The 144,179-nt window shown below is 45.9% G+C and overlaps 1 protein-coding gene across 1 annotated transcript; it reads left to right on the top strand.

Annotated features, from left to right (window-relative positions):
• Window positions 1-35,425: 35,425 nt before the first annotated feature.
• Window positions 35,426-118,553, top strand: TRHR (thyrotropin releasing hormone receptor). The gene is made up of 3 exons (XM_073679772.1): window positions 35,426-35,886; window positions 43,577-44,441; window positions 111,996-118,553. The coding sequence occupies exons 2-3, from the start codon at window positions 43,653-43,655 to the stop codon at window positions 112,419-112,421; spliced, it is 1,215 nt and encodes a 404-aa protein (XP_073535873.1). The 5' UTR covers window positions 35,426-35,886; window positions 43,577-43,652; the 3' UTR covers window positions 112,422-118,553.
• The last annotated feature ends 25,626 nt before the right edge of the window (window positions 118,554-144,179 follow it).

Raw genomic sequence — 144,179 nt, forward strand, 5'->3', positions numbered from 1 at the left:
AGAATTAAAAGTTTGAAAATTGTGACATTTTCAAAATGTTTGCCAAATTTTCAATATTTTCACAAATAAACGCCAGTCTTATCAAACAAATTTTACTACTATCATGAAGTACAATATGTCACAAAAAAACAATCTCAGAATCACTGGGAAAAATTTGCTCGGTCACTAAGGGGTTAATTTCTTTCCCTGGAAACCAATTGAGCGTTTCCTTGGCTGTGTGTTTGGGATCATTGTCTTGCTGAAATGTCCACCCTTGTTTCATCCCCATCATCCTGGTAGAAAGCAGCAGATTTTTTTTCAAGAATGTCTCGGTACATTTGTCTATTCAACCTTCCTTCAATTTTATGCTCAGCAGGCATAGGAACCAATCACGCAACAGCAGGTCAGCGGATCGAATCCCCAAACGGAGCCATGACATTTATCTGCATTAACCTGTCTGTGCTCTGTATATCAGGCAGAAATCACTTCACAGTACGATGATCCTGCCTAAGTTTTCATGAAATATCTAATATTTTCATGCCTTTTCCAATGCATTGCATTTGCCACTTTTCAGCAGCAGAGAGATCCTTTTAATTTCCCATATTACTTGAAACCTACGACTGCTTAATAATGTGGAGTGTCCTTCTTAGACTATGTGCGCACGATCAGGATTTGAAGCAGAAATTTCCTGAGCATTTCTGCATCCCCTTGGCAGGAAAAAACGCAGCGCGTTTTTGACGCATTTTTGATGTGTTTTTTATGCGGTTTTTGAAGCGTTTTTGTACATCAATGAATGCTTTTTGGTGCTAAATAAAGTTATTTGGTGGGACATTGCTTAAACACTAGGATTACAGTCAGAACTGGGGTGAGTATATTGGTTCATTTAAATGATTAAAGAATGTGTCTGTTGTATTTCGAATAAAGTGTTTACTCTGTGTCTGTGTGTTTATTTAACTCTTTAATTTACTTTAATTAGGTTTGGTCATGAAAAGGTCTGATTGACACTTTGTCATCACCAAACAAAAGAGCTAGGTGTCAGCTAATCCCATCTCTATTCTTAGCCTGGGAAGGTGCCATTTGCAAACATGGTCCCTGACCATTAATAACAGCTCACAGCTGTTTCATTAGCCACTACTTCCCCACGAACAGCAACAAGCAGCGCTTTGGACACAGCGTGTTTTTATCGCATACAAAATGCGGTGTTCTAATGCTTTTTCTGTCGCCACATGTGAATCCACTGCATATGACAGTTCAATCGGTCAAAATCTGCAGTGGAGACTAGCGTATCCTCTACAGAAATTGACATGCTGCGGGTGAGTTTGGGTACTTGGCCATGGTCAGGAGCTGCTGCAGGTTTGACGCTGCGTGTTAATACAGAGCCAAACCCGCAGTGTCCAGATGTTACATCATAGTGGATGGGATCTCTAGAAATTCCATGTCCACTATGCATCTGAGGCTGTGGATCACCTGTGGACACTGACATGCGGCGCGTCTCTTGTAGAGTCGCTAGTCTCTGCAACAGAAATTTGACCACTAGAAAGTATTGAATGCGGTAAATACACGTGGTCAAGTGAACACATGTGGATTTACCTGCGTTCAATAGAATGAAACATTTTGGACGCAGCAAAAAATATGCTTCCAAAGCGCTGCTACCTCCGGATTGTGGGCACATAGCCTAAATTTAAAAAAAAAATGGCGTGGGCTCCCGCATCATTTTTATAACAAAAAGAGGGAAAGCCAACCGCTGGGGGCTGATATTAGTAGCTGGGGAAGGGGCCATTAGCCAACAATGTCCCCTGGCTATTAATATCAGCCCACTGCTGTTTGTTTAGCCTTTACTGGCTAGATTACAAGGGACATTGACGTGGGGTCCCCCTATAAAATCTAACCAGCAAAGGCTAAACAGACAGCTGCGGGCTGATATTAATAGCCAGGAAAAGGGCCATGGATACTAGCCCCCTCCGCGGCTATTGATATCACCCCTCAGCAGTCCCAGAAATGGCGCATCCATAAGATGCGTCAAATCTGGCGCTTAGTCTCTGCTCTTCCCACTGCCCTGTAGGAGTGGTGAGTGGGCTAATGGGGTTGGGGTTCACATCAGCCTTGTATTGGCAGCTGACGTGAAGCCCAAGTTAGAAATGGAGGGCGTCTAGTAAAGTTGTCGGCACTTTTTCAATAAATACATGGCCAGAATAAAGTATTTTAATGAAATAAAATACATGTGTTTTTTTTTTTTTTAAATGTATTCCACTGGATCCACAAAGCCCTCGATCTTCTGAAAAAAAGTAAAAAAACAAACAACTATATCCCTCACCTGTCCGCAGTCATGACGCAGTCCACGATTACTGCCGATTGTCACTCAACGATCCATGTCACTTCTACAGCAGTGACACCAGACATCGCTGATGTCACTGCTGTAGAAGCCAGCAATGTATACTGACAGGGGTGTAAAATCACCCCTGTACATGCTGCAGGAGGTCACTGGGGGTTCATCAGCTGAAGATCATCTGATGAGCCCTGGTGAGCTAACCACGTGGGAGCATTCTTGAGAATGTTCCAACGGTGATGTCACATGACGATCAGCTGATCGGTCACGAGACCGATCAGTTGACTGCTACGCCACCGCAGGTCCAGGCAGTACATACAATGCGGGAGCGCTCGCTGTGTACCGCCGGCCGCCGGGAGGAAAAGATCGCTGCCGGGTACCAGGAGGACACCGGGGACCGCCGGACAGGTGAGTATGAAAGTTTTTTTTTACTTTTACTTTTTCTCTTTTTTTTATTACCGCGGGCTGGGCAGAGCAGACTATTGCTCCTCCCAGCCACGCCGCTCTCGCTGTGATCAGCGGGAGCAGCGATCAGATGAGAGAATCAGTAGTCCTCTCCCAACCCGGGTACCACCAGCAGCGCGTTTCCACTACAAATTTGCGGCCATTGGCTTTAATTGAAACGCAGCAAACCTGCAAGTATAGATATTATACCTGCGGGTTTGCTGCGGTTCAATGCAAATCAATGGGCGCGAATTTGCAGCGGAAACGCCCGAACAATGGTCATGCTGCAGTTTTTACCATTGCTATAGCTGGCAGACCGATTAATAATCGTTTTCACAGCATTTCCACGGCGGGAAAACTGCCACGAAAAAGCATCAAAAATGCTTTGTGTGCACATAACCTAAAGTAGGTTTCTTTTAATTGGGCTCACCTGGCAAACTAATTATCACAGGTGTCTGAGATTTATTTCAGTGATCTAAAGAACCCGAGACACAAACTATCCATGAGTTTATGTAAAAAACAAAAAATTACATCTTTATGACACTTAAATCCAATTTGCATAATAACTTGGAACAGGGAGTATATTTCCAACACCGTTGCACCTGGAAAACTCAAGAGTGCCACAGATTTTGAAATCCTGATCTCTTGTTTTTCCCATTTCACTGTGGATTTACACTAAAATTGATCCACAAAAAACCTTGCTTCCTTAATTTAATACCGCAAACCGAGATCACATGTCTGATTTCCCTACAAGGAAGAGTAAAAGAAAAGATGCCTCTAATAAAGTGGCCATACAGTAAACTTAGGAGCTGAATTTGTTATAACACAGTCATCACATTGTGATCTTCAGTATTTTCTAAAGCTGAAATTTTTACCAAAAAATAGATAAATGACAATGTCATCTCTGCTGTATGCATGATGTCCATAAGTCCAATCATATAACAATAATGACTCCAATCTAGTCGGTATAAAACCTGTCTTTTGTCCCTTAGTACATATTTAGTTAATTCACACTAACATTTCTTTTTGAATATTGCGCACTGTTACTATGGAAATAGGTTTTTCTCAAACATTGTAGCTTGTAAAAATATATTAAGAAACACCTGTTACATGTAATGCTTCTCACACCAGTTTAAGTGCAATGTTGAACACGCTGCTATATCTCAATATTTAAATTGCAACACAAAGCATGAAAATTCATGGTCTTACGGAAATCATTGGATGGATGGACATGTTAATGATATGCAAATGAAAAAATGGGAACTAAATTTTTGAAAAATTTATATTTATTCAGTATTGAATATGAGCATCACATGCGGAAATCCCAATACTTATCCACCTTGGCTGCTATCAATAAGATTATTAATGGTCATCTGAGGAATGTTTTGCCGAATGCACTTGGGCAAATCATCAAGATCTGCTGCTGGCAGCTCCGAACGCCATTGGTGACCAATGACGTCCCAGATATGCTCAATGGTAGACAAGTGTAGAGACACTGCAGGTCATGGTAGCACATTTAGACCACGCAGGGTGCTTACAGTAGCATGAGAAACATGCTGTCTGGAATTGTTGTGTGGAAAAATGTCTCCTAGCATATTTTGGAGAAATGACCGTACCATTGGTTCCACCACATAAAGTAACACCGAGCTATTGGTGTACTTGCAATGAAGACCTGAGGGGTCTGGCTACCATACATTAAGCCGCCCCACACTATATTCCTAGGAGTAGAACTGGTATGACTTCCCTCAAGAAAGCCTGTTCACTTAGTATCGAGGCCAATCTCGGTCTATCATTGTGTCCAAGATAAAAGAGGGACTCGTTGCTAAATAGGATAGACCTCCATTCCAGCCTCTATTGTCATCTTGTTTTGCACAGGATAGCCTTTCAGAGTGGTGAGTGTGAGGACAATGGACCATCTGTAGCTGAAGTGCACAAGAGTAGGAACTGGGGTGTTTAGAAATGGCAGCAGATGTTCTGGACTGATGAGTCAAAATATGATTTTCTGTAACAGAAGGCAGTTTTATCCCCTGAAGGGCTGGAGAGAGGTACAATTAGTATCTCCAGGAACAGTGAAGCATAGTCCTTGCAAGTTTGGGGCTGCATGTCGTAAAATGGATTTAGCACTTTTGCTCAAGATTAATGGTGTCCTCAATGCTGAGAAATACAGGCAGATACTAAAGGAGCATTTATACTGCAATATAATAATGATTGAGTGTTATTAAAGATCATCTTTTCATGATTAGCTTGCCGTGTAAACAGGTTGCCGATCACCCAATGAACTAGCAAAATACTAGCAAACATCATCTTTCTCAGTGGTGCATTGTCCTGTGTAAACAGTACTCGCATCGTTGAGGACCATGTCAGCCTATATGTACTAAGTGATCTGGTATGAATCGCTCAGTGTGCATAGCTTTTTTCCTATGTTGGTGTAAACAGGCATTCCAAAAACCGCTGATCAGTTGGTCTGTGTAATTGGACCTTTATCCATCATGCGATACCATCAGGGAGGCGTCTCATCAGCTCCATATTTAATCTGCAGCAGCCCAACGACCCCAAACAGACAGCTAATGTCACAGAAGATTAATTAGTTAACCAAGATTTTTTGAATGACCTCCCTGCCGAGTGGATTCAAACTGTGTGCAAGTACAAGTACCTAGAAGAACTGATGATTGGATGATGTTTTGAAGGCAAGGAGCAGTCACAACAAATATCGATTTGATTCACATTTTGCATTTTCATCATTGCGCTTAAAGCACCACTCCAGAGGTTTTTTTTTCTTATTTCACCCCCAGAAAGGTATCGCTAACACATGTTCCTTGCATGAACAAGTAAAATAAACTGGGCAAGCCAAAGGCCACTTTACAATGTTAGTCCATGAGAGCCAGAACGACACTGATAGACTTACATTGAGAGCTAGTGACTGTTAGATGTGACTTTCGGTCAGCCAGGAGCTGTGGTCACTAGATGGCGGAACAGGACGGACTGGAGCGGCGCCTGAAGGAGTTAGTACGTATTTTACTAGGGAACAGGCATTAGTTATAGCACTCCAGTGGTGAAATCAAAATAAAAATGCTGGAGAGGTGCTTTACATTGTTGTGATAAATAGTTGAACATATCAGTATATGGTATATATACTGTATATATTTTATATAGATATAGGGCAGCATGGTGGCTCAGTGGTTAGAACTGCAGTCTTGCAGCACTGGGGTCCTGGGTACAAAAACCACCAAGGACAACGTCTGCAAGGACTTTGTATGTTCTCCCCGTGTTTATATAGCGCTCCAGAATATGTTGGCGCTATATAAAAATAAAAGATTATTATTATATATATATTTATATTTTCTCATTCTAATTCTCTGCATTGTACATACAGTTAGGTCTATATATATTTGGACAGAGACAACATTTTTCTAATTTTGGTTCTAGACATTACCACAATGAATTTTAAACAAAACAATTCAGATGCAGTTGAAGTTCAGACTTTCAGCTTTCATTTGAGGGTATCCACATTAAAACTGGATGAAGGGTTTAGGAGTTTCAGCTCCTTAACATGTGCCACCCTGTTTTTAAAGGGACCAAAAGTAATTGGACAATTGACTCCAAGGCTATTTCATGGACAGTTGTGGGCAATCCCTTCATTATGTCATTCTCAATTAAGCAGATAAAAGGCCTGGAGTTGATTTGAGGTGTGGTGCTTGCATTTGGTAGGTTTTGCTGTGAAGTAAACATGCGGTCAAAGGAGCTCTCCATGCAGGTGAAACAAGCCATCCTTAAGCTGCAAAAACAGAAAAAACCCATCCGAGAAATTGCTGCAATATTAGGAGTGGTAAAATCTACAGTTTGGTACATCCTGAGAAAGAAAGAAAGCACTGGTGAGCTCATCAATGCAAAAAGACCTGGGCTCCCACGGAAGACAACAGTGGTGGATGTGACGCGCCCCCTGGGCCATGTTCAGGGGATACCCGGAGCCGGATCTGTATGGGGGTAGTAGTCCTTGTGGCGGTGACCCGGTCCGTGCCCAGGGTGTCAAACTAAGTGTGTGGCAGTCTTTGTAGATGTTGTTAAGTGTCGACTACGCCACCCGTTGAGTGCGGCTTTGAAGCCGCCGCTGCAGAGCAGTCCGCTGAGGCCGGTGGTATATGTGCAGCAGTGATGGTATAACCCCCAACGGGAGGGGTATGGCCTCAGGGCAGCAGGTGTGGATGATGGGGGTTGTGATGATGCAGGAAGGAGAGGCAGAGTCAGGAGATGCAGTTTCAGGGTTTTTACTCACTGATGTTGCTTTAGTCACTCTGGCCTTGAGTGACCACCCGAGCCGTGCTGCGTCCACCAGGTCCTGGACTCGGCCAACCCCCAGGCAGTCCGGAGCGTGGTCCTGAGCTTCCCTGTCTCTCTCTTCCTCCTGGCCGTTCCCACCAGGGATCCACCTTTGGCCGGCTCCCTCGGGTCTCTTGGTGGTCAAACCTCCTCTGGGTTCCCTGACCCTATGCTTGGTGTGCCTTTCTGGTGGATTTCGTGAGGGTCGTGGCAAATCTTGACCACGACCTCCGGTTCCTGGCTAAGGGTTACTTCTGCCTCTGCCAGCTTGGGTTCCGGTAGCCGTGTCCGCCAAACCCTCACCCTTTCTGGTCTGTTTCTGGGTTCTTGGGGTTCCTTCTGTCTTTCTCTCTGGGTCCTTCTGACTCCTCTCTCTCTCTCTCTGTAGGCCTTGCTCTGGAGCTGGGCCCAGCCGGAGCCACAGCTCCCTGTCAGCCCTCCTGGCTGAGCTCCTCTGCTCTTCTCCTCCTGCCTGAACTAAACCCTGATCTAAGATGGTGCCCACCTTATATACTCCCTCTATGTGTGAGCCCAGGTGACCAGCACCCAATGAGCTCCTAGCTTTACCCAGACTACTCCCCCTATCTGCCCCTACACTACTGGGATGTTCCACCCCCTTCCCACTCCAGCCAGGGACAGACGCTGTCGTACCTGCACATTTACTTGTTGGGAGTACCATAGTTCTGTCCCCCGGAAATGGGATGTATGTAGTGCATGCAGCCAACTAAGCTCAGTTCCACACTCCATCCTTACCCGGGAGTGGAATACCACACCTCTGGCTTGAGGTGTAATACCCCTGTAACAGCCGAATCCTCAGGGTGCTACATTCCCCCCTGGTAAATCACAGCACGTCCTCGGGCTGTAAAAGAGCAAAACATAAAACATTCCAAAACATACAATTTTTTTTCAAAACATCATAAACATATTAAACATTATAAACATTATCAGCAGCAATAAACTCTTCATATAAAACTTTTCATTATAAACATTCTTGTTCCTCCGGCCACGGTGCAACTTGTGACCGGGTAAAGTGCAACAGTTTCTTCTGGAAAAAACACAGTTCCTTATAAAACCGATAGGGGGCGCCTTAGAAAGCGCAACTATATACAAAGGGAGGTGGCCGCTCTCAGTCCTCGGCCAGTGGGGAACAGGAATGGCTGTTCACAGTCCTCAGCCTGTGGGGAGATGGGACACACTGGAACAGTTCACACTTGTCCCAACGGGGAACTCATTTTAATTAAGCAGCATGGCATATACCCTTACGGGTAACTATATACAGTTTCAGTTCACCTCTTAATGGTGACGATGCCCTCCTGCTCCTTCCTGAGGGTAGGCTTCAGACCCGTCCGGGTCCTCTTGACCTTCCTCACACCGCAACTCCTCTTCCGTCAGGCGATGTACATGAAGTGCATAGGGTCCTTTGGCACACTGGTGCCAGGTAAAGGTGACCTCATCACCCAGGTAAAGGTCACGACCTCTGTGTCCCTCCGGTAGGTGGGACTCGACATCTCTTCTGGTCACGAAGACGTCGCCGGGGGTATGATGATCTCTGATGAAGCCCCAACCGTGCTGCAGTTGGAATTTGATTACAGTCCCGGTGGCACGGGGACCGTGGGCTGCACGGGGGTTCCGTCGGGTCCGGCTTTTCTGCTCTGCACTCCGGATTTGCAGCCGCTCCTCGCGGACCCGCCTCTCTCTCCTTTCTCTGTCAAAGACCTCTAACTGCTGCCGGCAGCACTCTGCTCGCTGGGCTGCGGCCGCCCGAGTCTCTTGAGTGAACCCGATGAGGTCTCCTCCAGTGGGGTCCCACGCGAACTGCGCCTCCTCCAACGAGAGTGGGGTGATCTTGGCGGGCGCCGGAGCCGGGATCAGGGGCTCATCCAGAGGCCGTTCCCTCCGGAGTCGGGGATTGACGAACTCCGGCGGCCACACAAAGGGCTGCCCATCCGGGCAAGTATGCTGGGTAAACAAGTCTTCTCCCAGGGGTAGCATGATGGAGGTTGCGGGCGCGATGATTGCCGCGGCGCCCGGGGGCACTCTGAATGTGAAGGGCACTGTGGAGACGGCTGCGCCCGGGGGTACTCTGCCCTGTGACCAGGCCGATGGCGCTTCCTGTTTGGTCGCACTCTGATTTGAGGCGCGTGACGTCACGGGGAGCGCGGCCGCGGCTCCTGCCGCTTGAGGCCTAGCTCGGAGCGGTGACGATGCAGCAACGTGAGTGGTGAGTGGGGTCTCGGGCTCTGCGACGGGGAGCTGGGGCAGGCTCACGGCTTCTCGGCTCGGGGTAGTGACGTCCCCTTTACCTGCCTCCGTTTCTTTAGCTCCTTCCTCGGCGTCGTCTCCGGCCTTGATTCCTCCTGCGCCATCCTCAGAGGCGGTCTGACTCCTCGTCTCGGGTGGCGTGCTCCGTTGGCGGGTTCCTGCCTGCAGGGCCATCTCTCTGCTCCATGTGGCCAGTACGTCTCGCTGCACTCGGGCCATCCTCTGAGCCAAGCCCTCCAGTGCGGTCCGTGCATGCTCCCGATCTCTGGGGAGCTGCGCCAGGATCTCCACCAGGCCTTCTGGGGTTGTCGCTTGCAACAGGCTCCTGACCGCTGGGTCGGTGCTGCCTGCCTCCCCCTCCATCTCCGGGTACGACTCCTCCAGACTCCTCCAAGCTGCTCCCATCTTCTCTCTTTTGTTCTCTCTCCGCCCCCATTGAGGGCGGTCCTGGGGCAACTTGGTGATTGTCAGTTCCAGGGGCAGACCCCCCACGCTGATGGACATCTCAAGCATCACAGTCTCTACTGGTGGGGGCGGTCTCCGTTTTTGCCGCCATTCTTGGTCCTGGCCCACGATGGGAGGTGGCCTCTTGCCACCCTCTGGCACGCCCATAATGGCGTCCGCTCTGCCAAGGCGGGAAATCTTCTCAGATGGCGGGAACCGCTTCCCAATGGCGGGAAACTCTGTGGATGGCGGGAAAAGACTGCAGATGGCGGGCAAACGGCGGGAACCGATCCGAGATGGCGTCCGATGGCGGGGACCCTCCGGAATTGGCGGGAGACTTCTTTTTACGGTAAATATGAACTTTTCTTCAGGCACGCAGTACCCGGTGGTTGCGGGCACGTTATCCTGCCGACTACGCCAAAGTTGACGCGCCCCCTGGGCCATGTTCAGGGGATACCCGGAGCCGGATCTGTATGGGGGTAGTAGTCCTTGTGGCGGTGACCCGGTCCGTGCCCAGGGTGTCAAACTAAGTGTGTGGCAGTCTTTGTAGATGTTGTTAAGTGTCGACTACGCCACCCGTTGAGTGCGGCTTTGAAGCCGCCGCTGCAGAGCAGTCCGCTGAGGCCGGTGGTATATGTGCAGCAGTGATGGTATAACCCCCAACGGGAGGGGTATGGCCTCAGGGCAGCAGGTGTGGATGATGGGGGTTGTGATGATGCAGGAAAGAGAGGCAGAGTCAGGAGATGCAGTTTCAGGGTTTTTACTCACTGATGTTGCTTTAGTCACTCTGGCCTTGAGTGACCACCCGAGCCGTGCTGCGTCCACCAGGTCCTGGACTCGGCCAACCCCCAGGCAGTCTGGAGCGTGGTTCTGAGCTTCCCTGTCTCTCTCTTCCTCCTGGCCGTTCCCACCAGGGATCCACCTTTGGCCGGCTCCCTCGGGTCTCTTGGTGGTCAAACCTCCTCTGGGTTCCCTGACCCTATGCTTGGTGTGCCTTTCTGGTGGATTTGGTGAGGGTCGTGGCAAATCTTGACCACGACCTCCGGTTCCTGGCTAAGGGTTACTTCTGCCTCTGCCAGCTTGGGTTCCGGTACCCGTGTCCGCCAACCCCTCACCCTTTCTGGTCTGTTTCTGGGTTCTTGGGGTTCCTTCTGTCTTTCTCTCTGGGTCCTTCTGACTCCTCTCTCTCTCTCTCTGTAGGCCTTGCTCTGGAGCTGGGCCCAGCCGGAGCCACAGCTCCCTGTCAGCCCTCCTGGCTTAGCTCCTCTGCTCTTCTCCTCCTGCCTGAACTGAACCCTGATCTAAGATGGTGCCCACCTTATATACTCCCTCTATGTGTGAGCCCAGGTGACCAGCACCCAATGAGCTCCTATCTTTACCCAGACTACTCCCCCTATCTGTCCCTACACTACTGGGATGTTCCACCCCCCTCCCACTCCAGCCAGGGACAGACGCTGTCGTACCTGCACATTTACTTGGTGGGAGTACCGTAGTTCTGTCCCCCGGAAATGGGATGTATGTAGTGCATGCAGCCTACTAAGCTCAGTTCCACACTCCATCCTTACCCGGGAGTGGAATACCACACCTCTGGCTTGCGGTGTAATACTCCTGTAGCAGCCGAATCCTCAGGGTGCTACAGATGATCGCAGAATAATCTCCATGGTGAAGAGAAACCCCTTCACAACAGCCAACCAAGTGAACAACACTCTCCAGGAGGTAGGCGTATCAATATCCAAATCTACCATAAAGAGAAGACTGCATGAAAGTAAATACAGAGGGTTCACTGCACGGTGCAAGCCACTCATAAGCATCAAGAAGAAAAAGGCTAGACTGGACTTTGCTAAAAAACATCTAAAAAAGCCGCACAGTTCTGGAAGAACATTCTTTGGACAGATGAAACCAAGATCAACCTCTACCAGAATGATGGAAAGAGAAAAGTATGGCGAAGGCGTGGTGCAGCTCATGATCCAAAGCATACCACATCATCTGTAAAACACGGCGGAGGCAGTGTGATGGCTTGGGCATGCATGGCTGCCAGTTGCACTGGGTCACTAGTGTTTATTGATGATGTGACACAGGACATAAGCAGCCAAATGAATTCTGATGTATTCAGAGCCATACTGTGTGCTCAGATCCAGCCAAATGCAGCCAAACTGATTGGTCGTCGTTTCATACTACAGATGGACAATGACCCAAAACATAAAGCCAAAGCAACCCAGGAGTTTATTAAAGCAAAGAAGTGGAATATTCTTGAATGGCCAAGTCAGTCACCTGATCTCAACCCAATTGATCATGCATTTCACTTGTTAAAGACTAAACTTCAGACAGAAAGGCCCACAAACAAACAGCAACTGAAAACCACCGCAGTGAAGGCCTGGCAGAGCATCAAAAAGGAGGTAACACAGCGTCTCGTGATGTCCATGAGTTCAAGACTTCAGGCAGTCATTGCCAACAAAGGGTTTTCAACCAAGTACTAGAAATGAACATTTTATTTACAATTATTTAATCTGTCCAATTACTTTTGGTCCCTATAAAAACAGGGTGGCCCATGTTAAGGAGCTGAAACTCCTAAACCCTTCATCCAATTTTAATGTGGATACCCTCAAATGAAAGCTGAAAGTCTGAACTTCAACTGCATCTGAATTGTTTTGTGTAAAATTCATTGTGGTAATGTCTAGAACCAAAATTAGAAAAATGTTGTCTCTGTCCAAATATATATGGACCTAACTGTCTTACAGTACAATGTTCCAAATGAGTACGTAATATTTTGGATGACTAATTTTACATTGCTTCTTATATCTTTGCAGTAGTTTCTGAAAACATAATAGTAATTTATCTCTGTACTCTGTAGATTATCATTATATCAGGACTAATGCTCAATAAGAGTCTTGATAAACTCAGCAGCACTGCTGCAACTCAAGATATATTCCCCAAGAAACCTGGAAACAGTATACTCATATCCCAGGATAAGAAGAGATTCAAGAAATAATACATTAAAAAAATGTTTTTTTATTGAATTAATTCATATGCATAGTGCATATAAAATCACAGGGAAAAGGTCCACAAGGATACAGCAAATGCCTGAAGAACTAGTAAATATGTTATAGAGGTCAACATATAGGAAAGCCAAGGGTATCAGATTCTAAAGCATTCTAGTGCTGTGCTAGAGGAAGAGGTATACTTATCCCCACAGAAATACAATATGAAACATGTTGAGGTTAAATTACCTATAGTAAATGGGCCACCTAAGAAGTCTCAGGCTCCATGTCCCACTACCCCAACGCCGTTTCGCCTCGTTTCTTCTGGCTTCACTCTGCTGCCAACTTATTACTATTCATCTAAGCAGACAACAGACCACACGCTGCACTCATCACAAAGGGCGCTGGGGGAGACTGTGCACCGGGGGAGACATTGCACAAAGGAAACACTCACGACACAGCAGGGACCAGATCCTTAAACAAGCGTCATTTCAGGGACGGTCAGGGGCTGTGATGATGACCACAGACTCATACCCCCTGATGATGCTTCATGTGATTATCCCATCATGCACTGGTGATACTTAAACGAATCGTCAGAAGACAGGAAGTAGAGAAAAAAAATACAATAGCTGTTAGTGTAGTTAGGGAATAGTGGACATTTTTAAAGCAAGTATATTACAAAATAGCTTAGATTATGGTACTAAATTGATAGGGAGTTAGGAGAAAAATCCTTTGCCTTCGGAACCACTCCTTTAAGACTAGCATTGCTCACGCCACTTAATAGATTAGGTGCATCATCTGTGTAGTGCGCTTCTGTACACCTCAACAAAAACATGCAACTTTTCATAGAGTTTTATGCCAGTTTTACGCCAGTTTTCTGATGTAAACGTTCTGATCAATGGGGTCCAATGAGTCCAGACAATGCTTGCATAAATCTCCCATAACATCCTAGCAAAGCCGATCAGAAGCAAAGCAAAATCCCACTGAGCTCTGAACTTGCAGTTCCTCGAGCAAGCATGTCAGAGTTACCAGTCACCAAGAAAGTACAACTTTTCCTCTCCAGGAACCCAAATATGTTTCTAAAAATATTGTTTAATGTAGATATGTGACTGTTCAGCTGAGATCAATCATAACATTTCAGCAATTCAGACTGTTTTATCTTATCGTCTATTTATAGAATTAGGTGTTCATTTCTCGTCTGGTCTGGGATGTGTTTGTATAATAAGTCAGACCATGGCGACACATTGTAATTGTCTGCCATAAATGATAGGCTGCAGGATGTATAGATTTTCACTGTCAAACATCGAGCTTCTTTTCTAGTGTAAAGATATCTAGATATAAATTATGGTGCGATAAAAGGAATGTCTTCACCAGCCAAGTAACATCTATAGGGCCACACATCCAGTGTTAGAACGGAATCCTCTGTGCTATGATATACTTCAGCACCTTGACACCTCCAGCTCCACTCCATCGTCCTTCCTATGTGTATATACAAACATATACATACACGATGCGTCAGCATACTGCGATCAATGCATACATGAACTCCACTATTGCTATACACGGAAAAAAAGGAGGGTACTTAGTAAATATTTTTCGATCAAATGCCATCCAACCACAACAGGGTGAACCTCATATGGATAGTCCCCTAACTCTAGTAATTCAACACCCTATGGAGTTATACAAAAAAAAGCTGTCAATCACTGATAGGACTGCCCACTGGACCAAAAATCTCAGAAAAAGCAAAGGATTAAATAATTAAATCACAGGTTATACTGAATGTTTTCTTACAAAACTATAAATAAATCTAGGAAAATATTAGGGTAGTTTCCGGGACGTTCAACTGGATAAAAACTGTAAGTTTATTGAATCAAGTTAAAAATCCTTAAAAGTTAAAAGCCTCAACACTTTACCCATTTCTGGAGTACTAAGATGCCCATAATCATTCCGGTTGTGCTGGAAACTACCCTAGTTTTTTCCTCTCTCAGCTGTAATCACCAGCAGGTATGGCACCCTCTAGTTTCTAATTACAGCAACGGATCCAACTATACTACCAGTGTGAACAGCTCCAACCTTCCCCCTCTCCCCTACCGCCTTCTATAAATCAATCTACTCCACTCCCCCCATTCTATAACATGGTGCCTGCAGATTCGACTGCATTTTCATGGTGACGGGTTTCCTTTAGGTGAAATATCTATAATATGTCCAAAGGTAGGACGGGTGCAATTATTCCATGTCTGCATTTAAAACAACCTATATACTTACATCCCTTATTTTAATGAAAGTTCTATGTGCTATACTATGCACTGCCTTTGCATGCTACATAAGAAGAAGCATACAAAGATTATACAAGAAGTAACATAGCTTCAGGAAATGGTAAAAATAAGAGAGGAAACGTTCAAAGAAGATTATAGGTGTACAGGTGACACAAAGACATGAAACTTCTGGGTCCTGGTGCAAGATGACGCATGCAACGACTTTACACTGTGATGCATCTATATATACTGCATAGATACAGGGGGATTCAAATTTTTAACAATATGTTCCCTGTTCGTGTTATAAAACCATACTCATTTATAAATTCACACCCATTTGAATGCCACACCCATTTCACGCACACTTTCCTGAACCACAAAATACAAGTAACGGTAGCTCAAAGTAAAAGTCATTTTCAAGTAAGTAAAAAACAGTGGCGCTAGTAGGTAGTCAATTAGGCCTGCAGCAAATTGGAACAAGAGCCACTACTTGTCCAAAGGTGCCAAGACTGGTACCAAAAAGGGTTTAAATAATGGAAATAATTTGTGCTGCACTAAAAGACAATAGGTTAGGTCAATAAAGGGTACAGGAGGATGAGAAAGATAAGTTTATTAAATGTTTTTTTAAAAAGGAAAATAAAAGGACATAAAATGAGGTCAATAAAACAAGAGCAGGAATGGTATAGATTCGAGGTCCCAATGGAGATCCAATTGATCCAAATAATTTGAAGGAGTATACCAATTTAATGTGGTGGTGGTCTTCCCCTATAGAGAAGAGAGCAGGGGGGGGACGGATTAATAACAAGAAAGTATCCTAGACAAGGTGTACATAGGGATTTAGGTGCCAGCGGTTATTACCTGGAGGTTTAATAGTTCTGATATACACACACAGGTAGCGGTATCATCCACATTACTTATGAAGAGGTGCTGGTTGAAATAAATAAAGATTATAATTAAATTAAACAAAGCAGAGATGGTTAACTGACTATTAGAAGGTATATAGATATATCTACCAGTCTCTGGGATGGAGCTGTATTAAAATAACATGTCGTCATAAAGGTATTTTGACCATCAGATGGTACAACTGTAATGATGGTTCCTGCTGCGAACCTGGGTAAAATAGAGAATGGGTAAGGTAAGGCAACCTAACAGGTAGGTGGTAGATGGACCCAGTAGGAGATACCTGTTAATTCGAGGAGGAAATGATTATCAACACTGCGCACTGTAAGGCACCCAGATAAGAGTAGGGCACCAATCGCTTGTCTTCTCAAGGTGGTACTGCACTGTGGAAGGCTATGCCTTGATATTGATAGCAGGTATAGCGGAGATGTGCAGCTTACTTCCGTTCTGCTGTGCGGGACTCGCCAGGTGAATTGATTAGGCGGTCATGAGAGGAGCGATACGTGCAGAAGCAGAGTCCCGGCCGGTGACTCGTGCTTGGTTATTACCTTGCGTAGCGGTGCGGCAATGGTGCAGAGCCTGGCAGGACCTGACGTGACGTCACTGTCACATGTGGGGCATGTGATCTAGCTAGGAACGGAGTAGCAGAAGGACCAACTCCGACGCGTTTCGTTTTCTTCTTGTCTTTTAGTGCAGCGCAAATTATTTCCATTAAAAGTCATTTTCCCCTTCTTACCACACCTCTACCTTCATTTATAGTCTCTTTGCCTTCTGTCATGTGCACGTTGTTCCAGCTACACTGTCAGTCACTTTTTAGTATGATGTATAGTATTAAAGGGTTTTCTACAAGTTTTGAAAATTAGTACTAAATGAACCCTGTTCAAATTGGAAAGAATGACCTCCTGTGCATCTGTCACTTTACTTGTCGGTTGCACCTAATCTTTGGCCTCAGCAGCCACAGACCAAATATGAGCGAAATACCATCACACTAGACCACATATTATTACCACTTAGTGACAGTATAATGTGTATAATCCCACCCACAACCCTGATTGGCAGCTTGTTGTGTACACCGGGCATTGTCAGCAAGTTGCCAATGAGTAATAGTAGTGTGGTTACACTGATTATCTGGACTGCCTGGCACCAGACACCTGATATATTCAAATTATAGGTCAGACGACTGCCTTTTGGTATCACACTGGCTTGTCATTTGAGTATAAAGATTAAAATGATGACATGCTTGTGAAATATGGAAATGTGGGTGGTAAAAATTACAGTGATACGAGGCATAGAAATGACAGCAATTACCGATGGAGAATGACGATATTACTTCTGTGATGAAGAGGATGACACTTCTAACTAACTTTAGGGTGAACTTCATAACGATTTCTAGATAAAAGGGAATAAGAACCAGAACCACATTTTAAGCTTTTGGGAAGGATTTGGTAAAGTTTCTGCTCCAAAAAACTTAGTGTGAACACACACTAACTTAAACTGAGTTTTTGGAGTAGAAACTCACCAAATCCTCCTCAAAAGAAAAAACTCAAAACTTTAATTTGTTATTAAGTTTTAGCAAAGCCATAAAGTAAATTATGGATTGCTACATGTGTAAAAGATCAAAACCACCATCAGTACATGAGTGCGGTGCCAAAACCACTATCAGTACAAGAATGCAGCACTAGAACCACCATTAGTACATGAAAATAGCATCAGAACCACTCTCCGTATATAAACAGAGCACCATAACCACCGTTAGTACATGATTGCAGTGCCAGAACCACTGTCTTTACACGATTGCAGCGTCAGAACCACCGTCAGTACATGAATGCAGAGCCGAACTACCATCACTACATGAATGCAGTGCAAGAACCACAATAAGTACCTGAATGCAGTACCAAACATAGTGCAGTGGTCAAATGTAATGTCAGGTCAGCCCACATATAATTGTCTTACTTTAACCTACAATCCCAGTATGTCCTTAACAATGGTGAGGAGATACTGGGAGTTGTTATTATCAGTCATCATCAGACTGCAGATAAAACAGGAACCACAGTACTGATAAGACACAGGCAGTGTCAAATTTACATCTAGGTATCTCTCTGATTGGATTAATTCCCATCCCTTTTGCCTCCACATAGCATAGAAAAGGAAACGTCAAGTCTAGGCCAAGAAATGTCTGAAGACAAGTTTATCAAAGGTTTTATGAACTGATGAGATGAGAGTGACTCTTGATGGACCAGATGGATGGTTCATGGCTGGATCAGAAACTGGCACAGACCTCCACTTCCACTCAGATGACAGCAAGGTGGAACTGGGGCACTTCACTGGGCTTATATTATTAAAGATGAGCTAATTGAATCTTTTTGGGTTGAAGATGGGCTCAAAACCAACTCCCAAACCTACTGCCAGATTTTAGAAGACACTTTCTTCAAGCAGTGGTGCAGGAAAAAATCTGCATCTTTCAAGAAAACTGTGATTTTTCTGCAGGACAATGCTCCATCGCAGCATCGAAGTCTCCGCTGCTCGGCTGCCAGTTAAATATGAAATAATAATGACCCGGCCCCTTCCTCACCCAACCTAAACCCTACCGAGAACTTGTGGGCTCTTCTTAAAATGGAGATTTACGATGAAGGGAAAGTCACCTCTCTGATCAGTGTCTGGGACTGTGGTTGGTGCTGCCCAAAAAGTTGATCGTCAACAGATTAAGAAACTGACAGATTCCTTGAATGGAGTTTATGATTGGTACTGAAAAGAGGGGTGGCTATATTACTATAATATTGACTTATATTTTTTTTTAAATGTCAGAAATCTATTTTTTGGACATTTTGAGTTGTTTGGTTATTATTTTCACTTTAACAGATGAATATAAAGAATTGAGATAAGAAAATGAAGGTTTTTCATTTAGTTGCATAATAATTCCGCACACTAATAGTTAACCAATAATTCTGCACAAATAGATATTCTCCTAAGAAAGACAACACCTCACTTTTACTTTCTTAAATTTTCAGGTTTATTAAACTTTTGGATTGACCGACAGCACTGTTCAATATTAAAATTGATCATCAAAAATACAAATTGCCTCAATAATTCTGCACACAGTGTAATTTAGACTCTCTTCCCTTTTTTTCTGAAAGTTGTGATGGATGTGATTTGCAAGCCATATTATAGTAGCAGATTCTGCTGAAATGAAGCATACATACATAAAATCACCAGGGGAGGAGACTAAAGTACATTTGTGTGAAAATTTTGCACGTTTTTTATGTCACAATTAAGTAATTATATGAAAATATCTGGAAACGGGAAGCTCAACGCATTTCAGCAAAAACTCACTAAAAACACATTTGTAGTTTTGACCTGCGTATTTTCCACATCAAATAAAAAACTGACACTTTGCAGATTTGAAACCCGCACAGTTTACACTGCATAAAAGATAAGCACAGTGGGGGTATGAAATTTCTATAATCCCATCTACTTTGCTGGAACTGCAAAATGCTGTGTTTTTTGTGCAGTGAAAATACAAAGCGTTAGAATCTTACCAAAAACTCATTGTGGGAACATAACTAGCGATGAGCGAGCACTAAAATGCTCGGGTACTCATAGATCAGGTCAAACAAATTGGAATGCTCGAGTGCTCGGTCCGAGTAATGAGCCCAATGTAAGTCTATTGGAAACTCGAGCATTTTTCCGGCGGCCCCCCCGGCGGTCTGCAGAGGGCCTAAAAATTGCCCAAATCGATGGGAACAATGCTCAAATGACATGGGAACAGCATGGAGAAGACCCCTGGAAGCATATCTGACTCCCAGGTCACTGCTGTCAACAACGTTGAGAGTGGTATTACGCCACTTTTACGGACTAACAATAAAACATACAAAAACGAAACCAAAATGGATGTTCCTGGGAAAAATGTTAAGGAACATCCTTTCCAGGGTAATGACTTGTATATAAGATAAATAAAATTTACAAAAACAAAAATACTCCTCCACATCTTGGATTATGTTCACACGTAGCATTTTTGATGTGTTTTGGCACTTTTGCGTTGCTTTCAATGGTGAAAAATGCTTTCACCAGGAATTTTAATATTTCAATATTTTACAACCTTATCTGACCATGTGGTGCGTGAGACATCATCAGACACATCCTGTTTCATTTATGAAGGAGGGACTCTGAAAGTCACAAACACAATTTTTTGTTTGTGACTTTCAAACACTATTTTTATAGAGCCATCAGGCGGCCCTTACTATTCTTAAAGGGCCAGCAGTCGGCTATGCTTTGTTGTTCCCATTATTAAAGAGTGGGTCTCCTATACTGTTATTACGTATGCAGTGACTGAAAGGGCTGCCAAAAATTTGGACGCACCCCAATACCCCTTTGAAGAGACATAGAGGGTCTCAGTAAAAAAAAAAGTTCCCATTATAAAGGAGTGGGTCTCCTACAGTGGTAATGCCCGTGCAGGGGCTGCCAAAATCTGGGAAAAAACCCAATACCAATTTAATAGAGCTGGGCCACAGTAACGACATGTTCCCATTAGAAAGGAGCGGATCTGCTAAACAGTTATAGGGTTTGCAGTGAGTCCAACAGCTGTCAAAATGTAGGGAATATCCCAATACCAATTTAAAGATCCATAGAGCTGGAACACAGTAACGACATGTTCCCATTAGAAAGGAGTGGGTCTCCCATGCTGTTATTGCTTATACAGTGACTGCAACAGCTGACAAAAATTTAGAGGAACTCCAATGCCCCTTGCAAGAGACGTAGAGGTCGGAGGGCCTCCTGAAAACAATGTTTCCATTATTAGGAAGTGGATCTCCCATACTGTTTGCCTATGCAGTGAATGCAACAGCTACCAAAAATTTGGAGGAACTCCAATGTCCCTTGCAAGAGATGTAGATATTGTGGTGATATGGTGGTGGAGGATGAGTATGAGAAGAAGGAGGAGGACAAGAGCAAATAGACAAAATCAGGAAGCTTATACCCATGTTTGGGTGTGAAAATAGAGGTGCATGCGAATAGAGTTAGACCGCCTAAAAAAAGACACTGTATTTGAGTTTATGCTACGCTGATATCATTCGGTGGTATTGAGAAGTCTGGCCCAATCCAGCCGTTGTTCATTTTTATAAGAGTCAGCCTGTCAGCATTTTCAGTTGACAGGCGGACGGATGCGCCTATCGGTTATAATTCCAACAGCGGCACTAAAAACCCGCTCTGACAAAACGCAAGCGGCAGGGCAGGCCAGGACCTCCAAGGCGTAGAGAGCCAGTTCATGTTACGTGTCCAGCTTAGATACCCAATAATTATAAGGCACAGAGGAATCACAGAGGACGTTGGTATGGTCGGCAAGGTACTCCCTCAACATCTTCCGAAACTTGTGAGAATACCCCGCGCCTCAGGGCTTGTGCGATGGGAGGGTCTGAGAAAACTGTCCCAGAACTTTGACAGTGTTCCCCTGCCTCTGCTTGATTGCATTTGTGTCTCTCTCGCCAGTACTCCTTGGTTGTCCAACGAACTGTGGCCTCTGCCGCCAGCATTTTCAGATGGGAATTTTTTTAATAATTCTGCAACAAGTTCCTTCTCGTACTGCCCCATTTTATTAGGCCTGTCCTGTGCGGGAATAAGAGACAGAATGTTCTCCTTGTAGCTTGGGTGTAGAAGTGTCACCAATCAGTAATGACTGTTACCCAAAATTTGGACAACGTGAGGGTCATGGGAAAGGCAGCGTAACATAAACTCAGCCATGTGTGCCAGACTGCAAAGAGGCAAGACTTCCGTGTCTTCACCAAGAGGACAACTGACCATGCTCTCCTCCTCATCCTCCTCCTCTTCCTCCTCCTCCCTGTCCACAGGCCATCCACGCTGAATAAACGGTATGACAGTTGTGCAGGTAGTACCGTCTATAGCACAGGTAACTAGCTCCTGTTGTTCCTACTCCTCCTCTTCTCATTGTCACCCAATCCACGTTGGGATGAGATGAGGCTGTGCTGTGTGGAATCACCCTGTATGATTCCTTGCTCCATCTCATAGTGCTCCACCTGCAATGTATCCTCTTTAATTGTGAGCAGAGAGCGTTTCAGAAGACAGAGAAGCGGGATGGTGACGCTAATTATGGCGTCATCACCGCTCACCATTTTGGTGGAGTCCTCAAAATTTTGGAGGATGATACAAATGTCTGACATCCATGTCCACTCATGAGGTTTTATGTGTGGAGTCTGACCTGAATACTGACGACCTTGTTGATGCTGGTAGTCAACAACTGCCCTCTTATGCTCAGAAATCCTTCCCAACATCTGCAATGTTCCAATGCATGGGGACATTGCAGATAAGTCGGCGAGCTGGAATCTGCAAATGCTGATGAAGCACGGCAAGGGTGGCGGAAGCTGTAGCTGACTTTCTAAAATGGGCACACAGGCGGCGTACTTTGACAAGCAGATACAACAGATCCGGGTAAGTTTTGAGAAACCGCTGAACCACGAGGTTAAGCACATGAGCCAGGCATGGTACGTGTGTGAGCTCGCCTCGCCTCAGAGCCGCCACCAGGTTCCGGCCATTGTCACACACGACCATGCCTTGCTGTAGGGTCAGTGGTGTCAGCCACAGATCTGCCTGCTCTTTCAGAGCTGTCCACAACTCTTCAGCGTTGTGCGGTTTGTCACCTAAGCATATTAGCTTCAGCACTGCCTGTTGCCGCTTGCTGATTGACCCAGGGCCCGCAATCCTCGGTGTCGGGAGGACGTGTTCCGTTCCAAGGTCCCACTGGGTTCCGGCTTCCACTATATTAACTCAGTGTGCAGTCAGCGAGATGTACCGTCCCTGCCCACAAGCACTTGTCCACATGTCCGTGGTTAGGTGGACTTTCCCAGCAACTGCGTTGTTGTGGGCACGTCTAATGTTGTGGGACACATGCTCGTGTAATGCAAGGACGGCACACCGGGAGAAATAGTGGCGGTTGGGGACTGAGTACCAAGGGACAGCCGCCATCAGGTTGTGGAAAGCTTCCATCTACAAGAGCCTAAAAGGCAACATTTCGAGCGCGAAATGGGTGAATTTAGTAGTGTGATCTCTGGGGCATTGGCTGCGTATTTGCACTTGCATTCCAAGGACTGGGGTAGGGACAACTGAAAGCTGCACTGGGACAAGGACGTGGACGTGCTTGCTGATGGAGCTACTTGACAGTGTGCAATGACAAGTGTAGGGCGGGAGGCATCTTCACATACGCCATTGACAGTGGATTGGCGTGCACACACAACAAGGGAAGAAGCAGTGGTGTCACCTGCAGACACTGTTTCTGGACCCTGGGGTTCGGCCCACTTATTGGGGTGCTTTGCTGCCATGTGTCTGATCATGCTGGTGGTGGTCAGGCTGCTAGTTTTGCTACCCCTGCTGATGCTGGCCTGGCAGGTGGTGCAAATGGCCTTTTTGGGGTTATCTGCAGAGTCTATAAAAAACAACTAGACTCAGGAAGACCTAACAGTTGTACTGGTAACTTCTGATGTGTTGGTGTTACGGGGAGTGCTTTCCCTCCTTGTGTCTGCGGCCACCACACTGCTTCTTCCTATCTGTTGTATTGCAACGCCTCCCTCCCCCTGTGTGCTGCTGTCCTTGCTCTGCATGTACCCCTGCCAGGTTGGGTCAGTTACTATATCATCCACCACCTCGTCTTCCACTTCTGCTCCCTAATCCTCCCTGAGATGGTTCTACTCCTTCATTGGAGTCCAGCTGTGTTTAATTAAACTGATAGGACTTGATTTGGAAAGGCACACACCTGTTTATATAAGACCTCACAGCTCGCAGTGCATGTCAGACCAAATGAGAATCATGAGCTCAAAGGAACTGCCCAAGGAGCTCAGAGACAGAATTGTGGCAAAGCACAGATCTGGCCAAGGTTACATAAGAATTTCTGCATTACTCAAGGTTCCTAAGAGCACAGAGGCCTTAAATGGAAGAAGTTTGGGACCATCAGAAGTGTTCCTAGACCTAGCCGACCAGCCAAACTGAGAAATCGTGGGAGAACAGCCTTGGTGAGAGAGTTAAAGAAGAACCCAAAGATCACTGTGGCTGAGCTCCAGAGATGCAGTAGTGAGATGTGAGAAAGTTCCACAAAGTCAACTGTCACTGCAGCCCTCCACCAGTCGGGCCTTTATGGCAGAGTGGCCCGACGGAAGCCTCTCTTCAGTGCAAGACATATGAAAGCCCACATAGAGTTTGCTCAAAAGCACATGAAGGACTCCCTGACTATGAGAAATAAGATTCTCTGGTCTGATGAGACGAAGATAGAACTTTTTGCTGATAATTCTAAGCAGTATTGTGTGGAGAAATCCAGGCACTGCACATCACCTGCCCAATACAATCCCAACAGTGAAACATGGTGGTGGCAGCATCATGCTATGGGGTGTTTTTCAGCTGCAGGGACAGGATGACTGGTTGCAATTGAAGGAAACATGCATGTGGCCAAGAACAGAGATATCCTGGATGAAAACCTCTTCCAGAGTGCTCTGGACCTCAGACTTGGCCGAAGTCCAACAAGACATTGACCCTAAGCACACAGCTAAAATAACAAAGGAATGACTTCAGAACAACTCTGTGACCATTCTTGACTGGCCCAGCCAGAGCCCTGACCTAAACCCAAATGAGCATCTCTGGAGAGACCTGAAAATGGCTGTCCACCAACGTTCACCATCCAACCTGACAGAACTGGGGAGGATCTGCAAGGAAGAATGCAGAGGATCCCTACATCCAGGTGTAAAAAACTTGTTTCATCATTCCAAAGAAGACTCATGGCTGTACTAACTCAAAAAGGTGCTTCTACTCAATACTGAGAAAAAGGTCTGAATACTTATGACCATGTGATATTTCAGCGTTTCTTTTTAATAAATTTGCAAAAATGTCTACATTTCTGTTTTTTTTTCAGTCAAGATGGGGTGCAGAGTGTACTTTAATACCCACTGTATATTTTTAGTGGCAGGGTCAGCCAAGGAACCATATGCTTATTTTTCCATATTTGTGAGCCCCTCCAGGGAGCAGTAATGTAAAAGTACCAGAATAATGGTTCGCAGCTATGCCATGCATGGTCTCCAAAGAAAGGTAAATTTATCATGGAAAATATGGCATCGCTTGCAAGCTTCTGCGAGCAACCAGGGATGAGTTATCGCGGAAGTAAGATATTTTAATAAAAATATGATGGGTGGAGCCCGAGCCCACATGATGTCATCACAGGGGTGGGTGGGCCGGTCTCCCCCTTCGGCATAAAAGTGACAACTGAAGATTGATCCATTTTCATTGCCAGGGGGGTATAGACACTATAAGCAACGGATCGCGTTTGATAATGCTCAAATCAAATCTGGGAGCCCCTCCTCCAGCTATACTGATTCGTCTCTGCGAACTCTATAGTAAGTTTCTTCTGTAATCCTATTTATTTTATCTTTTATGTCTATTCTGTACTGTAAATGTCCATTTGTAAAATCTTTGTATATTTTTCCTAAACACTGCCTCCCTTTTGGATTAAATATAAAATTTAATAGCTCTGTTTCTTTTGCTCTTTAATCGTTCCCTCCCCCGAAGCCATATACGCTACCAGAAAACAGGCGTCTGGCCAGGCCTGTATTATAGTTCAAACTCAGCCAGTGGTGGCAGATAATAATATTTATTGGGCTATCGTGAACACTGGCAATAACCGTACGGGGCGTGTTCACATATTCCACGTGTTGGATTCCGGAGGTGTGCGCCATATGCTTTCTGCTCGCTTGCCGATAGCTAAGTAGTGAATGGTCAGGATCGTGTGCTCGCAAATCCCTGCTCAATCCATTGAATAATTGACAGAGTGACGGCAACGGTGAGATATTGTGTGATCTCTCCGGTGTAGTCTCTCGGACATCCCTGACAAGTTAGTGGCAGCGGAGGGATATTACAGAACATCAGTGGCTGGATTGAGAAATCATTCCTGTCACTGAAAACTTGTACGGTTCTTGCAAGAATTCTGTGCATAGTTTAAAGAAATCAGACTCAGTGTTTTAATATTTTTTATCTGGAACATTACTGTACGTGTAGCAGTTGCATCCCCTTCCTTCTCTTGTTTTTCTGTCCTATCTATTATTTGGCAATGATGGCTACACGTGGAGAGCCCTTTTATCACCAGCAATCAGAGGACAATATCACTTCTCTCTGTGAGCTGAGACAGATTGACCCCATGGGCAAAACCAAAGCCCAACTGATTGCTGAACTGTTGCAAGGTGCTGCAGAGCCAGTCCGACAGCAGAGCCCAAGGCTGAGGCTGCTGAGCGACAGGCCCCAGCTGACCGAGAGGAGCGTCAGTCCCAAGTTGACCGAGAGGCTGCTGAGCGAAAGTGGCAAGATGAGCAGCGGTACCAGCTGGAGTTAGCTCGAATTCAGCTGCCGTGATCCAACCCATAGAGCAGTGAGTCCAACAATGCCAACAGCTTTAAACCCGGTCCGGAGCATTTTCCTGTAATGGAAAAGGACGGAGACTTTGACATATTTCTGCGAGAATTTGAAAAAGCCTGCAGACAGTACCAGCTGCCCTCGGATCAGTGGGCCATGTACTTAACTCCAGGGCTCAGAGGAAAAGCTCTGGAAGTGTTTGCTTCTCTCCCTTGGGAAAAAGATGGAGACTATGAGGCCGTCAAGCTGGCCCTGATAAAAAAAAAGTATCAGCTGACTCCGGAGGTTTACCGGAAAAAGTTCAGAGCCCTCCAACGTGGACCACATGATAGTTACAGTGATGTGGTGGATGTGTTATGATCTGCAACAAGTACTAAGGAAAGAAAGGGGAAACCTATCCCTATAGTAAGACTAAGCTGAATCCCTACGATGTAGCGGGCTGCCTGTTCCTAGCGAACAGACCCGCCTTAGTCCTCGGCTAGTCTGAATGAAGACCTATAGCACAAAGGTCCCTAAAAGAACTATGGACTGGAACAAAAATGGGGCACCTCCTAAACAGAGAAGTTGTTACAGAACACAAAAAGATAAACTGACAAAAAGGTACTAGAGGTCCCAGAAGGACCAAGCAAACTGACAGAGAAAGGCACAGAAGCACCTGGCTAGCAAAACAGTCAAACAACACTGAAGTCCAGCACAGCCAAAAGGGCAGAGATGGAATATATAGGCAGATGGTCACGTGACCGCAAAACACAAGATAGAAAAAATAAACAGGAGGGTTCTAACAGTACCCCCTCTTTTATGAGGATCCTCTGGATCCTCCAGGCCTATCCGGAAACCTTTTGTGGAAAGCTCTAACAAGTCTAGGAGCAGAGACATCATCCGCCCTTACCCAGGAGTTATCTTCGGGACCGAAACCCTTCCAGGAGACGAGATACTGTAATCTCCCTCTATGCCATCTAGAATTCAAGATACGAGAAATTTCATATTCGCCGTCTTCCACCACAGGAGGAACTGTGACAGTGGCATCCCTATCTGATACATCAGCCTTTTTCAACAAGGAAACATGAAACACAGGATTAATCTTCCAGGAAGTAGGGACATCCAACCTAACCGCAGACGGGTTAATAACCTGAAGCACTTTAAATGGACCCCCAAACTTAGGACCCAGTTTTTTAGAGGGAATCCTCAACCGCAAGTTCCTTGAGGACAACCAAACCATGTCACCCACGGTAAACAAAACCTCCTTAAGTTTCCTGTCAAAATACTTCTTGGGCTTCTTGTTAGCCTCTTGAAGGTTGCAACGTACATTAGTCCAAACTCTCTCCAAATCACCGGCAAAAAATTCTCCTCCTCCGGCACCGCCGATCCCAAATTGGAGAACGAACCAAAAGATGGATGTCTCCCAGTACAGCAAAAAAAAGGAGAACACCCAGCTGAGGAGGATGTATGATTGTTAAGAGCAAATTGTGCGAGAGGCAGAAACTCAGACCACCCCTCTTGATTGTCCGCCACAAAACAACGCAAAAACTGTTCTACATCCTGGTTCTTTCTTTCAGTCTGTCCATTAGACTCAGGATGATACCCAGACGAAAATGACAAATGGACTCCCAACCTGTCACAAAAAGCACACCAAAAGCGAGCCACAAGCTGAGGTCCTCTATCAGAAACAATATCCGTGGGAACGCCATGAAGCTTGACAATCTCCTTAACAAATGCATTAGCGAGAGTCTTGGCGCAGGGCAACTTAACCGTAGAACGAATGACCATAAAAATCTACATTTTCACATACCTGTGGCCTTTTAGGCCCGTGTGCAAATAACATGGAATAACTCAAACAAAAATGACAAACAACTATATACCTGAGGAATACCTAGAGTTTCAAAATTCTAACTAAAGTAATCTTGCAGAAAATAGAAAACAATTAACAGGGCGGGCCTGCGAGGCCCCAGGTATGCGTTCTAGGGTTAATGAATGGAACCAAATGACACATCTTACTAAAACGGTCCACGACCACCCAGATGACAGTAAAACCCTCAGACACAGGCAGATCAGTAATAAGATCCATTGTGAGATGCGTCCAAGGCGCACTAGGAACCTCCAGAGGGCAAAGCAACCCCGCAGCAGGGGTATGTGAAGCCTTTGACCTAGCACACACAGTACATTGACGCACCCACTTGATGACTTCTTTCTGCTATCCAGGCCACCAAAAACTGCGACTGATAAGTCTCTTAGTCTCAGAAATTCCTGGATGACCTGCCAACCGAGACTCATGACACTCCACAAACAAATCTTTCCTAATGGTTCTAGGTACGAACAACCTCCCATGGGTTAGATGGAGCATCATCTTGAGCTTTCAGAATCCCATTCTCCAAAACGGAGTCCAATGCCACCACCTTAACTCCTTTCTGTAAAATGCTCTCCTCCTCCTCGGCACCGACCGTAGGAGAGAAGCTGCGAGATAAAGCATCGGCTTTAACATTCTTAATACCAGGGATATAGGTAACAGAAAAATGAAACCGAGAAAAAAAAAGTGCCCACCTAGCTTGACAGGCATTCAAGCGCTTGGCAGCATCCAGATAGATCAAATTCTTATGATCTGTGAAAACCTGAATAGGAAATCTAGCGCCTTCCAAAAAATGACGCCAATGTTCAAACGCGAGTTTAATAGCCAGCAACTCCCGATTTCCAACATCAAAATTCAGTTCGGTTTCCGAAATTTTTTTCGAAAAGAAGGCACAAGGATGTACTCCATCCCTGTTCTCCTGAGACAAAACTGCATCGACCTCGACCAAAAAAGACTTGGTCTCATCAGACTGCATAAGGATAGAGGCAGAACTGAACCTCTCTTTGAGATACTTAAAAGCTTCAATGGCCTCAGTAGTCCACTGGACAGTATTCACACCTTTCCTGGTGAGATCGGTTAGAGGCTTAACAATTGCAGAAAAATTCTTAATGAATTTCCTGTAATAATTGGCAAAACCCAAAAATCTCTGTATAGATTTCAAACCAATAGGCCTAGGCCATTCCTGAACAGCCTGAACCTTCACCGGGTCCATCTCAAAGCCCTCGCTGGAGACAATGTAGCCCAAAAAACTAATTTTCTGCACAGCGAACTCACATTTCTCCAGCTTAGCAAAGAGTGAATTATCACTCAATAACTGCAAAACTTCACGTACACTCTGCCAATGGGACTCCAGATCTGGCGAATAAATCAAATGTCATCTAAATTCACAACCACATTCTTACCAATCAAAGGTCTCAGGACATCATTAATAAGGTTCTGAAAAAATGCAGGTACATTGGTAAGACCAAAAGGCATCACCAGATTCTCAAAATGACCCACAGGAGTGTTAAAAGCAGTTTTCCATTCATCACCCTCCTTCCCTCGTAACAAATTATATGCCCCCCGGAGAACCACTTGGCCCCCACTAACTGGTTAAACAAGTCAGGAATTAACGGCAATGGGTAGGAATTGCGTATGGTAATCTTATTAATTTCACGAAAATCCAGACATTGACGTAAACCCCCGTCCATTTTTTTAACAAAGAAAAATCCAACTGCCACAGACGACTTAGAAGGTCTAATGTGACCAGCAGCCAGGCTAGTCTGTATGTACTCCTCCAAGGCCTTTCTTTCTGGGATAGTCAGATTAAACAAGCAACTCAATGGCGCAATCATAGTCCCTATGAGGAGGTAAAGCTTGCGACTCCTCCTCCAAAAAAACGCTCCAAAAATCTTGAATAGGTACAGGTAATTCCCCTTTTTCCACAGCCGCAATGCGACCATTACAACATTTATCATAGCACTTCGGACTCCAAGACTTTATCATATTAGTAGACCAGTCCAGCAAAGGATTGTGCAGTTTTAACCAAGACAATCCTAGAACAACCGGAGAGGGTAAATTATTTAATACAACCAAGTCCAAAATTTCTTGGTGAAGTCCATTGATAGTGAGGGGAAATGCAGCAACCTTGTGAGTAATACATTTCAAGGGAGAGTTATCATTTGCAATCACAGAAATAGGTGATGATAAAGGTTTGGATTTCAATTTAAGTTTTTCCAAAAACCCTTTATCGATCACAAATACCTGAAATTCAATCAAATTTTCCTGCAAAGTAGTACTCCCAGAAAGAAATACTCCTGCAGAGCGTAAACAAGCAATACTGGCGTACCTGACCTTTTTTTTTCTTTACTTATACGAAGTTCACAATACTTAATCAAATGGTCAGCTTTACCACAATAAAGACACAATCCCTCAGCGAACCTCCGGTCTCTTTCCTGAGAGGGGAGCAACTTTGCCCCAACCTTCATCGGTTCTCCGCCATCTGAGCAGATTTTCTGGGGACTAGGACCTGGCATTACAGGAGTCTTGACTTCATTCTGCCTAGACCTCAGCCTCCTATCCACATGAACAGCTAATTGCATGGCATCCTGCAGAGTCTCAGGTGCGGGGAATGCAATTAGCAAATCCTTAACCCTTTCACTCAGACCAGCAAGAAATAGACATTTTAGAGCAGGATCATTCCATTTGACTTCTGAAGCCCACCTTCTAAAGTGTGTGCAATAATTTTCAACATCACCTGAGCCCTGATTCAAACTCCTGAGTTCTGCCTCAGCAGATGAGATTCGATCAGGATCGTCATATAATAGACCCATAGCAGAAAAAAATTCTTCTACAGACCTTAAGCATGGATCATTAGGTTGGAGAGAAAAGGCCCACCCCTGTGGTTCATTGCGCAAAAGTGACATAATAAAACCAATGCGCTGTGATTCATTCCCAAAGGACCTTGGTCTCAAACGAAAATATAACAAACAAGTATTTTTAAAGGAAAAAAAATCTTGCTGTTTACCATAAAAAAAAATCAGGCAGTCCTACCTTGGGTTCCACAAAATGCGCTCCAGAACAGCTACTCATGTGTTGCTGAAGCTCGGCCACCTCCAGAGACAATCCCTGCAAGCGTTGAGCCAAAACTTGGATGGAAGCCATACTGATCCCCGAATTTCTTTCCTTTAGTTTTTTTTTTTTGGGCTGGACTTACTGTTATGATCTGCAACAAGTACTAAGGAAAGAAAGGGGAAAGCTATCCCTACAGTAAGACTAAGCTGAATCCCTACGATGTAGCGGGCTGCCTGTTCCTAGCGAACAGACCCACCTTAGTCCTCGGCTAGTCTGAACAAAGAGCTATAGCATAAAGGGGAGGGGTCCCTAAAAGAACTAAGGAATGGAACAAAAATGGGACACCTCCTAAACAGAGAAGTTGTTGCAGAACACAAAAAGACAAACAGACAAAAAGGTACTAGAGGTCCCAGAAGGACCAAGCGAACTGACAGAGAAAGGCACAGAAGCACCTGGCTAGCAAAACAGTCAAATAACACTGAAGTCCAGCACAGCCAAAAGAGCAGAGCTGGAATATATAGGCAGATGGTCACGTGACCGCAAAACACAAGGTGGAAGAAGCAAACAGGAGGGTTCTAACAGGATGGGCTCAAACCAACTTTGAGCAGTGGATCCAAGGACCTGAAGGATATGATGGTAAAGGACCAGTTTCTTTGACTTTGCCCAGGAGAAGTGCGACAGTTTGTGCTGGACCGGGAGCCAAAGGAAGCCGCCAAAGCAGCCCATATCGCGGTTGCCTATGAGGCCAACCGCACACCAGAGGTACAGAAGTCTGCCGCCACCAACTGGAAAGGGAGTAAGCCTATAACCACCCCCAGTGTTCCTGCCAGCCGGCCCTCAGTGTGTTCTGCCCCATCCTCCAGCACCTGGCCTGCCTTTGACTCCCGTAAGTGTTATACTTGTGACCAAACGGATCACATCAGACTTGTCTGCCTGGAGAGGCAGAAGATGACCTCCACACCTGAGGCCTCAGGGCCTATTGCAGCCATTCTTTTTGTGGGTGGGGTGGTTGGCCGGGCCCGGGAGAACTTACAACCGGTTACCGTGGGCAACACTGTTACTGTTGGCCTTAAGGACACTGGCGCAGAATGTACCCTCATCCGCCCTGAGTTTGTGTTACCAGAGGAACTCATTGTAGAATGTAAGCTTGCGAGCAGGGACCTCACTCCTAATTTACCTGTTTAAACTGTCTTAATTGGTATTGAATTTATTGTCTGTACATGTCCCCGCTTAATTGTAAAGTGCTGCGGAATATGTTGGCGCTATATAAATAAAAATTATTATTATTATTATTCCTGGGAAGACCCGGACTGTCACCGGGTTTGGGGGTGTTTGCCGTCCCATACCGATGGCCCGAGTTTTCCTGGACTGGGGTGCGGGGAGGGAGTTGCGGGAAGTGGGGGTGTCGGAGAATCTCCCCACTAATGTGCTATTGGGGACTGATCTGGGACAGTTGGTTGCCCGATACATTCCTGACAACCCTCCCAGATCTGATATGTCATGTAATGCCACTGTCAATGTCGATTTAATGCATAATAAAAATGTGTGTTGTGGTAAAGGGGAACTCAGCCACCTCACCCCACGGGGTGATGCTGCTGAAGATCCCCTATAACGAGCCAGCATAAGCGCTATGGGCGAGGGGAGCAGGCACGGGCACCAGGAAGCAGGTCGTCCCGTGCAGGTGACCAGTGTCACTTCATATGGTGACATGGTCAGTGGTAGTTCCCCCTAGTGAGCACGGCTCCCAAGGTAACAATATGTGCCCCACCACCAGGCAAGGTAAAAGAAAGGTGTGTCCACCTGTCTGTCAGGAGTATGGGAGGAAGGTACCCATAGCCTGTCAGAGGTGTGGGGAAAGTGTATCCCAAACCGGTCAGGGTGATCGGAAAGCCGGGTCCCCAGTCAGTCAGAGTGGTGGGTGAGTTGGGCCCACGGCTTTTTGGATCAGCAGGAAGGGTGGGTCAGGAGGTGGGCTTAAGGGATAATCTGTAAATCAGCCCCTATGCCACCTCAAAGAGGGGGAGATGTCAGGGAGATATTAAGAAAGTATGAACCATTTCTCGCAAACCCCACTTCACCCCTCCCTTATCCACCATTTGTCACAAGAGGAGAGCTGACAATCTCTCTGCAAATTATCACCTACAGCAGAAGTGACATGTAAAGCTATAACCTAATTAAAATGCGAGGGTCTTTCTACCTGGCAAAGACAGGGGAGAATTAAACACAGACCTGCGAAATAGACACCTCCAGCAGAGGGGCAGAGATTGAAGGAAAGAGGAAATAGCTTGTCAGGCTTCAAACACCCTCGCAAATAATCAGAACAATTCCCAGCCACATGTTCCCAGGACATCCGGAACCGATACGAAATATGGAATAGCTCAAGTTCCATAATTCTGATAATAATGGTACCCATATTTTTAGTGGCAGGGTCAGCCAAGGAACCATATGCTTATTTTTCCATAGCTGTGAGCCCCTCCAAGGAGCAGTAATGCAAAAGTACCAGAATAACGGATCGCAGCTACGCTATGCGTTGTCTCTAAAGAAAGGTAAATTCATAACGGAAAATATGGCGTCGCTTGGAAGCTTCTGCGAGCAACCAGGGATAAGTTATTGCGGAAGTTAGATATTTTAATAAAAACATGAAGAGTTGAGCCCGAGCCCACATGATGGGCCGGTCTCCCCCTTCAACATAAAAGAGCCAACTGCAGATTGATCCAAATTCAATGCTGGGGGGGTATAGATACTATAAGCAACGGGTCGCGATTGATAACGCTCAAATCAAATCGGGGACCCCTTCTCCAGCTATACTGATTTGTCTCTGCAAACTCTATAGTAAGTTTCTTCTGTAATCCTATTTATTTTATGTAACTCTATATTCTGTACTGTAAATGTCCATTTGTAAAATCTTTGTATATTTTTCCTAAACACTGCCTCCCTTTTGGATTAAATATAAAATTTAATAGCTCTGTTTCTTTTGCTCTGTAATCTTTCCCCCAAAGCCATATACGTTACCAGAAAGCAGGCGTCTGGCCAGGCCTGTACTATAGTTCAAACTCGGCTGGTGGTGGCAGAGAATAATATTAATTAGGCTATCATGAAGCTGGCAGTAACCGTATGGGGCGTGTACACATATTCCACGCGTTGGAATCCGGAGGTGTGCACCATACGCTTTCTGCCAGCTTGCCGATAGCTAAGTAGTGAGTAGTCGGGATCGTGTGCTCACAAATCCCTGCTCAGTCGTGTGAATAATTGACAGAGTGACGGCAACGGTGAGATATTGTGTGATCTCTCCGGTGTCGTCTCTTGGACGTCCCTGACATAGATCATGTGAAGTAATTATCCCCCTCTACTCCTCCTTGGTCAGACTTCATCTGGAATAGTGTCCAGTTCTGGGCACCACAGTTTAAAAAAGACATTGAAAAAATGGAGCAAGTTCAGAGGAGAGCTACCAGGATGGTGATCAGATAGAAAACTATGTTCTACGAGGAACGGTTAAATGACCTGACAATGTTTAGCTTGCAAAAAAGAAGCTGTAGAGCGATCATTCTTATTCTCATTTGCACACGGAAACACGAGAAGCAATAGAATGAAACTGAAAGGGAAAAGATACAGATTAAATATTAGAAAAAACTTTTTGAGAGTGAGGGTGATCAATGAGTGGAACATTGAGTGCCGCCAGAGGTGTTGAGTTCTCCTTCAATGGAAGTCTTCAAACAGAGGCTGGATAGACATCTGTCTGAGATGGTTTAGTGAATCCTGCACTGAGCAGGGGGATGGACATGATGACCCTGGAGGACCCTTCCAACTCTACCATTCTATGATTCTATGACATTTTGTGAAAGCCCAGAGCCTGCCGCAGCCTCACACTATTTCCTATTGTACTATAATTTTATGTTTTATTATGGGTGTTTTTCAGTATTATTATTATAATTATTTGTATTTATTTATTATTAGCTTCTTATTGTACTAATATTTTAGGGTTTTTTGTGTTTTTTGCTGACTTGCTACTCTAATTATTTGCATAAGCTTCTTACTGCATTACTATTATATATCTTATTATATATATTGAAGGATTTGCTCGCCACCAGTCGATATACTAAATACTGAATTTACAGAATACAAGGCTTTCTACTAAATCTCTCTTTCAGTCTCAGAAACAGATTTTTTTTTGTAGAGGCAGCCTGGCATTAATCAAGGCGGTTTCTTAGATGTGATTTGTGATGTTCTCGCTTCTTGCTGCCTATATTATACTTGCATTTCACTGGTGAATGCTGAATGTGGAGGGGAAGGGGCTGGTGAGGAGGGAGCTATTCCTCATCACTGTCAGACGTGTGCCAATGGGGTTTGATTCCTTTGGCCTCTGTAGTGATCAAATGAATTACACCGCTTCTTAAGATCTGCCAGAAAGCCACCTTATATCACACATCTGCTACAAGTGCTGCTGCTGTTCTGCTGGGAGCCGAGGGGTCACTCCTCATCTTTTCTGCTCCAGAGGAACTTGTAAGACATCATAAAAACAGCATTGAATTGTTACTTATCTCCTATTTGTATCTTTGACACCACACCATTCATTCAAGAAGAAAAAAGTTGGAAAGTAATTTTGTCTCCAGGACAAAGAGGAATCATACTACCTTCAGCTCTTGAGGAACATCTCAAGAAGTTGACTCTTCTCCTTGGATTCCTGGACATGGACAGGTAGGAGGTCATTTATTGTTCAATCATTTTTATTCAAATTTTTATAAAGGGAATGGTACAATACACACGAAGGAACTTGTATATGTAAAACATTTATCCTAAAAGGAAAAGAAAGAAAATAAGAAAAGAGGGGTGGGAAGAGGTAGAAGGTCATTTGTAACTGTTGCTGATCACTAGTTGAGATCTTGTTGATTATCACTGCTTTTAAGTGAGAGATTTACATAGGAAATGATGATTTATGGGACTTTAGTTGGATTATACATCTGTTATTAGTAAGAATAGGCAAGAATTGGAGCTGAACCTCTGCATTAAGTATAAATTATAAGACAAAAATAAATAATTAAATAATAGCCAGTATATTATAATGTTTGGTATTATACATGTAACATTCATCATCATAGACCTAGTGTATATATAAATATATATATATATATATATATATATATATATATATATATATATAATATTGGAAAAATAAAGTTCACATAATATCCAAAATTATAGACCTACGAGATATCAACCATTATAGACCAAATATAATAGTCATTCCAAATAATATCTGACATTAAAGAATATTGATGTTGATCATAATAGACCTAATATGATATCCATTATTAGGCTATGTTCCCATGATGAGCTTTTCAATGACTTTTTGATGTTGCATATTTTCTGAAGCATTTCTGCACCCATTAAGTAAAATAAGTTACTTGCATTTTTCCAAAAATACGCACCAAAAACTCATCGTGGGAACCAAGCCTTATAGATCCCATGTAACATTCGAAATCATAGACCTAATATTTTGTTCTTTTTTATACCTTTGTGTCTCAAAACTGTATATTGCATTAACATTCAGACCATATACATGTGCTACACAGTTTATTGTGTGCATATTTTAGGACTTTCTGATTTTGGATCGATTTTATTCCAGTATTAGGCAATTGCGCAACTAATATTCACAGAGTTGCAACTTAGCTGAGGTTGTTAATGCAGCAGAGTTGAGTTTGCCATTGATACAACCGCTTGTGATATATAGGGTTTTCTGTGGTTTTACATAAAGCTAAAGGTAAACCTGCAGCGGTGGATCACTTTTGTAAGCTCTGGTATCTTCTGGCTTGCACCACCACCACCACATGCCTATCCAGTCCTCCTGAGATATTATGGGCGCTGCTAAATGACAGAATCAGCTCTGCTACAAATATCCTTCCCTCACACAAGCCGTGTAGGAGCTGTCAGTAGATACTAGCACAGTTTCGGGCTGTCTGTGATGTCTGTATAGGGTGCTGACACAGGCTGTCACCATTCATGTCAGCAGGTTATGGCTGGCTCAGCAGTTTAATGGAGTATAAAAATGCCATAACTGGAGTATGTGTCCTTCTGATGGATGATTCAGGACTACAAGAATTGGCATTGCTTGGCAGAAAGCCATTCCAATAGTTAGATGTTCAGAAATTGCTAATTAAGCGCGTTCCTAAAACCATACATAGTGTCAGTTTTGCTTACCCTACAGATCAATCTCCGTATCTAGATAAGGAATAGTACTCCGTAACTTTCCTCATATAGGTGAAACATGCAGCTTCACGTTGAAGGATGGATGAGATTTCCTGAAATTAGTTTTTTTTAAATCAAGTATTAAACACATTGGAGTCATTTACCTCCCAATTTTTTCTCAAAAGTTGGGACTGTCAGCCAAAACGAGGAAGTTTGGGGTCATAGGATTCTAAAGCTCTGATGTCTGAGTACCACATTACTCAAACCGTTGGGTCAAATTTATTATTGGTGAAAAATGCACAAAAATTTGGCTCCATTTGGAGCCAAAGTTTGCATTAGACAGTGGGACATGGTTTGGAGGAGAAGGGGCATGGCTTATAATGCAAGAACATAGTCAAAAATTTAGGCGGAAATAAAAGTAGCACAAAGTCAACGAAGCGGTGGTGTGAAGTCACGCAAAAGTGTCTAAAGATTCTCCATATTTATCATCCTGCATGAGCCACCAAGATAAAATGGGCACATTTTCAGCCCATTTATTCTAAGTTTGAACTGTCTAAATATTAGACCAAGCAATGTGAACTGAGGTCTAAGATGGTAGACATGCAAAAAATAGGAGCATGTTCACACTAGCAAAAAGAAGCAAAACCTACAAAAGACAAAAATATATCTCATACCCTACCATCATTATATATAAATGTAAAGCAAAGTTGCATAATAAATATAGGGTACTTAGTGAACTATTTTTGATCAAAAAAAGTATACAAGCCGTCCCACCAGCGGACTAAATATTAGGCATGAAAGTAAACCTGCCCCCTTAGATCTACATTCTCCAGGACTTTTCCTATATTGTCCTCTGATGTATTCTTTCTTATTAAAGGAAATCTTTTATAAAAAGATGGTATTTTCCTAAAATTGTAGTGGTAATCTGCTGGTAAATATTGCTATAAACATGTGCATCAGTCTTAGGGCTCACGTAGATGTCCGTGCAAAATAATCCGAGATCGAACTGCAGTGCACGGATTAGCTGCGGCTCTTCCGACCCAAGCGTGACAGCATCATAAAAATCCATGAAGCTGTCATGCTCAGGTGAGGAGACCCGCGGCCATTCCGTGTATTAGCGGTCCGTGCTTGGACTAGATTTGCATGGATGTGTGAATGAATCCTTATTTGAAGTGCGACTGCAGGGAGAAAATTTAATTATATTCTCCCAGCAGCTGCTCGTTTCCAGTCATCAGGGTGGAGCATGGAGCTGTAACAGTCACCAGTGACTGCAGTGAGCACGGTTATAATTACTCCCCAGAACATTGACTGACATCCTTCTTTGCACATGTGTGCAGGGCAGGACATCAACTCACGGTGGCCATTATTACAGCATGCTTACTGTGCAGGGAGCCCTGACTTCTCTCCGCCCCGATAACTGGAAGCGAGCAGCTGCAGGGAGAATAAAATGTCATTTTCTCCCTGCAGCCGAACAAAAGGTATTTTACCTCCAGATTACCTCTATGTTTGCAGGTAAGTAGCTTTTTCATGACAGTTTCCTTCTAATGTTACACAGCCTGGTGGTACGGCTGAACATTTTTTCAGTACAGACATTTGTACTGAAATTCTGCTATTGGAATTTTTTAATCCACAGATTGCCCTACATGTTGCAGATGAGTTGTTGGCAGATCTAGCACCCTATCTACAGCAAAAATTGTTACCACCCTACATAAATAATTGCAACACATCAAAAAAATAATGTAAAACAGTGCGCCTCCAAAGTGCATCTCCACAACCTGTAGTGTGCAGACGGACAACCACAACCACAACCTGTAGTGTGCAGACGGACAACCACAACCACAACCTGTAGTGTGCTGTGGTAGTTTTCTCATTGCTGTGCTGCTCCCTTGCCTGCAGCAATAGTTATAATAATGAAACTACAGTAAAAGTATAATGAGGACGAGCAACTTCATTATATTTGTGTCTGTGCAGTACTGGAAGTCATAAAGCCGGCATAGAAGTGTGACATATTATGTACATATTATCATAATTTACTACCATGCTGTAATATCTGTGACATGTTAAAGGGGTTCTCAGGATTAGGAAAACATGTCTGACAACAGGTTGTGTGTCGCTGACTGTAGGTCATGTGTAGTATTACAGTTCTGCCCTATCGGAGCTGAGCTGCAATACCAGAAACAACCTATAGACAGGTGTGGCGCAATTCTTGGAAGCAGCAGCGTTTTTTTCAGCCCCTGTAGATGCATGTAAAGCTTTATATATCATTCAGCAAAAACAAGTATTGTAGCTGTCTGGGAATTTATATACAGGAATGTTATTTATGAAGTATAGATATTATTGGAAGATTGGAGATTAGATCTAAATTGCATCTATGTTAAAGGAATATTCTGAAAAAAATAAAGCTTTCCTCTATACTCTGGATAGGGGATAACTTGCTGATCGCTGGAGTTCTTACAGCTGGGGCTTGTGATTTTGAGATTGGGGCTTTGGAACCCAATCTTGAAAGGAGAGGAACTGCCAAAAATAGCCGGGTACAGAGCTTGGTTTTCTCTGGATAACGAATGGAGCGAAGGTCGAGCATGAGCATTTCCACTTCATTTAAGATGAGACTGCTGAGCCCTGTTATCGGGATTACAGAGCCCCAATTCCCAGATCCAAGTGATCAGACCCTTAGCAATCAGCAACTAATCCCCTATCCCAAAAATAGTTAATAACTTAATTTTGGGGGCAATAATCCTTTAATGGTTGCAGAAACAGAATAGTAATACATGTGAAAAACTATCCAAATTCGATTTATCATGGAAGGAAATAAATTGCCACCTGCCCTATAATTCAGAGTCCGACCACTTATCAAGCCTTGCAAAATGACCAGGGCTAAATGTCAAGCCAGGACAGCTCATTAAAGGGCATCTGTCAGTAGGATTAACCCTTCTAAGCCGTCTATATAGGAATGCAGGTAATAAGAAACTGAATCAAATGATACCTTGAAATCTGCGATCCAATGAATGGTTCTCAAGAAATCCATGTTTTTCTTAATATGTAAATGAGCTGAAGAGAGCTCTTGCATAAAAGAAAAACATGGATTTCTCTGGAACCATTCATCGGATCCCAGATATCAAGGTATCATTTGATTCAACTCTCTATGACCTGCATGCCCATATAGATAGCTTAGGAGGGTTGACTGAAATATGCCCTTTAAACTGTTTCATATTGACTTTTTTGTTTTTTTCTTTCTGCTAGAAATCTAATTTGAATACTCTTCTCCCAAGGAGCATTGCCAATAAGACTCCTCACTCAGTTTATCTCTTTAAGGACAACTAGTCTCTTCCCTCATATGTGAAAAACTGAATCAAAAATGGTGATTTAAGTCCTGTTTAGTAGAACTGGACCATGGAGAAGTGGATGTTCTGCAGTTAATACAAATCCAAAAATGCAAAACATTTCATAAGGCAGCTGCCAAAGTGATCAGCAACTCCAGATTCTCCCATCACCCTGGAAAAAAACTGCTGTTTTATGGGGGTGTCAGGAGACACTGCTAAGATAATATGCATTGTCTTCTGCAGGAGAAATGTAGTATTACATGGCCGCCATCTTTATTGGCCTTCCATGTAGCTGAAGTCCTCCAAAAGGGAGCTACTCATATAAAGGGGAGTCATAGAAGGGAATCCTGACCCGAGTATCCATTTTTTGATGACCATATGTCAAAATAGGGTTTACAGACTGAGTTTGTCTTTGAGACAACTCCTTTAAGAATTACGCTCTCATTGCTGTATTTTTTTTTTTTTTGACGTTCTGAAAACATAGATGTTTAGATATACACTGTGTGCAGAATTATTAGGCAAGTTGTATTTTAGAGGATTATTTTTATTATTGATCAACAACTATGTTCTCAATCAACCCAAAAGACTCATAAATATCCAAGCTTAATATTTTTGGAAGTTGGAGTGGTTTTTTATTTAGATTTGGCTATTTTAGGAGGATATCTGTTTGTGCAGGTAACTATTACTGTACAGAATTATTATGCAACTTAATAAAAACCAAATATAATCCCATCTCACTTGTTTATTTTCACCAGGTAAACCAATATCAGTGCACAAAATTTAGAAATAAACATTTCTGACATGCAAAAACAAAAACCCAAAAAATTAGTGATCAATATAGCCACCTTTCTTTATGATGACACTCAGCAGCCTTCCATCCATAGATTCTGTCAGTTGCTTGATCTGTTTTCGATCAACATTGCGTGCAGCAGCCACCACAGCCTCCCAGACAATGTTACAAGAGGTGTACTGTTTTCCCTCCCTGTAGATCTCACATTTTATGATGGACCACAGGTTCTCTATGGGGTTCAGATCAGGTGAACAAGGGGGCCATGTCATTATTTTTTCTTCTTTTAGATCTTTACTGGCCAGCCACGCTGTGGAGTAGTTGGATGCATGTGATGGAGCATTGTCCTGCATGAAAATCATGTTTTTTTTGAACGATACCGACTTCTTCCTGTACCACTGCTTGAAGAAGTTGTCTTCCAGAAACTGGCAGAAGGTCTGGGAGTTGAGCTTCACTCCATCCTCAACCCGAAAAGGTCCCACAAGTTCATCTTTGATGATACCAGCCCATACCAGTACCCCACCTCCACCTTGCTGGCGTCTGAGTCGGAGTGGAGCTCTCTGCCCTTTACTGATCCAGCCTCTGGCCCATCCATCTGACCCATCAAGAGTCACGCTCATTTCATCAGTCCATAAAACCTTTGAAAAATCAGTCTTAAGATATTTCTTGGCCCATTCTTGACGTTTTATCTTATGTTTCTTGTTCAAAGGTGGTAGTTTTTCAGCCTTCCTTACCTTGGCCATGTCCCTGAGTATCGCACACCTTGTGCTTTTTGATACTCCAGTAACGTTGCAGCTCTGAAATATGGCAAAACTGGTGGCGAATGGCATCTTGGCAGCTTCACGCTTGATTTTCCTCAATTCATGGGCAGTTATTTTGCGCCTTTTTTGGCCAACACGCTTCTTGCGACCCTGTTGGCTATTTGCCATGAAACACTTGATTGTTCGGTGATCACGCTTCAAAAGTTTGAAAATTTCAAGACTGCTGCATCCCACTGCAAGACATCTCACAATTTTGGACTTTTCAGAGCCCGTCAAATCTCTCTTCTGACCCATTTTACCAAAGGAAAGGAAGTTGCCTAATAATTAAGCACACCTTAAATAGGGTGTTGATGTCATTAGTCAACACCCCTCCTCATTACAGAGATGCACATCACCAGATTTACTTAATTGGTAGTTGGCTCTCAAGCCTATGCAGCTTGGAGTAGGACAACATGTATAAAAAGTATCATGTGATCAAAATACTCATTTGCCTAATAATTCTGCACACAGTGTATACACACTTATCAATGTGATACTAGAGTGTTAGATGAAATGTATGCCAATACTGGAAGGACGTGTCCACAATTCATAGGTTCTTCTTGGTAGGATTTCAGAACAAGACTGAAAGGAGTTCTCTAAGACTTAAAAATTGAAGGCCTATCCCAACCCCAGCATGTCCAACACTATATTCTTATACATAAAAGATGGCAGTGTCTGGTACTGCAGCTCATCCTTTCATGCTGTTGATTGGGATGTCCCAGAGTCAGTCCCAACTTGGTCAAACGTTGGTCAGTCCCTCATTGCTCATACTCTGATGGTAAATCCTAACGTTCGGCCATCAATGCTGAAGTCTCACAGTACAAAGGAAAGGGAAAAAAGCTAAACAACAATAACACAATATATTACGCTTTTACACGGCTTAAAGGGTTTCCGATATAAAAATGCCACCAAAGTTCCTCAATATTCAGAAATACACTCTGTAATTTACTTACCCCACTCCTGGCCCTGCTTGGTCTATGTCAATATTTGCTCCGTCTCTGTCCCTCCATTGTTTAATTTCCACCAAAATTACATATTGTCAATGAAGACATCTTTGGTGGTCATTTTCAGATGGTCATGGTGACTACCCATGGGGAAGTAACAATGCAAACTGTAAAATACAGGGAAAAAAAGCTATTTTGTGCTGCAAATGAGTTGAAACAGGGACAAAATGCAAACATTTGTGCATACAAAAAGTACAATTTGGAATCTGATCTCTCCACGGCTAGATATATGATCACATTGTTCCCTGTTATATTCCTTTGATAATAGATATTGATTGTTTTTCCCCATAGGAAGCTATCGGAAGAAGCATTACTTTAAGATGAAGTAAAAGCGTTTGCACCTCGAGGCTTCTCTATCCTTGTGATCATGGAAAATCAAAATTTCACTGACCTGAATAACTCAATATTCCAAGACCCAGAATGGAACAGCGTGGAGTACCAAGTGGTCACTATTTTTCTGGTGGTTGTAATCTGTGGACTTGGGATTGTTGGCAATATCATGGTGGTTCTGGTAGTTCTTAGGACTAAGCACATGAGGACTCCTACCAACTGTTATCTTGTGAGCCTCGCCATTGCCGATCTAATGGTCCTGGTGGCTGCAGGACTTCCCAACATCACCGACAGTGTCTATGGCTCCTGGGTCTATGGATATATGGGGTGTCTGTGCATCACTTTCCTCCAGTATTTGGGTATTAATGCTTCATCTTGTTCTATCACTGCTTTCACCATTGAAAGATACCTTGCAATCTGCCATCCTATCAAAGCTCAGTTTCTATGCACTATTTCCAGAGCGAAGAAGATCATCGTGTTTGTTTGGGTCTTTACCTCACTTTACTGCATGATGTGGTTTTTTCTACTTGACCTCAACACCACTGTCTACAGAGATGCTACTGTGGTGAGCTGCGGCTACAGAGTCGACCGGAGTTACTATTCTCCAATCTACTTGATAGATTTTGGTATATTTTATGCTGTACCAATGACATTAGCAACTGTGCTTTATGGACTTATCGCAAGAATTCTATTTCTAAACCCCATACCGTCCGAACCAAAGGAAAACTCGAAGACCTGGAAAAATGACTCCACTCATCAGAACAAGGTCTACAACTCCAAGTTGTCCAGTAGATGTTCCAACAACACAATTTCCTCCAGACGACAGGTAAATACTTTTATTTCTCAAGAATCACGACAATTAGGCATTTGCTATATAATCCATTACAGTAAATTGGATTTGCTAAAACGTTGACTATGCATGTTGTAAAAGATCCTAAACCGCAGTGGTTACAACGTCTGTATCATGAGTATCAGGTGTGCAATATTTGCTGTACTCGGGGATTTAAATTCCTAAATCTTGTGTTTAAAATGGTTGCCTGTTAAGATGCAAAAAAAGAGAGCTAAGAAAGATAGCCATATGTTGTGCAACTGGTCACAATCTCCTCCTAGAGAATGTCGAAGAGATAGTTCATAAAACTAACGCAAATGAAGAGGCACACATGTATCATAGTTACAATTTCAATGAGGCACATACGTTTTGAGTCTTTAGTTGAAATAGTGCAAACACAATGAACTTCGTGGTAATGGATTCCCCTTTAAATCCATTATGGCACTCTGGCAAAAATACTTGGTTTTCATAAACAATTCCTTATCACGTATGTTTTGTAGGACTTTCAGATTTGGTGAGACTCTGCTGCCCACCCACCAGGTCTTTCAATCAAAATGTAAGGAGATGTTGCTATCAACTTTCTCTGGACTGTTAATGCTGGGAGACTTTGCTCACTATCTGCTAGTCCAAGGCCTCAATACAGTTTCTCTGTCACCTTTGTAGTCAGACTAACAGTGACTTGCTGTAACCACTGACTCGGTACTTTACTCTCTAAGTAGCTCTCCCAAGCATCAGAGTTAAAGGGATTCTTTGGGTATTTTTCACATGGGGTCAAGAACTTATCGTCAGGTAGTTTATAATTACCTGCCTGTTCTACCAATCAATGATTTGACTGGAGTACGACTTCTGGCGTAAGGAAGATCACAGCATGTCATGAATTAGATGAGCGGTGGCGTCATGCCCCCATCCCGCACCAGCTCTGCACACAGGCCACTTTCTGTATTAAACGCCGCTGCAGTACAAACAAGGATGGATTAACTCAGGATTTTTTGTGGGTGGAGTTAGCATGCTCTGCCCTTCACTTCTGCTCCCGCAATTGTAGCTCTGCACCTACAGCCTGTGATTTTCCACCATCTTCAGGGTCTAGGTGAGTGTATATCTAGCAGTGTCAGTGTACTTTATGTGATATACATACAGAGCTCACAGTGTATCCTATGTGATGTATACAGCAGTCTCAGTGTGTCCTATGTAATGTATATATAGCAGTCTCAGTGTATCCTATGTAATGTACACAGCAGTCTCAGTGCTTTCTATGCAATATATATATAAAGGCATGTCAGTGTCTCCTATGTGATGTATACACAGCAGTCTGAGTGTATCTTACGTGATGTATATACAACAGTTTCAGTTTCTCCTATGTGATGTATTTACAACAGTCTCAGTGTAGCCTATGTTATACATATACAGCAGTCTCGGTGTATCCTATGTGATATATATACACAGCAGTCTCAGTGTCTCCTATATGGTGTACATAGAGCAGTCTCAGTGCCTCCTATGTGATTTATATAGTGAAGTCTCCATGTAAGCGATCTGATTTATATACAGCAGTCTCTGTTTACCCTATGTGATTTACATACAGCAATCTCTGTGTACCCTATGTAATGTATATACAGTAGTCTAAGTGTTTCCTATGTGATGTATAAAATATAGTCTCAGTGTATTCTATCTGTTGTATTTACAGCAGTCTCAGTATATCCTGTGTGATGTATATATATATCAGTCTCAGTGTATCCTATGTGATGTATACAACAGTCTCAAGGTATCTTATGCAATATATACAGCACAGACCAAAAGTTTGGACACACCTTCTCATTTAAAGATTTTTCTGTATTTTCATGACTATGAAAATTGTACATTCACACTGAAGGTATCAAAACTATGAATTAACACATGTGGAATTATATACTTAACAAAAAAGTGTGAAACAACTGAAAATATGTCTTATATTCTAGGTTCTTCAAAGTAGCCACCTTTTGCTTTGATGACTGCGTTGCACACTCTTGGCATTCTCTTGATGAGCTTGAAGAGGTAGTCACCGGAAATGGTCTTCCAACAATTTTGAAGGAGTTCCCAGAGATGCTTAGCACTTGTTGGCCCTTTTGCCTTCACTCTGCAGTCCAGCTCACCTCAAACCATCTCGAATGGGTTCAGGTCTGGTGACTGTGGAGGCCAGGTCATCTGGCGTAGCACCCCATCACTCTCCTTCTTGGTCAAACAGCCCTTACACAGAATGGAGGTGTGTTTGGGGTCATTGTCCTGTTGAAAAATAAATGATGGTCCAACTAAACGCAAACCGGATGGAATAGCATGCCGCTGCAAGATGCTGTGGTAGCCATGCTGGTTCAATATGCCTTCAATTTTGAATAAATCCCCAACAGTGTCACCAGCAAAGCACCCCCACACCATCACACCTCCTCCTCCATGCTTCACGGTGGGAACCAGGCATGTAGAGTCCATCCGTTCACCTTTTCTGCGTCGCACAAAGACACAGTGGTTGGAACCAAAGATCTCAAATTTGGACTCATCAGACCAAAGCACAGATTTCCACTGGTCTAATGTCCATTCCTTGTGTTCTTTAGCCCAAACTTGTCTCTTCTGCTTGTTGCCTGTCCTTAGCAGTGGTTTCCTAGTAGCTATTTTACCATAAAGGCCTGCTGCACAAAGTCTCCTCTTAACAGTTGTTGAAGAGATGTGTCTGCTGCTAGAACTCTGTGTGGCATTGACCTGGTCTCTAATCTGAGCTGCTGTTAACCTGCGATTTCTGAGGCTGGTGACTCGGATAAACTTATCCTCAGAAGCAGAGGTGACTCTTGGTCTTCCTTTCCTGGGGCGGTCCTCATGTGAGCCAGTTTCTTTGTAGCACTTGATGGTTTTTGCAACTGCACTTGGGGACACTTTCAAAGTTTGCCCAATTTTTCAGACTGACTGACCTTCATTTCTTAAAGTAATGATGGCCACTCGTTTTTCTTTACTTAGCTGCTTTTTTCTTGCCATTATACAAATTCTAACAGTCTATTCAGTAGGACTATCAGCTGTGTATCCACCTGACTTCTGCACAACACAACTGATGGTCCCAGCCCCATTTATAAGGCAAGAAATCCCACTTATTTAACCTGACAGGGCACACCTGTGAAGTGAAAACAATTTCTGGCGACTACCTCTTGAAGGTCATCAAGAGAATGCCAAGAGTGTGCAAAGCAGTCATCAAAGCAAAAGGTGGCTACTTTGAACAACCTAGAATATAAGACATATTTTCAGTTGTTTCACACTTTTTTGTTAAGTATATAATTCCACATGTGTTAATTCATAGTTTTGATGCCTTCAGTGTGAATGTACAATTTTCATAGTCATGAAAATACAGAAAAATCTTTAAATGAGAAGATGTGTCCAAACTTTTGGTCTGTACTGTATACAGGAGTGTGAGTGTCCCCTATGTGATGTATATATATGTGGCACCCCAGGGGTCTGGTTTCCACAGTAACGGCAGTGTTATGTCTGAGAGCAGGTGGGAGGTCTCTTGGTCAGGAATCCTATGCATGCCACACCTCCTGCCCAGTCCTGGGAGGGGAAGAACTTCCCCTGTATAAACCTGGGGCTGAGGCAGGGTTAGAGAGTTCAGAGGGAGAGTTCAGCCAGGAGGGCTGACAGGGAGCTGTGGCTCCGGCTGGGCCCAGCTCCTGGGCCATGCCAGAAGTAGAGACAGAGAAGAGAAGCAGCTATGGGAAGAAACAACAGGAGCTCTGTGGGAGCAGTGTTACAAGGAGTCAGGGGCTGGCAGCTGCAGAGCTCGCTCTGACTGAGAAGATTTCTTACCGGACCCGGAGTCCGAGGCTGTGGGGACTAACTCCTACCCAGCAGCAGAATCCGTCAGGCAGGGGATTTCAGGTCCTCTGGCCAAGAAACCCGAAGGCACGGTCACACGCATGGGACCAGCACCGCCGTCGTGGAGCGGAAGCTACTAGAAGGCCTCGAGTCACTGGCCATACGGGTGAGCACCACACGGTACACTCAGGGACGTGGGCTACTTATACCCGCCTCTAGCAAGGTAGCCAGAAGAGTATCGTTAGTTTGGGAGGCCTACAACTCCGCCTGGCCAGGGGAGATCCCATCTGCTCAAGGACTGACCAGGCCCCAATCGCTAGCCAGTACTCCGGGAGGGTCTATCTTTGTCACCAGTAAAGACCCTGAACTACACAGTACCGTCTCCGAGTGGTTCCTGCTACCCCCATCATCCACGTCGGCTGCCCTGAGGCCATACCCCTCCCGTTGGGGGTTATACTATCACGCTGCACAATCCTACCACCGGCCTCAGCGGTCTGCCCTGCAGCAGCAGCTCCCTGGCTGCACTCAACGGGTGGCGTAGTCGTCCAACATCTACCGCTAAAACAGCGCCACTTAGTCTGACTCCCTGGGCACGGACCGGATCACCGCCACGAGACTACAACCCTCAACAGATCCGGCTCCGGGTAAGCTCCCGCGTGCGCAACGCAGCGCGACACAGGCCCAGGGGCGCGTCAACTTTTGGCGTAGTCGGCAGGATTTCGTGCCCGCAACCACCGGGTACTGCGTGCCTGAAAAAGACTGTTCAAACTTACCTGTGGTGAAGATTCCCGCCATCCGGCGCCACCTTCCGCTTCCTTCCCGCCATCGGTGGAGTTTTCCCGCCATTCGGCGCCATCTTCGGCCTTCTTCCCGCCAGCCGTGGAGTTTTCCCGCCATTGGACGCCATCTTGAGGACGCCGCGCGGGAAGAAGAGGGGCGTGGACTCCGAAAGCGCGCGAGAAACTGAAGCCCCGCCTCACGTCCGGACGTTGCGTAAGGTCCTGGAAGGAGCCCAGCAGACGCCGACGTCACAGGAGCGCGACGGAAGGTCCTCAACCCTGACGATCCACTGCGGAGCCGCGGCCTATGGAAGAGGATCATCGCAAGGTAGGCCACGGTCCACTAGGGGGGAGAAGGATGTCGGATACGGAGGAGAGCTTCACCGCTTCAACCCCCGCCAGCGCCACCGCTGTTGCGGTCATGCCTTTCACCATACCCTATATCCCGGGGGCAGCCTGGCTACCCCAGTACTCAGGGGAGTCACATACCCTGCATGACTTTAGAGAAAAGCTGGATAGCCTCTTCCAGGTGTACCCCCTCACAGAGGAGCAAAAAGTGAGCATCCTGGTAGCCCAATTAACCGGGGCAGCCCAGAGGGAGGTAAAGTCCTGGCCACCTGGGAGGAGGACTGTCGCAGAGATACTAACCCAGCTAACCGAGGAGGAGCTGCAGTACTACCAATACGAGGAAAGCCAAGAGGACCCGGACGGGTCTGAGGACTACCCTCAGGAGGGAGCACAAAGAGGACATAGCTACTGAAGGGAAGTAGCGTGAATAAAGAGCTGTACATAGTTACCCGTTAGGGTACAAGGACTGCTGCTAATTAAAATATGGTCCCCGTTGGGATTAGTGAATTGTTCCCCGTGTGTCCCTATCCCTTACCAGGCTGAGGACTGTGAGCAGCCATCCCCTATCCCTTACGAGGCTGAGGACTGTGAGCAGCCAATCCTTATCCCCACTGGCCGAGGACTGAGAGCGGCCATATCCTGTAAATAATTATGTGTTTCTAGTAATTTATAGGAGTCCTTGGTGGATTTACCGGGAATCCTTTGTACAGTTAGTGGAGCGTAACCCAGGATGGACTAAAAGACTGTTAAGGACTCGGGGCAGGACAGACCCCTACCTGGTTACGTCTCCCTGTTTTGGTGAAATGGACACCTTTGTTTTCTTCAAAGACTGCACCCGGTTGCGGACACGCCGTAACCATCTTTATGTGTTTTTCTTATTGTATTATTATTGTTTATACCTTGTTATGTTTTTCTAAAAATATGTTTAGTCCCGGAGTACTAAATTTCACTAGGGGGGAATGTGGCACCCCAGGGGTCTGGTTTCCACAGTAACGGCAGTGTTATGTCTGAGAGCAGGTGGGAGGTCTCTTGGTCAGGAATCCTATGCATGCCACACCTCCTGCCCAGTCCTGGGAGGGGAAGAACTTCCCCTGTATAAACCTGGGGCTGAGGCAGGGTTAGAGAGTTCAGAGGGAGAGTTCAGCCAGGAGGGCTGACAGGGAGCTGTGGCTCCGGCTGGGCCCAGCTCCTGGTCCATGCCAGAAGTAGAGACAGAGAAGAGAAGCAGCTATGGGAAGAAACAACAGGAGCTCTGTGGGAGCAGTGTTACAAGGAGTCAGGGGCTGGCAGCTGCAGAGCTCGCTCTGACTGAGAAGATTTCTTACCGGACCCGGAGTCCGAGGCTGTGGGGACTAACTCCTACCCAGCAGCAGAATCCGTCAGGCAGGGGATTTCAGGTCCTCTGGCCAAGAAACCCGAAGGCACGGTCACACGCATGGGACCAGCACCGCCGTCGTGGAGCGGAAGCTACTAGAAGGCCCCGAGTCACCGGCCATACGGTTGAGCACCACACGGTACACTCAGGGACGTGGGATACTTATACCCGCCTCTAGCAAGGTAGCCAGAAGAGTATCGTTAGTTTGGGAGGCCTACAACTCCGCCTGGCCAGGGGAGATCCCATCTGCTCAAGGACTGACCAGGCCCCAATCGCTAGCCAGTACTCCGGGAGGGTCTATCTTTGTCACCAGTAAAGACCCTGAACTACACAGTACCGTCTCCGAGTGGTTCCTGCTACCCCCATCATCCACGTCGGCTGCCCTGAGGCCATACCCCTCTCGTTGGGGGTTATACTATCACGCTGCACAATCCTACCACCGGCCTCAGCGGTCTGCCCTGCAGCAGCAGCTCCCTTGCTGCACTCAACGGGTGGCGTAGTCGTCCAACATCTACCGCTAAAACAGCGCCACTTAGTCTGACTCCCTGGGCACGGACCGGATCACCGCCACGAGACTACAACCCTCAACAGATCCGGCTCCGGGTAAGCTCCCGCGTGCGCAACGCAGCGCGACACAGGCCCAGGGGCGCGTCATATACAGTACAGACCAAAAGTTTGGACACACCTTCTCATTTAGAGATTTTTCTGTTTTTTCATGACTATGAAAATTGTACATTCACACTGAAGGCATCAAAACTATGAATTAACACATGTGGAATTATATACTTAACAAAAAAGTGTGAAACAACTGAAAATATGTCTTATATTCTAGGTTCTTCAAAGTAGCTACCTTTTCCTTTGATGACTGCTTTGCACACTCTTGGCATTCTCTTGATGAGCTTCAAGAGGTAGTCACCGGAAATGGTTTTCACTTCACAGGTGTGCCCTGTCAGGTTTAATAAGTGGGATTTCTTGCCTTATAAATGGGGTTGGGACCATCAGTTGTGTTGTGCAGAAGTCTGGTGGATACACAGCTGATAGTCCTACTGAATAGACTGTTAGCTGCTTTTTTCTTGCCTTAATACAAATTCTAAGTAAAGAAAAACGAGTGGCCATCATTACTTTAAGAAATGAAGGTCAGTCAGTGCGAAAAATTGGGAAAACTTTGAAAGTGTCCCCAAGTGCAGTTGCAAAAACCATCAAGCACTACAAAGAAACTGGCTCACATGAGGATCGCCCCAGAAAAGGAAGACCAAGAGTCAGCATGGGGAAGTACTCTGGAAGCATCTCTGACTCCCAGGTCACTGCCTAAAAGTGTGCCCATCATAAGCGATTATAGCTTTTCACAACCTCATGCTGGCGGCGGCCGGGTGTCCATACTCGGTCCCCAGCCGCCACTGTTTCTCCCGTGTCGTCTCCGCCTTCCACAAGCACGGGTCCCATAACATTACCCGTGCCATCCCCAGTGCACTTACTGGGAAGGACCGCCTAATCACAACACGTGGATAGGTGAATGTGGCCATGGACGCTACGGAGCCAGTCCACAACTTTTTTTGCTGAGTTGTATTTCACCACAGCCATATTCTTTAGCTCGGTGAAAGGACAGGCATAGAGGGAAACCGTATTTACTCTGGGTGTCATTCCTCCCAGGAAGTCCTCTAAAGCAGCTTTTGCAGAAGCAATGGCAGCCCGTCCAACATCAACTCGCACTTCTCGGTGGTGCTTTGACACACAACATCTTTCTTTGCGCATTTAATTTCATGACTACAGAGTTGGGCAATGGCCTGATCTGCAATCCGGTTTGAGAAATAACAGGCATAAGCACATCCGATCCACATTAAAAAAACAGCCATATAGTATACAGGAAACTTCCCCCACACTTTTGTTAGTCAGGGCTGCTTCTCGGCAGGGTTGGATGGACCCACCAGAAAACCGGAGACTCTTCCGGTGGGCCCTGGCTTCTCCTTCAGGAGAGTTCATAGTGCCGAGGTGAGGCCATGAAGATGATAGAGGCTACCATCTGCTTAGTTTTCTGTTACTTAGAATGCAAGCACAAGAATGCAGCCAGCCACCCACCCACCCACAGGCTGCAATACAAAACTGCCAGATTTCTGGCCAGCTGCTTGCACTTGAAATAAGCTCTTTTAGGTTCGTGGAGGCGGAAGGTTTTCACAGCCTCATGCCGGCGGTGGCCGGGTGTCAATACTCGGTCCCCAGCCGCCACTATTTCTCCCGGTATCGTCTCCACAAGCACAGGTCCCACAACATTACCCGTGCCCTCCCCAGTGAATTTACTGGGAAGGACCACCTACCCACAAACACATGGTCAAGTGAATGTGGCCAGGGATGGTATGGAGGCAGTCCACAGCTTTTTTTGCTGAGTTGTATTTCACCACAGCCATATTCTTTAGCTTGGTGAAAGGACTTGGGAAACCATAACTACTCCAGCTGTGATTTCTCCCAGGATGTCCTCTAAAGCTGCTTTCACTTGAAATGTGGCCTTTTAGGCTCGTGGAGGCAGAAGCTTTTCACAACCTAATGCCTTGTGTCCATACTCGGTCCCCAGCAGCCACTATTTCTCCCGGTGTTGTCTCCGCCTTCTACAAGCGCGGGTCCCTGAACATTACTGCTGGTACTTTTCTGTGGGAATCTGATTGCCTCCTACCAGCCTGGAATATTTCCAGTAAACTATGGTATGACGCCATGGTATTAGCACTGCCCCCAGTACCAGTAGCGAAGCCTCCGCCAATTTCCTTCTCAGGAATTTTATTTGGTAGACTTAGTGGCTGCCCAAAAACATTAGTTTCTCACAAAGGAGCTGAAGATAGACTGGCAGTAGGTGCAAGTTTCTCCAGCCTGTTAGATATCAGAGGATGAACGGCAGCACATTGGATCAGTGGTTAGCACTGAAGCCTTGCAGAGCTGGGATCCTGGGTTCAAATCCCAGCAAGGACTACATCTGCAAGGATTTTGTATGTTCTCCCCGTGTTTGCGTGGGTTTCCACCTCAGTAAAAAAAGCAGCCATAGAGTGTCCGGGAACCTTCCCACACACTTTCTTAGCCAGGACTGCTTCTCAGCAGGGTTGGACGGTCCCACCAGAGAATCCTCTGGTGTGCCCTGGCTTCTACATCAGGAGAGTTCATGATAGCGCTAACTTTGCAGATGCTATGGGGCTCTTGAGCGGGGGAGAAAGGTGAGCCCTCAGAATCAAATCCTCTGGTGGGCCCAATGTTTTTCAATCTGAAACAGCTTCTCAGTGGGAGTTGTATTTCACCACAGCCATATTCTTTAGTTTAGTGAAAGGACTGGCATAGAGGGAAACCGTATGTACTCCGGCTGTCATTTCTCTGTCACCAGGTTCCGGCCATTGTGACACACGACCATACCTGGCTGTATGTTCAGCGGTGAGAGTCACAGACCAAGCTGCTGTGTTACAGCTTTCAACAACTCTGCAGCGCTGGGCGGTTTGTCACCTAAGCATTAAGCATGTTATCTTCAGCACAGCCTGTTGTCGCTTGGCCAAGGCAGTGCTGTAGTGCTTTCAGCTTGAGACTGATGTGGTCATTTCGGAGATGGAGGAGCTGAACAATGTGATTACATTGAGGTTACATTGGCGACTCTGTTTTTATACTAAAGAAAGATCCTACTGAATTTTTTTTTTTACGTTATTTTTCAAGGCACATGCATTCACCGGGAAATGTCATTTTAACATTTTACACATGCGAAAAGAAAAGAAAGGGCGCATGTGTAGACTCACAGGGCTATTTAAATAATTTAAAAAGTGCCAGTACACTCACCTGTGATGGTTGTGTACGTCTACACAACCAAGATTAAGCGTGTGATTAATGAGGCTCCGGGTCGCCTCAATTTGTAGTACCGTCCTGTCGGTGTTTGCCTCGCAACTCCGTGCTCCTCAAGTGGTCACACGATCCTGCTGGACCAGATACCACGTCACCGCAGGTCCTCAGTAGTTTAACCCGGTGGCTGGATAACCGCAGGTCCTCACACATCCAAATATGCCCAGCTGCTCCTGCCGCTTTGGCTCCGTATGGAGATATATCACAACTAAACAATGGTGCACCAGTCTCAGGGAGTGCCAAAGGAATACTGGACAATTTAATAGATGTCAACCGACTTTTATTCTTCCTCCAATACCACTGCCACAACGCGTTTCAACGGTCTAAGCCGTCTTCATCAGGTGAGCTCTGTTTTTATACTAAAGAAAGATCCTACTGAATTTTTTTTTTACGTTATTTTTTAAGGCACATGCATTCACCGGGAAATGTCATTTTAACAATTTACAACCTTATCTGGCAATGTGGTGTGTGACACATCATCAGACACATCCTGTTTCTTTGATGATGGAGGAACTCTGAAAGACACATAGAGCAGGGCCACAGTAACGAGTACGACATGTTCCCATTAGAAAGGAGAGAGTCTGCTATACAGTTATAGGGTATGCAGTGAGTCCAACGGCTGACCAAATTTAGGAAAAACCCCACTAAAAAATTAAAGACATATAGAGCAGGTCCACAGTAACGACAAATTCCCATTAGAAAGGAGAGAGTCTGCTATACAGTTATAGGGTATGCAGTGAGTCCAACAGCTGACCAAATTTAGGAAAAACCTCACTAATAAATTAAAGACACATAGAGCAGGGCCACAGTAACGACAAATTCCCATTAGACAGGAGAAAGTCTGCTATACAGTTAGAAGGTATGCAGTGAGTCCAACGGCTGAACAAATTTCGGAAAAACCCCACAAAAAAATTAAAGACACATAGAGCAGGGCCACAGTAACGACAAATTCCCATTAGAAAGGAGAGAGTCTGCTATACAGTTATAGGGTATACAGTGAGTCCAACGGCTGAACAAATTTAGGAAAAACCCCACTAAGAAATTAAAGAAAACATAGAGCAGGGCCACAGTAATGACAAATTCCCATTAGAAAGGAGAGAGTCTGCTATACAGTTATAGGGAATGCAGTGAGTCCAACGGCTGACCAAAATTAGGAAAAACCCCACTAAGAAATTAAAGACACATAGAGCAGGGCCACAGTAACGACAAATTCCCATTAGAAAGGAGAGAGTCTCCCATAGTGTTGGCCTATGCAGTGAATGCAAGGGCTTCTAAAAATTTGGAGGCACTTCAATGCCCCTTGGAAAAGACGTGGAGGAGGGCCTCATAAAAAAATGTTCCCATTAGAAATGAGTGGGCCTCCTATACTTGTAATGCCCATGTGACACGCCCCCTGGGCCGCGTGGGGAACCCTGAACCGGGCCTCTTTGTGGGATGCTGGGGGTTGTAGTCACCGTGGCGGTGACCCGGTCCCGTGGCTCAGGGTGGTCAAACCAGTGGCAGTCTATTTATGGGGTTTTTATGATTTAATGTCCGACTACGCCACCCGTTGATTGCGGTCAATAAGAACCGCCGCTGCCGAACCGACCTCTGAGGCTGATGTTGTGGGTGCAGCAGAGTGTAGTACAACTCCCCACGGGAGGAGTATAGCCTCAGGGCAGTGTAGAGTGAGATGATGGGAGTGATGGTGCACGGGCGTCCCAGTACTAGTAGTGCTGACGCAGTGAGAAAGCACAGAGAAGGTGTTGCAGTTCAGGTTCTTTACTCACAGTTCTCATCCAGGTCACTTGTGCGCAGATAGGACCGCCCGAGCCGTGCTGCATCCACCAGGCAGGGGGCTTGATCAACCCCCAGGCAATTCCGGAGTGTGGCAGAGGACTCCCTTCTATCCTTTTGTCAGCCGTGCCCCACCAGTGACACTACTTCTGTCCAGCTGCCTCGGATCTTCTCCTGGGAGGACTGGGTGTCCACTTCCCTGACCCTATGTGGTGTGCCTTTCTAGTAGGTGTAGTGAGGGGTCGCACCAGTAAATGGTCACGACCACCGGTTCTTGGTTAAGGATTAGTCACCTCCACCAACTTGGGATCCGGTACCCTGTTCTGCCAACCCGTCACCCGCAATCTCCTGGGTCCTTATGGTTCCTTCTGCTTTCGTGTCTCTGGGCCCTTCTGGGGACTTCTCTTTCTTTGCTGTTCCTTTTTGTTTCTGTTCCTTTCTTTTCCTTTCTGTTTCTGTTCCTTTCTTTTGGCTCTGGCCTTCACCCTAGGCCTGCCTCGTGGAGCTGGGCCCAGACTGAGACACAACTCCCTGTCAGCCCTCTCTGGCTGAACTCCTCTTCTCTTCTCCTCCTGACTGAACTGACCTTCTTCTCTGCACCCAGAACTAAGATGGTGCCCACCTTATATACCTCCCTCTCTGTGTATGAGCCCAGGTGACTTGCAACCAATGGGCTCCTACCTATGCCCAGAAACCATCCCCTCCTGCTCCTACATCACTGGGTTTTCCTCCCCCCTCCCCACTCCAGCCAGGGACATGTTCTGTCGTGCCTGCATTACTGTACTAATGGGAGCACCGTTGAGCTGTCCCCCAGAAATGGGGTGTGTGTGATGCATGCAGCTAACTGAGTCCCGGTCCATACACCATCCTTACCCGGGAGTGGGATATCACACCTCTGGGTGAGGTGCAATACCTCTGTAGCGACCGAACCCTCGGGGCGCTACACATGCACTAAGTGTATGGGCTGACAAATGGGTAAACATGAACATACTGTATAAAAAAGATTTTTTACGGGCATCATAAACACCCTTTAAAAAAATGATGTGGGTGTTGCATCACGGACCACAGTCACCCTGGTGATATGGTGGTGGAGGATGAGGAGAAGGAGGAGGACAAGAGCAAATAGCCAAAATCAGGAAGAGTATATCCATTTGTGGGTGTGAAAAGGTGCATGGGAATACACCTCCCAAGAAAAGACACTGGATTGGAGTTTATGATACGCTGCTATCATTCGCTGGTGTTGAGAAGTCTGGCCCAATCCAGCCCTTGTTCATTTTTATAAGAGTCAGCCTGTCAGCATTTTCAGTTGACAGGCGGATGCGCTTATCAGTTATAATTCCACCAGCGGCACTAAAAACCCGCTCTGATAAAACGCTGGTGGCAGGGCAGGCCAGGACCTCCAAGGCATAGAGAGCCAGTTCATTCCACGTATCCAGCTTGGATACCCAATAATTATAAGGCACAGAGGAATCACGGAGGACGTTGGTATGGTCGGCAAGGTACTCCCTCAGCATCTTCCCAAACTTTGCACTCCTTGTGAGAGTACCCCGCGCCTCAGGGTCTGTGCGATGGGAGGGGCTGAGAAAACTCTCCCAGAACTTTGACAGTGTTCCCCTGCCTCTGCTGGATTGAAGTTGTCTCTCTCTCGCCTGTACTCCTTGGTTGTCCAACGAAATGTGCCCTCTGCCGCCAGCATTTTCAGATGGGAATTTTTTTAATAGTTCTGCAACAGGGGCCTTCTGGTACAGCCCCATTTTTGTAGACCTGTCTGCCTCAGGAATAAGAGATATAAAGTTCTCCTTGTAGCGTGGGTCTAGAAGTGTCACCAACCAGTAATGAGTGTCACCCAAAATTTTGAGAACGTGAGGGTCATGGAAAAGGCAGCGTAACATAAACTTAGCCATTCATGCCAGACTACTAACAGGCAAGACCTCCGTGTCCTCACCAAGAGGATGACTCACCATGCTCTCCTCCTCCTCTCTGCCCTCTGGTCATCCACGCTCAACAGACAGTATGACAGCTGTGCAGGTAGTACTGTCTATTGTGCATGAAATTAGCTCCTGTCCTTCCTCCTCCTCCTGTTCCTCATTGTCGCCCCATCCACATTGGGATGAGATGAGGCTATGAATAATCACCCTGTATGGTTCCTTGCTCCATTTCATCGTGCTCCACCTGCAATGCATCCTCTTTAATTGTGAGCAGAGAGCGTTTCAGAAGACAGAGAAGCGGGATGGTGATGCTAATTATGGCATCATCACCGCTCACCATCTTGGTGGGGTCCTCAAAGTGGATGGAGGATGGTACATATGTCTGACATCCATGTCCACTCCTGAGGTCTTATGTGTGGAGTCTGAACTGAATACCAATGGCCTTGTTGATGCTGGTACTCAACAACTGCCCTCTTCTGCTCACAAAGCCTTCCCAACATCTGCAATGTAGCGTTCCAACGCATGGGGACATCACACACCAGTCTGTGAGCCGGAAGCTGCAAACGCTGCTGAAACACGGCAAGGGCAGGGGAAGCTGTAGCTGACTTTCTAAAATGGGCACACAGGCGGCGTACTTAAACAAGGAGATCCGGCAGCACCGGGTAAGATTTGAGAAACCGCTGAACCACCAGGTTAAGTACATGGACCAGGCATGGTACGTGTGTGAGCTTGCCTCGCCTCAGACCCGCCACCAGGTTCCAGCCATTGTCACACACGACCATGCCTGGCTGTAGGTTCAGCGGTGTGAGCCACAGATCTTCCTGCTCTTTCAGAGCTGTCCACAACTCTTCAGCATTGTGCAGTTTATCACCTAAGCATATTAGCTTCAGCACAGCCTGTTGCCACTTGGCCGAGGCAGTGCTTCCAGCTTGTGATGTGGTCATTTCGGAGATGGAGGCTGAAGAGGAGGAGGAGGCTGAGGTGCAGGAGCTGTAGACCGTGAGGGCAACCCTGATTGACCCAGGACCCGCAATCCTTGGTGTCGGAAGGACGTGTTCCGTCCCAAGGTCCAACTGGGTCTCGGCTTCCACTTTGTTAACCCAGTGTGTCGTCAGCGAGATGTACCATCCCTGCCCATAAGCACTTGTCCACGTGTCCGTGGTTAGGTGGACTTTCCCGGTAACTGCATTGTTGAGGGCACGGCTAATGTATTGGGACACCTGCTTGTGTAATGCGGGGATGGCACACCAGGAGAAATAGTGGCGGCTGGGGACCGAGTACCGAGGGTCGGCTGCTGCCATCAGGTTGCGGAATGCTTCCGTCTCCACGAGCCTAAAAGGCAACATTTAGAGCGCAAGCAGTCGTGAAATGTGAGAATTTAGTAGTGTGGCCTGTGGGGCGTTAGCTGCATATTTGCGCTTGCATTCCAAGGACTGGGGTATGGACAACTGAGCTCTGCGCTGGGACAAGGACATGGACGTGCTTCCTGATGCTGCTACTTGAGAATGTGCAACGACAGGTGCAGGGCAAGAGGTATCTTCGCATGCACCATGGACAGGGGATTGGCTTGCATGCACAACAGCGGAAGAAGCAATGGTGCCAACTGCAGACACTGTTTCTGGACCCTGGGGTTCGGCCCACAATGTCAGGTGCTTTGCTGCCATGTACCTGATCATGCTTGTGGTTTTCAGGCTGGTCGTTTTGCCACCCCTGCTGATGCTGGCCTGGCAGGTGGTGCATATGGCCTTTTTAGAGTTATCGGCACAGTCTTTAAAAAACAACCAGACTCGGGAAGACCTAACAGTTGTACTGGCAACTTCCTTCATGTTGGTGTTACGGGGAACAGTTGCCTGCCTTCTGTCTGCAGCCACCACACTGCTTCTTCCTGCCTGTTGGGGTGCTCTGCCTCCCTCCTCCTGTGTGCTGCTGTCCTCGCTCTGCATGTCCTCCTGCCAGGTTGGGTCAGTTACTATATCATCCACCACTTCCGCACCCTGGTCCTCCTCCTGACTTTGTGGCAATTGTGTCTCATCATTGTCCACCTCTTGTGACATTTTCCCATTGTCACCTTCGTGTGACCGTGGCTGCTCAAATATTTGGGTATCACTACACGCGATCTCCTCTTGCCCTGATTCAAGTGGACCGGACGAGAGGCCCGAATCTATAAATGAAAAAGTGAACCGCTCTTCAGAGTGTCCAAGTGTGGGATCAGTTGTCTCCGGGCACTCGGCATGGTGGGAGGAAGGAGGATCAGGGTGACGAATATGCGCTTCAGACTCACAGCTACTGAGACTTGACCGTGTGGAAGACAGGGTGGTGGTGGTGGTGGCTAAGTGACTGGAAGCATTATCCGCTATCCAACCAACAACCTTTTGACACTGCTCTGGGTTCAATAGTGGTATGCTGCGGTTCCCTAGGAATTGGGACAGGAAGGTCAGGCGAGAAGATGTGGGTGTTTGTTGTGGCACAATTTCAGCTTGCCCACGGCCTTGTCCTCGGCCTCTGCATGCACCATCACCATCACGTCCAGTTCCCCATCCCTTGCCACGTGCCTTGCCCATTTTAAATGGAGGACAGTATCTTCCACACTCACTACAAATGACTGAGTTTGGAGCGAACTTATATGTGATCTGTGTGATGGAGAAAACAGTTTTAAATACCTGGCCTGTAGGTAAGTAGTTTGAACAGCAAACTGGTGGGAATTGCTTCACTGACACACTGAAAGAAATTTTTAATGGAGGCCAGAAATGGCAGTATTTTCTGACAACATATATGTGATCTGTGTGACGAGAAAACAGAGTTTTAATTACCTGGCCTGTAGGTAAGTAGTTTGAACAGCAAACCGGTGTCAAAAATGTCGCTGAGACAGTGAAAAAAAATTGGAATGGAGGCCAAAAATGGCAGTATTTTCTGAAAACGTATATGTGATCCGTGTGACGGAGAAAACACAGTTTTAAATAGCTGGATTTTTAGCGCTGTAATATGGAAAGGACCTGGCTGTATTCTGCGGTGCCAACAAGCAAATGGCGCAGAAAAACGGTGTTCTCTGGATTGCTTTTTAAGCAAATAATGAGGATTAAGATTCAAAAAAAAGTATTCCTGGCCCTTGAGACCTGGGCCTTTGTCTAGAAATATCTAACAGCAGCAGAAGGCAGAACTGGAATGGAGCCTCTTGTGCTATATGCACTGCTGTCTGCTATATACCCTGCCTGCCTGCCTATATACACTGCCTGCCTGATATCTCTGCAGATGGATTAGTTAGTCCTCAAAAGGACTGTTTGTTAAGATAGATATGTGTAATGTACGGTTTTTCTCCCTACACTACCTAATACACAAGCGAATCTCTCCCTAGCTCAGCAGCAGCACCTCTCCCTACACTGTCTGATTCCGGAGTGACTGTGACGAACATGGTGGCGCCAGGTCTGATATAGACCTGATGACGCTGTGCGGCAAGCCAATCACTGTAATGCCACAACCAACATGTCTACGGAATTACAACGAGTAGCAAGCAATCCCTGCATGTTGATTGGCACTCTAAAGAGCGCCAAACATGCAAGGAGGGGACCCGAGCTCCCGCCGAGCAACCCCGGAGCGAGCACCGAGCAGTAGAGAGCATGCTCACTCATCACTAGCCAACATCTATTATACAACTTGAATTTAATGTTCAGTGACTATTTCCTGTCCAAAATGAAATTTTGCTGCAAAATGTCAGGGTCAAATCCATGCCCCATCAGTGGTGTGGTTAATACGGCATCACTTTTTACAAGAGCTGATTTGAAATCTGTATCACAGAAAAAAAAAAGAAATGTCAATTCTTGAGATGCATTTGTGGCACCCCAGGGGTCTGGTTTCCACAGTAACAGCAATGTTATGTCTGAGAGCAGGTGGGAGGTCTCTTGGTCAGGAATCCTATGCATGCCACACCTCCTGCCCAGTCCTGGGAGGGGAAGAACTTCCCCTATATAAACCTGGGGCTGAGGCAGGGTTAGGGAGTTCAGAGGGAGAGTTCAGCCAGGAGGGCTGACAGGGAGCTGTGGCTCCGGCTGGGCCCAGCTCCTGGGCCATGCCAGAAGTAGAGACAGAGAAGAGAAGCAGCTATGGGAAGAAACAACAGGAGCTCTGTGGGAGCAGTGTTACAAGGAGTCAGGGGCTGGCAGCTGCAGAGCTCGCCCTGACTGAGAAGATTTCTTACCGGACCCGGAGTCCGAGGCTGTGGGGACTAACTCCTACCCAGCAGCAGAATCCGTCAGGCAGGGGATTTCAGGTCCTCTGGCCAAGAAACCCGAAGGCACGGTCACACGCATGGGACCAGCACCGCCGTCGTGGAGCGGAAGCTACTAGAAGGCCCCCAGTCACCGGCCATACGGGTGAGCACCACACGGTACACTCAGGGACGTGGGCTACTTATACCCGCTTCTAGCAAGGTAGCCAGAAGAGTATTGTTAGTTTGGGAGGCCTACAACTCCGCCTGGCCAGGGGAGATCCCATCTGCTCAAGGACTGACCAGGCCCCAATCGCTAGCCAGTACTCCGGGAGGGTCTATCGTTGTCACCAGTAAAGACCCTGAACTACACCGTACCGTCTCTGAGTGGTTCCTGCTACCCCCATCATCCACGTCGGCTGCCCTGAGGCCATACCCATCCCGTTGGGGGTTATACTATCACGCTGCACAATCCTACCACCGGCCTCAGCGGTCTGCCCTGCAGCAGCAGCTCCTTAGCTGTACTCAACGGGTGGCGTAGTCGTCCAACATCTACCGCTAATACAGCGCCACTTAGTCTGACTCCCTGGGCACGGACCGGATCACCGCCACGAGACTACAACCCTCAAGAGATCCGGCTCCGGGTAAGCTCCCGCGTGCGCAACGCTGCGCGATACAGGCCCAGGGGTGCGTCAACTTTTGGCGTAGTCGGCAGGATCTCGTGCCCGCAACCACCGGGTACTGCGTGCCTGAAAAAGACTGTTCAAACTTACCAGTGGTGAAGATTCCCGCCATCCGTGGAGGTTTCCCGCCATCCGGCGCCATCTTCTACCTTCTTCCCGCCATCCGCGAAGTTTTCCCGCCATCCGGCGCCATCTTCTGCCTTCTTCCCGCCATCCGTGGATTTTTCCCGCCGTTGGACGCCATCTTGAAGACGCCGCGCGGGAAGAAGAGGGGCGTGGACTCCGAAAGCGCGCGAGAACTGAAGCCCCGCCTCACGTCCGGACGTTGCGTAAGGTCCTGGAAGGAGCCCAGCAGACGCCGACGTCACAGGAGTGCGACGGAAGGTCCTCAACCCTGACGATCCACTGCGGAGCCGCGGCCTACGGAAGAGGATCATCGCAAGGCAGGCCACGGTCCACTAGGGGGGAGAAGGATGTCGGATACGGAGGAGAGCTTCACCGCTTCAACCCCCGCCAGCGCCACCGCTGTTGCGGTCATGCCTTTCACCATGCCCTATATCCCGGGGGCAGCCTGGCTACCCCAGTACTCAGGGGAGTCACATACCCTGCATGACTTTAGAGAAAAGCTGGATAGCCTCTTCCAGGTGTACCCCCTCACAGAGGAGCAAAAAGTGAGCATCCTGGTGGCCCAATTAACCGGGGCAGCCCAAAGGGAGGTAAAGTCCTGGCCACCTGGGAGGAGGACTGTCGCAGAGATACTAACCCAGCTAACCGAGGAGGAGCTGCAGTACTACCAATACGAGGAAAGCCAACAGGACCCGGACGGGTCTGAGGACTACCCTCAGGAGGGAGCACAAAGAGGACATAGCTACTGAAGGGAAGTAGCGTGAATAAAGAGCTGTAAATAGTTACCCGTAAGGGTACAAGGACTGCTGCTAATTAAAATATGGTCCCCGTTGGGATTAGTGAATTGTTCCCCATGTGCCCCTATCTTAAACCAGGCTGAGGACTGTGAGCAGCCATTCCTTATCCCCACTGGCCGAGGACTGAGAGCGGCCATATCCTGTAAATAATTATGTGTTTCTAGTTATTTATAGGAGTCCTTGGTGGATTTACCGGGAATCCTTTGTACATGGTTGGAGCGTAACCCAGGAATGGACTAAAGACTGTTAAGGACTCGGGGCAGGACAGACCCCTACCTGGTTACGTCTCCCTGTTTTGGTGAAATGGACACCTTGCTTTTCTTCAAAACTGCACCCGGTTGCGGACACGCCGTAACCATCTTTATGTGTTTTCCTTATTGTATTATTATTGTTTATACCTTGTTATGTTTTTCTAAAAATATGTTTAGTCCCGGAGTACTAAATTTCTCTAGGGGGGAATGTGGCACCCCAGGGGTCTGGTTTCCACAGTAACAGCAATGTTATGTCTGAGAGCAGGTGGGAGGTCTCTTGGTCAGGAATCCTATGCATGCCACACCTCCTGCCCAGTCCTGGGAGGGGAAGAACTTCCCCTATATAAACCTGGGGCTGAGGCAGGGTTAGGGAGTTCAGAGGGAGAGTTCAGCCAGGAGGGCTGACAGGGAGCTGTGGCTCCGGCTGGGCCCAGCTCCTGGGCCATGCCAGAAGTAGAGACAGAGAAGAGAAGCAGCTATGGGAAGAAACAACAGGAGCTCTGTGGGAGCAGTGTTACAAGGAGTCAGGGGCTGGCAGCTGCAGAGCTCGCCCTGACTGAGAAGATTTCTTACCGGACCCGGAGTCCGATGCTGTGGGGACTAACTCCTACCCAGCAGCAGAATCCGTCAGGCAGGGGATTTCAGGTCCTCTGGCCAAGAAACCCGAAGGCACGGTCACACGCATGGGACCAGCACCGCCGTCGTGGAGCGGAAGCTACTAGAAGGCCCCGAGTCACCGGCCATACGGGTGAGCACCACACGGTACACTCAGGGACGTGGGCTACTTATACCCGCTTCTAGCAAGGTAGCCAGAAGAGTATCGTTAGTTTGGGAGGCCTACAACTCCGCCTGGCCAGGGGAGATCCCATCTGCTCAAGGACTGACCAGGACCCAATCGCTAGCCAGTACTCCGGGAGGGTCTATCGTTGTCACCAGTAAAGACCCTGAACTACACCGTACCGTCTCTGAGTGGTTCCTGCTACCCCCATCATCCACGTCGGCTGCCCTGAGGCCATACCCATCCCATTGGGGGTTATACTATCACGCTGCACAATCCTACCACCGGCCTCAGCGGTCTGCCCTGCAGCAGCAGCTCCTTAGCTGTACTCAACGGGTGGCGTAGTCGTCCAACATCTACCGCTAATACAGCGCCACTTAGTCTGACTCCCTTGGCACGGACCGGATCACTGCCACGAGACTACAACCCTCAAGAGATCCGGCTCCGGGTAAGCTCCCGCGTGCGCAACGCTGCGCGATACAGGCCCAGGGGTGCGTCACATTCCATGTGGAAACGGCATTGGGTATACACAAACATATCAGTTCCATCGATTGCAGTAAATCCACTTGTTGAATTGTGGCAATGCAAATCCATTAGTCAGCTCTGGTTTTCTGCCATATATTTACTTTTAAATTAGCCTTGGATTTTTCAGCCTGAAAAATCTGTTTTCTGACCAAATCCTTGGCCCTTATCAGAACAATAAATGGGGACTATAGAAACCAGTCATTCAGTTGAGTCCATATTAGTTTCTTTCATTTCACAATACCTTAAATCTGGCCATATACTGTATATTAGATGACTGTCGGCTGAACGATGCTTTGGCCAATCATTTGGCAGACATCCATCTCTGCCGACTTTCCCATACACTGGAGTGCTCATTTGACCGAGCGCCCCTTCATTCCTAATGAGAAAGGCACTGGCAAACACATCATTTGGAATATAGCAATGATCTGACACCTGCAACATTTTGCTTGTACTTGCAACAGTCTGCTGGCAATAACTTCAGCAGCACTTCTTGCACTCTGGCGCAGTCTTTGTGTCTCCTACAATGCAGCCTAGCACACACTCACAGTGCTGGTCACAGCCCTCCTGATGGTCACCTTTTTTGAAAACTGTGTCCTGCAATAACTCTTGCCTGGCAATTTGCACACTCTTGAATCTTACTAACTCAGTTACTGTAATCATAGGAGGTGTCCTAGTAAGTATACATTGAGACCCTATAGGGAAACACTTCAAAATATGCATATATAAACCCTGTTTGAGAAGGGTAACTTCCAGGACAAAAGAAGTCATTAAAACAAAACAAGAATTAAAACTGAATGCTTTATTGAATCATGTAAACACTAAAATCAGTTTAAAATTACCGTAAAGGTGCCAAATAGACCAGAAATGCAACTATGTGCTAAAAAAGATGTAACAATAATGTAAATAGAACTACCACAGTGATATTTTCATAGCCAGGCACATCAAAGTCGCATTTCGTCCACCGAAGAAGCTCGGCGAAAAGCTCTTCAGGGTGGAAGGACACGATGCCACATCAGTTAGCAGCTACCATCCAGTTATATCCCAGGTAGTAACCTTATATCATATTCTGATTTATTGAGGATTGTTGGCTGCAATTTTATCAGTGAGACTACACATATAATGGTTGCTCATTATGTATAGAGTGGGAATGCTACTCACTTGGGTGCATCTGGAGGCAAAACAGGAAGCGTTTTCATTTAAATGTCCATATTGGTTAATTGCTGCTTCATTAACCAGCCATAAGCAAAGGAAAAATAAATAGCCTTCAATGTAGGCAAAACAAAGTAAACAGTTCTTTGGACAAAGTCTCTTGTTAGCCAGTCGTGGTCACACAGGCTGAATAGCATCCAGTACACCTGCTCATTCTGACTGTACCACACAGGAAGCCTTCTCCTTCCACACACAGACCATGCGTCAAACAATGGACTCCATTTTAACATGGTAACCACACCCAGAGATGGGATATAGGGCAGCCAAACCCGGCCATCTCTCAGTCTGCTCGTAAAACCTGGCCCAGATGCACCAAATAATCCTTTTAGTGCTATGTCCACTAGAGCAACACTCCAGGAATACATCACAGATGACAAACATTTCTGTGATACATACCTCCCATAAACTATGTGTCCGTTAGCTTGCCTTACAACAGGCTATAACTGCAAATGATGTGCCTGGCTATGAAAATACTACTGTGATAGTTTTCCTTTATTACATTGTTATTACTAGTGATCAGCGAACGTGCTCGGCATGGTGCTCGACAAGCTCAGCGAGTATTTCCGGGTTGCTTGGGTGGGAACTCGAGTCCCCGCCCTGCATGTTTGGCACTCTTTAGAGAGCCAATGAACATACAGGGATTGCTTGCCAAGCACGGTAATGCCGTAGCCATGTTGGTTGTGGGCATTACTGTGATTGGATGGCCGCACAGCATGATCAGGTCTATATAAGACCTGGCAATGCTATGCTCATCACAGTCTACCCCGGAACCAGGCAGAGTAGGGAGAGCTGCTGCTGAGTCAGGGAGAGCTTTGCTTGTTTATAGTTAGTATAGGTATTCCACAACATATTGTGATGTAGCAGACATCCCTTTAATGGTTCAGTGTGTTTGAATGACCATGTACCTTCCCCTTTAATTGACTGGTCACATGACCGTGACATCACACAGGTCCTTATGCACACAGAGGGTGTGGACACATGACTCTGACATCAGTTAAGCTCCTATCTGTGGATGTGTGCATGTGTGCTGCAAGATATAAAAACCCTGTGTGTTCCTGTGTGGGTGTGTTCCGGTGTGTAGGAGTTCCTATGTGATGGGAGCTCCTGTGTGGGCACCGTGTACAGAGGTGAAAGGGGTGTGACAGGCGTGTTTCCTGTTACCCGTATGTGCGGACACCGTGTGAGCGGCACGAGGCTGTTCCCTGGGTGTGTGAGTGGGAACACCGCTCGTGTGAGGCCTGGTGAGGCCTGGTGGACTCCGGTGGAGGTGAAGCCTGGATCCCTGTGAGAGTGTGGGGGATGCCAGTAAGCCTCGGAGTGCCACACAAGTGTCCTGGAGGGCAGAGCCTGGATCTGAGTATGTGAGAGATGCCAGTGGCCTTGGACGGGTGGAGGGTTGGAGACCACGTGTGGTCAAGTCTTGGAGCCACAGTGGTGGTGGACTGAAGCAGCTAAAACCGACTAAGGTAATACTCTTTGTGTTATGGACATTCACATGGACATTGCTTTATTATTACCTTGCGGAAGGCTGTTATTAGAACCAAGTGGGCCTGTCTGCCACTTGGGCTTGTTTGACATTATGTGTCTGAAATGCGGTTTATGATGAAATAATAAACTGTGGATTGTGAAACACGGCAAAGTAGTTGCTGGTGTGCATTGATTGACGCAGCAAAGCGAGTATCCCCCAGGATAATAAGTAGCGCTGCCTTACAATATATATACAGGGTGGGCCATTTTGGATCCCGATCTGACCCCCTTAGACTTTTATCTTTAGGGTCATCTGAAGGCAATTGTCTATGCTGTGAAGATACGAGATGTGCAGCATCTGAAACAAAGGATACTGGAAGCCTGTGCTAGCATTTCTTCTGCAGTGTTGCTATCAGTGTGTCAAGAGTGGGAGAAGAGGGTTGCATTGACAATCCAACACAATGGGCAGCACTTTGAACACATTTTATAAGTGGTCATAAACTTGTAAAAAGCTCATGAAAGAATAAAGTTACGTTAAAACCAAGCACACCATTGTTTTTCTTATGAAATTCTCAATAAGTTTGATGTGTCACATGACCCTCTTCCCATTGAAAAAAATAAAGTTGGATCCAAAATGGCCGACTTCAAAATGGCTGCCATGGTCACCACCCATCTGGAAAAGTTTTCCCCCTCCCATATACTAATGTGCCACAAACTGGAAGTTGATATCACCAACCATTCCCATTTAATTTAGGTGTATCCATATAAATGGCCCACCCTGTATATATCCATCTGAACTAACAGTCCTTCTGAGGACTAATCCAGCTGCATATATTCAGTAGTGATAGTGCATGATACAGCACAAGAGGGTCCATTGAACGTTCTGTCTGCTGCTGCTGTTCTTACAGATATTTGTAGACATAGCCCCAGGTATCAGGGGCCAGGGCAATTTTTTTTTTATCTTAATCCTGGTTATTTGCTTAAAAGGCAATCCAGAGCACACCATTTTTTGGCTCTATTTGCTTGTTAGCACTGCAGAATACAGCCAGATCTGTTCCATATTACAGTGATAAAAATCCAAAAATTTTAACTGAACATGGAAAATATTGGCCTCCTTTTCCATTTTGTTGCAGTGAGTCGATCAAGCTATTCACACTAGGTCTCTGTGAAGAATAGTATTAGTAAACTACAGGTCTGCTATTTAAAACCGTGGTTCTCAGTCAGACGTATCACATATAGTGTAGAGCGAGCATGCTCGACACTGCTCGGTACTCGCCCGAGCATCTCACTACTCGGGATGTTCGGCGAGCGCCGAGCATTTCTGGGTTACTCGGTCAGGAGCTCGGGTCTCCGCCCTGCACATTTGGCGCTCTTTACAGAGCCAATGAACATGCAGGGATTGCCAGCAAGTCACTGTAATGCCGTAGCCATGTTGTTTGTGGGCATTGCAGTGATTGGCTGGCCGCACAGCGTCACCTCGAGTATTTAAAACCGGGCGCCGCCATCTTGGACACAGTCGCTCCGGATCAGACAGTGTAGGGAGAGTGCTACTGACCTAAGGAGAGATTTATACTGCGAAATAGGTAGTGTAGGGTCTCTAAAGCCTGCCAAATCAAACAAACAGTCCTTCTCAGGACTAATATCCATCCTAGATATCAGGCAGGCAGGCTGTATAGGAGACGCAGTGGTTATACCAACAAACACTGCATTACAGTCCCGTGTGCTCCTGCTGGTCAAATTGCTAGACTTATTCCCCGGTCTCAGGGGCCAGGAAAAATCCTTTTTTTTTCATCTAAATCCTGTATTTTTTTTTTTCCTCAGTCAGACTGTCCAAATACGCGTCTTATTAACCTTTTTGTATCCCCCCCCCCCAAAAAAAAAAAATCTCTGTATTATCCTTTTTTTGGCATTTTTTGCCTTAAAAAAACAGTAATAGTGTCTCCCTGACTGGTCAGACACCAATATATCTGTTTAAAAGAGTCTGATGTAGGCCAGAAAAATATAACTGTGGTTTTGAAGTTCCATGGGTCAAATCTCTGTATTATCCTTTTTTTGGCATTTTTTGCTGTAAAAAAAAAAAACAGTAATAGTGTCTTCCTGACTGGTCAGACACCAATATATCTGTTTAAAAGAGTCTGGTGTAGGCCAGAAAAATATAACTGTGGTTTTGCAGTTCCACGGGTCAAATCTCTGTATTATCCTTTTTTTGGCATTTTTTGCTGTAAAAAAAACAGTAATAGTGTCTCCCTGATTGTATAGATACAAATATATCTGTTTGAAAGATTCTGGTGTAGGCCAGAAAAATATAACTGTGGTTTTGCAGTTCCACGGGTCAAATCTCTGTATTATCCAGCTTTTGGTATTTTTTCCGTAAAGAAAAACAGTGATAGTGTCTCCCTGATTGTTCAGACACAAATATATATCTGTTTGAAAGATTCTGGTGTAGGCCAGAAAAATATAACTGTGGTTTTCCTCTTCCACGGATCTCCTTTTTATTACCCTTTTTCCATTGATAGTGCGAGTGTAAGCTATTTTACTTCATTTACAATGGGCAAGGCGCGTGGCAAGGGACGTGGAACTGGACGTTCTGGTGATAGTGCGTGTAGAGGACGGGGTCGTGGCCAAGGTGAAAATGTGCCACAGCCAACAGCCACATCTTCTCGCTCCCAGTTCTTGACCGAATTACTAGGGAAGAACACAACAACAAGACCACTGTAGTGCCGGCGTCCCTGCCCTCTGCTAGGCAGGGACGCTGCTCCTCTCACCGCTCTGCTCCGTGCCCAGCATCCTCCCCCCGCTCTGCTGTCAGCGCGCGCTCCGTCCCGGCGTCCTCCTCCTGCTCTGCTCTCAGCGCGCGCTCCTTCCCGGCCCCTGTGCTTAGGGCGCGCGCGCTCCCCTCCTCTTAAAGGGGCCGCGCGCGCCGCCCTAAAGAGTCCCCGGCCAATGGCCGGAGGACTTCATCATATATAAGGCACCTCCTCCAAAATGGAGGTGCCCGAGCAATGTTGTTTGCACCTGTGTCTCACCTGTGCTTCAGCCCTCAGGTCCCGTTGCCAGTTACCTGCCAGTTACCTGCCAGTTACCTGCCTGATTCCTGCCAGTTACCTGCCTGATTCCTGCCTGAATACTTGTTACCTGTCTGCCAGTCTGAGGTCCGACGGTCTGCCTTACTACTCCTGTCAGTCTGTCTAAGGACCAGCCTGCCCGCTCACCTGGGAGCGCATATCAGCTACCTGCCTGCTTGCCTGAGGTCCGACGGTCTGCCTTACTACTCCGGTCAGTCTGTCTATGGACCAGCTTGCCCGCTCACCTGGGAGCGCTTCTCCGTTACCTGCCTGCTTGCCAGCCCGGAGGCTCCGTTGTCACGTGCTGTGACCACCAGCTATCTCAGAGACTCTTGCCCGCTCACCTGGGAGCGCTTCTCCGTTACCTGCCTGCCTGCCAGCCCGGAGGCTCCGCCGTCACGTGCCGTGACCACCTGCTATTCCAGAGACTCTCGCTTGCTCACCTGGGAGCACCCATCTACCATCTGCCTGCTAGCCTACCCGGAGGCTCTGCCATCACAGGTCGTACCTACCCCTTACCCAGAGACTGCCCTGATCACTTGCCGTATCTCCCTGTCCGTTCACCCAGAGACTGCCCTGATCACTTGCCGTATCTCCCTGTCCGTTCATCCAGAGACTGCCACCCGCTCCCTTACAAGGGCCGCCCCCTTGTATAGTAGCTCAGAGGTTCCGCCTCCCGGACCCGTTACAGTTTACTCGGGCCATGGAACCCGGTGGCACCCAAGCTCCCTCGCTCACGGACCTGTGTCATGAACTATCCCGTCAAAGGTCCCAACAGGAGTCCATCCTGGGTCACCTGCGGAATGTCAATACTCGCCTGGACACTCTGACTGCACCACCTGCAGCCACTGCCAGTACCATGACTCGCAACCCGGCAGCTCCGCTACCCACTAATACCATGGTAACCTATCCCGGACCCCGGCTGTCTGCACCTCCTCGCTTCGGAGGTGACTCCGCCCAGGCTCGGGGCTTCATAAATCAGTGCACCCTGCACTTTGAACTTTTGTCCCATCAGTTTAATTCCGACCGGGCCAAAATTGCCTTTATCATGTCCCATCTCACCGGGGAGGCCCTGGCCTGGCTAAATCCTCTATGGGAGAGAGGAGACCCCCTGGTGTCCAACTTGCCTGCTTTTCTCTCAGCTTTCCGGAAAGTCTTCGACGAACCCGGACGGAAGACCTCATCCGCATCCTCTCTGCTACGCCTCCGTCAGGAGGGTCTCACCGTGGGCCAATATGCCATACGGTTCCGCACCCTTGCCTCGGAGCTGGCCTGGGATAACGACGCTCTGGTATCCGTCTTCTGGGAGGGTCTGTCCGGTCGTATTAAAGATGAACTTGCTGGTCGGGACATTCCTACCTCTCTCGATGATCTAATAACCCTTGCCACCCGGATTGACCTACGGTTCCAGGAGCGTGCCAAAGAGGTCACCCGTGAGAGAAGGATTCCACGTTTAGCTCCTACTTTCCAGAAACCCGTCATTCCCTCCGTTTCTCCCCAGGTACACTCTCCTGAGCCTATGCAGGTCGACCAGACCAAGATGGTCAAAACCCGTCAGGACTCACGCCGTGCCGAGGGGAGCTGCTTCTACTGTGGCAGTAAGGAGCACCGGATCCGTGCCTGCCCGGAGAGGTCGGGAAACGCCTGTGTCTAGGTTCGCTCAGAGAGGTCCACCTAGACAAGAATAAATCCTCTCCATCCCTGCTGTTGTCTGTTTCGATCATCTACGGGGAGAACCGTTATTTCGAACTAGCCCAACTTGACTCTGGAGCAGCCGGGAACCTTATTTCACAGTCCCTGGTTGAGAAATACCGCATCCCCACCAAACCTCTGGCTGTACCCTTGTCTGTCGCTGCCGTGGATGGGGGCCTCTTACCTCGCCCCATTCAACTCATCACCGAATCCATTACCCTGCAGGTGGGAATGCTGCATTCTGAAAGTATCTCCTTTCATGTTCTGCCTGGACTCTCTCACGCCCTCTTGCTAGGTCTGCCCTGGCTCCAGAGACATGCACCCGTGCTAGACTGGCAAACCGGAGAGGTCCTTCGCTGGGGACAAGACTGTCATAAAACCTGCCTGGTTCCCGTCCATCCCGTCCGTCCCTCTCCTACCCCAGCTAATCTACCTGGACTTCCGATTCCTTATTGGTCTTATGCAGATGTCTTTAATAAAAAGGAGGCAGAGACATTACCACCACATAGACCATACGACTGTCCCATCGATCTGCTACCCGGTACTACTCCTCCCCGTGGGCGTATCTATCCTTTATCCGCTGCTGAGACCCGGTCAATGTCCGAATATATTGAGGAGAATCTGGCCAGAGGATTCATCCGGAAATCTACCTCCCCGGCGGGAGCAGGCTTCTTTTTCGTCAAAAAGAAGGACGGCTCTCTCCGTCCCTGTATAGACTATAGAGGCCTAAACCTGATCACGGTGAAGAATAAGTACCCCCTTCCGCTCATTCCAGAATTATTTGATCGTCTGAGGGGGGCTAGGATCTTCACCAAACTGGACCTTCGTGGGGCGTACAACCTGGTTCGTATTCGTCAGGGGGATGAATGGAAGACGGCATTCAACACCCGGGACGGCCACTATGAATACCTGGTAATGCCCTTTGGTCTCTGTAACGCTCCTGCCGTCTTTCAAGAGTTGGTCAATGACATCTTCCGGGACCTTCTCTACTCCTGCGTAGTGGTGTACCTGGACGACATCTTGGTCTTCTCTCCGGATCTCCAGACTCACCGGAGGGACGTTCGTCAGGTCCTGCTCAGGCTAAGGCAGAACCATCTCTACGCTAAATTTGAGAAGTGCCTCTTTGAGCAGACCTCGCTTTCGTTTCTGGGCTACATTATCTCTCAGACCGGCCTACAAATGGATCCTGAGAAACTGTCTGCCATCGAGAAATGGCCCCGACCGGAGGGGTTGAAGGCCATTCAGCGATTCCTGGGCTTCGCCAACTACTACCGCCTCTTCATACCACACTTCTCTTCCCGGACAGCCCCAATTTCTGCGCTCACCCGTAAAGGTACTAATCCCAAAGAGTGGCCACCCGAAGCAGAGGAGGCCTTTCTTTCCCTTAAACAGGCCTTCTCTTCCGCCCCGGTGCTGCATCGCCCAGATGGCAACAAGCAGTTCTTCCTGGAAGTTGACGCCTCCTCCTCTGGAGCCGGAGCGGTACTTACTCAAAAATCATCTTCCGGGAGGATGGTAACTTGTGGCTTCTTCTCAAAACTCTTCTCCTCCTCTGAGCGCAACTATTCCATAGGAGACCGAGAGTTATTGGCCATCAAACTGGCATTGGAGGAGTGGCGTTACCTGCTCGAGGGGGCTCTTCACCCGGTAATAATTTACACTGACCACAAGAACTTGGCTTACCTCCAGCATGCCCAGAGACTTAACCCGCGCCAAGCCCGGTGGTCCTTGTTTTTTGCTCGTTTTGATTTTGTCCTTCATTTTCGCCCGGCTGACAAAAACGTCAAGGCGGACGCCTTGTCTCGATCCTTTCTGGTGTCTGATCTCGAGGAGGATCCGAAACACATCATCGATCCCGCCAGAGTAATGCAGGTGGCTCCCGTGAGTCTAAATCGTCTTCCTCCTGGTAAGACGTTCGTACCAGTACCTGATCGGGAGAAGATCCTACACTGGGGTCATTCGTCTAAACTAGCTGGCCACGCCGGTCAGAAAAAGACCCTCCAGCTTATTACCCGGCACTACTGGTGGCCTAACCTGCACAAGGATGTAATTGACTTTGTTTCTGCCTGTGTGTCCTGCGCCCGCAACAAAGTTCCGAGACACCTGCCGGCCGGCCGCCTCCTACCTCTGCCAGTACCTGCTGCCCCCTGGCAGCATATAGCGATGGACTTCATAACTGATCTGCCCGTCTCTGCCGGTTGTACGGTCATTTGGGTGGTCGCTGACCGCTTTTCCAAGATGGCTCACTTCATTCCACTGCCAGGTCTTCCGTCTGCACCCGAGCTGGCTAAAGACTTTATTCGCCACATCTTCCGTCTTCATGGCCTGCCCCGTCACATCGTGTCGGATCGAGGAGTACAGTTCACTTCCCGTTTCTGGAGAGCCACTTGTAAATTGCTGGACGTCACCCTGGACTTCTCCTCCGCTTACCACCCACAGTCTAATGGTCAAGTGGAGCGGATCAATCAGAACCTGACCAGTTACCTTCGGCACTTCGTTAATGCCCACCATTCTGACTGGGTGGATCTCCTGCCATGGGCCGAATTCTCGTACAACAATCACGAGAGCGAGTCTTCCTCCAAATCCCCGTTTTTTGTAGTCTACGGTCAGCATCCTCGGATCCCGTTTCCCGTCTCCACCTCGGTGGACAATCCGGCTGCGGAATCTCTTGTTAACAAATTTTCCTCCATATGGGAGAGTACCCGGTCCGCACTCCTTCTGTCATCCGAGCGTATGAAAAGACACGCTGACAAAAAACGTCTGGACCCTCCTCAATTCCGCCCTGGGGATAAAGTCTGGCTCTCGTCCAAATATGTCCGGCTCAAGATCCCTTCCTATAAGTTAGGGCCTCGGTTCATCGGCCCACTGGAGGTCATCAGTCAGATCAACCCGGTGGCCTATAAATTGAAACTCCCGGCCAACTTACGGATCCCTAACTCCTTCCATGTATCTCTCCTCAAACCTGTGGTGCTTAACTCTTTTTCCAAGTCTACAGGTACGCCTCCTGCTCCGGTTTCTGCTGAGGACGAGTTTGAGGTAGAGAACATTCTTGCCACCAAAAGGGTAAGAGGAAAGACCTTTTTCCTGGTAGATTGGAAGGGGTTTGGTCCTGAGGAGAGAACGTGGGAGCCCCGGGAGAACATCCATGCCCCTCTCGTCCTAGCTAAATTTCTGTCTGGCCTAAAAAAGGGGGGGCCTAAAGGGGGGGGGTACTGTAGTGCCGGCGTCCCTGCCCTCTGCTAGGCAGGGACGCTGCTCCTCTCACCGCTCTGCTCCGTGCCCAGCATCCTCCCCCCGCTCTGCTGTCAGCGCGCGCTCCGTCCCGGCGTCCTCCTCCTGCTCTGCTCTCAGCGCGCGCTCCTTCCCGGCCCCTGTGCTTAGGGCGCGCGTGCGCGCGCTCCCCTCCTCTTAAAGGGGCCGCGCGCGCCGCCCTAAAGAGTCCCCGGCCAATGGCCGGAGGACTTCATCATATATAAGGCACCTCCTCCAAAATGGAGGTGCCCGAGCAATGTTGTTTGCACCTGTGTCTCACCTGTGCTTCAGCCCTCAGGTCCCGTTGCCAGTTACCTGCCAGTTACCTGCCAGTTACCTGCCTGATTCCTGCCAGTTACCTGCCTGATTCCTGCCTGAATACTTGTTACCTGTCTGCCAGTCTGAGGTCCGACGGTCTGCCTTACTACTCCTGTCAGTCTGTCTAAGGACCAGCCTGCCCGCTCACCTGGGAGCGCATATCAGCTACCTGCCTGCTTGCCTGAGGTCCGACGGTCTGCCTTACTACTCCGGTCAGTCTGTCTATGGACCAGCTTGCCCGCTCACCTGGGAGCGCTTCTCCGTTACCTGCCTGCTTGCCAGCCCGGAGGCTCCGTTGTCACGTGCTGTGACCACCAGCTATCTCAGAGACTCTTGCCCGCTCACCTGGGAGCGCTTCTCCGTTACCTGCCTGCCTGCCAGCCCGGAGGCTCCGCCGTCACGTGCCGTGACCACCTGCTATTCCAGAGACTCTCGCTTGCTCACCTGGGAGCACCCATCTACCATCTGCCTGCTAGCCTACCCGGAGGCTCTGCCATCACAGGTCGTACCTACCCCTTACCCAGAGACTGCCCTGATCACTTGCCGTATCTCCCTGTCCGTTCACCCAGAGACTGCCCTGATCACTTGCCGTATCTACCTGTCCGTTCATCCAGAGACTGCCACCCGCTCCCTTACAAGGGCCGCCCCCTTGTATAGTAGCTCAGAGGTTCCGCCTCCCGGACCCGTTACAACCACTATTGTGAACTGATCAGTGTGAACAGGTTATTAATTGGATAGCAGATAATACTTCCAGTTACCTGGGCACCACCACCTCCGGTCTATCTTCCACACGGTCAAGTTTTAGTAGCCGTGAGTCTCGACCGCATACTCCTCCTCACCCTGATGCTCCTTCCTCCCACCATGCCGAGTGTCGTCAGACAGCAATTGATCCCACACTTGGACACTCTGAAGAGCTGTTCACTGGTCCATTTCCATATTTGTGCCCCTCGCCTGCTCCACTTGAAGTGGTGGAAGAGGAGATCCCATGTAGCGATGCCCAAATATTTGAACAGCCACGGCCAGGGGAAGTCGACGCTGGCAATTTGTCACAAGAGGTGGACGATGACGAGACACAATTGCCATGAAGTGAGGAGGAGGATCGTGATGCGTAAGTGGAAGAGGAGGAGGTGGTGGATGATCTAGTAACTGACCCAACGTGGCAGGAGGACAGGCAGAGTGAAACCAGCAGCACACAGGGGGAGGGAGGCAGAGTACCCCAACAGGCAGGAAGAAGCAGTGTGGTGGCCGCAGACAGAAGGCGGGCAACCGTTCCCCGTAACACCAACACGAGGGACGTTGCCAGTACAACCGGTAGGTCTTCCAGAGTCTGGAATTTTTTTAAAGACTCTGCTGATAACCCCAAAAAGGCCATTTGTACCACCTGCCATGCCAGCATCAGCAGGGGTGACAAAACTTCCAGCCTGACCACCACCAGCATGATCAGGCACATGGCAGCAAAGCACCCGACTTTGTGGGGTGAACCCCAGGGTCCACGACCAGTGTCAGCGGGTGTTACCACTGCTTCTTCCGCTGTTGTGCGTGCAAGGCAATCCCCTGTCCATACTGTATGCAAAGATGCCCCCTCCTCTCAGTCTTCACTTGTTATGGCAGTTTCTCAAGAAACAGCATCAACGTCCACGTCCACGTCCCACCGCAGCGTTCAATTGTCCATATCCCAGACCTTTGAACGAAAGCGCAAATTCGCAGCCAATACCCCACAGGCCACAGTCCTAAATTCGCACATTTCACGACTGCTTGCGTTGGAAATGCTGCCTTTTAGGCTGGTGGAGACAGAATCCTTCCGCAACCTTATGGCGTGGCTGTCCCTCGGTACTCGGTCCCCAGCCGACACTATTTTGCCCGGTGTGCCATCTCCGCACTACACAAGCACGTGTCCCAAAACATCTGCCGTGCCCTCAACAACGCAGTTACTGGGAAAGTCCACCTGACAACGGACATGTGGACAAGTGCTTGTGGCCAGGGACGGTACATCTCCCTGACGGCACACTGGGTAAATGTAGCACCCCGAGGACTCGGCTGCTACAGGGGTATTGCACCTCGAACCAGAGGTGTGGTATTCCACTCCCAGGTAAGGATGGAGTGTGGGACTGAGCTCAGCTAGCTGCATGCACTACACTCACCCCATTTCCGGGGGACAGAACAACGGTACTCCCACCAAATAGATGTGCAGGTACGATAGCGTCTGTCCCTGGCTGGAGTGGGGGGGGGGGGGAACATCCCAGTAGTGTAGGGGCAGATAGGGGAGGGACTCTGGGCATAGAAGTAGGAGCCCATTGGGTGCTAGTCACCTGGGCTCACACATAGAGGGAGTATATAAGGTGGGCACCATCTTAGGACAGGGGGAGTCCAGGTCTGTTCAGAGAGGAGCTCAGCCAGAGAGGGCTGACAGGGAGCTGTGGCTCCGGCTGGGCCCAGCTCCAGGGCCAGGCCTGTAGTGGAGAGGAGGAGGAAGAAAGGCCCAGAGACGCAGGACAAGAGGGAACCCTGAGATCCCACAAGTTAACGGGTGAAGGGTTGGCAGAGAGGGGTACCGGATCCCAAACTGACAGAGGCAAGATATCCTTAACCAGGAACCGGAGGTCGTGGTCAAGCTTTGGCACGACCCTCACCACACTCACCAGGAAGGCACACCACGAATAGGGTCAGGAAAGCCAGAGAAGGTTTTACCACCAAGAGGCCCGAGGGAGCCGGACAAAGGTGGGTCCCTGGTGGGAACGGCCAGTAGGAAGGAAGAGAGGGGAGCTCACGACCACGCTCTGGAGCTGCCTGGGAGTTGGCCGAGTCCCACACCTGGTGGACGCAGCACGACTCGGGTGGTCACTCAAGGCCGGAGTGACCGGGGCAACACCTGTGAGTAAAAACCCTGAATCTGCATCACATGTCTGAACTTTCTTGCTGCACCATCGCTACCACCATCATTTACACTTGCTGCCCTGAGGCCGTACCCCTCCCGTTGGGGGTTATACCATCTACGCTGCACAACCAAATCACCGGCCTCAGCGGACTGTCCTGCAGCAGCAGCCCTAAAGCTGCATTCAACGGGTGGCGTAGTCGTACAACACCTTACCATTCAAGACACTGCCGCTCAGCTTGACTCCCTGGGCACGGACCGGGTCACCGCCACGAGACTACTACCTGTAACGGGTCTGGGAGGCGGAACCTCTGGGCTACTATACAAGGGAGCGGTCCTTGTAAGGGAGCGGGTGGCGACCAGGCAGGCAGTCACAGCAGGTGACCGGGACAGTCTCTGGGTGTACGGGCAGGAGGTCACGGCAAGTGATCAGGGCAGTCTCTGGAAGAACGGGCTGGAGGTCACGGCAAGTGACCGGGGCAGTCTCTGGAAGAACGGGCTCGAGGTCACGGCAAGTGACCGGGGCAGTCTCTAGGTAAAGGGTAGGTACGACCTGTGATGGCTGAACCTCCAGTTAGGCTAGCAAGGCAGATGGAGGATGTGTGCTCCCAGGTGAGCAAGCGAGAGTCTCTGGAATAGCAGGTGGTCACAGCACGTGACGGCAGAGCCTCCAGGTAGGCAAGCAGGCAGGTAGCGGAGAAGCGCTCCCAGGTGAGCGGGCAAGAGTCTGGAATAACTGGTGGTCACAGCACGTGACAGCGGAGCCTCCGGGCAGGCAAGCAGGCAGGTAGCGGAGAAGCGCTCCCAGGTGAGCGGGCAAGCTGGTCCATAGACAGACTGACCGGAGTTGTAAGGCAGACGGTCGGACCTCAGGCAGGCAGGCAGGTAACAGGAAATCAGGCAGGATTAGGACATCAAGCTGGCAGGAATCTGGCAGGTAACTGGCAGGTAACTGGCAACGGGACCTGAGGGCTGAAGCAGAGTAGAACGGTGCAACAACATTGCTCGGGCACCTCCATTTTGGAGGAGGTGCCTTATATATGGTAAAGTCCTCCGGCCATTGGCCGGGGACTCCTTAGGACGGCGCGCGCGGCCCCTTTAAGAGGGAGGGAGGGCGCGCGCGCGCGCCCTAAGCACAGTGGCCGGGAAGGAGCGCGTGCTGCCAGCAGAGCGGGAGAGGGACGCCGGGCACGGAGCAGAGCGGTGAGGGGAACAGCGTCCCTGCCTAGCAGAGGGCAGTGACGCCGGCACTACAGTACCCCCCCCTTTAGGCCCCCCCTTTTTTAGGCCAGATAGAAATTTAGCTAGGATGAGAGGGGCATGGATGTTCTCCCGGGGCTCCCACGTTCTCTCCTCAGGACCAAACCCCATCCAATCTACCAGAAAAAAGGTCTTTCCTCTTACCCTTTTGGTGGCAAGAATGTTCTCTACCTCAAACTCGTCCTCAGCAGAAACCGGAGCAGGAGGCGTACCTGTAGACTTGGAAAAAGAGTTAAGCACCACGGGTTTGAGGAGAGATACATGGAAGGAATCATAGAATCATAGAATCATAGAATGGTAGAGTTGGAAGGGACCTCCTGGGTCATCTGGTCCAACCCCCTGCTCAAAGCAGGATTCACTAGATCATCTCAGACAGATGTCTGTCCAGCCTCTGTTTGAAGACGTCCATTGAAGGGGAACTCACCACCTCTCGTGGCAGCCTGTTCCACTCATTAATCACCCTAACTGTCAAAAAGTTTTTTCTAATATCTAATCTGTGTCTCCTCCCATTTAGTTTCATCCCATTGCTTCTAGTCTTTCCTTGTGCAAATGAGAATAAAGATGATCCTTCTACAATGTGACAGCCCTTGACATATTTGTAGACAGCTATTAAGTCTCCTCTGAGTCTTCTTTTTTGCAAGCTAAACATTCCCAAATCCTGCAACCGTTCCTCATAGGACATGGTTTGCAGACCAGTCACCATTCTGGTCGCTCTTCTCTGAACTTGCTCCAGTTTGTCTATGTCTTTTTTAAAATGTGGTGCCCAAAACTGTACACAGTATTCCAGATGAGGTCTGACCAAAGAGGAGTAAAGACCGATAATGACTTCACGTGATCTAGACTGTATGCTTCTGTTAATACATCCCAGAATTGTATTTGCCTTTTTTGCTGCTGCATCACACTGTTGACTCATGTTTAGTCTATGATCTATTAGTATACCTAAGTCTTTTTCACATGTACTGTTGCTTAGCTCTATTCCTCCCATTCTGTATATGCTTTTTTCATTTTTATTGCCCAGATGTAGTACTTTGCATTTTTCCCTGTTAAAAACCATTCTGTTGGTTGCTGCCCACTGCTCCAGTTTATTTAGGTCTTTTTGAATCCTCTCTCTCTCTTCTCTAGTATTAGCTATCCCTCCTAGCTTTGTGTCATCAGCAAATTTAATCAGTTTACCCTCAATTCCTTCATCTAAATCATTGATAAAGATGTTGAACAATACAGGTCCCAGGACGGAGCCCTGTGGTACCCCACTTGAGACATTCATCCAGCTGGATGTGAAGCCATTTACAACCACCCTTTGAGTCCGATCACTAAGCCAGTTATGAATCCACCTAACAGTTGCCTGGTCCATTGCATACTTGGTCATTTTTTCAATAAGGATGATGTGAGATACTTTGTCAAATGCTTTGCTGAAGTCAAGATATACTATATCTACAGCATTTCCCTGATCCACCCAGTCAGTGATTCTGTCATAGAAGGAAATTAAGTTAGTCTGACATGACTTGTTAGTTACAAACCCATGCTGACTCTGCTTAATCACTTCATTCTTATCCATGTACTTACATACATGTTGTTTAATAATTTGTTCAAAGATCTTTCCTGGTATAGAAGTCAGACTCACCGGCCTATAGTTCCCTGGGTCCACCTTCTTCCCCTTTTTGAAGATAGGAACAACATTTGCTCTTCTCCAGTCTTCTGGGACTTCTCCTGTTCTCCAAGAATTTTCAAAGATTATGGAGAGTGGTTCTAAAATTTCTTCTACAATCTCCTTCAGTACTCTGGGGTGTAATTCATCTGGACCTGGAGACTTGAACTCATTTATGTTAGCTAAATATTCCCTCACAATCTTTCTGTTTACTGATAACTTGGATTCCTCTATTCCTTTAAAAGGACAGTGAACATCAGTTGATGTTACATTTTCTTTCTGAGAGAAAACAGATGCAAAATAGGAATTAAAAAGTTCGGCCTTCTCAACATCCTCTCTTACCATTTCTCCATTTTCATCCTGTAAAAATCCTATAGCATCTTTGACTTTTCTTTAACTTTTGACATACCCCCAAAATCCTTTTTTATTGCTTTTGACATCTCTTGCAAGCCTTAATTCATTGTCAGCTTTAGCTAACCTGATACGTGCCCTACAGGATCTGCAGACTGCATTATAATCTTCTTTAGATATGCCTCCCTCTTTCCATTTAATAAACATTTCTTTCTTTCTTTTTAGCATGTGTTTAAGTTCTGTGTTCATCCATCCTGGTTTCCTTAAATGCTTCCCATTCTTCCTACTTTTCGGGATTGTTAACGATTGTGCTTTGAGAATCTCATTTTTAAAAATTTCCCATCCTTCCTGGACATTTTTGTCCTTAAGGACATCCAGCCATTGGATCCCTCCTATTCTCTTTCTGAGTCTCTTAAAATCTGCCTTTCTAAAATCTAACCTTGAAGTTTGAGTCTTCACATGTCTTCCTCCTCTAGTTATCCAAAATTCTATAATAGCATGATCGCTGCCTCCTAGGGTCCCAGCCACCTTTACCTCCTCAACCATTTCCTCCCTGTTTATAAGAATTAGATCCAAAGTAGCAGATCCCCTTGTTTTCTCCCCTACCTTTTGGAAGATAAAGTTGTCAGCAAGAGAGGATAAGAATTTGCTTGACCTGTTAGTTTTACTTGAGAGAGATTCCCAACAAATGTCTGGATAGTTGAAATCTCCCATGACCACTACGTCATATTTTTTGGAGAACTTGGTCATTTGATACATAAAGAGTTCATCCATATATTCAGCTTGCCCAGGTGGCCTGTAGTAAATGCCTACAATGGTGTCCTTTCCGTTGTTCTCTCCTTGTATTCTTACCCAAACAGTTTCCACAGAACTCCCAGTCTCTGAAGCTTCAATCTCTGTGCAGATATACGCTTTTCTAACATACAATGCAACACCTCCTCCTCGTTTATCAAGTCTGTTTCTTGCAAATAAGTTGTATCCTTTTAGCCTTTTATTCCAATCATGTGTATCGTCCCACCAAGTTTCAGTGATTCCAATGACATCATATTCCTTTTCCTGCATTAGTAGTTCCAATTCTCCTTGTTTGTTGCCCATGCTTTGTGCATTTGTATAAAAACATTTTAGTTTGTGATTGGTTTCTCTTCCTCCCATATTTTTATTATTTAGATTTTTTTGTCTTTGTTCTTCTTTTCCACTTCCAGTAGCAGAGATCTCAATAGTATTTGTCAGCTGTATGGCTTTTTCTGGCCTTTTGCTTCCCTTCCCACATTGTTCTAGTTTAAAGCTCTTCTGATGAGTGTAGCAAGGCGACTTCCAAATACATGTTTTCCAGTCTTCGTAAGGTGCACCCCATCTCTAGCAAGTAGTCCATCGTATAGGTAATTCATTCCGTGATCCAGAAATCCAAATCCTTGTTGACGGCACCATCGACGTAGCCAGTTGTTCACCTGTAGAATCTTATTCCACCTCATTGTTCCATGGCCATCCACTGGGAGGATGGATGAGAAGACCACCTGCGCTCCCAATTCTTTCACTTTCTTGCCTAAGTCTTCAAAGTCACTGCAGATGGTTTCCAGGTCCTTTCTTGCGGTGTCATTTGTCCCCACATGTATTAGCAGGAATGGGTAGTGATCTGTAGGTCTGAAGAGTCTTGATATCCTGTCAGACACATCTTTAATTTTTGCTCCTGGAAGACAGCACATTTCTCTTGAGGTTATGTCTGGTCTGCAGATAGCGGCCTCTGTTCCTCTTAACAGGGAATCCCCCATGACCACCACTCTCCGTTTTTTCTTCACAACATTCTTCTTTCTCCATCCAGGAGGATTCTGAGGGCTTACAAGGTTATTCATTGCTGGCAAAGTCTTATCTTGCTGTATTTCTTCATGGTTCTCCTGTGTGAGAGCCTGGTACTGGTTCCTGAGCAGTATGGGTGCTGACTGCCTCTCGATCCTCCTGCTTCTGTGGGTCACATGCTTCCATTCCTCTGTTTCGTCAGGTGCAGTTCGAATTTCTTCTCTTTCTGAATCATGAAGAGATAATTCTGCTCTGTCTAAGAACTCTTCACCTTCCTTAATGATTTTCAAGGTAGTTAACCTCTCTTCTAGATTTCGCAACTTTTCCTCCAACAGGGACACAAGCTTGCATTTCTGGCATGTGAAGTCTGGCTTTTCCACTGGCAAGTCTGTGAACATGTAGCAGGATATGCAGCTCACCAAATGGCTCCTGGACTCTTCCATGTTCTTATTGTTAATGTTCTGAAAACAGTGAAAAAAAGCTTAAAAAAAAAGCTTCAAAATGCGCGCGCCGGTAGGCGCGCGGTTTACCGATGTCCTCTTTTCAGCTCCAACAGCCAAAATCCAGTTAGTTAGGAGTTAGGATCCGTAAGTTGGCCGGGAGTTTCAATTTATAGGCCACCGGGTTGATCTGACTGATGACCTCCAGAGGACCGATGAACCGAGGCCCTAACTTGTAAGAAGGTATCTTGAGTCGAACATATTTAGATGAGAGCCAGACTTTATCTCCTGGACGAAATTGTGGAGGATCCAGGCGTTTTTTGTCAGCGTGTCTTTTCATACGCTCGGATGACAGAAGGAGTGCGGACCGGGTACTCTCCCATATGGAGGAAAATTTGCTAACGAGAGATTCCGCAGCCGGGTTGTCCACAGAGGTGGAGACAGGAAAAGGAATCCGAGGATGCTGACCAAAGACTACAAAAAACGGGGATTTGGAGGAGTATTCGCTCTCGTGATTATTATAAGAGAACTCGGCCCATGGTAGGAGATCCACCCAGTCAGAATGGTGGGCATTAACGAAGTGCCGGAGGTAACTGGTCAGGTTCTGATTGATCCGCTCCACTTGACCATTGGACTGTGGGTGGTAAGCGGAAGAGAAGTCCAGGGTGACGTCTAGTAGTTTACAAGTGGCTCTCCAGAAACGTGAGGTGAACTGTACCCCACGATCCGACACGATGTGGAGGGGCAGGCCATGAAGACGGAAGATGTGGCGGATAAAGTCTTTAGCCAGCTCGGGTGCAGACGGAAGGCCTGGCAGGGGAATAAAGTGAGCCATCTTGGAAAAGCGGTCAGCGACCACCCAAATGACCGTACAACCGGCAGACACGGGGAGATCAGTTATAAATTCCATTGCTATATGCTGCCAGGGGGCAGCAGGTACAGGAAGCGGAAGGGGGCGTCCGGCTGGCAGATGTCTCGGGACTTTGTTGCGGGCGCAGGACACACAGGCAGAAACAAAGTCTATTATGTCCTTGTGCAGGGTAGGCCACCAAAAGTGCCGGGCAATAAGCTGGAGGGTCTTTTTCTGACCGGCGTGGCCAGCTAGTTTAGACGAATGGCCCCAGTGTAGGATCTTCTCCCGATCAGGTACTGAAACAAACGTCTTACCGGGAGGGAGACGATTTAGACTCACGGGAGCCACCTGCATTACTCTGGCGGGATCGATGATATGTTTAGGTTCTTCCTCGAGATCGGACACCAGAAAGGATCGGGACAAGGCGTCTGCTTTGACGTTTTTGTCTGCCGGGCGAAAATGAAGAACAAAATCAAAGCGAGCAAAAAACAAGGACCACCGGGCTTGGCGCGGGTTAAGTCTCTGGGCATGCTGGAGGTAAGCCAAGTTCTTGTGGTCAGTGTAAATTATTACCGGATGAAGAGCCCCCTCGAGTAGGTAACGCCACTCCTCCAACGCCAGCTTGATGGCCAATAACTCTCGGTCTCCTATGGAATAGTTGCGCTCAGAAGAGGAGAAGAGTTTGGAGAAGAAGCCACAAGTTACCATTCTCCCGGAAGATGATTTTTGAGTAAGTACCGCTCCGGCTCCAGAGGAGGAGGCGTCAACTTCCAGGAAGAACTGCTTGTTGCCGTCCGGGCGATGCAGCACCGGGGCGGAAGAGAAGGCCTGTTTTAGGGAAAGAAAGGCCTCCTCTGCTTCGGGCGGCCACTCTTTGGGATTAGTACCCTTATGGGTGAGCGCGGAAATTGGGGCAGTCCGGGAAGAGAAGTGCGGGATGAAGAGGCGGTAATAGTTGGCGAAGCCCAGGAACCGTTGAATAGCCTTCAACCCCTCTGGTCGGGGCCATTTCTCGATGGCAGACAGTTTCTCAGGATCCATTTGTAGGCCGGTCTGAGAGATAATGTAGCCCAGAAACGGAAGCGAGGTCTGCTCAAAGAGGCACTTCTCATATTTAGCGTAGAGATGGTTCTGCCTGAGCCTGAGCAGGACCTGACGAACATCCCTCCGGTGAGTCTGGAGATCCGGAGAGAAGACCAAGATGTCGTCCAGGTACACCACTACGCAGGAGTAGAGAAGGTCCCGGAAGATGTCATTGACCAACTCTTGAAAGACGGCAGGAGCATTACAGAGGCCAAAGGGCATTACCAGATATTCATAGTGGCCGTCCCGGGTGTTGAATGCCGTCTTCCATTCATCCCCCTGACGGATACGAACCAGGTTGTACGCCCCACGGAGGTCCAGTTTGGTGAAGATTCTAGCCCCCCTCAGACGATCAAATAACTCCGGAATGAGCGGAAGGGGGTACTTATTCTTCACCGTGATCTGGTTAAGGCCTCTATAGTCTATACAGGGACGGAGAGAGCCGTCCTTCTTTTTGACGAAAAAGAAGCCTGCTCCCGCCGGGGAGGTAGATTTCCGGATGAATCCCCTGGCCAGATTCTCCTCAATATATTCGGACATCGACCGGGTCTCAGCAGCGGATAATGGATAAATATGCCCACGGGGAGGAGAAGTACCAGGTAACAGGTCGATAGGGCAGTCGTATGGTCTATGAGGGGGTAGTGTCTCTGCCTCCTTTTTATTAAAGACATCAGCATAAGACCAATAAGGAATCGGAAGTCCAGGTAGATTAGCTGGGGTAGGAGAAGGACGGACGGGATGAACGGGAACCAGACAGGTCTTATGGCAGCCCTGTCCCCAGCGAAGGACTTCTCCGGTCTGCCAGTCAAGAACGGGTGCATGTTTCTGGAGCCAAGGTAGGCCTAGCAAGAGGGCGTGAGAGAGTCCAGGCAGAACATGGAAGGAGATACTTTCAGAATGCAGCATTCCCACCTGCAGAGTAATGGATTCGGTGATGAGTTGGATGGGGCGTGGTAAGAGCCCCCCATCCACGGCAGCAACAGACAAGGGTACAGCCAGAGGTTTGGTGGGGATGCGGTATTTCTCTACCAGGGACTGTGAAATAAGATTCCCGGCTGCTCCAGAGTCCAGTTGGGCTAGTTCGAAATAACGGTTCTCCCCGTAGACAATTGAAACTGACAACAGCAGGGATGGAGAGGATTTATTCTTGTCTAGGTGGACCTCTCTGAGCGAACCTAGACACAGGCGTTTCCCGACCTCTCCGGGCAGGCACGGATCCGGTGCTCCTTACTGCCACAGTAGAAGCAGGTCCCCTCGGCACGGCGTAAGTCCTGACGGGTCTTGACCATCTTGGTCTGGTCGACCTGCATAGGCTCAGGAGGGTGTACCTGGTTAGAGACAGAAGGAGTGACGGGTTTCTGAAAAGTAGGAGCTAGACGTGGTAACCTCCTCTCACGGGTGACCTCTCTGGCACGCTCCTGGAACCGTAGGTCAATCCGAGTGGCAAGAGTTATTAAGTCATCGAGAGTGGTAGGAATGTCCCGACCGGCAAGTTCATCTTTAATACGGCCGGACAGACCCTCCCAGAAGACGGAAACCAGAGCGTCGTTATCCCAGGCCAGCTCCGAGGCAAGGGTACGGAACCGTATGGCATATTGGCCCACGGTGAGACTTTCCTGACGGAGGCGTAGCAACGATGATGCGGATGAGGTCTTCCGTCCGGGTTCGTCGAAGACTTTCCGGAAAGCCGTGAGAAAAGCAGGCAAGTTGGACACCAGGGGGTCTCCTCTCTCCCATAGAGGATTTAGCCAGGCCAGGGCCTCCCCGGTGAGATGGGACATGATGAATGCAATTTTGGCTCGGTCGGAGTTAAACTGGTGGGACAATAGTTCAAAGTGCAGGGTGCACTGATTTATGAAGCCCCGAGCCTGGGCTGAGTCGCCTCCGAAGCGAGGAGGTGCAGAAAGCCGAGGTCCGGAGTAGGATATCATGGTGTTAGTGGACAGCGGAGCTGCCGGATTGCGAGACATGGCACTGGCGGAGGTTGTTGGTGGAGCAGTCAGAGTGTCCAGGCGAGTATTGACATTCCGCAGGTGACCCAGGATGGACTCCTGTTGGGACCTTTGACGGGACAGTTCATGACACAGGTCCGAGAGCGAGGGAGCTTGGGTGCCACCGGGTTCCATGGCCCGAGCAAACTGTAACGGGTCTGGGAGGCGGAACCTCTGGGCTACTATACAAGGGAGCGGTCCTTGTAAGGGAGCGGGTGGCGACCAGGCAGGCAGTCACAGCAGGTGACCGGGACAGTCTCTGGGTGTACGGGCAGGAGGTCACGGCAAGTGATCAGGGCAGTCTCTGGAAGAACGGGCTGGAGGTCACGGCAAGTGACCGGGGCAGTCTCTGGAAGAACGGGCTGGAGGTCACGGCAAGTGACCGGGGCAGTCTCTAGGTAAAGGGTAGGTACGACCTGTGATGGCTGAACCTCCAGGTAGGCTAGCAAGGCAGATGGAGGATGTGTGCTCCCAGGTGAGCAAGCGAGAGTCTCTGGAATAGCAGGTGGTCACAGCACGTGACGGCGGAGCCTCCAGGTAGGCAAGCAGGCAGGTAGTGGAGAAGCGCTCCCAGGTGAGCGGGCAAGAGTCTGGAATAACTGGTGGTCACAGCACGTGACAGCGGAGCCTCCGGGCAGGCAAGCAGGCAGGTAGCGGAGAAGCGCTCCCAGGTGAGCGGGCAAGAGTCTGGAATAGCTGGTGGTCACAGCACGTGACAGCGGAGCCTCCGGGCAGGCAAGCAGGCAGGTAGCGGAGAAGCGCTCCCAGGTGAGCGGGCAAGCTGGTCCATAGACAGACTGACCGGAGTTGTAAGGCAGACCGTCGGACCTCAGGCAAGCAGGCAGGTAGCTGATGTGCGCTCCCAGGTGAGCGGGCAAGTTGGTCCTTAGACAGACCGTCGGACCTCAGGCAGGCAGGCAGGTAACAGGAAATCAGGCAGGATTAGGACAGCAAGCTGGCAGGAATCTGGCAGGTAACTGGCAGGTAACTGGCAACGGGACCTGAGGGCTGAAGCAGAGTAGAACGGTGCAACAACATTGCTCGGGCACCTCCATTTTGGAGGAGGTGCCTTATATATGGTAAAGTCCTCCGGCCATTGGCCGGGGACTCCTTAGGACGGCGCGCGCGGCCCCTTTAAGAGGGAGGGAGGGCGCGCGCGCGCGCCCTAAGCACAGTGGCCGGGAAGAAGCGCGCGCTGCCAGCAGAGCGGGAGAGGGACGCCGGGCACGGAGCAGAGCGGTGAGGGGAACAGCGTCCCTGCCTAGCAGAGGGCAGGGACGCCGGCACTACACTACCCCCATCTGATCCGGATCCGGGTAAGCTCCCCCGTGCGCGCGATGCCGCGCGACGCAGCAGGCCCAGGGGCACGTCATAAACATAGTGGAAGCCGGGACCCAGTCGGACCTTGGGACGGAACACATGCTCCCCACATTGAGGATTGCGGGCCCTATGTCAGTTAGAGTTGCCCCCACAGTGTACAGCTCCTGCGCATCATCCTCCTCCTCATGTTCTGCCTCCATCTCAGATATCACCACATCAGTTACAAGCTGGAAGCACTGCAGTACTGCCTCAGCCAAGCGGCAACAGGCTGTTCTGAAACTCATAAGCTTAGGTGAGAAACCTCACACTGCTTGTGAGTTGTGGATAGCTGTGAAAGAGCAGGCAGATCTGTGGCTGAGACCGGTGAACCTACATCCAGGCATGGTCGTGTGTGACAATGGCCGTAACCTGGTGGTTGCTCTGAGGCGAGGCGAGCCGAGATCACACACGTACCATGCCTGGCTCATGTGCTTAACCTCATGGTTCAGCGGTTTCTTAAATCGTACCCCGAGTTGCCAGATCTGCTCGTCAAAGTACGCCGCCTGTCAGCTCATTTTCGCAAGTCGGCTACAGCTTCCGCCACACTTGCTGTGTTGCAGCACCGTGTTGCAGCACCGTTTGCAGCTTTCGGCACACCGACTGGTGTGTGATGTCCCCACACGTTGGAACTCTACCCTCCACATGTTGCAAAGGATTTGTGAGCAGAAGAGAGCAGTTGTGGAGTACCAGCTGCAACAAGGCTGTCGATATTCAGGTCAGACTCCACACATAAGACCTCAGGAGTGGACCTGGATGTCTGACATATGTACCATCCTGACAAACTTTGAGGAGTCCACCAAGATGGTGAGTGGCGATGACGCCATCATTAGTGTCAGCATCCCTCTTCTCTGTCTTTTGCAACGCTCTCTGCAGAGAATTAAAGAGGAGGCATTGCAGCCAGAGTATGATGAGATGGATCAAGAAGCCGTAGCGAGCGATTACACACAGCCCAGCCTCATCTCATCCCAACGTGCATTGGGGACAATGAGGGAGAGGAGGAGGAGGAGGAAGAACAGGAGCTGGTATCATGCGCTGTAGACGGTAATACCTGTACAACTGTCATACAGTCGGTTCAGCGTGGGTGGCCTGAGGACAGGGGGGAGGAGGAGGAGGAGGAGGAGAGCATGGTCATTCATCATCTTGGTGAGAACACGGAAGTCTGGCACGTATGGCTGACTTTTTGTTACGCTGCCTTAACCGTGACCCTCGCGTTGTCAAAATGTTGGGTGACAGTCATTACTGGTTGGTGACACTTTTAGACCCCCGCTACAAGGACAACTTTCACTCTCTTATTCCTGAGGTGGAGAGGTCTACAAAAATGTGGCAGTACCAGAAGGCCCTTGCTGCAGAACTGTTAAAAAAATTCCCATCTGAACACGCTAGCAGCAGGCGTACAGGCGAGAGAAATGCAACTCCAATCCAGCAGAGGCAGGGGAATACTGTCAACATTCTGGGACAGTTTTCTGAGACCCGCCCAGCTTACAGGCCCTGAGGCGCGGGGTACTCTCACAAGGAGTGGAAAGTTTCAAAAGATGGTGAGGAAGTATCTTGCCGACCGTACTAGCGTCCTCCTTGATTCCTCTGTGCCTTTTAATTATTGGGTATCCAAGCTGGACACTTTGAATGAACTCGCTCTGTATGCCTTGGAGGTCTTGGCCTGCCCTGCCGCTAGCGTGTTATCGGAGCGTGTTTTTAGTGCCACTGGGGGAATTATAACTGATAAGCGCACTCGCCTGTCAACTGACAATGCTGACAAGCTGACCCTTATCAAAATGAACAAGGGCTGGATTGGGCCAGACTTCTCATCACCACCAAATGACAGCAGAGTAACATAAAGTCAAATCCACTGTGTTATTTTGGGAGGTGTATTCCCATGCACCGCTTCACCCACACATGGGTATATGCTTTCTCATTTTGGCTGTATTTTGCTCTTCTTCTTATCCTCAGCCTCCACCACCACTATACCACCAGGGTGACCGTGGTCCGTGTTGCCAGCATTGCAAGTTCCTCCGTCCTAATTTTTGCCAGCTTTTGCTTGGAAGGCATAGGCAAAGACTATGAGAGACCCACTCCCCAATAATGGGAATAATGTTTTTAATATGCTGTACTGCATGGCTCTTGTAAGGGGCATTAAAATCGTCTTGTTAAGCTACTGCGACCTCCACCATTCTTCCAAGGGGCATTTAAACTGTCTTGCTAAGCTACTGCAACCTCCACGTCTCTTCCAAGGGGCATTAAAACCGTCTTGTTAAGCTACTGCGACCTCCACGTCTCTTCCAAGCGGCATTAAAACAGTCTTGTTAAGCTACTGCGACCTCCACGTCTCTTCCAAGGGGCATTTAAACCATCTTGTTAAGCAACTGAGACCTCCACCACTTTTCCAAGGGGCATTAAAACCATCTTGTTAAGCTACTACGACCTCCACCACTTTTTCAAGGGGCATTGATTTTGTCTTTTTATATCACTACGAACTCCACCATTCTTCCAACGGGCATTGCATTTCCTCCTAATTTTAGTCAGCTTTTGCTTTTCAATACATAGGCGAACACTAACAGAGACCCACTCCCCAATAATGGGTAGAAGGTTTTTAGTATGCTGTAATCCACATCTGTTTCAAGGGGCATTGCAGTTCCTCATAATTTTTGGAAAGCCTTCCATTCACTGCTTAGGCCAACAGTGCACAGGAGACCCAGTTGCTATAAATGGAAAAAACGGATTAGTTAAGGCTCTCTGACCTCCATTTCACTTCCAAGGGGCATTGGAGTGCCTCAAAATTTTTGGTAGGCATTGCACTCACTGCATGCCCTATAACTGTGTAGCCGAACCTCTCCTTTTGGTACAGAAACATATCCTACAAGACATGTGTGGTTGACTGCCCTGATATTGATGTGAATGGTCCCTGTTCCTCCTGCTCTTTCTCCTTTGCCACCACCTCATCTATCATTCATCACCTGAAGCTTTGTTTTAACGGGAGTCATAGAACTGGGATAGTAGTAGGAAAACATCCAGCAATCCTCAGAGGAGGTAGGATATGCGCCAAAATGCTGACCACCTCAGGCCTAGCCGCTACTACATACATGCGGCTAGGCAGATGCTAACTTCTATCATCATCATCATGCTCCTCACCTTGGCACTCTCAACTCCCCTGATGGAGAAGCCAGGGCCCACCGGAGGAGTCTGGTTCTCTGGTGGGCTTGTCCAATGCTGCCCTAAAGCAGGCCGGGCTAAGAAAAGTGTGTGGGGGGATGTTCCAAGGAGAAATAGGGGCGGCTGGGGACCGTTTATGGACACCCGGCCGCCCCCAGGCGGCTGGGGACCGTGTCTGGACACCCGGCCGCCGGGCGGCTGGGGACTGAGTATGGATACCTCGCTGCCGAAGCAGCCATGAAGTAGTGGCCAGCTTCGACCTCCTCCAAACTAAAAGGCCCCATTTCAAGTGAAATCAAGCTAGCAGTATGGTATTGCAGCCTGGGGGTGGGTGGGTGGCAGGTTGCACACTTACGCTTGCATTGCAAGGAATGGGGGAGGTACAATTGAACACTGCCCTGGGACAAGGACTTGCACTGGGATAGTTGCAAGTCTGCATCTTCTGATGTGGAAAGGATCACTTCTGATGGGCACACTTTTAGGCAGTGACCTGGGTGTCAGAGATGCTTCCAGGGGTCTTCCCCATGCTGTTCCCATGTCTTTTCAGCACTGTATGCATGTGTCACACAGCACATGGCCAGATAAGATTGTAAAATGTTAAAATGACATTTCCCGGTGAATGCATTTGTCACGGTTGAAAGCAATTCAAAAGTGCAAAAACGCATAAAAAATGCTACTTGTGAACATAGCCCAAGGTGTGGAGGAGTATTGTTGTTTTTGATTATTTATTTTACCTTATACACAAGTCTTTACCCTGGAAAGGAAGTTCGTTAACATATTTCACAGGAAAACCGTTTCAGTTTTGTTTTTGAACGTTTCATTGTGAGCTCGTAAAAGTGGCTTAATACCTCTGAACACGTTGTTGACAGCAGTGACCTGGGGGTCAGAAATGCTTCCTGGGGCGATGCCCATGCTGTCCCCATGTCATTTGAGCACTGTCACTATCGTTTTGGACACTTTTTAGGCTTTCTACAGACTGCCGGGGGTGCCGCCGCAAAAATGCTCGGGTCTCCCATAGACTAACATTGGGCTCGTTCCTCGGGTCGAGCACCCGAGTATCACGGCGAGCTCGGCCGGAGCTTCGAGCTCCCGAGCATTTTAGTGCTCGCTCAACACTAATCACTAGTGTTGAGCGAGTATGTTCTATTAACCCTTTCGCCAAGTATGCTCGGGCCGATCTCCGAGTATTTATAGCTGCTCGGTGATATGGTTGAATCGCTCCCGTGTGCATGATTTGCAACTGTTTGACAGTTTTATTGCATGTGGGGAATGTCTATTTCTTACACATTCCTCACATGTAATAAAACTGTCCGAGCATACTCTGACAGAACATACTCGCTCAACACTACTAATCACATATAACAACGTTCCAAAATCAGCCATTTCTGCCTTCCATTACGTTGCGGTGTGTCGGTCAAGCTATTCATATTAAGTCTCTGTGAAGAATAGTATTGGTAAACTACAGGCCCCCTATTAAAAAACGTAGTTCTCTGTCAGACATATCACATATAACAGCGTTCCAAAATCAGCCATTTCTGCCTTCCATTTCGTTGCAGTGTGTTGGTCAAGCTATTCACAGTAGGTCTCTGTGAAGAATAGTATTAGTAAACTACAGGCCTACTATTTAAAACCGTGGTGCTCTGTCAGACGTATCACATATAACAGCGTTCCAAACCAGCCATTTCTGCCTTCCATTTTGTTGCAGTGTGTCAGTCAAGCTATTCACAGTAGGTCTCTGTGAAGAATAGTATTAGTAAACTACAGGCCTGCTATTTAAAACCGTGGTCCTCTGTCAGACGTATCACATATAACTGCGTTCCAAAATCAGCCATTTCTCATGAACGTGGAAAATATTGTCCTCCATTTAAAATGGGCAAGGTGCGTGGCAAGGGATGGGGAAGTGGACGTGATGGTGATGGTGCATGCAGAGGCAGAGGACGTGGCAGTGGGCAACCTGAAATTGTGCCACAACAAACACCCACATCTTGTCGTTTGACCTTCCTGTCCCAGTTACTAGGGGACCGCAGTACACCACTATTGAACCCAGAGCAGTGTCAAAAGGTTGTTGGTTGGACAGCAGATAATGCTTCCAGTCACTTAGTCACCACCACCCTGTCTTCCACTCGGTCAAGTCTCAGTAGCCGTGAGTCTGGACCACATATTCCTCACCCTGATCCTCCTTCCTCCCACCATGCTGAGTGCTGGAGACAACTGATCCCACACTTGGACATTCAGAAGAGCTGTTCACTTTTCCATTTGTAGATTCGGGCCTCTCGCCCAGCCAGCTTGAAGCGAGTCAAGAGGAAAACGCGTGTAGCGATGCCCAAATATTTGAGCAGCTACGGTCACACGAAGACAATGGTGGGAAAGTGCAATTACTGTCACAAGAGGTTGATGATGATGAGACACAATTGCCAGAAAGTTAGGAGGAGGACCAGGGTACGGAAGTGGAAGACAAGGTGGTGGATGATATAGTAATTGACCCAACCATGCAGGGGGACATACAGAGTGAGGACAGCAGCACACAGGGGGAGGGAGGCGTAGCACCACAACAGGCAGGAAGAAACAATGTAGTGGCTGCAGACACAAGGTGGGAAAGTGTTCCCCGTAACGCCAACACGACAGAAGTTGCCAGTACAGCTGCTTTGTCTTCCCGAGTCTGGTTATTTTTTAAAAACTCTGCAGATAACCCCAAAAAGGACATTTGCACCACCTGCCATGCCAGGAGCAGCAGGGGAAGCAAAACTAGCTGCCTTACCACCACCAGCATGATCAGGCACATGCCAGCAAAGCACCTGACGAAGTTGGCTGAACCCCAAGGTCCAGAAACAGTGTCTGCGGGTGACACCACTGCTTCTTCTGCTGTTGTGCGTGCACTCCACTCATGGAGACGGAAGCTTTCCGCAAACCGATGGCAGCGGCCATCCCTTGGTACTTGGTCCCCAGCCGCCACTATTTCTCCCGGTGTGCCATCCCCGCATTACATGTGCACGTGTCCCACAACATTAGCCATACCCTCAACAACGCAGTTACTGGGAATGTCCACCTAACCACGGACACGTGGACAAGTGCTTGTGGGCTGGGATGGTACATCTCGCTGACGGCACAATGGGTTAATATAGTGGAAGCCGGGACCCAGTCGGACCTTGGGACGGAACACGTCCTCCTGACGCCGAGGATTGTGGGCCCTGGATCAAACAGGGTTGCCTCCACGTTATACAGGTATACTTGCTATTTAACAGTATGTCAGAATTAATTTGGAGTGACATTTCTTTTAGTTATTTTGTTCTTTTCCCAGAGAACCCCTTTATTGAGCTCAATAACAATTCACCAATCAGCAGAGTTTTGGATTTTTCACTCTATCATTTCCAGAACTCACAACTTCATTTCAGCTGTGATAATCCTCTTCACACTCAGAAATATTCCTCTTTGTTCCCCTCTGTTTTGACAAATAATCACTTTGAAGGTCTAATAATCTCTACTTGTTGCCAGATGCACTCTTGGCTCAAAGGAATAATCCTCTTTGCTTTCCTATGTGGTGGTGATCTTTTGCCCTTTCTCATGCCAATGTGCTGGTCTCCTCTATCTAGAACAATCTACACTTACAGGTCTACAGGTGCTCTTTTCTTGCTCCCATTTGGCTCTGAATAGTTCTTTAAGGTAGCACATCAATTGGCAAATGTTACTTATCCATACTTGCTTGACGTAGGGTGCTGATATATCCTGCAGGGCCTCTTTCATATTTTGCTATTTGCCGGGCTGCTAGTCTGCACCTGTCTGTTCTCTACAGCAAGAAACACAGGAGCTTCTAAGTTCACTGTACACACAGAGGACATGGATATTCTAATGCTAAGCCAACATTCCCCATGACTAAAAATTTCACACAGCAAGCTTAAGACACTACTACTGCTACTTAGTGACACTTTGTCTGGACATATTTAGACCTAGACCCAGCGTCACCACCCGGTGCATCCCAGCAAGTTCCGGGGCCTCAGACTAATGGGGGGGGCCCACTCGGTGTCAGAGGAACCCGCACTTGACATGTGGGGCCCATGAGTCGGGTGGGCACCACCACTGCCCCTCCCCCTCATCGTACTTTCAACTGTTTCGGCATTCTGTTTCGGCATTCTTATTAATTACAAGCCCATGTTGGCTCTGGTTAATCACTTCATTCTCGTAAAGGTACTTGCATATATTTTGTTTAATAATTTGTTCAAAGATCTTTCCTGGTATAGAAGTAAGGCTCACAGGTCTATAGTTCCCTGGGTCCAGCTTCTTTCCCTTTTTTTTATTTCATTCATCTTCTTTTATTTACAACTCCATCTTAACAAACATGTAGCTGGAGAGGGCTAAGGTAATGGCTATTTTACCTAACGTCCATTGCCTCAGCGTTCCAGCACCCTCTTCCATTACATGTTAAGTTCATGTGAATTACAGAATATAAATGAAATTTGTGAGCGCCATAGTTTTCTCTTTTGAAGAATGCACATACTGTATAACACATGGCACAATATATCACTTTGCATGACATATAACAGCACTTGTTATTAGGGCTCGTGCACATGACCATTTTAATTGGACGAATGCTATAGATGGTTTTCACACATAGAACTCGCACCCGTGTTATTCTATGGGGCTGTGCACATGTCCAATTTTTTCTTAGAACCAAGTAGCCAGAGGAAAAATAATGCAGCTTGCATGATATACCTCCGAGAATTGGATGGCACTTGCCCATTCTAGTCTATGAGTCCGTGAAAAAAATTGGACCGAACTCGGATGACATCTGACTGTGGTCTGATTTTCACGGACTGACAATATACAGAAGGTGGAGAAACTTTTTTTTCCTCTTCACTTTGAAGAAAATTGGATCCCACCCTGATCAGAGTGTGATTAGCATAGTCGGACCGATTTTCTCGGAAAATGGTCATGTGCACCTACCCTAAATATGATTTTTACAGAGTAACTTAGGTAGCCAGCTGGTATAACCACCGCAAGAGGGCCAATGGTAATGTAACAACCAGCAATAGAAGAAACAGTCCAGGACAGTTGAGAATATAACAGCGGGGATTCAGGCAACAACAGTCATCCAAAGACAAAAAAACTATCAAAATTTATTAAAGCTAAAAAATAATGAATGATTGATAAAGGAGTTGTACACTGGACTCATTCACATTTTCTGCATCACATATTTAGCAGACAAGAATATTCTATTCAATTTCTTTTGTAGAAAACAAAAAAATTGATTTTGTGATTGCCATAGTAACCAATTTCTGAACTGAAAACCAGCAGAATCGGAGAAAGGTAGAATACATAGTGCCATTGAGTGGAAGCCGCTAAGTGCCAGTATGAAAGAAAACATAATTGCAGATAAAAAAATATGTTCCAACTCGTATGAAGGTAATTTACATATTGCAGATCAAGGGTCTGTGTTTGCTCACAAGCTGATGAAACAAATCCATTATCACAGCCCAGAAGAGACATTGAGAATCATCACAGTGAGCAAACAGGAGTAACAGTGAGCCTAATTCAGAGATTTCTAACTATATGACATGAAGATGCAATGAATTATAGTATTATCCTATTATAGGAGGTGTTTCACAAAAGCAATCCCTGTCCACCTTTATTTTGGATATATTGCCGTCATAGCGGAGGGTCCCCGGCTGGAACCCTATGCTCTATATCCCCTCTTGGAACATTATACTCTATACCCCCTCTTGGAACCCTATACATTATACCGTCGCTTGGAATATTATACTCTATACCCCCGCTTGGAAACCTATACTCTATACCACCGCTTAGAAACGTATACTCTATACCCCCGCTTGGAAGCCTATACGCTATACCACCACTTAGAAAGGTATACTCTATACCCCCCCTTGGAAGCCTATACGCTATACCCCCACTTGGAAGCCTATACTCAATACCCCCCATTAGAAACCTATACTCTATACCCCCGTTTGGAAGCCTATACTCTATACCCCCCGTTAGAAACCTATACTCTATACCCTCGCTTGGAAGCCTATACACTATACCCTCGCTTGGAACATTATACTCTATACCCCCGCTTAGAAACCTATACTCTATCCCCCCGCTTGGAACCCTATGCTCCATACCCCTGCTTGAAAGCCTATACTCTATACCCCCCATTAGAAACCTATACTCTATACCCCCCATTAGAAACCTATACGCTATACCCCCACTTGGAAGCCTATACGTGGTTAAATCCGCCACTCACTGTATACTGAGCTGTGACTGAAGCCGCACCAACCGCGTCTCCATGACTGAAAGCTGGAGGCTGCTGGAAGGAATTAAGTTATTTTCCTCCTGGTAGCCGGGCTTTCAGTACGGCGGCTGGACAGCTTTAGAACGATATTAACCTGCAGATTGACCCAGTATATACAGGTTAATAATATTTTTGGACATGACAGGTTCTCCTTAAATCCAAGAAAAATAGAGATCTACAGCACTCCAACTTCATTCAAGTTGTTTATTCACTAGGCATGCAACGTTTCACCGACAGCGGTCTTTGTTAAGGTCTTTGTGCTTGATGAAGACCTCTGAGGTTGAAACGCTGCATGTCTGGTGAATAAACAACTTGAATGAAGTTGGAGTGCTGTAGATCTTCATTTTTCTGAGATCACATTGCAGGGAGGAGATAGGGTGACCGAAGGGCCCTTCTATCTAAGGGTAGGTGCACATGACTGTTTTCTCTCTATATTCTGATCAGACTAGCATCAGTCTTTCTTGGTGATGGGGAGAAAAAAAAGTTTCTTAACCCTCTCCATTCTCCATTCTGTCAGCCCATAAAAATCCAATGTCATCCGAGTGTGGTCCGATGTTTTTCACGGGCCCATAGACTTGCATTGCCTATTTTGATCCAACACTCTAGTCAAAATCGGACATGGCTCCAATATTTCCCTCAGACCACTCGGTCCAAGGAAAAACATGTGCACAGCTCTATAGGATATAATGGGTTGATTTTGACTGTAACGTAGGTGTAACTATAACCGTAGCCTTCATTGCATCTGCTATTGAGTGGTTTAAGGGACCAACTGAGAATATTGTGAGGAATGACAAATTGGTGACATTCTGCTATACAGCACCATCATGTGGATTCTTGATATATTCGTTTAATTATTGCTGCTCCTATTTCCTGTTACAAGGTGGTGGATACTCATCTAATTTTGGTAGGGCCCTACAATTTCAAGTCACATTCCTTGGTTTAGTAATCTAATAGATAAAACTGCCAGGATCGGAGTAATCTCTGATCCAGGCTGTTGTAGATGGGAGTCAGCTGTATAAAACGTCCTGCATCCACTGCAACTGGAGAAGCCTTAGTACATTCAGAAGTTTGGAAGGAGTTAAAGGATGTGCTGCTAACATCTTGGTGCCAGATACCATAGGACACATTGAGAGGTCTTGGGGAGTCCTTTCCCAGATGGATCAGATGCCGTTATGGCTGATCAGCATATAATGTATTCTTACTAATAGCTTGGGATAGGGCCAGGACCAGTAACTTATAGGCGTCAGTCTTACAAAAGTGAATTATACCAGTATATACAAAATGTGACCCTTTCACGGAATCCATCCATTCACACCATTAAATAAATAGTTTGATATTGTATTTTGTATTTATTTCTGTTCTTACAATGGTTACGGTGCTGCTGCTCGTCTGCGTGATTCATTATTTATAGGTTACACAGCGCTATAGTTAACATGACCTTACTCCTGTACTGGCATATTTAATTCTTACTGTATACATTAGACCGAAGAAAAGAATTTGTTTATGAACACTTTTCCTTGCGTGGTGAATTATGTACTCGTGAAATTCACACTTCGGCGCACAAAGGAATTGCAAAATAGCAAACTTTAGGAATTCCTCAATCTAAAAAAAAAAAAAATCAGTTCCTCTAGTTTTTCATCACACTGTGCTGGATTCATTTTTTACTTTTCCCCTCTAAGACTGTTATCACATATTAAAGATTTGTTGCTGATTTCCTAACTAAAATTTGTGCCAAATTACAGTAGAACATTCATCAGTGGAGTTATCAAAACCCCAATTTCATATAGGAGAAACCAAATCAGCAATATTCTTAAAAGGGTACATTTAGATATGGCTCAATTATTCTACGAATTCCCAGTGTATCTATATGTACAGTATTAATGTGGATATTCTGTATATAGTATTTCACCTTAGATAGTGACAGATACAGAAATCCTGCAACATAATAGACATGCTAAACTGCTTATTTGAATATCCGAGACATTCCTCTAATACCATGACAATTTTTACACTACCTATACATTGCTGTAGGTTTTCAATATGTACAAGAGATCCACGGTGGCTCAGTGGTTAGCCTTGCAGTGCTGGGGTCCTGGGTTCAAATCCCACCAAGGACAACATTTGCAAGGAGTTTGTATGTTCTCCCCGTGTTTGTGTGAGTTTCTCCAGTTTCCTCCCACGCTCCAAAGACATCCTGTATATTGTGAGCCCCAATGCGGATAGTGCCGATAATGTCTGTAAATTGTCTGAATTGTAAAGCGCTGCAGAATATGTTGGCGCTATATAAATTAAAAGATTATTATTATTAATAATTACATTTGAACATGACTTTAAGGGGTTTTTCAGGCACAGAAAAAGAAAAAAAATTATTTCTGTCCCTTCAATAAGTTCCCAACCCACCCTGGTACCTTTATTTTCATGTGTTAGGTCCCCTTCAATTCCTCATGCTGCCATCCGGTTTACATTCTGATTTTCCTCCAAGCTCTAAGCCTGTTCCTCTAGAATACATTTCCCAAAAGCCAGTGTCTCTGGCTTTTCTGTTGAAGCTGTACTTGCTCCACAGCTCCCTCACTCCCACCCTTAGTGCATGCCCACTCCACCTACAAAGCACCATCTTGAGACACCTATATAGTCTCAAGATGGATAAATTGCTACTCATAGTTTCTCTCTCCTAACATTCCTTCTACTTCTTGATTTAGCACTGCACTGATGCACTGCTAAGCCAGTTTTCAGTCAAAGTGTTGGGGTGTGCTTACAGCTGCTGCTCACTGCACTGTAAGTGGTGACTATAGCCATGCCGGCAGACCTGGGTGACTGAAAGCCAGCGGCTCCGAGAAGAAATAATCATAATTTTCTTCCAAGTGCCACACTTTCAGTACTGTGCCCTGGCATCATCCTAAAACTATTACTCTGTAGATTAACCCTATATATCTGCAGGTTAATAGTGTTATCCGACGTGACAGGTTACTTTTAAAAGGGTTGGCCACTTTCTCGTGTTACTGCACTTTACCTCAAAATCTGATCAGCACTTTAGTCCATAAAATGACTGCTGACCAGACCAGTCCATCAGCCTCCTCCAATAGAAAAATATATTTTTCATGTGAGGTGTATTACATGGTCAGTTTATGAAGAAATTTGCACTGAGCCAACCCCTTTAAATTTCCCCATACCCCTTAGATGAATGCTGATGTATATTGGACCTTCAGACTCTTCTCAAAGGATGATGTTGGAGGAGAGAAGAATGGTGCAGTTAAAATTTCAATCCTTTTGATTTCAGGGTTGATGAGCTGCTACCAGAGGTGCTTTTCAGCATCCTTTTCCTCATTCCATTGAAAAAACATGAAAGCTCACCTGAGATGAGTTTTCAAATATGGTGGGGACTAGAGAGAGACCTGTCTACCCAATGACGTAACTGGAAGCTCAAAGGTCGAATGCAAAATCTCCATCAGGATCCGACTCCTGAACTATCACAGGTTCTTAATATTAATAGTCTCTTCTTATGGGCCAAAGGGACACTTTGGACCCTCTAGGCTCCAGGACCCAGGTACAATTGCAACCCCTGCACCTACTATAGTTACGTCACTGTGTCTGCCCAGCAAATGCTCGGCTGACTGCGACCTCATGTCTATGACCAGCTTAATTCTCAGATCGTTAATAAAGATGCCCATAGACATTACACATTGGTTGTCTATCATGAAAAATAGCAACCAAAATGATCATTCACTGGCTAAAACTTCAAACCGTGCAATCGGTTTAACCTGCCAATCACGCACCATCATCATCTGAAACAAAGCTGTCCACTTTTTCGTTTTTTCAGCCGATGGTCAGACAAAAGATCTTTTTTTTTTTTTCAACAAAATATCTTTAGTCCACAAATGGTCTTCCATTGAAACAATATTCTCAAAAAGATCGTTTGTTTTCTGAACATGAATGGCCTTACATGTGTAAGGATGCCCCTGCATAACGATCGTTCACAAGACGGTCATTCGTAACTTTAAAATTACTTTTATGTGTGTGGCCATGTTTAGACTAGATAAAATCATATCTATCCATTCCTCATCTGAAAACTGGACTACCTATGTAGTGGAATATCTACAGGGAAGTTTTTGATGCTTCTGGTGAACATCTCCATTGTTCAGTCTTGGCAGTGAGCATACTAGAAGCTTTTAGGTTTGAGAAGAACATCTTGATATTTAATGTCGTAGCTTTGGGTTATTCACTAAATTGAAATGTATCTCCAATTAAATTTCCAGATTAATTAAAATGTGTTCTTATCAGCTTTTATGGTGACTTCAATCAAAAACTAATAACCAATAGCTGTTACAGCCCCAAATCACCTCTAATCTCCTATCATGATTGACAGATAGTTGCAGACGTGACTGGAAGAGTCTTTCATATCTTCTGTTACTCCACAGACTTTAAATTAGTCAACATATAGTAGTCCTACTATTAACAAAAGGCAATAATGGAGAGAACTTGTAAATATATACTACCACACCAGCTCAGTAATAAAATAGGTCACTTGAAAAAAGTGAACAAAAATGTCCAAAAAATATATTAGATTTCTATATTAGAAAATAGACAAGTAAGAATAAAATAGATATAAAAAAGGTGCCTCACAGATGATACATGTAGTCCTTTTTTATAAGCACTAGTCCCCTCCTACCGTGGGCTTGTCCCAAACATTAACTGTATTTTATCCTATGTTGTATGTACTAATTCTATTGTCCTTTTTTATGTCATAGATCATAATCTATACATTTACCCTATGCTGTACACTACCATATCACAGTCTATTCACAATATTCACTAAAACCGCACTACCTAGTTCACATTTCACATAACACAATATATGTATAAAACGCATGACATTATATACATGACGCGATACAGTCCATCACTCTTACATAGACAAAATATACACAATGTGCACAAAATGTAAAAGGTAAGTGTTTTGGTAATTTTCTTGGCCAGTAGTGCTTAATGGTAGGCAGTGTTGGACTGAAGTATATAGGGCCCACCAGTAACTCCAGGGCCTCACTTTTCAGCTACATACAAATATAACAATATCATCATTCACAAATTTCTATAGCAATAAACTGGGCAAATTGTTAAATTAATATGATGCTCCCTTTGTCTGTATATGGTGAATCAAGTGTATTGTGTCAAATACTACTCATATAAGAAGGTGGTGGCCCACCGGAGGATTCTCCTCTTCTCCCATGGGCTAGTCCGAGCCTGATGGTAGGGGTCAGAAAATCTCTTTAAAACCTTACAAGAAGGCTTCGGTGTGAACTCCCACCCCTGCACACACTATAGCGAAGCTCTTGGTTATCAGCTGTAATGGGGGTCAGAACAGGCAAATGTCAATCAGATAATTTCTCTTGTGTAAAAGCAGCCAGGGAGACTTTGTACTGGCTAATAAAGGCAGATTTCAATTGGAGATCCCTTTCTGCCACTACGTGGACCGGTAAGGGATGTGACTACATTTATACCAATATTTATGCTAAATCTCAATATATTGGATTAACTTCAATCCGGTCCCCAGCAATGCCTAGTATAGAAAAACACGTCGGATTGATTGTCTGTGTGGTCACATGGTACAAAAACTACTTGGCCCCTTAGTCTACAAAGTTTTCTTAGAAAAAGAGATTCTTCCCCATCTAGCGCTTACAATATCGAATATCTCTTTAGTTTTATAAACAAAGTCTTAATTTACATCCAGTCTTTCTTCATTAGGAGCCGACTTATTGCAGCATAGAAGAGATTATAAGTGCATCAATTATGCAAACAAATATTCCAACGAGATATAATAGAAAAATAATCTTCTACTTAATTCACTAATTACCTCTAATTATCCACAACACGATAATGCATATGTACTTTTCCAAGTTTGAAGTTTTAGAACTATGAACTAAAAAGGAAACTGTAACTTTTCAAAGAATTACAAAATTAATTCAAAGCAAACAAGTACTAATACAAAGAACAAGTACTAATCCGAAGAACAAGTACTAATCCGAAGAACAAGTACTAATCCGAAGAACAAGTACTAATCCAAAGAACAAGTACTAATCCAAAGAACAAGAACTAATCCAAAGAACAAGAACTAATCCACAGATCAAGTACTAATCCAAAGAACAAGTACGAATGCGAAGAAGAAGTACTAATCCACAGAACAAGTACTACTCTACAGAGCAAGTCCTAATCCAAAAATCAAGTACTAATCCACAGAACAAGTACTAATCTACAGAGCAAGTACTAATCCAAAGAACAAGCTCTAATCCACAGAACAAGTACTAATCCACAGAACAAGTACTAATCCGAAGAACAAGCACTAATCCAAAGGACAAACACTAATCCAAAGGACAAACACTAATCCACAGAACAAGTACTAATCCAAAGAACAAGAACTAATCCAAAGAACAAGAACTAATCCACAGATCAAGTACTAATACAAAGAACAAGTACTAATCCGAAGAACAAGTACTAATCCGAAGAACAAGTACTAATCTACAGAACAAGTATTAATCCAAAGAACAAGTACCAATCTACAGAACAAGTATTAATCTATAGAACAATTACTAATTCAAATAACCAGGACTAATCTATAGAACAAGTACTAATCCACAGAACAAGTACTAATCCACAGAACAAGTACTAATCCGAAGAACAAGCACTAATCCAAAGGACAAACACTAATCCAAAGGACAAACACTAATCCACAGAACAAGTACTAATCCAAAGAACAAGAACTAATCCAAAGAACAAGAACTAATCCACAGATCAAGTACTAATACAAAGAACAAGTACTAATCCGAAGAACAAGTACTAATCCGAAGAACAAGTACTAATCTACAGAACAAGTATTAATCCAAAGAACAAGTACCAATCTACAGAACAAGTATTAATCTATAGAACAATTACTAATTCAAATAACCAGGACTAATCTATAGAACAAGTACTAACCCAGATATTATATTTGCGTCAAAATCAGCCACAAAATATGTTATATGCAAATTTGCTTGAGATTTTGATGCTGATTTGCCACATTGTAAACTGTGAAATGCACAGCATAGGATGTTTTTGCGCAGAATATGAGGGTGATTTTGTTGATATGACTTGTTCCAATTTTTAATAAACCAACCTACCTACTTTAAACTTTAAGGCTAAGTTTCCCTGATGAGTATTTAGCGCACTTTGGATGCTGCAGATTTTCAGCACCTGTTAGCTAAACTTGGTTACTGGCATTTTTTCATTGCATTTTTGTGTGCGTCTTTTTACATGATTTTTTATCACATTTTGTTTCTTTTTGGTGTGAGAAGTTTTAATTGTACTTCCCGTTTGCTGAGCTTCATTGATACAGTTGTGTGTGGAATACAAGCGATTTTACTGCTCTTCAGCAAAGGAAACATAAAAAAATGCATATGGGTTTTAACTGCGCATTTTCCTCATCTCATTCAAGAGTGTGGGGAAAAGCCACAAATAAAATTGACATGCTGCAGATTTAAAAAGCGTAATGCAGGACAGTTTTCACAGTGTAAATAGTAAACCACAGCGGGCACAAGATTTCTATAAATCCCATTCACTTTGCTGGAACCGTAAGACGCTGCACTTTTTATGCACAAACATAGTCAGCGGAAAATACACATCAAATACTCATAGTGGGAATTTAGCCTGAAAATAAGCAGAAAACTCAAGTTGAATTGGATTAGAAAAACATGGCTGCTTTCTTCTAAAACAAAAACAGCACCACTCTTGACCAGTGGCTGTGTCTGGTATTGCATCTTTTGAACAATACAATTTTTTTTCTGACAATGCATTTGATCCTTTCTGGACAGAAGTTGTACAAGAGGGTATTTCTTGAAATTAGCAAATATGTTTCTTCCAAGAAAGCTTACAGGTCAATTTTCTTGTGAAATACAGAAAAGCCTTATTATTCAGGCTATAATGTATTCACTTATATAAGTACATCCCACTGCAAAAATAAAATGTCTTAAAATTTAAAGGGGTTATCCAGGGAGATTTAATATGTGCCTAAAAATTACCAGGCAGGTAGTTGCTAACTACCTGCCTGTTGTGCTTGATGCCATCACAGACATTGTCACAGACCACTCCTGCTGGCGATTTAGTGGCTTCCCTTGATGTCACGTTGACTGAGCAGTGGCTTTTCTTCCACTCTACTCTGTTGACGGGGCATCTCTACAGAAGACAAGCTGATTAGCAGCTTGCTCCCCGCTGCCTAAATGCAGGGAGCCAACTGTCACTCAGCATATTGACAGAGCAACCCTGAAGAGGAAATGCTGCTCTGTCGACGTGAAGCTGAACCACTAGCCGGTGCATTCGGTGACTGATTTGAACTGGCGCCAGGTAGAACAGGCAGGTAGTTAGCAACTACATGCCTGATAATTTTTAGGCACATAGTGAAGATATTAAATAGCACCAGATAACCCCTTTAAAAATGAAGATATTTCAAGAAAATTGGTTAAGAATCCGTGCAGATTTCCAGTCTTTAATAACCGGCACAAAAGAGTCAAAAATAAACATTTTGTTTAAGGAAAGTTGCAGAATTACCCTGACTTTATATGTGAATATACATTACTTAAAGTCTTGGGTGCCTACATTGTAACAATCCTTTTATACATTGCTATAAAATGGGGGTACAATTATTTTTCAAAATAATTTTTACATTTTTTTGGCTGAAAATCTTTAATTATAAGTGAATGCTTCTTGGCGATGTGCCCAAAATATCATAAAAACTCAGCAGAAGGTAATAAGCGTCGCAGCCTGGCTGGAGCGCGCTAAGTAGATGTCAGGAGAGTGGTTTTTATTGTATGTGAGTGATTATAGTGTGTCGTGTTGTGACAAGCGGCGATTTACTGCTATTGTCCGGGTACGTTGCGGTAAGTGATTTCTTTATAGCCTCTTTGCAGGATGTTGCTTCACCTTTTACGTTTTTGCTTCTCATATTGAAATTGCTTCATCAGAGAATTCGCGCAGTGGAGGCAGGTAAAAGGGCGGTACATTTTATTTAATGATTTGAGCAACATTTAGAAGAATTGGACTTAAAATCTAAAAAAAACTAATCATCAAATGTTAAAAAAAACTGATAAAGCCATAAGCAAAGAAACGGCACCGAGATACATGCAGTCTATGCAATTCTATAGTCACTCCAAGTGCTGCCATATGGTGCTTTATACCGCTTCCATGCAAAGTAACTCCTTAACACAAGTAAAGTTCAGAAACCAGCACTACGCATACAGCTCATACCTCTTTCAGGAGTCTTGGACTGTCTTGGACTGTGAGTCAGCTGCACGGCTTCCTCAGGTCACAGGTGCAGCACCACCAAAGCAATAGTCCTCATGAATGAAGCAACATAGAGATGAACTGGTGGCACACGGCTTTATTTATGCAATCTTTAAAACAAGTATGCTGGGGAGCGGGTCATGGATCAGATGTTAGGACGACGGCCGTTTCGCGTGACAAGCGCACTTCCACGGGTCCACTCCTTAACACAATGCCCAATGGAGCATGCCGTCATTTCCACATGAGTGTGAAAAGCAGAATGATGGTATTATTGAAGCACTATATGACATTTGGGGTCATATTCAGGTACTGTTATGTAATCACTGTATGGCACTGGTGGGGAATATTATTTTGCTGTTAAGTAGCACTGTATAGTGGTATTATTTAACCATCATATGGCACTGTTGTGGCCATATTAAGGCACTGTTATTTATCACTATATGGTGGTATTATTTGCACAACATATGGCACTGTTGGGACATATTTAAGATTCTGATAATCACTATAGGAGAAATAGATCCAGCTCACCAAACGTCCAAAATTTAAAATTTTAATTTATGTCAAGTTTAAGAACAAGTGCTGTTCGAAACGCGTAGGGTGACCAGCATTGTATCCCATGTTTCCCTAATTCCAGATATGGATTTTTGATCGTTCACACTATCAAGACGGATTTTTTAATATATATAAAATAAAATTTTTTGAATTTTACATTTTGGACTTTGGTGAGCTGGATCTATTTCTCCTATACCTCTGTATCCTAGCACTGGCAGAGCGCTTGATTTCGTGCTCCTGGACGGACTGAAGCTGCTGGAGGGTGAGCCTGCTAGACCCCTTTTTTTTTTGTATATTAGTTAATCATTATACAGCACTGCTGGGAAATATTATTTGGCTGTTATGTAGCACTTCATGATGATATTGGGGCGCCCCTGCGGGTTCAGTCGCCACAGAGGTACTGCATCTCACCCAGAGGTGTGGTATCCCACTCTCAGGTAAGGATGGAGTACTGCCCGGGACCCACACACTTGCATCCATTGCACTCCACTTCAGAGAGAAGGGCGAGATTGCTCCTAAGGAAGAGCACAGTCCCTGGTCCCTAGCTGGAGGGTGGAACCATGTAGTGGGTGTGGATGGAGGAAGGAGTTTAGGGGAGCACTTCAGTAGGAGTATGAAAAGAAGATAGAAGGTTCTAGAAGAGGCCAGTCTCCTGCTCCAGTGTTTGGAGCAGGAGTGCAGTGAGAGCCAGTCCTGCTCAGGAGGACAGTGAGGCGAGAGTGTGTGGAGCAGGAGCTCTGTAGGAGCTCTGCTCAGGAGGAGCAGGCCTGAGTTGAGAGTCCCAGGAGGAAAGGCTGAAGAGGAAGGGAGCAGAGGAAGGCTCCAGGAGTGAGGGGATCCCAGGGGCACAGGAAGTGCGGATGCCACCCGTGCGCCCGAATCTGCAGGAGCGTGGAGGGATCAGGCCACAGAGGGGACCGGCCCCTAAACTAGTGGAGAACTACAAGGCTCAGCTAGAAACCGTTGGCTGCTGTACTTGCAAGGTGCAGCTGCCGACCACCACAATTACATTGCCGAAAACGTGGCCACAGAGGGTCCAGGGGACTGCAGGTCACCCGACAAGATCCAGGGCTACCAGCTTGGGACACTGATTGTGAGGCACAGGGCAGGAGGAAGGAACATAGAACGGGGCCCCATTTAAGTACTCCTGAGATACTTGAGAGATTGCTGAACCCCTTCCTTGGTGAACGCACGACGACGTGGGAGGTTACTCTAGTAGTGGTAACCTGGAGGTCAACAACTGTGAGTAAACCTTGAAGACTGCACCCCATTGTGTCCTAGAATTATTATCTGCGCCATCACCTGCACTACACTGCACAGCAACATCTACCTCAATAACCATCACTTACTGCCCTGGAGCTAAGCTCTACCTGTGGAGAGCTGAATCAACTCTGCTGCGTCACCATCAGCTCCAGAGGATCTGCACCGCAGTGGCGGCTCCATATAGCCGCATACCACAGGTGGCGTCACGAACATTATATAAAAACTATATTCCCTTTTCTTTATTCCCCTTTTATTGACTGCCCTGGGTCACAGAGCGGGTCACTGCCACTGTGACATCCCCCAGCACCGACCGGCCCGGCTACCGAGTACCCCACGGCCCAGGGGGCGCGTCAATATCATCTAACCACCATATGGCACCGTTATTTATGCACTATATGGCAGCACTGGGGCACATTATGGTGTTGTTACGTAGCACCATATGTTAGCATTATTTAGACGCCATGTTGGTGACATGTTATTGAGCACTGTATGGTGATATTATTTATGTATTATGTAGCACTGTTGGGGACATATTATAGTACAGTTAATGCGCACTTTATGGCAATATTGTTTAGGTACTGAATATCATTTTTAGACACACTTTATGGCAGTATTATTTATCAATGTTAGATACACTTTATGGCAGTATTATTTATCAATGTTAGATACACGTTATGGCAGTATTATTTATCAATGTTAGATACACTTTATGGCAGTATTATTTATCAATGTTAGATACACGTTATGGCAGTATTATTTATCAATGTTAGATACACTTTATGGCAGTATTATTTATCAATGTTAGATACACGTTATGGCAGTAGTTGCCAGGGGCATAGCTCTATCTCAGAAGATGAGACTTCATAAATTGTACCAAGGAACTCTGACTCCAATTTCTTTTCTTTTTTGTATTACTATCAGCTCTTGTACTGTGATTTTTTTCTATGTTTATTTCATTTGCGCTATTCTTATATATGACAGGACAGATAAATAATAATAACTGTCAGATTCCAATCCTTGTACTACATTACTACATATGTGGCCGTATACCTCTATGTATTCCACATCACTATTTACGTTCTTTTCTCACTTTTTATCTCCGCAGGTCACCAAAATGTTGGCAGTGGTGGTGATTCTGTTTGCGTTTCTGTGGATGCCGTACAGGACGCTGGTCGTGGTCAATTCTTTTCTCTCCCATCCGTACCTTGAAAATTGGTTTGTGCTATTTTGCAGAATTTGCATTTACCTGAACAGCGCCATCAACCCGGTGATTTACAATCTCATGTCCCAGAAGTTCAGGGCGGCTTTCAAGAAACTCTGCAAGTGCAATAAGAAGCGAACGGAGAAGCCGGCGAATTACGGGGTGGCTCTAAATTACAGTGTTATCAAGGAGTCGGCCAATGGGGGAAGTCCGGATCATTTCAGTACGGAGCTGGATGACATTACTGTCACTGACACCTACCTGTCCGGTGCAAAAATGTCCTATGACGACACCTGTCTACCTGCAGACGTCACCTATAGCAGCACATAGCAGGTAAACCAGCCAGCAACGTACAGATGTAGCAGGACGGAGCGCACAAGAGCTGACAATCATTTGGCAGAAATAAAGTTGATACCATGATCTTATTTGGGATTTTACATGGGACTGTATATAAACTCCCGGAGTTAACTGGGCATCCGAAGTGTTAATTGAATGTGTGACTGGATGTCAGGGCAAAAGAAACCTCAGGCTATGTTCACACAGAGCGCTTGGAAGTTGGAAATCACTCTGGAAAAGGCTCCTCTTTTTTTAAGAGTTTTTGGAGGAGTTTTTTTTTTCCTGAAGTGTTGCCTTTGAAGCTTTTTGTAAGAATTCTTTTTCTTGAAGCTTTTTTTACAGTCTTTGGATCTGCAAAATCAGGATCCGCACCAAAGAAGGGGCAAGAACTTTTTTCTGCTGTTTTTTAAACATCAATCTTTAAAATGGGTTTCCCCTACAAACAGGAAACATTTACTAAGCATTTTAGAAGCTAAGGAGGATTTTGAAGTGAATCAGTTCCAAAATACTCCTCAGAAAACTCTATGTGAGCTCAGCCTTAGGCCTCCTTCACACGTCCGTATAAAATATGTACGTGAAAAACTGGTACCGGTGTCACCAGTGTTTTCCATCAATGTGTTCCATCAGCGTGTCATCAGTGTTTTTCATCAGCTTGTTTTCCATCGATGTCTCATTAGTGTGTCATCAGTGTTTTCCATCAGTGTGTCATCAGTGTTTTCCATCAGTGTGTCATCAGTGTTTTCCATCGGTGTGTCATCAGTGTTTTCCAATCAGTGTGTCATCAGTGTTTTCCATCAGTGTGTCATCAGTGTTTTCCATCAGTGTGTTTTTCCACTATGGATATAGAAAGAAAGAAGCTACAAAGCTTTGCCTGTACTGTGCAATGTTAACCCCTGACAGCACACAGATGGTACACGGATGGCACACATATGGTACACGGATGGCACACGGATGGCATATGGATGGCACACAGGTGACATCCGTGTGCTGTACTTGTTTTTCACAGACCCATAGACTTGTATTGGTCCTTGTCATCCGTGTTGTTGAAAAAAAAGCGGATGTCTCCGTGTGGTTCACACAGACACACGGTGCATGTAAAAACACGGACGTGTGAAGATCACTATAAGATTATAATTCACACTTGTGGTATCCGTTAAAAAAATGGATGCCACACATACCGGAAACATGTACATGTGAAGGAGGCCTGAGGGTTTGTTTACACTAAGTTATTTTTGCTGAGATTTTTGAGTGGAAATTCCCCATTTTTGTGGAGTTTTGAGTATTTGAAGATAATTTGGAGAGGTTCAGCTCAGAGCCTATGGGCACACGGAGTCTTTTCTGAGAGGGAACTGAGCTGAACCTTTACGTTTTTGAGGAGTTTTGCATTTTTGAGGAGGATTTGAAGCGTTTCCTCTCCATTTCTGCTCTACATACTCATCAAGATACTCCGTGTGCACATAGCCAGTTTCTGCCCCAAAAAATCCTGAAAAAAAACAAACTCGGTGTGAATATACCCTTACTTAACCCCCTACTTTCCATGAGGTTTTGGGAGACTTTGATGGTGCCCAGGAGATTTGACAACTGTTCTGGAGGTCTCCTCTTTTTCTGGACCTTTGTGGACAGGACCTTTTAATATCTTTCTCCTCAGCTCACACTGAAAGCTGTCTACGTCTCCCTTTTAAAAATACAAGCTCTGCTACATCTGTATATTTATAAGGCTGGGACTACGCAACGACTTTGGCTGAGACAAAGGTGGTGTTGCCAAAGATTGCTATGTGTCATGGCTACATTGAAGCGTATTCAAGTGACCCCGAGGGCACCGTCACTGCGACAGGCAAGTTGCAAGAAATCCCACCAAGTCCGATCTTTTGTGACTTTTCTGTCATGGTTGCGGTGCGAGCCCATTCACTTGATTGTACTACGATGCAGTAGCAACACGTAGACATCTTGGAGCAACCCATTTTGCTGCCCAAATTGCTGTTTGGCCCCAGACTATTGGTGACAATCATTAGCACGCTACTAAACAATCTCAGCTTTTGCTGATTAATAGGCTACCTCTTACCACAAGAGGTGTTATTACTGCTACCACAATATGAGTGCCATATCATCTGCTCTATGTCATTTAGCTGTACAACTGGACGAACTATGAACCTGTACACTGACACTGAAGTCCGAGAATTGTGTAATCGAGACAGCGAACAAGTATCCAATATTTAACGAGACACCAGCACATGGAGTATTACCAGTCCTAACCTTGTTATTCTCCCAACCACCACTGGAGGGAGCTCACTCCTCCTAATTTACAGTTCTTATTGAGCTCATTATTGTCTGTATACAGTTAGCTCCCCCTGGTGGTGATCGCAGGCAGAAGAAAAATATAATTTAGAAAGGTTCTCTTAAGATCTGTTCACAGAATCACTGAGGAGAGGGGGTCCCACAAACACCTTGTTAGAATGGTGTGACATATTCTGTACCTTTTCATTCAAAGATATATGACTTAACAAAGATAGCTGTGACCCCGACCCCGGGGATAGGTGAGAAGTGTTAATCTTGGAAGAACCATTTTAAGGAAATTAAAGGCTCCATCCATCTGGAACTCCTTGAATTAGTGGCAGTGTTATCAGAAAACTAGTGGTGTTTATGGCAACCTATAATTAGCCAAGTGGGTTGTGACTCTTATAATGTGTTAGTGGGTATCAGAACAGAGAGAACATTCTCTGTAATAGAGTATTATTTCATATTATGGAACCACCAATAAAACAGTTCCCTAATATCATGTTTAAAGCAGATCAAAGAGGAGTATTACCTTAAAGGGGTTTTCCACTTTCAAAAAATCCTAGTTCATGGGTGCAGTTTATTATAAAAAAAAACAAAACAATGCTTTGCTCACCCTCCCTGGGTCCAGCGCTGAGTCTCCGCCTCTACTCTGAGGGTCTTTTGTTGGCTACACTGCTGATGTCATGTCAATAGCGCTGCAGCCAATCAGCTAGCTCAGTGGCTTTGCCCTCGTGGAAGGAATCTCCCATTCCGAGCCGCAGAGCACACTGATTGGCTGTTGACGTCAGCACTGCAAACAATAACAGAAACCGGGAGCAGCGGTGTAGACTCAGCATTGGACATGGGGAGGGTGAGTAAAGCAGAATTTGTTTTTGTAACAAACTGTACCTAGGGACCCAGATTTTCCAAAAGGACAACCCCTTTAAGGTAATGCTCCACTTTGAGTTGCTTTAAACTTGATATTAGGCAAATGTAATATTACTAATACCAAATATACACTGTGTTCCAAATTATTATGCCAATAATATTTTCTCAGATTTTCCCAAATTACCTATATGAATTGCAGTCCCCGTCTCATGCTGCACATAACACATCTGCATCTCTGGCTGCTGTGGGCATAAAAGGGGACAAACTTATGGTGTGGCCCCCATGCTCCCCTGACCTCTACCCCATTCAGAACCTCTGGAGCATCATCAAAAGGAGTGTCTATGATGGCGGGAGGCAGTTCACATCTAAGCAACAGCTCTGGGAGGGTATTCTGTCCTCATGCAAAACAATTGAAGCAGAAACCATCCAAAACCTGACAAATTCAATGGACGAGAGAGTTCAGAAGCTCCTTTCGAACAAGGGGTCCTATGTGAAAATGTAACATCACCTAGAATAAAGTTTTGAGTTGAAAACTGTTTGATTTCAGTTTGTAATAACCTGCTAATGCTTATAATTTCAAAAATTACCATTTTTTTGTTCTTTATTAAAATGAAAAGGTTGAAAACTCTGCTGTGCATAATAATTTGGAACATGCATTTTGAGTGCAGTTTGAGTTTTTTATTTTTTTAAAAATATACTGTTATCATAGGCAGCTTGTACAAAAACCTTTCAATTGTACTCGAATAGTTATTTGACTGGAAAATTACAATGACTGCAATTCATATAGGTAATTTGGGAAAATCTGAGAAAATATTATTTGCATAATAATTTGGAACACAGTGTATAAGAAGAAATGCGCTTTTTACTAAAATATCTGTCCTGACACCCACTGATATATAAAAATGTCAAAGGGCCCGATTTATCATTTGATTCTTTTTTTATTTATTTTTTTTTAAGTCACTTTTTTTCATCTTGCGGTTTTTGTTGCCAATTTTGTGCAAAATTTTTCAAAATTCTGCAAATGGTTTGTGCATTTTCTTTAAAAAGAAAAAAATGCTCCTTATTTTTGCCTTTCACCTGTTTTTGCGCCTTTTTAACCCAAAAAGTCGCACGTGTTGCTAAAATGTGGCAAAATTTGTGCAAAAAAAAATCCATCATTCATAAAATTAAACGTGGTTGATGGAAATGTAGTACACTGGAGCCAAAAATTTGCGACTTTTCAAGCAAGTTCTATTGATGAATGAGCAGAAAACATCTGGGAACGCCAAACCCCATCCACAATGAAGAACAGAAAAAACATAACAGGTAAAAAAAAAAAACACTAAAAATAAGACAAAAAAAGGTGCAAATGCTATAACGATTCAGGCTGAAAAAAAGAAAAATTACTTAAAATAAAATGCAAATGATGAACCCGGCCCTACATGAGTCACATACAATTTAAAGGGAATCTGTCACTGGGTTTTTGCCACCTAATCTCAGAGCCGCATAATGTAGGGACAGAGACCCTGACTCCTGTGTCGCTATCTTACTAGGATGCTTGCTAGGTTTCATAACTTCACTGTTTTATCAGCAGGAGATTATCACTAGAGGACTAGTAAACCTGCTGCCATGTAGTCCGACCCTGCCCACACCACTAATTGGCAGCTTTCTGCCTATGCACAGTGTACACAGAAAATTGCCAATCAGTGTTGTGGGTGGGATTATACAGAGCTCAGCATTCAGAGCACTGCTATATCTGCACAAGATAAAACTATGTTTAATCAAAACAGCAGCACCCTGTAATGTAAGTGATACATCACTGGAATCAGGGTCTCTGCCCCTACATCATGCTGCTCTCAGATAAGGCGGCAAGAACCTTGTAACAAATTCCCTTTAAAAGGAACCTGCCAGCACATTTTTACATCTAGATGCTATGATATGACTGCATAGGTTCTTGTCCCCAATAAAAATGCTATCTTTTTTGTACGGATCTGTCCACCTGTCATCTGATATAGCACAATATAGAAATTCACAGACATGGATTCTTCATTTAGTGCCAACGGCTGCTCGTTCTGATGACCGACAGGTTATGAGCCACTGTTCACGCCTGAGTTTGGAGTCTTCGTCGCAGATTTCGGAATTCTATCCAATGGCAATAGAGCAGGATACTGCAATAGTTTTTTTTGTTTCCATGACAGAAACCTGACTGACCCCGTTAATTTTAGTGGGGTCCATCTGACGCATTTTGGATCCATCAGATGATGGATCCGTCCCCTGCCTGAAATCCATGAACTGTTTATGTAACAGAAAGCCTGTAGAATTGCTAACGCAGGTGTGAACGTGGACAAAGGTGACAATGCTTCTGATATATCGGCTGCACTTACTTGTACGGATACATTTATAGATATGGATTTGTACATACGTGTGATACGTGATACAAGTGGTTGTGTGATATCTGCTCATGAGTCCTCCATTGCTTTCATTGCATTTCCTTTACCCACTGATCCCGTTATAATTATATAAATCTGATGACTTTTTATCGCCTTTTTTGAAGCTGCTGTACAGTCGCGGGATAAAAGTGCATCACGGATCTTTGTTAATAAGGACAAATGTGTCCTGTACTTCACATTAGTGCAGTATAAGGAGCACACGAGCACCCGGCCGCATGTACAGTATTATTATGCTTTGTTACCTCCTTGTTTGCAATATTTCCCTCCATATATGAAACTTTATTTTTCATGTTTATGATATAGAACAGAATGACGAGGAATGTCAGAAATGATGGCTTCATGTTTGAGAGTGTTATTCTTCACCATCGGTGATTTTTCTCCTAACCCTGCCTGCCTAGAATTCAGGATGTTTGCTAGATAGTCTCCCTATGGAAAATGGTCTATTGTTTAAATCTAAGGGTTCTTCCCTTAAATCTAAGGGTTCTTCCCTTAAATCTAAGGGTTCTTCTCTTAAATCAGGGTTCTTCCCTTAAATCTAAGGGTTCTTCTCTTAAATCTAAGGGTTCTTCCCTTAAATTTAAGGGTTCTTCTCTTAAATCTAAGGGTTCTTCTCTTAAATCTAAGGGTTCTTCTCTTAAATTTAAGGGTTCTTCCCTTAAATCTAAGGGTTCTTCTCTTAAATCTAAGGGTTATTTCCATAAATCTAAGGGTTCTTCTCTTAAATCTAAGGGTTCTTCCCTTAAATCTAAGGGTTCTTCTCTTAAATCTAAGGGTTCTTCCCTTAAATCTAAGGGTTCTTCTCTTAAATCTAAGGGTTCTTCCCTTAAATCTAAGGGTTCTTCTCTTAAATCTAAGGGTTCTTCTCTTAAATCTAAGAGTTATTCCCTTAAATCTAAGGGTTCTTCTCTTAAATCTAAGGGTTCTTCCCTTAAATCTAAGGGTTCTTCTATTAAATCTAAGGGTTCTTCCCTTAAATGTAAGGGTTCTTCCCTACGCTTAGTGGTCCCGTCAAGGCTTATGTCCGAACCTCCCACAAAACCGGTTTTGGGCGTATGCGCCGACTGGGCCATTGACTATAATGGTGCAGGCAGAGTCACCGTATGTTCTGTCATGCATCATTTTCGGGCGTGTACGCCTACTAGTGGTGGGCATCCAGACGTAGTAGACTGCATCTAGGTGTCCTCTTCCAGTAGGTGTACATGCCCGGAAATGATGCATGACAGAGCACACGGTGACTCCATCTGCACAGTCAATGACCCCGTCGGCACATATGCCTGATGGTCAACACGGTGGCTCAGTGGTTAACACTGTATCCTTGTAGCGCTGGGGTCCTGGATTCAAATCCCACTAAAGACAACATCTGCAAGGAGTTTGTATGTTCTCCCTGTGGGTCTCCTCCGGGTTCTTCAGTTTCCTCCCACACTGCAGAGACATACTGATAGGGAGTCTAGATTGTGAGCCCCAATGGTGACAGTGATGATAATGTCTGTAAAGCGATGGGGAAATTAATGGTACAGTGAATTAAATAAATGAAAATAAATCCCATTTTGCAGGGGGTTTGGATGTAAGCCCCGATGGGACCACTGAACGTGGGGAAGAACACAGTGTGAAAACGCCCTTAAGTTAAACTTTTTTTTTTTTAAAGAAATGTTTGATCATTTTTTTCTATTGAGATCACTTCTCAGCAACAATCTCATTATCATCACAGACAGGTTTATAATGAATCAAAACACATTTATATGGGATCCACTATCCCCAATAGGTGATGGTTACAGCTCACCTCTCCCCCCCTCCCTGTACAATGACCTCTGCGCAGGTCACAGAGAATGCCCACAACACTCTCCCATAAAAGTATTCTTTACGTCCATGTGGGTGGCAGTAAAGGATAATTCTGAATCCGTGTTAACAGAAGCTCAGACAAGATGTCTCCCCTTATAATCATGCACAGAATATAGAATTAAAGAAAGAAAAAAAAAGAATATATTTCACTGTCTGGTTTAGAATATAGGTGTTACATTCCCCTGTAAATGTCCTATCCCACAATAATAAGTGATAATATACCACCAAGGTCCGGCATTGCTATAAGATCCGTAGGGTTGAGTTGTAGGATTCTGCACAGAACATGATCAGGGCTATGTAAGGAAGAAGACAATGGGGTCACAGCCCGTCAGCCTAGAACATGTAAGGTATCTATTGGCCAAACGATCATGTGGCTGAGATATTTTTCCCGGCTTCTGCTCCTGTGTCCTGTATGAGTCTCCTCCAACAGCGGCTGATCTCCAGGGAGAGCAAAAGGATCAGCTGTTGGAAATGGGACATTTCGGATCCTTCTCTCCCCTGACATCATCTGTGGGGAAGCGTTGGGAGACCCCCTTACACGTCAGCAAATCCTTCCAATATCGATGGTTTAAGGCTGATTTTAGCCTATAAATGTATACAGATCTTTACGATCCTCTTGGTGCCAGCAGTAGCAACATTTCCTACTTCAGTTGGCCATAGTCAAAGAGCAATTTTTTTTTACAAAATAAAGGACCCAACAAGAATGATCGGTCACCAGGTTCTGCTACCCCATCTGAGAGCAGCATGATGTAAGGGCAGAGACACTGATTTCAGTGATGTATCAGTTATTGGGCTGCTTGCTGTAGTTTTCATAAAATCACTGTTTTATCTGCTGCAGATCTAGCAGCTCTCTAATGCTGCGCTCTGTATGACCCCGCTCACACCACACAGATTTCTGTGTACACTGTGCATAGGCAGAAAGTTGCCAATCAGTGTTGGGGGCGGGGTTATAGAGTTCATGAATATGGAGGACTACCTGGCATCAGGTTTACTAGTCCTCTACTGATAATTTTCTGATACAAAACAGTGATTTTATTAAAAATAAGTAAGTGAGATATCGAAGGAATCAGGGTTTCTACCACTCCTATGTGCTGGTGACGGATTCTCTTTAAATATGTATCCATTTATTTAAATGGGCCCCATGTAGTATTATATTTCACCAATAGTGGCCGCTACAGGAGCAGTGTGCAGATGCCAGCTCAGCAGCTTTCACAGTGATCTCTGATCACCAGTGAATCTTTAGGGACAAGGGAAAAAATGCCATAACAATGCTAAAATTTAATTAACTTTATAAGCACATTTTGAAATATGCAACTTTCACAGACAAAATAATATTCTGAAAAAAATCTAAAAAAAAAAAAAAAATCACATTGGAAAAACTTATGGATGTTTTCCCTTTAAATAAATTTATATTAGTAATAAGATTTTTCCTTTCAGCTACATTTTATTGTAAATTACACATGATGTTTTATTAAAATTAAAAAATACAATGTCCTTTGTCACTGTAGTAATGAATACCACCAACATATTCAGGTCCAGACTTAGGTGGTCCAGGACTGGAGATGCCCTTTATCCAGGACTGGAGATGCCCTTTATCCCCAGAAAATGAGTACATAAAGCTAATTAAATATTAGTACTTTTAAGGCCCTTTTCCTCCTTATTTGTAAATGAAGATTCACTTGTGATTATCTGTGATCACTAATAAAGTTTGTGCCTTCAGTACCCTTCTCTTGTAGTGGCCACTACTGGTGAAATGAGGTATTACATGGGGCCCATATAAATAAACAGTCATCTATTTGATACTAAGTCTTCTCGAGTGGGAGCTTCCTGTTATTAGTGATTCTCCACTCTGGCTGATAATGGGGAGTCCAAAGCAAGATAAGGAGAGTCAAGGAGAACTTTCTAAAGTATTAGAGCTCTAAATCCTAGAAAAATGAAATATAATATTACTATGGGCCCATAGCTTGTACAGTGACTACCAAGGCTGTGACAAGACACCGGCATAAGATATTTGTGCCTGTTATACTTACATGGGAATGAATGGCTGATTGATGAATGACCTCCAAAAATGTTTTTATCAAGCGTGAAGTTCATATTGCCCAGATCCAGTTTATTTAGGTAAATGCAATTTTTGGGCTTAAAAATATATTTTTGTGTTGTGATGAGGATATGAAACCGCTGTAAATACTCCTGGTGTGATATAAAATGCAGAAATGAAATATTGCTTACTGTGATGAATCTGAATATGCTTCTCTGTTCAGCATCCTGGAGTTTTTGTTTGTGCTATAAAATAAAATAAAGAAAAGGTGATGGTGTGAGTCTGATTATTTGCTGGTGAAAAGATAGATACGATATAGACAGATAGATAGATAGATAGATAGATAGACAGATATCCAGAAGAATGGAGACAGCACTCCAAGGTAAAAAAAAATAGTGGTTTATTGACCCATTTTGATGGCGACATTTCGTTCCAAGTGTGGAACTTTCTTAAGCAGTGCAATAGTATACATGTAGTATAGTATAGTGCAATAGTATACAGGTGATACATATATAGGTACATCAATTATAATAACAATTAGTAAGCATACTAAAGTTACAAAAAGAGTTCATATATAAAGTGCATTACAATACCAAAGGCAGGATTCAAGCTCAGCACAGCAGACAAGGAGGCAGAAACAAAACACCGGCTTTATTAAGTAAAAGAGGATATATGCCGGGGGATAGAAATAACAGTTTTTTATAACAACAATATTAATAACATGAATAAAAGGAGAAATAGCTGAAGCGTATCACAGAATATGCTCCAGCTATGGCAATGACAGTAAAATACAAACAGTATAAATCAGGTTTACAGACTACTCTCGACTAATTCACTATCTGGCTATTCCACTAATCAGGCCACGCTGCTACAGCGTCCTAACTAAAGAGAAAACTGAGCTACACCCTCACACAGTACAGTACCGGTGTTTCACTCACAATTGTGCAGATCAGGAATAGACAGACAGCTGCTGTTTGGTTATGATGTAGCTAAGCCAGATGAGTTACGCTTGAATTCTTTCTCCTGTAGATTTGGTCTTTTTCTCTCTTCCAGTCAGGCAAGTCTTATTCCTCTCTCAATGACGAGATGGCTGACACACTGTGTTATCTGTTACCTCAGGTCACTAATCTTCAGGGAAGCTGTTTTGGAGGCGCGAGCCAGCTCTTTACTTTTGAACACAGTCCTGGCAATCAATCTTGCAATAGTCCAGTCTTTATCTTTTCCTCAGAGAACATCAGTTTCTCTTACTATCTCTCTTTATCAGAACAGCGGCAAACGTACTATTTGTTACCACAGACACACACACACAGAGGTCTCTTTACATCCTGGTTCTTCTCCTTCAACAGCACATACCAAAAAACAGCAGGGGCGAAGGCAACTAGTCCAAGAGCAATAAACAGAGGGGAGCATGGTCTCTTAAAGTCACAGTGTCATTCAATGTCCAGTAAGGGCCAACCCACATATATTAAAGGGAACCTGTCAGCAGGAATCTCCATGTTAAACTAAAGGTATGGGTAATATTGCACTATCATATTGATTTAATACATACCTTTAGCGTAAAAATCTGCAGCCTTGTTTTCATTAAATCATCATGATAAATTTTAGTTTCCTCAGTGCTTCGTGCTTTGGGGTGGGACTTGTGGGTGGGATTGTGGGTAGGGTCTTTGGCTTAGAGGGCTCAGCCACGGCCCCTCTGTTGTATCCATTATCTTCATAATTTAAATATTGGGTTGGCGCTGTCCTAGCTGTGGGCGGAGCTCTCGCAGATTCAGCTGGTGGCAGTCTTCATGAACATGGCATTGGCGCATGCGCAGATCAACCACTGGTGTTCCTCAGGAAAATGGCGCTTGGAGGCAGTGCATGCTCAGAATGAGATCTCGGCTCATCATTGAAAATCGCCGGAGGTTGATCTGCACATGTGCCGGCTCCATTTTCATGAAGACCACTACCAGCACTTCCTAATCATGAATTATATGTTTAAAGCTATAAATATGTCCATAAGCAAAACCTACAAAAGACAAAAAATATATCTCATACCCTACCATCATTATATATAAATGTAAAGCAAAGTTGCATATTAAATATAGGGTACTTAGTGAACTATTTTTGATCAAAAAAAGTATATAAGCCGTCCCACCAGCGACAAGGTGACCCTATGTCCATAAGTATGGGAATATTTTTTAATATCTTAAGTAAGATCATTGGCATATATTATATGGATTTATTAAGCACATGACCCCCGATATGGCACAAAGCACATGTTGAGGGAGTCAGAGGGGAAAAAGTACCCCGAGAAAACCCTCAGTCTAACTCCATACGTGATTATAGAAAATCAGACGGGAAAGGGAGTCTAAATGACTCAAGATTAGTGTTGAGCGAGCATGCTCGACACTGCACGGTACTCGCCCGAGCATCTCACTACTCGGGATGTTCGGCGAGCACCGAGCATTTCCGGGTTACTCGGGTGCGAGCTCGGGTCTCCGCCCTGCATGTTTGGCGCTCTTTACAGAGCCAATGAACATGCAGGGATTGCCAGCCAGTCACTGTAATGCCGCAGCCATGTTGGTTGTGGGCATTACAGTGATTGGCTGGCCACACAGCGTCACCTTGAGTATTTAAAACCGGGCGCCATCATCTTGGACACAGTCGCTCCGGATCACACAGTGTAGGGAGAGTGCTGCTGAGCTAGGGAGAGATTTATACTGTGAAATAGGTAGTGTAGGGTCTCTAAAGCCTGCAAAATCAAACAAGCAGTCCTTCTTAGGACTAATATCCATCCCAGATATCAGGCAGGCAGGCTGTATAGGAGAGGCAGTGGTTATACCGACAAACACTGCATTACAGTCCTGTGTGCTGCTTCTCAAATTGCTAGACTTAGGCCCAGGTCTCAGGGGCAAGGAAAAATCCTTTTTCTTTCATTTAAATCCTTTTTTTTTTCTTCAGTCAGACTGTACAAATACCCATCTTATTAACCTTTTGGTATTCCCCCCCCCCCAAAAAAAAAATTGAGTGTGTCTGTGAGTGTTCAGACACAAATATATCTGTTTAAAAGAGTCTGGTTTCGGCCAGATAACTAGAACTGTGGTTTTGCAGTTCCACGGTTCAAATCTCTGTATTATCCACTTCTTTGCCTTTTTTCATAAAAAAACTGTTTGAGTGTCTCGCTGACTGTTCAGACACAAATATATCTGTTTAAAAGATTCTGGTGTAAGCCAGAGAAATAGAACTGTGGTTTTCCTCTACCACGTTTCAAATCTGGGTGTAATCCACCTTTTTGCCTTTTTTACATAAAAAAAAACAGTTTGAGTGTCTCGCTGACTGTTCAGACACAAATATATCTGTTTAAAAAATTCTGGTGTAGGCCAGAGAAATAGAACTGTGGTTTTCCTCTTCCACGGTTCAAATCTGGGTGTAATCCACCTTTTTGCCTTTTTTACATAAAAAAAACAGTTTGAGTGTCTCGCTGACTGTTCAGACACAAATATATCTGTTTAAAAGATTCTGGTGTAGGCCAGAGAACTAGAACTGTGGTTTTCCTCTTCCACGTTTCAAATCTGGGTGTAATCCACCTTTTTGCCTTTTTAAAATAAAAAAAAACAGTTTGAGTGTCTCGCTGACTGTTCAGACACAAATATATCTGTTTAAAAGATTCTGGTGTAGACCAGAGAACTAGAACTGTGGTTTTTCTCTTCCACGTTTCAAATCTGGATGTAATCCACCTTTTTGCATAAAAAAACAGTTTGAGTGTCTCGCTGACTCTTCAGACACAAATATATCTGTGTAAAAGATTCTGGTGTAGGCCAGAGAAATAGAACTGTGGTTTTCCTCTTCCACGGTTCAAATCTGGGTGTAATCCACCTTTTTGCCTTTTTTACATAAAAAAAAACAGTTTGAGTGTCTCGCTGACTGTTCAGACACAAATATATCTGTTTACAAGATTCTGGTGTAGGCCAGAGGACTAGAACTGTGGTTTTCCTCTTCCACGTTTCAAATCTGGGTGTAATCCACCTTGTTGCATAAAAAAACAGTTTGAGTGTCTCGCTGACTGTTCAGACACAAATATATCTGTTTAAAAGATTCTGGTGTAGGCCAGAGAAATAGAACTGTGGTTTTCCTCTTCCACGGTTCAAATCAGGGTGTAATCCACCTTTTTGCCTTTTTTACATAAAAAAAAACAGTTTGAGTGTCTCGCTGACTGTTCAGACACAAATATATCTGTTTAAAAGATTCTGGTGTAGGCCAGAGAAATAGAACTCTGGTTTTCCTCTTCCACGTTTCAAATCAGGGTGTAATCCACCTTTTTGCCTTTTTTACATAAAAAAAAACAGTTTGAGTGTCTCGCTGACTGTTCAGACACAAATATATCTGTTTAAAAGATTCTGGTGTAGGCCAGAGAAATAGAACTGTGGTTTTCCTCTTCCACAGTTCTAATCTCCTTTATATTACTCTTTTGCCATTGACAGTGCGAGTGTAAGCTATTTTACTTCATTTACAATGGGCAAGGCGCGTGGCAAGGGACGTGGAACTGGACGTTCTGGTGATGGTGCGTGCAGAGGATGGGGCCGTGGCCAAGGGGAAAATGTGCCACAACCAACAGCCACATCTTCTTGCTCCCAGTTCTTGACCAAATTACTAGGGAAGCACACAGCAACACCACTATTGCGAAATGATCAGTGTGAACAGGTTATTAATTGGATAGCAGATAATACTTCCAGTCAACTGGGCACCACCACCTCCGGTCTGTCTTCCACACGGTCAAGTGTTAGTAGCCGTGAGTCTCGACCGCATACTCCTCCTCACCCTGATGCTCCTTCCTCCCACCATGCCGAGTGTCGTCAGACAGCAACTGATCCCACAGTTGGACTCTCTGAAGAGCTGTTCACTTGTCCATTTCCATATTTGTGCCCCTCGCCTGCTCCGCTTGAAGTGGTGGAAGAGGAAATCCCATGTAGCAATGCCCAAATATTTGAAGAGCCACGGCCACAGGAAGGCGATGCTGGCAATTTGTGAAAAGACGTGAACGATGACGAGACACAATTCCCACGAAGTGAGGAGGAGGACCGTGGTGCGGAAGTGGTAGAGGAGGAGGTGGTGGATGATCTAGTAACTGACCCAACGTGGCAGGAGGACACGCAGAGCGAGGCCAGCAGCACACTGGGGGAGGGAGGCAGAGTACTCCAACAGGCAGGAAGAAGCAGTGTGGTGGCCGCAGACAGAAGGCGGGCAACCATTCCCCGTAACACCAACAAGAGGGACGTTGCCAGTACAACCGGTAGGTCTTCCAGAGTCTGGAATTTTTTTAAAGACTCTGCTGATAACCCCAAAAAGGCCATTTGTACCACCTGCCAGGCCTGCATCAGCAGGGGTGACAAAACTACCAGCCTGACCACCACCAGCATGATCAGACACATGTCAGCAAAGCACCCGACTTTGTGGGGCGAACCCCAGGGTCCACGTCCAGTGTCAGCGGGTGTCACCACTGCTTCTTCTGCTGTTGTGCGTGTAAGAGAACCCCCTGTTGTGCATGCAAGGCAATCCCCTGTCCATACTGCATGCAAAAATGCCCCCTCCTCTCAGTCTTCACTTGTTATGGCAGTTTCTCAAGAAACAGCATCAACGTCCACGTCCAACCGCAGCGTTCAATTGTCCATATCCCAGATCTTTTGAAAGAAAGCGCAAATTCGCAGCCAACGCCCCACAGGCCACAGTCCTAAATTCGCACATTTCACGACTGCTTGCGTTGGAAATGCTGGAGACGGATTACTTCCGCAACCTTATGGCGGTGGCCGTCCCTCAGTACTCAGTCCCCAGCCGACACTATTTTGACCTGTGTGCCATTCCCGCACTACACAAGCACGTGTCTCAAAACATCTCCCATGCCCTCAACAATGCAGTTACTGGGAGAGTCCATCTGACAACGGACAAGTGGACAAGTGCTTGTGGCCAGGGATGGTACATCTCCCTGATGGCACACTGGGTACACAGAGTGGAAGCCGGGACCCAGTCGGACCTTGGGATGGAGCACATCCTCTCCACACCGAGGATTGCGGGCCTTATGTCAGTCAGAGTTGCCCCCACAGTGTACAGCTCCTGAGCATCATCCTCCTCCTCCTCCTCATGTTCTGCCTTCATCTCAGATATCACCACATCAGTTACAAACTGGAAGCACTGTAGTACTGCCTTAGCCAAGCGGCAACAGGCTGTGCTGAAACTCATAAGCTTAGGTGATAAACCTCACACTGCTTGTGAGTTGTGGACAGCTGTGAAAGAGCAGGCAGATCTGTGGCTGAGACCGCTGAACCTACATCCAGGCATGGTCGTGTGTGACAATGGCCGTAACCTGGTGGCGGCTCTGAGGCGAGCCGAGATCCCACACGTACCAAGCCTGGCTCATGTGCTTAACCTCGTGGTTCAGCGGTTTCTTAAATCGTACCCCGAGTTGCCAGATCTGCTCGTCAAAGTACGCCGCGTGTCAGCTCATTTTCGGAAGTCGGCTACAGCTTCCGCCGCCCTTGCTGTGTTGCAGCAGCGTTTGCAGCTTCCGGCACACCGACTAGTGTGTGATGTCCCCACACGTTGGAACTCTACCCTCCACATGTTGCAAAGGATTTGTGAGCAGAAGAGAGCAGTTGTGGAGTACCAGCTGCAACAAGGCTGTCGATATTCAGGTCAGACTCCACACATAAGACCTCAGGAGTGGACCTGGATGTCTGACATATGTACCATCCTAACCAACTTTGAGGAGTCCACCAAGATGGTGAGCGGCGATGACGCCATCATTAGCTTCAGCATCCCACTTGTCTGTCTTTTGCAACACTCTCTGCAGAGAATTAAAGAGGAGGCATTGCAGCCAGAGTATGATGAGATGGATCAAGAAGCCGTAGCGGGCGATTACACACAGCCCAGCCTCATCTCATCCAAACATGCATTGGGGGACAATGAGGGAGAGGAGGAGGAGGAGGAAGAACAGGAGCTGGTATCATGCGCTGTAGACGGTAGTACCTGTACAACTGTCATACCATCGGTTCAGCGTGGGTGGCCTGAGGACAGGGGGGAGGAGGAGGAGAGCATGGTAAGTCGTCATCTTGGTGAGGACACGGAAGTCTTGCCCGTTACCAGTCTGGCACACATGGCTGACTTTATGTTACGCTGCCTTAACCGAGACCCTTGCATTGTCAAAATGTTGGGTGACAGTCATTACTGGTTGGTGACACTTTTAGACCCCCTCTACAAGGAGAACTTTCACTCTCTTATTCCTGAGGTGGAGAGGTCTACAAAAATGGGGCAGTACCAGAAGACCCTTGCTGCAGAACTGTTAAAAAAATTCCCATCTGAACACGCTAGCGGCAGAGGTCACAGTTTATTGATCAACCAAGGCGTACAGGAGACGCAATTCCAATCCAGCAGAGGCAGGGGAACACTGTCAATGTTCTGGGACAGTTTTCTGAGGCCTGCCCAGCTTACAGGCCCTGAGGGTGCGGGGTACTCTCACAAGGAGTGGAAAATTACAAAAGATGGTGAGGGAGTACCTTGCCGACCATACCAGCATCCTCCGTGATTCCTCTGTGCCTTGAAATTATTGAGTATCCAAGCTGGACACTTGGAATGAACTCGCTCTGTATACCTTGGTGGTCCTGGCCTGCCCTGCCGCTAGCATGTTATCGGAGCGTGTTTTTAGTGCCGCTGGGGGAATTATAACTGATAAGCGCACTCGCCTGTCAACTGACAATGCTGACAAGCTGACCCTTATCAAAATGAACAAGGGCTGGATTGGGCCAGACTTCTCATCACCACCAAATGACAGCAGAGTAACATAAAGTCAAATCCACTGTGTTATTTCAGGAGGTGTATTCCCATGCATGGGTATACGCTTCCTCATTTCGGCAGTTTTTTGCTCTTCTCCTTGCCCTCAGCCTCCACCACCACTATACCACCAGGGTGACCGTGGTCCGTGTTGCCAGCATTGCAAGTTCCTACGTCCTAATTTTTGGCAGCTTTTGCTTGGAAGGCATAGGCAAAGACTATGGGAGACCCACTCCCCAATAATGGGAATAATGTTTTTAATATGCTGTACTGCATGGCTCTTGTAAGGGGCATTGCAAGTTCCTCCGTCCTAATTTTTGGCAGCTTTTGCTTGGAAGGCATAGGCAAAGACTATGGGAGACCAACTCCCCAATAATGGGAATAATGTTTTTAAAATGCTGCACTGCATGGCTCTTGTAAGGGGTATTGCATGTTCCTCTGTCCTAATTTTTGGCAGCTTTTGCTTGGAAGGCATAGGCAAAGACTATGGGAGACCTACTCCCCAATAATGGGAATAATGTTTTTAATATGCTGTACTGCATGGCTCTTGTAAGGGGCATTGCAAGTTCCTCTGTCCTAATTTTTGGCAGCGTTTGCTTGGAAGGCATAAGCAAAGACTATGGGAGACCCACTCCCCAATAATGGGAATAATGTTTTTAATATGCTGTACTGCATGGCTCTTGTAAGGGGCATTGCAAGTTCCTCCGTCCTAATTTTTGGCAGCTTTTGCTTGGAAGGCATAGGCAAAGACTATGGGAGACCTACTCCCCAATAATGGGAATAATGTTTTTAATATGCTGTACTGCATGGCTCTTGTAAGGGGCATTGCAAGTTCCTCTGTCCTAATTTTTGGCAGCGTTTGCTTGGAAGGCATAAGCAAAGACTATGGGAGACCCACTCCCCAATAATGGGAATAATGTTTTTAATATGTAGTACTGCATGGCTCTTGTAAGGGGCATTGCAAGTTCCTCCGTCCTAATTTTTGGCAGCTTTTGCTTGGAAGGCATAGGCAAAGACTATGGGAGACCCACTCCCCAATAATGGGAATAATGTTTTTAATATGCTGTACTGCATGGCTCTTGTAAGGGGCATTGCAAGTTCCTCTGTCCTAATTTTTGGCAGCTTTTGCTTGGAAGGCATGAGCAAAGACAATGGGAGACCCACTCCCCAATAATGGAAATAATGTTTTTAATATGCTGTACTGCATGGCTCTTGTAAGGGGCATTGCAAGTTCCTCCGTCCTAATTTTTGGCAGCTTTTGCTTGGAAGGCATAGGCAAAGACTATGGGAGACCCACTCCCCAATAATGGGAATAATGTTTTTAATATGCTGTACTGCATGGCTCTTGTAAGGGACATTGCAAGTTCCTCCATCCTAATTTTGGCAGCTTTTGCTTGGAAGGCATAGGCAAAGACTATGGGAGACCCACTCCCCAATAATGGGAATAATGTTCTTAATATGCTGTACTGCATGGCTCTTGTAAGGGGTATTGCAAGTTCCTCCATCCTAATTTTTGGCAGCTTTTGCTTGGAAGGCATAGGCAAAGACTATGGGAGACCCACTCCCCAATAATGGGAATAATGTTGTTAATATGCTGTACTGCATGGCTCTTGTAAGGGGCATTGGAAATTCCTCTGTCCTAATTTTTGGCAGCTTTTACTTGGAAGGCATAGGCAAAGACTATGGGAGACCCACTCCCCAATAATGGGAATAATGTTTTTAATATGCTGTATTGCATGGCTCTTATAAGGGGCATTAAAATCGTCTTGTTAAGCTACTGTGACCTCCACGTCTCTTCCAAGGGTCATTGATAATGTCTTTTTATTCCACTGGGACCTCCACGTCTCTTCCAAGGGGCATTGATATTGTCTTTTTATTCCACTGCAACCTCCACCACTCTTCCAAGGGGCATTGATATTGTCTTTTTATTCCACTGTGACCTCCACGTCTCTTCCAAGGGGCATTAAAACCATCTTGTTAAACCACTCTGAACTCCACGTCTCTTCCAAGGGGCATTAAAACCGTCTTGTTAAACCACTCTGAGCCCCACGTCTCTTCCAAGGGGCATTAAAATCGTCTTGTTAAGCTACTGTGACCTCCACGTCTCTTCCAAGGGGCATTAAAACCGTCTTGTTAAACCACTCTGAACTCCACGTCTCTTCCAAGGGGCATTAAAATTGTCTTGTTAAGTTACTGTGACCTCCACGTCTCTTCCAAGGGTCATTGATATTGTCTTTTTATTCCACTGGGACCTCCACCACTTTTCCAAGGGGCATTGATATTGTCTTTTTATTCCACTGCGACCTCCACCACTCTTCCAAGGGGCATTGATATTGTCTTTTTATTCCACTGCGACCTCCACCACTCTTCCAAGGGGCATTGATATTGTCTTTTTATTCCACTGTGACCTCCACGTCTCTTCCAAGGGGCATTAAAACCGTCTTGTTAAACCACTCTGAACTCCACAGCTCTTCCAAGGGGCATTGAAATGTTGTTTTTAATTACCTCTAACCTCCACGTCTCTTCCAAGAGGCATTGATATTGTCTTTTTATTCCACTGCAACCTCCACCACTCTTTCAAGGGGCATTGATATTGTCTTTTTATTCCACTGTGACCTCCACGTCTCTTCCAAGGGGCATTAAAACCGTCTTGTTAAACCACTCTGAACTCCACGTCTCTTCCAAGGGGCATTAAAACCGTCTTGTTAAACCACTCTGAGCTCCACGTCTCTTCCAAGGAGCATTAAAATCGTCTTGTTAAGCTACTGTGACCTCCACGTCTCTTCCAAGGGGCATTAAAACCGTCTTGTTAAACCACTCTGAACTCCACGTCTCTTCCAAGGGGCATTAAAATTGTCTTGTTAAGTTACTGTGACCTCCACGTCTCTTCCAAGGGTCATTGATATTGTCTTTTTATTCCACTGGGACCTCCACCACTTTTCCAAGGGGCATTGATATTGTCTTTTTATTCCACTGCGACCTCCACCACTCTTCCAAGGGGCATTGATATTGTCTTTTTATTCCACTGCGACCTCCACCACTCTTCCAAGGGGCATTGATATTGTCTTTTTATTCCACTGTGACCTCCACGTCTCTTCCAAGGGGCATTAAACCGTCTTGTTAAACCACTCTGAACTCCACAGCTCTTCCAAGGGGCATTGAAATGTTGTTTTTAATTACCTCTAACCTCCACGACTCTTCCAACAGGCATTGCATTTCCTCCTAATTTTAGTCAGCTTTTGCTTTTCAATGCATAGGCGAACACTAAGGGAGACCCACTCCCCAATAATGTGTAGAAGGATTTTAGTTGAATCCACGTCTGTTTCTAGGGGCATTGCAGTTCCTCATAATTTTTGGAAAACCTTCCATTCACTGCTTAGGCCAACAGTGTACAGGAGACCCAGTTGCTATAAATGGAAAAAATGGTTTAGTTAAGGCCCTCTGACCTCCATGTCACTTTCAATGGGGATTGGAGTGCCTCGAAATTTTTGGTAGGCATTGCACTCACTGTATGCCCTATAACTGTGTAGCCGAACCACTCCTTTTGGTACAGAAACATATCCTACAAGACATGTGTGGTTGACTGGCCTGATATTGATGTGAATGGTCCCTGTTCCTCCTTCTCTTTCTCCTTTGCCACCACCTCATCCATCATTCATCACCTGAAGATTCATTGTAACGGGAGTCATAGAACTGGGATAGTAGCAGGAAAGTATCCAGCAATCCTCGGAGGAGGTAGGATTTGCGCCAAAACGCTGACCACCTCAGGCCTAGGCGCTACTACATACATGCGCTTGCATTCCAAGAAACAGAAAGCTAAGAAGATGGATGGCCTCATGATCATGAATAATTTACTCGTTGTGTAGGAGGCCGACCACTGCTGCTGTCTACCTTCTGAACTTTGTGTTGAAGCCTGATTGACCCAGGACCCGCAATCCTCTATGTCTGGAGGACGTGTTGCATCCCAGTGTCCAACTGTGTCCCGGCTTCCACAATATTAACCCAGTGTGAAGGCGTCAGTGAGATGGACCATCCCTGGCCACATATACTTGTCCACGTGTTTGTGGTTAGGCTGTCCTTCCCACTAAATGCACTGGGGAGGGCACAGGTGATGTTTTGGTATGCACGCTAGAGTATAAGGCGCACCGGGACAAATAGGGGTGGCTGGGGACCGTTTATGGACACCCGGCCGCCCCCAGGTGGCTGGAGACCGTGTGTGGGCACCCGGCTGCCCCCTGGTGGCTGGGGACCACACGTGGACACCCGTAGGGATACCAGGCTGCCAACGCAGCCATGACGTGGTAGCTAGATTCTGCCTCCACATGCCTAAAAGGTCCAATTTCAAGTGCAAGCAAGCAGTATGGTATTGCAGCCTGGGGGTGGGTGGGTGGCAGGCTGCATACTTGCGCTTGCATTGCAAGGAATGGGGGAGGTACAATTGAACACTGCCCTGGGACAAGGACTTGCACGCGGATAGTTGCAAGTCAGCATCTTCTGATGCGGCAAGGATCACTTCTGATGGGCACACTTTTAGGCAGTGACATGGGTGTCAGAAATTCTTCCAGGGGTCTTCCCCATGCTGTTCCCATGTATTTTCAGCACTGTATGCATGTGTCACACAGCACATGGCCAGATAAGGTTGTAAAATGTTAAAATGACATTTCCCGGTGAATGCATTTGTCACGGTTGAAAGCAATACAAAAGTGCAAAAACGCATAAAAAATGCTACTTGTGAACATAGCCCAAGGTGTCGAGGAGTATTTTTGTTTTTGGATATTTATTTTACCGTATACACAAGTCTTTACCCTGGAAAGGAAATTCCTTAAGATATTTCACAGGAAAACCGTTTCAGTTTCGTTTTTGAACGTTTTATTGTGAGCCCATAAAAGTGGCTTAATACCTCTGACCACGTTGTTGACAGCAGTGACCTGGGGGTCAGAAATGCTTCCTGGGGCGATCCCCATGCTGTCCCCATGTCATTTGAGCACTGTCACTATCATTTTGGGCACTTTTTAGACTTTCTACAGACTGCCGGGGGTGCCGCCGCAAAAATGCTCGAGTCTCCCATAGACTAACATTGGGCTCGTTGCTCGGGTCGAGCACCCGAGTATCAAGGTGAGCTCGGCCCGAGCTTCGAGCACCCGAGCATTTTAGTGCTTGCTCAACACTACTCAAGATAAAACAGATTTTTTATTAGTAAGTAATTAAATCAGTTATCACATGTAACGAACAGTGAAAAGGACAAAGGACAGTCAAAAATGTCCATGATTCAAACATCAAAAAGATCACAAAAGACACACGTTGATCAGTATAAATACAAAGAACATGATGGAAGCAATGGGTGTCAATATGTAAAAGAGCACCTAGGGATTTACAAAGTCAGTCATGGTCAAATACCAAATATCCATCCCTATGCTCACACATATATACAAGGGATGGGGTGCCACCCTATAATAGAAAGAGAGTGGACAGCACAGAAGGAATCCCCCTCAGAGGCCCCTATGTGCGTTTCGCTGTTAATGTTCATATTCCCCATGATGAAGCGGTTTTTGAGAGGAGCACTGTATGGCATATAAGTCTCCTTACACCGGCATGTCACTCTCTACAAGGAGAAATGTTAAACTTTAGATTCTTATCTTCTTAGGGAGAACAAAAGGATCAGCTGGAACAGGCTGGATTTTTCTCTCAACGGACATCAACTGTTGGGGAACACTGAGGAGAACCCCATACACATTAGACTTTCAGACAAACCTTACAATATTGGAGGGTTCAGCCAACTTTAGTCTAATGTGTAAGGTGGTCTTTAATATGGGTTGTATTTCAGCAGCCAGACTCCCAGCAACAACTCCTTTACTCTTTACCACTTATATAATTAGAATTATATCTATAATATAACCGGGGATGCATGTCTCTGTCTGAAGCCTCGATAGACTGCCCATGCATGACGCGCAGTCTGGCTCCAGACAGAAGCAGGCATCCAGCCGTTACAGGTAAGAGGAGGTGTATGGCGCCGGAGATCGCGCGGTATGTGTAGACACTGAACGCTTACCGTGGATCTCCGGCACCATACTTACATACTTACCTGACCGGGAGGAGCGTTGCCGCGGTGCCACTCTTCGCTGGAGACCGGGGGGCGGAGTGAAGGCGTCGGACCGGCGCGTGCGCATTGCGCTATCCGGCGCCATTTTACTGAAGACACATTTACAGTGTGTCTTCAGCAAAATGGCGCCGGACAGCGCTGTGCTCCGGCACCGCTCTCCTCCCCCGGCCTCCGGCAGAAGAGGACGCAGCAGCGCTGGAGTACAGAGAAGAAAGGTGAGTATAACTGTTTATTTTTTTTGTATGTGTGTACAGTGTGAAAGGGATGAGGGGGCCACACATACCATGATTGGGGTGAGGGGTCACACACATAACAGGATTGTGGGGTGAGGGGTACCACGCATACCAGGATTGGGGGTGAGGGGTACCACGCATACCGGGATTGGGGGTGAGGGGTACCACGCATACCAGGATTGGGGGTGAGGGGTACCACGCATACCAGGATTGGGGGTGAGGGGTACCACGCATACCGGGATTGGGGATGAGGGGTGCCACGCATACCGGGATTGGGGATGAGGGGTGCCACGCATACCGGGATTGGGATGAGGGTGTGCCATGCATACCAGGATTGGGGGTGAGGGGTACCACGCATACCAGGATTGGGGATGAGGGGTGCCACGCATACCGGGATTGGGGATGAGGGGTGCCACGCATACTGGGATTGGGGATGAGGTTGTGCCATGCATACCAGGATTGGGGGGTGAGGGGTACCACGCATACCGGGATTAGGGATGAGGGGTGCCACGCATACCGGGATTGGGGATGAGTGGTGCCACGCATACCGGGATTGGGGATGAGGGATGCCACGCATACCGGGATTGGGGATGAGGGGTGCCACGCATACCGGGATTGGGGGTGAGGGAGTGCCATGCATACCGGGATTGGGGGTGAGGGGTGCCACGTATACCGGGATTGGGGGTGAGGGGTGCCACGCATACCAGGATTGGGGGTGAGGGGTGCCACGCATACCAGGATTGGGGATGAGGGGTGACACGCATACCGGGATTGGGGATGAGGGGTGCCACGCATACCAGGATTGGGGATGAGGGGTGCCACGCATACCGGGATTGGGGATGAGGGGTGCCACGCATACCGGGATTAGGGATGAGGGGTGCCACGCATACAAGGATTGGGGATGAGGGGTGCCACACATGCCAGGATTGGGGATGAGGGGTGCCACGCATACCGGGATTGGGGATGAGGGATGGAGTGCAATGCATACTGGGATGAGGGATGGGGTACCATGCATACCAGGATGAGGGATTCTATACACACCAGGATAGGGATGAAAGGGCCACACATAACAGGATTGTGGGGTGAGGGGTACCACACATACCAGGATTAGGAGTGAGGGGTACCACACATACCAGGATTGGGGGTGAGGGGTACCACGCATACCAGGATTGGGGGGTGAGGGGTACCACACAGGCCAGGATAGGGATGAGGGGTGCCACGCATACCGGGATTGGGGGTGAGGGGTGCCACGCATAATGGGATTGGGGGTGAGGGGTGCCACGCTAACCGGGAATGGGGGGAGGGGTGCCACGCCTACAAGGATTGGGGATGAGGGGTGCCACGCATACCGGGATTGGGGGGATGAGGGGTGCCACGCATACCGGGATTGGGGGGATGAGGGGTGCCACGCATACCGGGATTGGGGGGATGAGAGGTGCCACGCATACCGGTATTGGGGGGATGAGTGCTGCCACGCATACCGGGATAGGGGGGTGAGGGCTGCCATGCATATCGGGATTGGGGGGATGAGGGGTGCCACGCATACTGGGATTGGGGGGATGAGGGGTGCCATGCACACCGGGATTCGGATGAGGGGGGCCATGCACACCAGGATGAGGAATACCATGCATACCAGGATAGGGATGAGGTATGGGGTACCACGCATACCAGGATTGGGGTGAGGGGTACCACGCATACCAGGATTGGGGTGAGGGGTACCACGCATACCAGGATTGGGGTGAGGGGTACCACGCATACCAGTATAGGATGGTGGGGACAGGATGGGGGCAGCACAAATACCAGGAGGGGGGCAGCACATACCAGCATGAGAGACCATATGCCAATAAAAATGCTCGCCACCCGGGCGTAGAACGGGTGGTTCAATAGCTAGTTATATTATATAGATAGACATCCATTCCTGTGAATGAATGGATTATTTACTCTCAAGAACGTCTTCTTAAGGCCTCCATACCATTAGACTAACGCTGGCTAAGTCCACTGATATTGACGTGCTCGACTGTCGTCTAATGTATGTAAGGGCCTGCTGACTCTTCCCCGACAGATGATGGCTTGGCAGATAAGGATCCGGCATGGCCGATTTCGGACTGTCGATCATTTTGTTCTCTAGAGATAAGTCACCGCTAAAGATAACTGAAGGCAGCTCTCTGAAAAAGAAACACAGGAGCAATCAGCATAGTGAGAGAAACAGTTGAGATTGTTGTAGGATGTACAATTGGCCGGACCATCATTCATCCAACAGCCATCTAAGGAGTATGGGACCTCAAAGAAAGAAGCTGCACTCTTCTGATGAGGACACTGGCTAGCCAATATGATTGGCATTGCAGACATCTTGGTGGTTATCTCTTAGCTTTCCTCTACACCCCAATAGTGCGCTTAGGCTTTCAAATGACAATGGATGATGTGCTACCACATCATTTGGCAATTCGGATGATCAGGAAATTCAGATATCACCCCCATGGCAGCTGTAATAAGTGCCATGCTACCATTTCTTAAAAGAGAAATGATTAAAGAGATTTTCCCAAGGAAATGTTTTATAACATGTCATTAGGATATGTTGGTGGGGTCTGCCTATCGGTACCCACCCCCCCCCACACTAGTCCCAGCTGCAAGTGGAGAGCAGTCCACTCATACATCAAAAGAAGTTTTTAGAAAATGCAGGCAATAATTTCCAGGGGTATTTTTATTACGGGGCACAATTAACTATGTTCATTACTCATGGCTCTTATGTCGGATTATAAATAGTAAATCATTCTTGCTTTTTTGTTAAATAAATGTCAATGAGACCGGCTAAAGGATTTCTATCAAGTATTTCTGCTTTCTTCATATTAGGAACCAATGTTCTACAAATCTCTTGCTTAAGATATCTATAAAAGCTAAAGAACTCCTTAACATCAGTGTTTAATTATATTATTTGTGATGACTCAGAATATGATTCATATTATAAAAGATGCCAAGATTATATTATTGTGAATTTATAGGTCAAGATGTAGTAGTAGTGGTGGCATCACATTTCTCGCAAGTCTTGTTTTGTCCTCAAAAACCTAAGTTATAAAAATAAATTCAGGGACTTTAGAGAAAGTATGTCCCTGGGAAAAAATAAAACTGCCACCCCAAATGCTGAATTATTATACCAGCAGTCACATTTGGTCAATTCAGGTGGCTACAACCGTCTACACTACACTTTTTCTTCTGTATAAAGACAGTTGTGGTGACCATTGTCATAACTACTACATAATGACTAAATAACATTACTATGCTATTACTGAATAAAAACCACTACACACTGACTAATATAACCTCTGTTACGACCGGAATGCCGGTCGAATGTGTATGAGGGATACGGCGCTGCTATGAATAACTCCGGCCTCAGTATAGTGGTAAATAACTTTCTTTATACTGGTCAAACAAATAACAGGGTTAAATGTTTCTACAAAATATGGGCCACAACAGCCAAGAACACAAAATATAAGTTATGGAGCCCGAGAGAGCCCAAGTGCCAATCTCGCGGCAATGAGCCAAACTACCCCTGGGCTATGCCGCTCCCACCCTTATTCAGTACAGGGCTTACCACGGACATGGCACGTGGTCCTCCCCGGAATATAACCTTACACCCCCCTCCCACACTAATACAATGGGATCCGGGTACCCTTGTTTTCCACTTGAAGAACACTCATATATATTTAGCCAACGCATTACCTATACAGTGTACAGTTTCTCTTCCTACAAGAGCAAAGAGAAATCTCTCAGACTTAATACATATACAAACAGTTAACAAACTAAACCTTTTATTAGACCCTGATCTCTGGCCACAGGGTTTGATCAGCTTCTCCTTCTCACCAAGCTCCCCAGCACATCCAGGTGTAAGCAGGAATTAGAATCAATCTCAGTCTCAAAGTGTAGTTCATAACAGGGATCCTTTGTAGCATCCACGTACACAGAGTCTTAGTATACCAGATCCTTCACAATCTCTGGATCAAGCCTGATCAGTCCATCAGCAGTGATATACACCAGGCAGTTCTCAGCACTACTGGAATCACTAACTAGCTTTTCCCTAACTGACTACACAGTTGGTGACCGGTCACATATCTCAGTTACTCACAAGGCACAGCTTCTTCTTGGACACACCGTCCGGCTCAAGTCTCTACAAGCTCCAAGCGTCTCTGGATATCAGACACGTCTCGTCTCCTCAGAGGACTTCCTAGTTCTGTGTTCCCCGGGCTTTTACAGATCCCGGGCTTTTTCTTTTCTTGTCTCTTGCTGACCCCTAATGGCCGGGCTAAATCATTGCAGGAGAAATTTATACTGTCAGTAATAAGAACTCATTACTAGAAAGACATGTCAACATGTTACACCTCCATATAATGATCATATATTGGGAAATATCAGCTGTAAACATATATTTTTTATTGTACTCTTACACTTTTCCTGACTTTTCTATCAGGCCCAAAAATCCATTAATACTTCTCCCAGCCACTTGTATCTGCAAAGTATGTTGTCCAGACACATTTGGCTCCTGACTTTTACAGGAACCAAACTCTGATACCCACAATTCAGTATCTGTTGCTACCTTATTTTTCCCTTTTACTGGACCTACTGTATTGCACAGTGCCCATAAAAGCTTTACTGTACTTGGGGTCACAACAACTATATTTATTTGTAAAGAGGCTCTATCCATGGCCGCCTGGCAGCTCTAAATAGGGCTTCTACGGACAGGCTTTGTACTAGCTACTCCAAATATCAAGTCCTAGAGAAGCCCTGACCTTCACGCTTTAACCCAAGCATCTCAAACTCATGGTCCGAGGTGGCCATCGATGCCAGCACTTCTTTTTAGCTGAATTTGTGCCCCAGGAAGCACATTCAATTGAAATGTATCCTGGCGCAGAGACCGGCTCTCTGCCTCACAATATCAGTCACCGGCAAATCAGAGGCCAGCAGCTGATGTTGGCATGTCCGTCTTGAGCAGCATATGACATCACTGCTATGCAACGTCCCAGTTGTGAAGGAGAAAAGGATGCTGTTTGCGAAGAGAAGAAGGTGCAGAATTGGAGACATTATTTCAAGATTTGGACTAGTATGGGGATATTATAAGACAGGGACCAGTATGTGGACATTAATACAAGATAGGTACCAGGATGGTGACATTACTACAAGATGGGGACCAGGGTGGGGGTATTACTGTAATATGAAGACCAGGATGGGGGACATTACTATAAGATACGGAGCATGATAAAAACATTACTAGAAGATGAGGACCATGTTGGTGACATTGCTACAAGATGGGGACAAGGAGGGGACATTACTAAAAGATGAGGACCAGGATGTGAATATTGCTACAAGATGTGGACATTACTAAATGATGGGGACCAGGATTGGGACCTAACTACTAGATCAGGATCAGGAGGATGGGGATACTTCTACAAGATGTAGACCAGGATGGGGACATTGTTGCAAGATGGGGATATTGCTACAAGATGGGGACCAGCATAGGGATATTACTGCAGGATGGAGATCAGGATGGGGATATTGCTACCATTATGGGGACCAGGATGGGGAACATTGCTACAAGATGGGGACCAGGATGGGAGTCATTATTACGAGATGGAGGCCAGAATTACTATATGGGACTAATTATCAGACAATATTACTGTATGGAGACAATTGAGGGACTAAAAAAGAAAAAAAAAGGGAAAAATAATGGAAAAATATTTGCCACTAAAAATGCTATTTTATGTACAATAAAAGTAGGCAAAAAAGTATGTTTATTATCATCGCATCTCTAATTACCCAAGCTATAAAACTGTACCATAACCCATATGATTAATGACATTACAAAAATAAACATGACAAAAATGTTCACAAAAATGATCAAAATGACATATAGAGAAAAAATTGTATCAAGAAAAGTCATCTCATCCTGCTAAGAATGCGGCCTGTCAAATTATTTTTTTTACATGTGTGGCCCATTTACCCAGCTAAGTTTAAGACCCTTGCTTTAATGTATGTACAAGGATGTCGATTTACACAGGGACCTAGGGTTGAGTAGCTGCTGAACGGTGTAGCAAGCTGGCAGGGAATGATCAGACATCTAGGTAAGAACCAAGGAGGTACAAACAATGGACAAAATGGTAAATCAAAAGAATAGTCTGTAATTCAGCTGAGGTCTGAAACAAGATTAAACACTAGAACTACCAGAGTGGAGCACAGAGGTGTGGACCCGATTAAGAAATACTTATAACTGGCAGTAGCACACAGAGACTCAGAAGTTTAAATTGAGAGCAGTCTACCCATGGCTCACAGCAGGGTGTCAATATTAAACAAAGTAGGAATTAACCCACAAGCTCCCTGTCTCATCATAGACAATAAAGGCATATTTCATTAAACTAAATCAGCACAATGTACTGGAGAGAGAGATAAGCTGCATAAAAATCTAGAACAAATCTCATCTGCTTGGTATAGAAAGATACAAGATGTATTAATAGATGTATTGTAAATCATAACATATGTCAGGAGTTACTCATCCCGCTAATGATAAGCTCCATTACACTCTGGAAATAGATGGTCTTATGTAACAGGGCTCCTGCTTCCTTCGAGTGAGTGACAAAAGTTAGAAACTGAACAATAAAGCAGTTTTATCTGTGTAAATTCATGTCAAAACAAATTGCTGTATGTATGTATGTTCTGTCTTTTTTCACTTCTTTTAACCTCTTTAGCCCATCAGGCTTTGAAAGCCGTCAGGCAGCTAAAAAAATGACCCAACCATTCCTCTATTTATAGTTTAAGTTGTAAAAAAAAAACAATGTCGGCGGTGGAGCTGCTGTATAAACGACCAATAAGAGGCCGGAGAAGACTCTTCAGGAAGAATACCACTGGCATTTTTCTGAAGCCTCTTCACCATGGAAAACTCGCGGGTTTGTAATTAAAGAGAAGATGTTTCCCATATACTTGAATACCAGGTAATGACAAGTGATCATGGAGCCCCATATCAAAATTTGCACCAAGACCCCCTCTGTCAGATGGACAGTTAACAACATGTTCAGCCACATAAAAAGACACAATATAAATAGTTTACAGATCACCATGAAATGGTATGAGAACTTAGGATGCTGCTCAGCATACCTCTCAAGTGTCATTTTTTGGGGTCAACAGTCCCCATTTTTGACAAGGGTTATTCCCAATAATAAAAGTCAGCTGGGACCCCCAATGATTATGAGAATGGGGTTCTGAACAGGGAATGGGACTCTGTATGAAGTAGTGTCCATGCATGCTCACCATTGATCCAGTCATTTTGTATGGGACTGCAGTAGACAGCAGAGTTCTGGATGTGGCCATCTCCAGAAGTCCCATAGAGAATGAAAGGAGAGCTGATGCGCATGTGCCTTCACAACTCAATTTCGAAAGGGCATTCCAGAGCCCCGTTCTGGGAATCAGTGGGAGTCCCTTATTTGGATATGTAATAACTTAATGTTGGGAAAAACCTATCAATGTCCCTTTATAAAAAATCTGGGCATAGAGATGATTGAATCAATAATATCATAATTAATAGAATTTGTTACAAATTTCTCCCAAAAATATTACATTTTTACATTTTTGGGATTTGACATGAATTAAGAAAAAAATGTTCTACATTTTTAATGAGGCTGCGAAGTGGTTCCTGATGTGGGTCACCCAACGCAGACATGTTGTGTAAGCAATACAAGTCATCAGTGTGGGCCCCATCTGATGTGACTATATAAACCTACAAACGTGACACATAATCAAAATATCAATAAAATGAATGATGTCTATCAATTATATATTAAATTAACAAGATATAAAATATGAAGGGAAGAAATGACTCAAAGTGCAGGCATTGGGGGTATCATTGGCATAATTACATAGATGGATTATACATAATAACCTGTGTGCCAAACACACTTAAATCACAATTCAATTAATACAAACCCATGAGACAGCTATATATACACTACCGTTCAAAAGTTTGGGTTCGCCCAGACAATTTTGTGTTTTCCATGAAAACTCATACTTTTATTTATCAAATGAGTTGCAAAATGATTAGAAAATATAGTCCAGACATTGACAAGGTTAGAAATAATGATTTTTATTAGAAAGAATAATTTTCTCCTTCAAACTTTGCTTTCGTCAAAG

Source organism: Phyllobates terribilis, unplaced genomic scaffold, assembly GCF_046119375.1.
Source record: "Phyllobates terribilis strain yellow unplaced genomic scaffold, ASM4611937v1 Scaffold_4__5_contigs__length_816908805, whole genome shotgun sequence".
Taxonomy (NCBI): Eukaryota; Metazoa; Chordata; class Amphibia; order Anura; family Dendrobatidae; genus Phyllobates; species Phyllobates terribilis.

What these genes read in the sequence shown, in the direction of transcription:
- TRHR (XM_073679772.1), top strand. Translation starts at nt 43,653, where the DNA reads ATGGAAAATCAAAATTTCACTGACCTGAATAACTCAATATTCCAAGAC. An exon ending in CAATTTCCTCCAGACGACAG is followed by an intron (nt 44,442 to 111,995) that starts GTAAATACTTTT and finishes TTATCTCCGCAG; the next exon opens with GTCACCAAAATGTTGGCAGT.